This window comes from Callorhinchus milii, unplaced genomic scaffold, assembly GCF_018977255.1.
Source record: "Callorhinchus milii isolate IMCB2004 unplaced genomic scaffold, IMCB_Cmil_1.0 Scaffold7, whole genome shotgun sequence".
Lineage (NCBI taxonomy): Eukaryota > Metazoa > Chordata > Chondrichthyes > Chimaeriformes > Callorhinchidae > Callorhinchus > Callorhinchus milii.
In genome coordinates, this window is record NW_024704748.1 from 24752376 (window position 1) to 24882964 (window position 130589).

Genomic DNA, 130589 nt, shown 5'->3' on the forward strand with positions numbered 1-130589 from the left:
TTTCGCATATGTCATTTTAATGTTGTACTGTATTTCTCATGAGTTCATTTAATAGAGACGAAACATCCTTATAGCGTCTGCCTGACAGACTTGCCTCCTCCAACCGCTCGCCCAAAAAAACAGTTGCAAGTAGCTGAAGATTTCTTTTACGAAAGGAAAACAACAACACACGGAAGGAAAAAAAAAGGTCTAAATGCGATTTTACGTTACCGAACGCAATACGAATAATATATTTTTGAATCAGCTGAAAAATGCGAAATAATAAGAAATGCAGATTTCAGGAAACTTGAAACCCCCCCTCCGCCCCCCACCCCCCCAAAAAAAAAAACTAAACTTACAGTTATATATGGGTGCAATTCTCATGCTTTTCATAGATTTAATTTATTTTTGTACAGGACACTTACTACAATTTATAATGTAACAATCATGTGACAAAGCTTTTACTGGTGTACCCCGAGATCAAGGTTTAGGTGGTGGTGGGGAGTGGGGGGGGGGGGGGGGGGAGAGGAGAAGGGCTTTTAGCAGAGTGGTGCAATGAAACTCGATCAAGATTGTTTTTGAAAGCTTTAATTAAGGCTTTCATTTGCTTTTCTTCACGCATGCAGTTTAATGCATGCAGTTTCCTCCAGTGATGATGCTGAACACAGGTTACTGGGTACATTGCCCGTTTACTTACATAACGTTTCACATCTGTAATTAGTTAGCCTTCGGTTTGCTCTTTGGCCCTGTGGTGAATGCAATCGAGCAAAAGGGTACAAACTGCCCAATTCTGCCCGCGTGGAATTCATGTGCAAAATACGATTGAATGCATGATATTAAGCAGCAACGTGCAGGTAAGCAAAGCTTCGTAGAAATGTAACATTCAGCTTAATTCTACGTGTATATTATGTGTTACTCGCTGCTGTTTATTCATTTCTATTTCTTCTTTATATAGACTGACAATATTCACGTCTGGCCTCCGTGTTATTCCACGTGGAAACCAGAAGCCTATCTTCCAGTGGAAACGATGAGGTGTCTGTCTGCCATTAACCCTTTTTAACACGGTGATTGCTCATGTCCATATCCCCATAGCTCGCTATTATATTTTAGCAGTGATTACAATTGTATTGTTGTCCATTCATCCTGATGCACACTAAATAAACAAATCCTGCGTGCCATGACATCTCGAAACATTTGTGCAAATCCGTGGAGAGAAATGAGTCATGGGTTCATAATTTTATATCCAAAACAAAATACCCGCTAACGATCACAGAGGGCAGAAAATAGAGCTATTGTAATGATAATTACAAGTACAATGTACTCCCCTACAGACTGCGAATTAATTGACGATTTGCATCTGTAATTAATTTGTCTTCCAAAAAGAACATCACCTGTAAGTACAGAAAAGGCTCGGGGCGTTTTTGATCATTATAAATGGGGCTGGTCTGGCTTGTGCAGATCCATCCACGTTGTCCCTAAAGCTACGAGGTACTTTATTCCCTACCGTTTCAGGTGTTTGACGCCTGAACTCAGTGACAGTCAAGAGAAACTGTATGTAGGATTGCATAGTGGAAAATCATCTGCCCCCCTCGCCCCAGTCAATTGCTTTAAGGCATCGATGGGTGTCAATCTGCATAGAAAGATATATCAAGTACATACGCCAAGTCGACATAGAGGATGTGAGAAAAGAGTTATCTGCAATACGTTGAAGTAAGTGACAATCATTGCTAGCTTAGACTTATTTTTTTAAAGGGGGAATGCAATTACAATAAAATAGTAAAACATTAGAATGGATCAAACAGTCACAGTTTGGAGGCTATTACATTTCGATGAAGTGCGGATACGTCGGCAGTGGGGTTCATCAGCACCAGATATATAATCACTCAGGGTATTAAACGCACAAATCTGGGTTTCTGTTGATGTCTGAGAATGGCTTAGGGATGAATTCATTTGGAACCATTACCAAACTCATTCCTCTGCTTTCCCTTCATTGGGAGCTTTCCAACCATAACGTGCTGTGATTTGTCTCTGTTCACACCGACGGAGAAAGTTAACTTCAGTCTAACATTTTATAGTCTACCATCTATGCCTTCCACCATTTATGTTAACGTTGACCTGTCCCATTATGCGCAAATATCCAATAATAACGGGAGGAATAGTGATGTTTTCTTATGTGCAGCCATTTTCTCCAGTTTTACAAAAGTTGCCTTGATGGGGAGAACAGCGGATTAGTCTATGCTGGAAGTTGCTTTAAACGGGGCTTAAAAACTTCATCACCTGGAGATGGTAAATGCTGATTGAAACATCTTATTCCTAAAGGGTTCATCTATTTTACCAATACGGCTGCAATGTCCATTGTGGAGTTCATGTTCCCTTTAATATTTAATGTGTCTTAATAAGGAATCGTGACTAACTATTTTCTGGGGTGGGGGGGGGAAGATAAAGCTTGATTGCACTGCCCTTATCTTTTGGTGAGTGTGCAGAGAGTAGTATGATCCCAGCAGATCAGGAGCTATAACTGGGCGCCTCTTCATCGATGAATGCATCCCATAGCGGGAGTGTAGCAGATGCGACTCCATACCTGGGACATGCTGCTGAAAGCCTACCAATACACTCTGGAGATTGATGGTTTAGTCAAAGCTTGTTACAACCGTGCAGGTAAATCGTTTTTTTTTTTCACACACGCACACATATGATGCTCGGCTCTTTCTGATTCGAGTCGTTACACGGGGTCGAGTTAAAAAACGGTTCATTTAATTAGACATTTCCACAATCATATTCCACACGCACGCAGCGAGGTGTAGTGTTATAGGGTTTATCACTGGTTTACTTTTTAACAAGGGCTACACACACCTTTTGAGTACAGGCATGTACACCGTTTGAAACGACGTTCATCAACAGTTCCACTGAAGGCATTTCTTTATGTTACCGGAACAACTAACTAACTACACGCTATGTATATGTACAACTTATATCCGAACCATGCATTCGAGTTGATCACTAAATTGCTGCAAGTTCCTCGGGTACTTGACAGAACAGTGCACCCTCTTCCCCTGACCCTAAAATCTCTTATCCCGAGGAGCTCGATTCGCATATTGGGAGTAGACTTACTAACACGTCTACTTTGGAAAATGCTGCTCAAATGATGCGCCGGGTTTCAAAGGTAAAGAAAGGGACCGGTTTTACTGAAACATCTGTAACAGAGCAAGGTGTTGCTTATAATGCTCTTCGGTTCCAATTAGCAGAGGCTCAAACAAACATTACAAGTCGCTCTGAAGTTCCTCTGTATTCACTCTACACGACTTTCTCCAACTGAATGCATTGTCCTTTTCTCTCTCTCTCTCTCTCTCTCTCTGGTGTTGCATCGAGACAGATCATCATCTCCCGTGTTACTAACTGATTCCCCCCCTTTTTTTTTTGCTAATTATTTCCCCTCAGGTTATGGCAAGACTGATCAGAGGGAGATGCACCTTTCCAAGGGCTTGGGACATCGCCCCCGAGGAGAAGACATCAGAAACTGCTAACATGTCCATCAAGGGCAGTCAATCTCCCTGACAGCAGATACTTATCATCAGGGAGCTCCTTTGTAATATGAAGTCTTGAAACAAGAGATAAACGAGCTGGTTGATACTTTAGGTGTTGTTCCTGAATGCTTGAGGACTTCTCTCGTTTTAGGGAATATTTCTTTTTCTCTACCTTGCTCCCCTGTTTTTTTTTTCTTTTCTTTTTAAAGAGAGGGAGAGAGAAAGAGAGAGAGAGAGAGAGAGAAATGACAAACACGTCACCAGACAGATGCAGAAAGGAGCCAAAGGCAGTTAACCCGTTGCTGGAAGGAGTTTTACACCATATCTCGGATTGACGCCCCGAGACCTGTGTTTTTTTCCTTCCCTTTCCGCCTTATTTGTGCATAAGTGTATTTCGGTCGCTCTGTCCATCTGTCACATTGATGCTATCGTTATAGTGTTCAGCATCACCTAGTCTGGCGTGGATTCATTGACTAAATAGGTGTGTGTGTGTGTGTGGAGAGAGAGAGAGAGAGAGGGGGGGGAAAGTACCCATCCCTCCACCCCCCGTCTTTGTCCTCAAAGAGTTTAAAGTAATATCCTGATTTTCAATCCTTACTGTTGTTCTGTGCTTAAGGAACCCGTTCACAAACAATCAGGTTGTGTGCAAGGCTGGGCTGCTCGATCAGTCTGAATGGAGCATAAAAGACGATGGTGTTGATAGAAATGATTGAATGATCCGTGATTTACTCCCACAAGGCAACTGAGAGCAGAACTCTCCTGTACAGCACCCCCTGTTGATACAGATTTCGTTATCACTGACCCTTTCCCCAAACCATTCCCTGGGCAACAACAACGCTGTAATTGCTGTGCAGACACCTGTGACTTGGCTCTCTGGCACTCCGCTTACTTGCACCACGAGCAACACTTTTTTCACGGTTGCACATTGTGGTACAGCACATCGCAAAGTTTCCGGAGGTTTCAGAAGTTCCTGCCTTTCGGAGGGAAATGTTTTTCTTTCATATTTTTAATTTCAAAGCACTCTCAGATTTAATACCAGGCCCCCACCACGGGGCAACCTGTGGTCGTTTCCCTGCACATGGTTTAATGCTTCGAAAGCCAGAACGCTGCAGCAGAACAGATTATTTTTTTTCAGGTCCTTGAAACGACACTGAGAGCAAAACAAATCTCCACAGCGACTAAACTATGAATCCTACCTTTCACCTGAATAAAAAGCTGCGTAAAGGCTCTGGAAACGGGTTCCTTAAACGCAACACTTGGGCGTAAGCGACTGTCACACACATCGGCAGCTTTGTTTACTGGTGTATTTGCTAAACCACTGCTAACCACCTCCAGATTGTGTTCAGTTCACATCATATTGAAAGGGAGCAGGGCATCAGATTAAGAAGAAAATAATGCCCAAGAGCGTGCGACGTCTCCCCTTTCAGTATAATCACTTTAGGAATGTAAACTGGAAGGAATGCAGTGAATAAACTTTAAACGGATAAATCGCTGTCCCGCTCTGCAGTATTTCATTTCATTTCATTTTATTTCAGACACACTGTCAGCGGAACTGGGTTTGGCTGCAGTGGGAAAGGGGTTTGAAATCAAAGCCAAGTTCCATTCGAAACATTTGTGCCAAAGTTTCTGTCCTAATTCTTTTTCGAGTAAACTCCATCTAAAATAACTCCTGGGGGGTGGGGTGGGGGGGGACACACCTGTCTTTATAGATCTTTCACCCAAGATCCTAACAGCAACTCTCAGATCCGACCAAACCAACTGTGCGCAGTGATAGTTATAAACTTCTGGTAATCGTTAACGCTGTTCCTTTGTCTTCTGAACACCTGAGATATGCAAAGGCTGTCTTTGTTAGTCTCACCTGCGGACATGTGCCACATCGTTTTGAATACTTCTTGGTTATTTTTATAAATAATACTCCATATAAAATCCCGGACTTGATCTTTATCCCATTTGTCTTTGTGAACCACCCCCACCCCTCCCCTCCCCTCCCCTCCCGCTTAGTGTTTGTTGTCTCTCGGTCCAGGTTTCTAAACTGTCAACACGTTTCCCACTGACTAGTGTGTTTTTTTTTTCGCCTGTGTGAGTGTGTGCAAAGAATTTGAGATCTATTTGTGCGATTCTCCTCCGTGAATGTTAATCCCCCTTTTTCTACAGCTGTGATCTCTTCCGTTCGCACAGCAAGAGAATTATTTCATTTTATTTCAAAAATCCACTGAAAGATATTGCAACTCGGCTGATGCTGGTAGAGGCCAGGCTGGCAAACAAGGGGATACCAGTACATTGTCAGATACTGACAAATAATAGCATTGCAGACATCTGCACATTTTAACAAGAATGATTTGAAACAATAATATTCATCCGAATGATGATCACTTCACGAACGTTGTCGCTCACAGTGTCAAAATTTCCTCCAACTGCAAAAAGGCCACGTCTGATCCAAATACTTTCCTGGCTGTGTGAATTATTAAATATTATTGCATTATTATGACCAATCGTGATGGATGTTCGGACTGAAAGCTTTGAGCCATTGCACAGCAACGTGTGGGAGGAGCTCTGTAGTGAGAGAAAGCAACATTCGCACCACTCCATAACACGCACCAAATGTCACATATAACATTTTTTTTTAATATTTGAAGGCAGGAATGTATTACTACGGGCTATTCAGTTCTCCAAAATCAACAGCAATAATTGTTATTCCGAGTGTTAGTGATTGCTACACAGTTCAGCTTCACTCGAAATGGTACCGACTTGAAATTGACTCATTCAGTCTAAGAAAACCTCTCCATAAAATACAGCCAAGTAAACAAATACATATTTTTGTCAGCAGGACCACGCTGCATTTTGCAGTGCATTCAGTTGATCTGAAGTGGCATCGCCTGCGATATAACATCAATGTTCTCACGAATGCAATTTGCTATTAGGTCTCTCCTCTGAATGCACTTGTGCGCCTCAGTTGGGTCCTCCTGACTCCCATCATTGACTCCCAAACTTGAACCGAGAGGGTGTGTTAGATGTTTGCGTTTGGGGCAGTGTGGAAGGAGGAAAGAAGTAAGATAAACCACAGAGTACCTCTCTCTCCCCTTGTTTGGCTTGGCGCATGGATCCATTCGCTCTGTCTGATCTATTGATCAGGAGTAAAAGAATCTGATACCCAGACATTTGCCAAACACTTAATACATGTCATTAATATCTTACTCGCGAGCCTTCTTTTAATGAGAAATCAAACCAGACCCCTGCTCAGCCGTCAATGCTGTCAATCGAAAGGTTACTGCTGTACCCAATGACCTGATACCAGGCACATCTATTGACCTTTAAAAGGATTCAGGAGAAGGGAGAAAAAAAAATGCAATTTAGAAAGCAGTGAAGTTCTCGAGGCCTTTTTGTTTAATAAAAGGAAAGAGTTTAGAAGGCGCTTCATTACACATGTAATGCCAGATGTCTGCAGAGTGCTTGCTGTGTGATGTGCACAGGGCCAACAGTGTTTGGTGCAGGAGTTAACCAATAAATAACAAGAACTCAAGCCTTAACTGGAGACGTTAATAGAATTTCAGGGAGCAACATTAAGTGTTGATTTCCATTGGAACTAACAGGCAAGGATATGGCTGGGGCAGAAACCTGGATTACAAATACTGTAGCACACCTTGCCTTTATTTCTGCTTAACATCATCCTATGCAGACAGCTGTAGCTCACTTACATATATGATCCATTGCATAAAGCACGTGATTTTGAAAAGTATAAAATATTTATCTTAAGTCAAATGGAAATTTTACTCAGTTTAATTATAGAACCTTGGTCTCCCTTCTGCTGTTCACACTTAAATACTGAACACTTACAGACCCAGGCGGTTATTAATTCGAGAGACCAACCTGTTTAGTATTGATTTTTTTGCAGAAATGCAATAGTAAATATTTGTTCTTTGACAGTCTACCACATTAAGTGTTTAGGAAGAAATTGCCTGCAATAGATTTCGTATTTTTTAATTCCTGATTTTTTTTTCTTTTTTCATGCCACCCAGTTTATTAAATCAAATATACATTATACAACGTGCAGCTTATGATCTTGTGGTATCTCCAGAATTCATGAGCAATCGCCTACTGAATGTAAAGTGATGTTCTAACAGCACAGACAGAGGTTGACAATAACATTCAGAGAACTTTGTACACAGACAAGCTTGGAATAAATTCGACAGGAAAAACTACAAGGGATTCAACTGTAAAAATAAAAGCATTGTAATGTAACACTATTACAATATCAAATGAACATTACAGTATTCATTGATCATTTTAAATCAGTCTGCCTGTGTTTCAATCACTGTTTAATTTGGACAACAACTGATGTCGCACAGCGACAGAGACTTAGACCAGAATCCAGATTGGACGAATGTGCAGCAAATCGCAAAAGTCACAATTTTAAAAAAACAAAACATCGCCAAACTATAAAAACAGGCGGTGCTGTTCAGTGATTTGGGGGATTTCAAAACGTTTTGGAACGAATCAAGTTGCACGTCTACCAGATGATGGCGCTGCAATTCTCTGCGTTGGATGGGATTCCCATGACATGGGGCTAAATCTGCATTCTCTTCGCCCATGCCTTCAGCTCCCCTCTGGACTCTCTACCCCCCTCCTCGCTCCCTCCCTCCCTCCCTCCCTCCATCCCTCCCTCCCTTCCCTCCCCTCACCCTGACCGTTTCCCCCCCACTGCTCGGGTCCCGACCCAACCGTCCAGCGCCCTGGGACGTCCTCCCGACGCGAAAGGCGCTCTACCAATGGAATCTTGTTGTTGTTGTTTGTTGCTGTTGCTGTTGCATTCGTGTAAAACGAATGCTCTTTTATTTTCTAGCGGGTGATTTCTGATTTACCCTTCGATTTGAAATTCGCATTTCAAATCAAGCAAGCAAGCTTCAGCGATGGTTTCAGCGGGCAAATGCATCCCAAGATGTGGACGGATCAGGGGAGTCGGAGGTTTGTGTTGAATTAGCCAAAGTCAAGCTGTGATAATGATTGGAGTGCTACAATAGGCCTCAGGGGCCATCGCTAGATAAGAAAGGGAAACTTCAGCCAGAGTACCACTCCTCATTGCTGTTAGTAACCTCTCTATCTCGGGTGATGATAACTTACAATTCCTCACCAAACTCAAATCTGCATCCTTACCGTGAAAGCCACAATCAAGAACTATATGCAAGTTCTTTGAGGTTTTTATTTCCTTCTATGTGTAAATTTTGATAAGATAATTAGAGACTGCCAGTGTACTCACCCAGTGATATCTTCAAGAGTATTAAGAGTCATTGTAAAACCCTGGCACAATCACTGAGAGGATTACCTTAGAATGCCTAATTATGTCATTCTGCGAGGGCTGCTGTATCTAATAATCATAGCAGATTCCCATGTCGTTTAATTCTGTGCCCTGTCTGTTTATGATATCAAGCATATTGCACTCATCTAAATTCATAAGTAAATCTGGTCTTTTAAAAGTATCTAATAGCACAAATGCATTTGGACTGTATCACAGCAATCACCAGCAGCATCATAAAATCCCAAATGTATGTATGTGTTGCAGTTTATTATTGCCTAGCTTACTGGCATTATTAAGTATCTCAGACATTACTCTGAAGCTCCCACAACCGGACGATGACATCCTGGAGCTAGAGCCGGAAAATTGCAGCCTGTTTGTTTTTCTTTGGATCCATGGGCATCTTTCTGCCGTGGCTCGGAAGGTCAGATCAGAAACCATCGCAAGACCCTCTTCGGCCACCCTCCTTTCCTCCCTGCCCTCTACCATCCTCGATCCCACCCCCCGCTTGGGTCCAAATTCCTGACTGTCCAGCACTTTGGGACATCCTCTTGACGTGAAAGGCGCTATACAAAATTTCATTTTTAATTTTGTATTGTATTGTAATCAGTGGAAATTCAGGCAGCCCATCCCTAAGCAGGGATCAATAGTTTGCAATGCAAAATATGAAGGAATGAGAGTGCATTAAAATTACAAATAATAAGGGCAATTCTTCTTATTAAAATAGCTCTAGTATAGGGTTAAACTATAAACACAGTGAACATTCGGTAGATTCCAATCCAGCTCTGGGTTGAGTTAGCTAATCTTTGCCACCCGGCCTATGGGATGCTTCAATTCGCCTCAATATCCAAGGGAGTGGGTATTAGGGAGTGAAAAAATCAGCCAAAGTTCCTGTTCCTAAGTGATTCTTAGGTAAGGATAGGCATCGAGGTTCTTATAAGTTTCGTGGGGAAAACACGGCAGCCAAATACGCACAGCAGTGTCGCACAAACCGTCGTGGGTTGTGGATTGAGTGATCAAATTATTATTAAATAAGAGAAGATAAGGAAAAGGGGGTGGGGGGGTGGGGGTCAGGCCAGGGGAAGGAAAGGTATGAAGTTTATACAAGCAAAAGGGTCACTGTAAATGCTGCTTGTGCATTGTACCACCTCATCCACTTGCAATTACTTTGTTAAATGTACAGCCTTATACTGGAAAAAAGTCATTGATAAGCACTCATGTATGTTGACAGCAGGTCACTCCACCTACTACTACTTGTATCCCCCTAACGAAAAAGCAATATTGCACTGGCCACAATATATAAATTGTTCTGCCAGACCGTTTGCATTATTCTCTTATGTCTGTGGCAATGAACACTTGTTTGACTTTAACAAAGTTTCTTCATGCAGAAGAAATGTCTGCACATTTAACCTAGAAGTATGACTGAATTTGTATTTCTTGTAGAATAACACTTATTTTAATGGAATTTTCTGACACATTATACAAATGCAAAATGGCTTATGACACTTACACAAATGCAAAATGATTTGTGAATGCAAATACACAGCATTGGAAATGGTATTACATTTCTTTTGGCTTGCCAGGGTAAAATAGTAAGTCACAAAACCAACCTTTCAACGCCATGGAATATGGAGTCCATTTGTAATCCTGTAAATTAATATTCTTATATGTTGATGAAAAAATATTAGAAAAAAAACGTACATGATCAAGTGCTTCCTATGTCTTTGCAAATTTACATCTCAGCAAGTTCTCTATTCCATCCAAAATAATGTTCTATCATTGGACTATCAGGTTATACATTCTGTCAACTTACAGCAATAAGGCAGTATTATTTCAAGAGTAATGTGGAATACTGGAGTACAACCTTTTCCATATATTGAAAACTCAACCAAATAAAATTGAGTTATCCTATTTAATTTTTCTCTTCCTGGACCAGAAGCCAATTGTTACCCTGTCTGAGATCAACTATTTTATCACAGATTGGGGATTGATATGTATTGTAAACCCTTTCACCATTGCCAAAATAATACGTTCTTCCTGGCGCAAGCAATCTTTGCAATCTGTGCTTATAATGGGATTGCCCATTGTGTTATATTTTGTTCTTAGAAAGAATTGCAGAAACCGACTTCCAAATTAAGAATGAATTTAGCATTTTTCCAAAATGCTGGTAATGGTTTTGAGGCTAAAACCAATTTAAGGCCGTCCAACAGACACAATGTGTCACACAAGAGTAATGGTTATAAAAGTGGTAATCACACAAATGCCACGTTAAAAGTTTTATTTTCCAGATATGCAATGCAGGAAGTAAACTACTCAGTATGTATTCTTAGAAATAAACAGAATTATATTTTGATGGTTGGAGCATAATCCCTTAACTCATCAAGATTATCTGGTTAATCAGCTATGGTATCTCATTACATTTCTGTAAGACTCTGTGGAAAAAAAAATCAATATCAATTTTTTGCAGGAGTAAATTAGCAGCATAGACAAAACACTATCAAAAAGAAAAATCATTGTTATGAGTTGGGAGCTTCATGGGTTCTGATTGTATCTGTTCTGTGCCTGATCCACAATGAAACACATACGACATAGGCAAAGCATACATCTGTGGTCATGCTATTATAGGTATACAAAGGCAACTCATGTTGTGCATATGGATTTCCATAAAGCATCGGAGGAAGGGAGTTTTGTTGGAAACATTAAAGTACATGTTATTAAAAGGGAATGTGGTAACATGGATACAGGAATGGCAAAAGAACAGGAAGCAGAAAGTACTCCAGTTGTAAAAGAAATATTTTTTTTAGACTGAAATGGAGAGACTGATTGGAGGTGCTGCAAAGGTGCCTTTTTAAAAAATAAAGTGAAATGATACCACTAAGACAGCCTTAAATTTGCGCTGTTTAGAATATAAATGTGGCATTAAATGGGGAGTATGAAAGCATAAAATTGTTTTTGTTTCGTGAAGCAGCTGTGAGAGAGGGATGTAGCATTGTTTCAGCTGCTCTTTTACTTTTATTTGAAAAAAATCATAAATCTGCACAACCTGTGCATTGAACGCTAACCAAAGTCTCGCTTTGAGCTGCAGATATGGCCAATTCTAGAAGATGTAACTTATTGTGACAGTTATAATATATTATTTATTTCAAAGCCAAGATATTGATCATCTTACGTTGAAAATGACAAATGGCAAATGAGAAAGAATTTGATCAGCGAGTTCTATTAAAGGAATGATTGTGCATGTGGGTTGTTAGAGGGTTCATTTTGGTAGTTGATATGTTCATGTCTGTCATTGCATTTAGCGAATATAAAAATAAACCTACGGAATAAGAAGCTTTTTTTATGATCTGTCCTAAAAAAAATTGCTATCATGTTTATTGGTAACAAAAATAATTGTTCATAAACAGATAATGTGTGCAAAGTTTATGACTTAAACCCCTCAAAGTACTCACCAGTAATGTGATTTTTTTCCAGGATGATTTTGCTCCACTGTTTCTTGGGAATGTTGTTGTGGTATCAATGACATAATTGACAATTTTTCCCATACCTGCAAGCCATTATTGATACCTTATGGGGTAAAATTCTACTTGGGTTTACATTTACTCTGTTAATGTAGCATTTCAGAATGTGCAGAATTTGGCAAACTGTTGAATACTGTTTAAAAATTTGAAGCCAGTTTTTCTTAAATTTACCTTGTGCTATTTTAAGTTATTTACCTTAAAACTTAAGCGAAAACTGGCTTCAAAATTAAAGATCGGTATTTAAGAATTTGTTAAATTCTGAATGCTGTGAAGTACGTTAATAGAGTAAATCTACACTAGATCCAGGTGGAGATTTTACCAATAAAAGTTTAGATTTCAGTTGTTGGGGCGAAAAAAGACTAAGAATATCAAACATCTGTTTTTTCCCATTCCTGTTAAAAATGATTTTCTTTGCGGGATGATAAATAAGTTGAGAATGGCTTCATATTTTACCATAAATTGTTGAAGCTTTGAAGCAGTTACAAGAAAACAGCTACGCAGTGCAATTTCCAGTTTACTCCACAAGTGAGGAAGGCTTTCTAATTCACAAATGGGGAAATGCTGCCGGTTTCTCTTGTAAGCGAATTAAACTGTGATAGTCTAATATTCCTTACCATTCATTTTGCATGTATAATATGTGTGGAGATTTTAAAACTATATATATTTTCAATGCTTTTACATGGTATTGGTTAATTAGACATTTGGGAATATTTTAACTCTTCCCACATGAGCTGCCTCTCACCTCTCTGAATGTGCAACTTTTGTTAATATACAAAACAATGCTAAATAGAGAATAAATATTACTCTATAACTCAGAAAACAGAGAACCAGAACAAAGATCCAGCACCATTTTTGACAGAAATATTAAATTAAAGATTTTTTCAGATGTACAGAGAGAAGGAACAGTCTCATTCCTTGAGCTAGTTATGATGCTACTTTGTGGATTCTTGTAAAACCAAAACATGATACATACAATGGGATGAAAGGTCACAAGAATGATAATAATTCATGATCTGGGATTGGATTCCCAATTTATTTTCTTGCGTAAAATATAATCTATTTGTTTTTCTGCTGTTTTTTTACCAGTTACGAAATACTTTTGTACATTTATAAAATAAATATAGTAAATATATCACAAAATCCTAAGTATACCACTACAAAAATAGCATTGCTATTGTAGGAGCTTTTCTCCTTTTTTTTACATTTCTTTTTTATGATAATATTGGAAATATAATCAACTCCACTGGTTATACTTGTTATGGGCTTTCAAGACTATGGAATTGATTTATATAATTTAAATTTGGGTTTCTGCTTCTGAAAAGTTTCAGTCATATTGCTAACGACTTCTATTAATAAGTGGAGAGTCATATTAAACAATGATTTTGCTAAGAAAGTGAAACAAGCAATAATTTTAACAGTTTGCGGGGAGTGAAAAAACAGACTTATTTCTGAAGATACTAAGTAGTCTCAATATTGTACATCGCAAACATGTATAAGGCAATTTCACTGGGGCTTGTAGCTCTATTGATTTATTTCTGTGCAGAAATAGGTGGGACAAATATTTCTCTCTATGATCCCATAGAAGAAGGCAGTCTGTTTTGTGTATACAATCTATCGCATACAATAATAAAAATAATAATCCTTACATTTGATGTAGCACCTTATCACATCACCGATACATCTCATACCGCTTCACAGGATAGTGTAAAGTAGTGTGACTGTGTGTAATTTGTGTCTATTACCTATCAATTCAATGAATGTACATTCCTGAACATGTAAGGCTAAGTTTCTATCCTATTTTAAATTCTTAAAATCTGGGTTACTGATCTGTTTACAAAGATACAGCCAGCATATCTGGGGGTACAAGGTACTGTGGCACCTATTCAGTTCTACCATTTTACCTTCCTGATATGAAGTTACGTTATATTGGGAAGGTAATTTGACAGAACTGAATAGGTGCCAGAGTGCCCTGAGCCCAATATACACTGGCTTATGTTCTTTGCAAAATTGTTGCTCTTCTGTTGGATGTTCATCACACTGCCACATTGGCTCCTCTCTCACCTTTGCCTTCAGCTCCAACTAATACTCTATGGACATATGGATCTCTGTCAACTCCTTCACATAACAAAGGGCCAAATGGCATCCGCTGTACTGTAAATTCTATCATTGAGATTTGCTCAAAGCTCCAGCTTTTAAATAGCATCCTTTGACATGATGACAATGTTTTGTGTCTAATCTCATCTCTTGGTACATAGGCTGTATTAGTCTTTCCCATCTGAGTCTGATCTCTCCTAAGAGATAAAATATAGGTTTCCTGCCCACACAATCTCCAAAGACAGAAGAATTCAAGTATTGGACACATCAATGTACTGTTGGGATATAGCATCCCAAAACTAATTCCACATCCATGCCATGACCCATTCTACCTTCCCCCATCACCTCAACATTGCCTGTCTCCGCTACTATCTCTCCCCTCAGGCCGCCGAGACCCTCATCTATGCTTTCATTACATCCAGGCTTGATTATGTTAACTACCTGCTCATTGGACTTCCCAACTCTTCCCTCCACAGGCCACAAATCCTCTCCCATAAGCTGATCATCCCCATCTTCACCCAGCTTCACTGACTCCCCATTCCCCAGAGGATTGAGTTTAAGATCCTTGTCCTAACTTTCAAATCCCTCCATGGTCTTGATCCTCCTTATCTCTGTGACCTACTATTACTTGACCAACTTTTCACTTGGTGGGCACTGGCCTGCTCCATGTCTCCGCCCTGCCGCCCCACCATCAACAGTTGGACATTCAGCCTTCCTGCCCCACTCTTTGGAACTCCATCCTGAAATCCCCTCTTTTGCCTCCTAAGGCCTACGTAAAAGACACTACTTAAAAGCAATTTGTTGTTCTTAAGGCTGCGACAGAGAAAACATTTCCTCTGTACATTCTCTGAGCTTCTTACACTAGTTCCCAATGCAAATGTCACAATAAATTGTTATCCCCATATGCTGCTGACCTTAACTTTTTCCTTTCAACACTAGGCCAACTTCTCAGCACAGTTATGAAGTTAGGTTTATGTCTTACCAACTCTGTTTCAATTTGGAATAATACTCAGTGTATATTATAAGTTGATCACCTTCAGAATGGAACTATGAACTGATGCTGAAGCAACAGTGTTAAAAAGATGTTGGCCTGAAGGTACTGAGAGTACCCAAAAATTACATCCAATTGCAGTGTCAAAGGCTGAGAATGTTACTGCGCGTGTAAGGTATGTTACAATCGGAAGCCAATGTTATTTACATCCTCTCGATGTGAAAAGAGCTATATAAATGCAATTTGTTGTTTTTGTTTTACATTGCTGTTTGGAAGCTAGAGTTAATCGCTCTTCTTAACTACCGTCATGTATTGGTAAACTAATACAAGTTACTATGATTCCACTGAGAGCTCCTTTGCTTTGAAATGCGAGGGCCAGAGCTCTCTATGCCGTCTGATGTCATTTGGCAGTGGATTTGGTCCTGCAGCATGAGCTCATGGGGAATAAAATAAAACACTCGCACACCAAAAGCTGCAGCTAAAGACCAGATTTATAACATTGCTCCATGGGTTCTTACACCGACAGGCAAGTGAAGCACTGAAGCGTGGTGGGCAGAGAAATGCATTTTGACCTGAGGTGGATGATATTTGCATGTACACGGTGATTTCAATAGAATTGATCATGGGGCATGCTTCAGTCCCCTAAATCACTAGCAAAATAAAAGGCCTTCTGTTTCAAATGTACAGCCTTCCTCCCACACACAAAAAACACAGCTACGGGTGCAAAACACTCAGTGTCTTATCAAAAGATTAGCAGTTTTAGTATCATAAAAGATCGTGCTTACATTTTGGTAATCTATTAGCAAATATCTGGGCACAATCTCATTAAAACAATGAGAGGATATGAAGGCAAAACACCGCAGCTTGCCTTGTGTTGGGTAAGGTTCACATACCAATTCAAACAGTACACTCACGTCGTGTTCACTGAAAGAAGAAGCATTAAAGTTAACCGCCTCTCCTGCTTGAACTAACAGGCAAAATAGCTTTGTTTGTTTTTCCAGGCAGAATGTTAATTTTATGCAACAAACAAAATCGTGCTCCATTTAAAACATAAAGAGTCTTTATACACCATTGGCAGCCGTGTTTTGGCCCCCAAAACACACAGTCACTACACTTTGCAATATATCCTGTGAAAGTGCTTTGAGACGTCTCAAAGACGTGATAAGCACTAAATCAAATGCAAGGATTATTATCTTGTTATTATATATAACACTACACCGCAGTGGTTTGGGATATCAGGATGATCACAGAAGCGACCTTTATTCACTCGGTCCTAAATTTATAATCTGCCCCTCAATCCTGTAACACTGCATCGTGCAAGTAATCTAGTAATATACATATTTATAGGTCTATCACTGCCATGGGACTAAAGTTTAAATACATGCACATAAGGTCCTGGTAGATCAGCAGTGGCAATTATACATGTACAATTTAATAACAGTTCAGGTAATGCATGACATAGTGGCGGTAGATGAAAATGATGTTGATCTTTTAACCGGTTTAGCATGTTTGTAGAATGCTCAATGGGGTCCTAGACTGGCTTCTGAAAACGTTGTGTGTCATTACAAACTGTAATCTGGTAGGGGACAGAAAGGTTCTTATCAGTGTCACGCTGAAATATAGATATGGGGAAGGTTACAAATTGCCAAATGTGCAGGCGAGAGGCAAGGCTATCAATAAAGCAATTTCTAGTGTCATAACAGCTTCGCTTTCTTCAAGCCCCTTTCAAAAATTCCTTTCCCAAACGCTATAGTGTGCCATTACTGCAGGATTGTGAATTTAATGGATACCGTACAAATAATATTCTACAATAATGGAAAAGGTTGAAGTCACTGAAGACAGATGAAGTCATAAACACATATAATTGAGAATCAAAGACCGATAAATTTTAAACGCTATTCATTTTCTGTTTTATATTATGATATATGTCGCTGGGGTGCTTTGAAAATGGAGAAGATTACTGTGGAAAATTATAACAATAAATTTTCCAAACATACACCTTGATTATGCTTCGATTTTTTCCCAGGATTGTTGGCTGCTTGCTGGCTAAATGACACCATAAATAGGATCCTTGCTCTTTGCCTCTGAGCACGCATGCCTCGAGGTGTGATTTTATGTTATAAATGAAGGAAATGAATTGTGTAATTTATTGCAAACTAGAGCACAGTGAGATTAGATCAGCATATCCTATCAAAGGAACAACAATCAATCAACTTCTAGTTAACAGCTTGAAACGCATAAACCAGGGGCTCTAATGGCTTTCCAATTTAATAGATTGATAGACTTATCCATTCCTAAGGGATGAATTAAGAAAATCGACTAGTTCACACGTGGTGCAAGTTGACATTTTTTTGAACAGGAACATAGGTATGTCTGGAGGTTCTTTAAAACGTAACACATTGGGTGAAAATGGAATAGTTTTTTTTTTGAAATGTGTTATTGAGTTTTTGAAGGTAGTATAAAACAAGAAAATCGAGAAACAGAGAAGCATTCAACTCAATTATAATGAATAGAATATGTTATGTGGTGGTATATTTGGAATACATTTTTAGACTGGTTTCTTCAAAATGACAGTGTAAGAAATATATAGTGTGCGCTGCTTGAGCCGATTGACCATAATAAAGCATACACTTATGCTCTACAATTATTGACTGCTGTTAAAGGCTATAACACTCATTACCAAACTATGTGGCCAAATGATGATTTGTTCTTGGTATTAATGAAAAATTCCAGGGTCAATAATTCATTTAAAAAGTAATACAGTATCAGAAATGAGCATGTCAGTGATATTTCATTGAGTTCCCCCCACATCAACTTTTTTCTTTGTAGAAGACATTTTTGTGATAATAGTCTCCTATTTAAAATAATGGTACAGTAATTGCAGTTAGATCTACGTATATTCAATACTAATATAAAAAAGCTTCTGGCAAACTCCTGCAAAGCAAATTATTACCCAATTTCAAATTGTGCTGCTAACATAGTCAGCACTATTTTATTCCATTCCAGTAGTAACTTTTTTTTAAAACCTGACCTGATCAATTGCACATTCTACTTTACCATTGCATTTAATTGCAAGTGAATTGCGACATATTATCGTGTAGGTAGGCTTCCTTAGGTATTCATTTACTTAATAATAATAATTAATAATAATCCCTCCAAAATCAAAAACAATAATAAATTGGTCATTTTCAATCTACGACTTTGTGGGCATTGCTGTGCGCAATTGGCTGCCGCGTTCGCCCACAAATATACAGACGATTCACTTTACAGTGTGTTCTGTGAAGCACTTTGGGACGTCCTCCCGACGTGAAAAGTGCTATATCAAATGCAAGGATTATTATTATTACTTTACGTCAATATAGCACTACACTAAGTGGTTGTGCAAACTTTCAAAAATTAATTTGAAAAAACCTTAAGGATTGTCATATCAGACATTTTTATTTTATACAAACAGCGCTCCATACATTTACACATGGATTGAGTATTTAGGCATATTTGTGCGCGCAGGAGGTGGCATAGCACGTGGGAGGGTTGAAATCAGACGTAACTATGATTTGATGGTGAAGAAAAGCTGACAAGATTCCTAGGCGTGGGTCACTACCTATTGTGAAGCAGGGAGAAAGGGTACTATACTATAGCACTGGTTGTGTTGGGTTTTTATGGAAGAGAGTGGCTTGATGGTGAGTAGGCTTCCAGAGAGAAGACCAACAACTTGACATATTCCTATTTTGAGAGAAGATCTGTTTAATTGGCAAATGTCCCAAAGATACTTCATCTTCTTGCTTGTTGCTGAAACAGGAAATCACTTCACCACATATGCAGATGCACTTTTTAGCTGTCAATGGTGAGAGTTAGAGAAGTATGGCATGGCTTCGGGTAAATAGGCTTTAAACATACTGAGAGGAATGAGGGGGCAGAGGAATTGTCAAACTCATCATAGCCTTTGTGGCTTCCTGAATTCTTGTCCAGAATGGTTGGGTAGTAAGGTATGTCCAGAACATGAGCTGAAGTCTTTTAAAAAGTTTTTTTGGCCACCGTCTCTCAAACCATCCTGCGCCATGTAATGGTGGAATCTGCAAAGCCTCTGTATGGAGCAATACATGTAGTGAAATAGTTTAAGTGGGTCTTCCTAGATTTTGCTAATGTGGAAGTGCATGAGTCAATGAAGGGCAGGTACTGATAGGGACGCTTTGTTTTTCATCCCCAGCAAAGGAATTTGTGGAGAGGCAATGTTGCAAGCAGCAATTTCCTGTAGTTGGGCTGCTCAGTTAGAGAGCCTATATTTTGGGAGGTTGATTTTACTCTTCCGATTACATAGATCTCGGCTTTCGTGGAAGATATCCATTCCATTAACTGTCTAGATTCTTAATCGTTGTCTGTACATAGAAAGGGGGCCATTCGACTCGTATCCATGCCTAATCCTACCATTATACATTGACCACATCTCATCGTTATATGTATTTTTTTAAAGAATTCACTCAGTTCATGTACAGGAAAGCTCGTAATACCAATCTTTTTTGAAAAATAGGTAATCAATTTAAGATCAGACATACAACATGATGAAGTAGATCGCTTGTACCATCTCTAGATTGCAGAGAATTTCAATTGCTTGTTGAATCAAAGTTGTGAGGGCAGCGTTTTTACACTGAGTTATTTATACTAACTAAAGTTAAACTTGTTGCTTTCTCTGTTCATGAAACTTAAAGCTCAATGCATAGGGTCTTGATACAGCAAACATGATTTCACTCTCATGAGCTTTAAATGATTTTTAATATAACAAACATTGTTTAACGCTCCATCTGTGCAGAATCATGTAGGGAAGAGTTGGAACTATAGTGGTACAAGTTATAAATTTCTCCCACTTCTTTTGATGTCTGATCAATGCGAACCGTATAAGATCCAGGGCCCTGCACATAAGACTCTTGACTGATCAAATGTAGGACAGTCATTGCGTATTTGTCGGTGAACACAGCACACAATCGAAGCACATCCATGTCCCAAATGAAGTGAATTATGATTTTTTTTAAATCGGGGGATTATTGGCCAGGACACTGGGAGAAACATACTACTCTTCTCTAGCAGTGCCATGGGATCTTTAATATCTATCTGAACAGGCAGATGGGATTATGGTTTCATCTGAAGGACAGCATCTCTGACAAGGCAACATTCACGTCATTTAAATGTTGAGAATTCCAGTAGCAGCCTAGTCCGAGCATAAGAACTACAGAAAAGTGAAGCCACAGCACTCTAACTTCAGAAACAATGCTTTTGGAGCAAATAAGTCAGAATAAGGCCACATTGACTGATAATAATAGTGATAACATCATTTGGTTTGAACATTATGGTCATTACTGGTCCTGAGGTGCTCAGGCTGGTAATGACCATAATGCCCTCCAAAATGATGTTATTGCTTTTTTATTATAGCATTGGGCTAAACAAGAAAAAAATTGTTTGGCTGAAGAACAGTCACGTAGTAGAAAGTAGTTTTCCGTTTTGCCTGCTAATTGACATCAACCAGGCTATAACCTTTCGTCATTGGTGTCAGTGGACAAAAGACCATTAGCTACAAATGGCACCCAGCATAGACTATTTTTAGCTGATATCACTATGCTAAGACTATAACTGCTTGAATACTATCGAAACTAAGGGAAACTTCACAATATTTATTAAACTTAGGCTGAGCGTGTAATAGAACAGATATACAGTGCAATGGTCGGGCTATCGATGAATGACTGCCCCTTACAAGACCCTTTCTTTCCTTCTAGAGTATTTTACCAATGTTGCTGTAACTCTAGTCAGGCTTTCGGTATATAGTGCTGCATTTGTCAAAAACATTATTGAAGTCATGACAAAAATGAGAAAAGACTAATTGTGGATAATTGCTGACTCTGCTCATGGATGGAACAAAAGTTTACTGATAAACTTCAGAACAACAGTGTTGTTTGTCACTGAAATTTGGAGGAAGTGAAATGGAGAGCAACAATTCAAAATATTGTTGGCTACAATCCTTGGTGTCTGTGAAGGTTATTGCTCCTCACTGATGTCACATGGATTGGTCATTAAAAGAGGGCTCAGACCTGTCCGATGTCTATTGGTTAAAGAGTAACTATCCTCCTTGGTGGGAGTGGGGCATAAGTGAAGACTCCATGGAGTTGAGCAGGAGAAACCTTAATTAGGTTTCATACATTTTAATACATGCTTAATCAAGTGCAGTGCAATTGTTCATTACCAAATCCAACGATAGCTAAGGGAAGTCTGCATTGACATCCAAAATCAGCTTATTAAAATTGAATAAAAATGTTAAACAAAACAAGAAGCAAACCCAAGTAGATGAATGAAAATCAAAGAAATGCAATTACATAATAAACTACTGAGTGTAAGGAGTTCAAATAAAGAAAATAATTAGATGCTTGTGCTAATTTTGCAGAATGAATAGTAATTAATTGAAAGATCAGAGCTATTTCAATATATTTGTGGGCTATTTAAGAAAGGCAATGAGTGGGTTTGTGTTAAAAGGGGAGATCAGCTGTAGGAAGGGAGGGTTCCAGCCTGGAGGAGCTTCATGGTGGGCATATGTCATTTACACAGTTGATGTTGAGTAACATAGCATGGGACATGGTCCTTTAGAACATCAAGGTGACTGGCATGTCACAGGTTTTCCTGCATAGAGGCAGATGTCTGTTGAATACCTGAAGAGAAAGGCTGGAAATGACAACTATTGGAAGAAGATATTACCTAGAATCTTGAGTTCATGAATATGTGCTCATATATCCAGAGCTCCTGGCATGAGGGCTCAAACTTGTGTCTGACGGATGTCTAGTGGCCAAATTGTAACTATCCTACTTGGGGGGAGTGCGGCATAAGTAGAGACTCCATGGAGTCGAACTTTTCCCAAGGTGACATGCATTACGTGGTGTGGTATGAATCATACAGACTGGGAAGATTCCAGCTTTTATTCTCTCGTAGAGTGTGCTAACTGAACTGAACTCAAGCAATGTGGTTACGTGTTCCATTTACCACATTATGCTTGGTTTGAGAGGAGATATAAAATACTCCCAGTCCTGTATCCAGTGATTCCTGCTAGTAGTTACCAGGTAGTCTGATAGTAGATGGGACTAGATACTGACACTAGCTACTGCTAGTGTAAGAGTATTTGTCCACACTCAGAAAATCATGATATCCACTATTCTTTTCATAAGAGAGAAACAAAACTCTTGTGAGTTAAAACTATCCACATGAGTATTGGAAGCCAGTAAGAGAATAATTTTCATTCATATACTTTCTTCCGTTCACTTGAGGAAACTAGACACTTTAATTATTTTAGCTATTACTTTTCAATAAAACCTACTGATCCAGTGTCATAATCTTATTAAATCCTTTCCTCCTGTGAACTGATGCAAACCACCCATCAAAATTTGACAGCCAACAGTGGTTAGGTAAAAAAATCTGGTGTTTCTAGCAAAATATATGAAGTCCTGAGTAAAAATTAGAATGGGAAATCTCACTAATGCAGTAAAGAGAAAATTGTGCAAATTATAAAGAATAACAAATAGCTCGGAGTCTGTTGAAGGCTGCAACATAGACAGGATATGGATTGCATTAGAAAACTGCTTTCATTTCAGTGTTTGAAATTTTTGGTATCACCCAAATTCTTGAAATGTTTTACAGCCACGAACATGCTCACAGACAGATGTCAGTCTTATGATCTTAATTGGAATTTATAAACTGAAGGTGAAATTGTCATGCACCTTACTGCAAGAGAAAAAGCTGCCAAGTAATTGCTTTTGCATTTTTATTTTATGCCTTTATTTTTCTTCCAGTCGATTTTCATATAAACACAAATAATACAGATTTTGTAGCATTTTATTATTCTCTCAAGCATTTGTATTTTTTCACTGTTATTGATCGTCACTGACATTCATTCTTTCCCATTTGGTTCCAGTTTTGCTTATTCATTTACCCTAAATAATGGAAGGTATTTCAATCTGGAAAACATTAATAAACTGGTACCAGACAACCTGGTAATCAAGGCAATAAAGTGGTCACTTTTCGATTAGGTCGTCACTGGCTTAATCTCAGAACATTCTCACTTACTTTTGCCAGTGGTGAGATTCATCAATTCTCCATCATAATGCTAGTTGGAGATTGGGCTATGGTGGAACATTCAGATTTTTGTGATGCAGTGATATGTCTTTTGGTGAATTGCTGAGTAACAAAATACACAATCAGTTCACTTTACAGTATACAGTATTCTGTGAAGCGCTTTGGGACATCTCAAGGCACTATATCAAATGCAAGGATTATTATTATCGTAACAGGAGCAATGATCATAGACAAAATCACAGCCTTAGACCATCCAATTCTTTTGGCCAAAGAATACCACCTTGTTGGGACCTCAACTTTCAAGAAAATAAGGAGAGATAGAGCAGAGGACAAGTTCTGTTCATAACATTTTATTTATGTTCTTTCTTCTTTAAAAATTAATTTGTATTTTGTATTTTTATCTTTTATTGGTGGATAGCGATTATATCTCAGATGGTGGTGAAGTGGGCAGCAATATTTGGGAGAAGGATGGTGTAGGATCCGTTTTGAAAGATCTTTCAATTCAATACCTAGAACTCTGGAAGAAGCAAAGGTTTTCCAAGACTAGGGACCTCTCTAGGGAAGGAATTCCAGTGGAGGAACCTGAACCATGGAAAGAAGTCTCAATAAGAACCTTTACAAAGCCAAAGAGTGAAGGCACTATCAAGCACTTGGTCAATAGAGAGAGATTGTTTCTGCACAAGATTTTGTTCTAGAGGCAACATACTTTTATATATAAAAAAAGATCTGTGTTACAATTTGATTTCTGTGTATATATGATTTTGGTAGGTATTAAAGTTTTGGATTATTATGCTATTATTCCAATGTGCTGCACAACTAAATAACAGGACAGGATTTAAATCCATGATTCCCCACTCCAATGAGATTCTAGTAGCTGGTATGGTATCTGGAAAGCTATGTAGGCTCAGTGAGTAACACACTACATGTATTGTACAACATACATCAAGAAGCTCTCTTGTTTGATCATTGCTTGCACTGAATTAGTTGATCTCAGTGAGTTAAGGCACTAGAATTGGTCTCAGAACCCCAAGGCTAGAGATGACACAAAGAAAGGAGGAGTGAACAATGGAGTGCTGGTCAATTTGGGTCATTTATGCTTCATAATAACCACTTACAGAGCACCTTTGGGAAGATAGCATCCAGAATATTGTGTGAGGCACAGAGGGATTGAAAGAAAAGGGCAACGGAGAGAAAAATTCTTACCCGTATCCCCTGAAAAAAGGCGAATCTAACAGATGAATTCCTAACATTTTGAGATCTATTTAGCAGGTACTTTAAAATCCAGTTCATGTGTGGTTTGGGAATTGTGGAGATTTTTTTATATCACTGCAGGGCTGATGTCATTTGTCTGCAGGGACTGAGACTCCATCCCTATTAACTGCTACACCTCACTTATGAAGACTACCCCCATCCCAGATCTTGATACATGAGCATTTTGACCTTATACACAACCTGATTCAATACTGAGTCTTATAGCTGGCATAAATGTTTAGTGACAATAACTTGAATAGAAAATAACAAAACTGCCTCTAACTACTGCATCATTCTAGACAGTAGATAGTAAAAGCAAGTATTGCTGTTATAAATTGCTACATATGCCACAATTACAACAGTAGTACTGCATTTGCAACTTTCTGTATATTGTGGTCTCCATCTTAATGCCAAATGTACTTATTGTGAATTTATTTTTGCTTAAAATTGTTGTGTTCATCACAGAGGTAAAACAGTCGATTCACTGTTGAACTAAATCTCAACTTGGATCTGAGACAAGGCCATGAATTTTAATCTCAGTTTAGGGATCTTGCAAAATAGCGGAGAAAGCTGCAGGAGAGTTTACACAATATAATCGGGAATATTGGAGCCCTCTCTTGTGCTTTTAGTGTTCCCCATTAAAACAGTGTAAATTAAAAAGTAATAAAATCGTTTAAAAAAGCAACATCAACAATATAACGCAACAGTAAAATATACTGAATGTCTATTTATGCAGCTAACTAATAGTTCATTTGAAATTTCATACCGTGTGGGTTATCCATTCAGTGTTATGGTGCTAGATATAGTAGCTCATTATTTGACATATAATCTATTGATGTAGGATTAAACTCAGGAGTGCAACAATGAGCATGATGCACACACACCAGCGATTAATTACCCAATACATGGGGACCAAGCAGAAAATAACCCACCCACAATGCTATCCAGAAACCGTATCACCGCCTGATGGTAAATACCTCCTCAAACAAGTCATTGTCCCAGTATTGTGAATCCATGAATCTTCTACATTCTTTGTAGATCTGGCAAACATTTTCATAAGGTTTCCTTATGTTACAATTGGGGGCAATATTCTGTATTTGCTGATGAATGTATTTGAAATCCAGTACTGTTTCCCACTGATTTTGATGGAAGACAGATCACATGGCAATGTCATTAATGCAAGGAATGGTCATTACACTCTGGGCAAAAGATTTTGAATGGAGAATTGACAACATGTTAAAAAAAGGAAGAACCCAAAAGAGATAAATGGTGACTTATATTGTGTTGAAAACAGTGCAGGCATTTTTCCATGTGTATGTTACCACATTGTATTTTTTAAAAGAAATACCAAAAACCTTCCTTGTACAAGCTTTTAATAATAATAATAATAATCCTTACATTTGATATAGCGCCTTATCATGTCTTCGAGACTCTCAAAGTGCTTCACAGTAGTATACTGTAAAGTGAATTGACTGTATATTTTGTGGGTAAAACGCGGCAGCCAATTGCGCACAGCAGTGTCCCACAAACAGTCGTGGATTGAGTGACCAAGTTTTTTTTAAGGGGATTAAGCAGCAACAATATCTATTACTTGATTATCCTGTTACTCTAGTACCCATTACTTGATTTTCTGGCCTGTCTTGTCTAGGAAGACACTGAAGAGATAAGCAGTTGTAAGAAAGAGAGTCAAAACTAAAACGGTATGGACTTCGATTGATCAGTTCTGAGCTGCATGAAATAGGCTGCTGTTACTCTCAATCATAAGTGGTTGTTTGCTACGGGAAGAGAAGCATACCCGAATCAGGGACGAGTTTTGAAAAACACATGGAAAGAAATGAGAGGAAAATGATCAGAATATCTGAGTTTGGGATTATAAAGTGGTTCTCATACCAGCTGCTATACAAAACCTTTTTGACAAATCGTATGATCTAACCCCGTGTACAGTCATTAATTACAGATTAACTTTATCAGTCTCATTTCAGAATTTAATTGAACAGCACCCAACAGAGACTAAACCTCTTTCACATTACATTTATTTTACTGAAGGCCTGGGGTCAAACACTTTGACCCCAGGGCATCAGGAAAGTCATTTTCAGTGTTAATGGGGCTTTATCCAAGGAGGAAAGTTAATGCTGTATAGATGAAGCAGAAAATACTGTTGAACTAAGTTTTTTTTAACCAAAAGAATGCGTAATAGAAATGCAAAATCATTAGGGAAAACCAAGGTTTACTCCCATTCCTGTTACATTCATTTTGCTGTAGCAAAATCAGAAAATGGATGTTAGTCAAACCTCAGTGATTTTAGCTCACATCAGAATTTGTCACTGTAAATGCTTCAATGGCAGCCAAAAGCACCAAGGGTTTTACTGATGTCCATTCGCCTGACATTACACTGCAGTAAAATGATTGTAATGTGAATGGTGCTTAACATATTAGCACTACTTTAGAAAATTCAAATTTCAGCAGCTACGTGTCAGAGAAAATAAATTGTAATCACCTACCTAATTTGTATGTTCTTTATGTAATACACTAATAACACCATAAACATATCAAAGTGCCCCGTAGTTAATATGTTTTATAGACCTAGAACTATTAAATAGTATTATCCAATAAATGCCAGCTATCTAGCTTTTTAAGATCTAACTGTGTTTCAAATACTGTCGTTTTAAACACCGTATTTGTAAGCAAATTATCAATGTATAAATAAATGAAAAGCTTGGTATCTTATATACCCAGTAATGATCTTTAACAGGCTGCCTACTCTCTTTCTCTGTTAATTGCATTTGTGTTGATATACTAACCCTAATAAGCACTCCTAAAGTACAGCATGTTTGTCACTGTCACAGGTGAAAATGTTGTAATTAATGATACAAGTGTCTTTTACTGAAATGCATTTTGCTTTTGAATTTCTCGCCTGGAACTTGCCACCTGACTCTGTTCTGGCCACAGCTGGATGTCGCTGGGTCGGATCGATAAGGGCAGCAGGGCAGCCAGCATTTCCATCATTTCCATCAGTTCTGTACAGACTAACTAACGATGCCTGCAGGTACAGTGAGGTCCTCCACATTCGCACACCAACTGCCCATGAACTGGAACAAAGAGCCCGGAGGTGACCTGAATGAAGAAAGACTCCATCTGCAGGAGTTACTGGCAATTGCACATTTGGAATGTCCATCTCAGGAGCGAGACTGAGCTACAGCTTCATAATTCCGGCATTAATTCCCAAGAAATTTTAAATGTGTTTCACACGTCGAAAATCATGCCTTATATATGAACAAAAACACACACTGGATGGAACGTTCTCTTGATGAACCAAAGCTAAACTATTGTTAAGTGGATCACATTTTCTGGCAAAGGTAGATTCAAATGTGAATTCTATCCTCAATGAGTCATACTTAAGGGCGAACACTGTTATTTAAAAGAAACGTGCTATGATTTTTGCAGAAAATATTGATACAAGAGCAGGGCCTACAAATCAAACACAAATCACAAAGATGTTATAAACATTTTATGTCAATTGTCCCCAATACATCTCTGAAAATGTAGTCAAGTTTTCTAAATGTTGATATTAAACAAAAATGAGTTTCTTAAATGTTGAAGAAACAAAGTAATCTGTACTTCGGCAGACTCGTTCATTGTTGACATGTGTGTTCCCAATTTATCCCGTGGAGTTTTAGTCTTGTCTTTGTAGAAGGTGTTAGATCCCTTTAATGACGCTCATATTATCATCACTGTAAATGTAAATTAAAGTGTTTCACATCTCAGCCAAGGAGTAAATTTGCAGGCTCTCAACCCCCAGCACTAGCCAACATTTTAACAACAACTTGCATTTATATAGCGTCCCTCATCCAGGGTAGCATCACAGAGCGCTCAAACCCAGAACGTTTGACCAGGAGACTGTAAAAAAGCAGAGCCTGTATCTTCTACTGCCATGTTGTTTCTACATATAAAATACACAGTCACCACATTTTACAGTAAATCCTGTGAAACATTTTGAGATGTCTTTCTGATGTGAAAGGTGCTATATCAAATGCAAGGATTATTACATGAATGAGAGGATTGAACATAAACACTAGCTTCAGTTAAGAACATTATCTTACCATTCTTCTATTTGTTTTTTCCTGTGAGTATACCAAATAATAATAATAATAATAATAATAATCCTTGCATTTGATATAGCGCTTTTCACGTCGGGAGGACGTCCCAAAGCGCTTCACAGAACACACTGTAAAGTGAATTGACTGTATATTTGTGGGCGAACGCGGCAGCCAATTGCGCACAGCAATGTCCCACAAGCAGTCGTAGATTGAAAATGGCCAATTTAATTATTGTTTTTAGTTTTGGAGGGATTATTATTAGGCGTGTGGAGTAAGGAAACTTGCCCAAGGTTTCGCCCTGCCTGGAATTGAACTCAGGTCTCTCACTTGCAAAGCGAGTGCTCTAACCACTGAGCTACAGGACTCCACTTTGGAGGGATTATTATTAGGCGTGTGGAGTAAGGAAACTTGCCCAAGGTTTCGCCCTGCCTGGAATTGAACTCAGGTCTCTCACTTGCAAAGCAAGTGCTCTAACCACTGAGCTACAGGACTCCAAATAAGGTACATATCATTTCCCATCTTTCGCAGGATGAAAGCAATATATCAGGATGACAATTCTTCACCTCCGCCCTGCTCTTGTATCAATATTTTCTTCACCTTTTTTTGAATTGAAGAGCGAGAGAGAAAAAAATTACACGCAGGATCCAAAGAAAAGCAAATTTGTCTAATATTCCTCCAATAAGACAATAAGAGATCCTTGTTATTTACACTGGATTGGGAGTGAATTTGTAAGTACCTCTAGTCCAACAACAAACCTCTTATTTGACTCAGCACATGGAACCACGTGACAAGAATTTGTCCGATGTTAAAGGGTGGCCTTCTGATTATAATTTTATGCTGATTTACAAATCTGAGAATTTTCTGAAATCTTATGGCTAATCTGCCAACAAAGATTTATGAAGCTATGGGATGATATACAATGGATAGAGCTTGGTAGAATATAACCATGATACGAACAGTTATCAGGCATTCAAGCAAGAAGGAATGGGTATTGGATGACCTCAGCGATAACCTCTTATAAATCATTAATTTGTCATATCATACAATAACATCTGAGGCAACTGCATCAAATTCTATCAACACTTGTAGAATTTTAATCACAGCATAATGGCGATCTTGGTGTTAGCTTCTATGTTTATTTTCTCAGTCACTATAATTTCTTCAGAAATATGTAACTTTGCCAGTATTTAGCTGAACTAAATTTACTGTGTTCTATCACTAGATAAGTCCGTACTACAACAAAATCAAATCCAGGATTTACTACAAAATCAATTCTCAGGATTGCCTTAAATCTTTATAAATAGTCATCAGCAAAATGCTGCAACACTGTCGATCAGCATCCAATTCAGGAAACAGGGATGATAACCGTTATTGCTCAGAAATGGATTCGTTCTTTGTATTAATGGTTAAAGAAATACAATCTACCGCACAGCTTTAAATAAAAAAAATTGTTTTACAATTCACAGATCTCTACTGCTCTTTAAAACTGCCTTCAGCATCAAATGAACTGCATTGTATTGCAAGGTTAGTGCAGTAAAGTCCAGGCAATTCACCTCTGAGATGGTCATTTCTCTTAAATTCAGTCCAATAGCTCATAGGATGGAGCAAGCAATGTTCCTTTTATTACAAGAGAAACCACATGCTTAAAAGAATGCTCGCAATCCTTTTTTCAAACTGCTAACTACGTCTTTCTAGTCTGATAATCAGGGGAAAAAAATGTCACACTGAGCTGGGCAAGATCCTCATAATTTTCCCAATGCAGGATGACAAGCCATTACTTTCATTTAAACTTTATTCTCTCACAGAATTTGAGATGTAGACACCAAGCAGGACCAGGTAATAAAACAACTCACCTAGGCCTGCACTATATTCAGGATGTATAAGCATGTGTCAAATGATATGCCTGCATGCACCCCATCCCTACATACAGACTAATACATTTTAGCTCATGGCAAGAGAGAGATACTTGCAACAGAGCATTTAGAGGTATCACTCAACTGAATGAACTATTACTAACAGTGACAAGCTGGAAAAATGCTCTCGCTTTTCAAACTGTACAAATGGTGCCAGGTTGCAATAACTCAACAGTGGACATTCCATTTTGAGTCAAAAACTATTATCCCGTCTTCTTTATTTGTGCACTGTTCTATTGCACCTTCTCATGGTTGAATAAATATGAAAGTATTTGTCAGTCCTTTCAAAATATACCAATAAATTACGTCATATTCGAGTTGATTGGTTACAACCTATAACACAAATAGTGCATGTTGTAATTGTTTAACACCAATGGGGGGGTGAAATCAGCAATCTATTCAATCAGTCATTGGTTCACTGTAAGTAACCGGAATGGGAGCTGGAGCACATTATTTCTGAAACATTCAGTTATAAACATAGTTTTATTTTTCAGTGATTTCTTTTATTATTCATGATTCCATTACTGTAATAGATTTAGCTTGGGACGCGAGGAAGGGTTTCCAAACTATCCACATCAATAGTATTATTGCTCATAAAATTATTTTCAGGGAATCTTGCAAACATCTTTCAGTTTCATCCATCAAATCTTGGATATTTAACACTGTACATGTTTGCATCTTTAATTTCGAATGCAGAGAACTTCAAATCTCTTTCGATCCTTACAAACGTTCTAGAACAAGACTCAAAGTCTACTTTCATTAACTACTTATCCCATACAGCAAGAAATTCTTCAGATTTAATTGCCGAAACGTACATTTTGTGCAATTGTAAAAATTAACACATTTGGAAGGGGTAAAGTATAATTTCTTTATTGATTCAGAAATGGGAAAGGGGAGAATAGTAACTTTGATGTCCCAACCGTACGGCTCTCACATACTTGGCCATTAAATCCAAAGATTTTATTTGCCCTCTTCAAGATGAGGGATGTTAGGACCGAGCAATGGAAAACTTTTCCATTCCAGGCATAAGGTGTTCTTGCTCTCCAAAGTCTGTAAATTTACTGACCTTCAGAGGATCACCCTGTAGTTTTAGGTTTCTATTCCCAAGATAGCTGGTTAGAGACCGAGAAAACTCATCATGAATCTGGCAGATTCAAAGGGCATTGATTAGTGAGAAAAATCTTTGTGTATAACTAGTATTTGAACTGCTGATAACTAAAGTGTTTGATTAAAACTGATATTTGCCACAAATTGAAGTACAGTTCATGGGAGCTATGGAGGACAGAGAAAAGCACTCCGGGATGTTACCTGGGTGAAGGGTGCTATATAAACGCAAATTGTTTTTGAAGTACTAATTATACCATTTTATTTAAATAAATTAAAACAAAGTAATAATAGAAAAAACACTGCGAACCTGATCCAGTTTCCAATATGCGGTACAAAAATGTGTCACTTCACGAACAGATTCAATATGAAAATTAACTATTGGAACGAAATGCCATGTTTTTCATCCCATTAAAAGCTGTTCTGCAGAAAGCTTTGTAAAGTTAAGAATTTTTCAATATTCTACATGATTTCAAACTTGAAGAGAATGCACTATTTTGGCTCTCAGATCACAATCCCTGCTGGAAAGTGTGTGTACGCAACAGCTGATGACACAATAGGGCTCAGCTGTGATAATGGTTGAATAATCCTGTCTCAACTCACATATGAAGAATGGCCACTTGAGTGAGGTGCTGAAAAGGTTGGGGGCAGAGAGTGGAGGGAGGGGGAGTGATGTCCTACACTTATGCAACCATTCTCCAGCATGAGTCGGTCGGAACCTTCAAGAGAAAGTAGGGAGATTGATAAGGCATTGCTGCATGAACGCTAAAATAATTGACACAATAAGGAGTGCAACTTCATTGGAAATCATGTGTAACGGGATTTGAGATGAAATGTATCCTCTAAATACTGCAATCTTTTGAAAGCTGCTCTATGATCCTGTAACAATTGGGTGTAACTGCTTGAATAAGAGCCAGAAGGGCCAAGTTAATGTACATTTAATCAATGTAGATCTAATTATAGTGCTTTGTAAATAAGGTTAGCACAAAGTAACCGTTTTCATCATTTTGTGAAACTTCTTGAGTTAACATCAGTTAACACCTTGGAGCATTTACAACAGCAGATATTGTGAGGGTCTTGGACTCCTGCAGCGTGGGGGAGTCTAAAATGTTAGCGGTGAAATTTTTTTTTTTAAAAAAGAGTGATTAGCAAACCTTTTTGTAAAATGACAAGTGTTCAATTATTTGTGTGTGCGTGAGAGAGAAAGAAACAGGATTATTTTTTATCATCAGAACGTAAGGAAAAAATGTTTCACTTCACACAGAGGGTAATTCACGACTAAACAGGGAATTAGGAAGGGTGGTCGAGGTCAGGATGCTGAATATATTCAAGAAACAGTTTAATGTTGTAATGAAAGAACATTAGAGGTAGTATTTACAATGCTGAGATCAAATGGGCCAAAGGGCCTTCTGCGTCCAAACCTCTCTTCTGATCTGTGGCAAGGTTACAAAGCTTAATTTGAAGTGACAAGAGTCACTTAGCAACCATTGGTAGTAATGTTATACTGTACCCTCTCTATTGCAAATGGCACTTTGGAACATAAATAATGGAAGATTATAGGAAGAAAATAATAAATTTATCAAGTGAAAGGTAGAATTCTAAATGATCCAAACCAACCTGATAAATAAATTAAGAAGGTTTCTCGTGGATTCAGTATAGGGCTGTCATCATCGTTAGAACAAAACATAATATTACAAGCTTCTTTTAAACTGTAGGCTGTCTATGCCCCAGGAATCCAGGTGCCATTAATTTTATTTTATTGCTCAATAGCAGGTGTTCTGTTTTGGGCTCTTCTGTAAAATCATTTTTTTTTGTAATCTATTTCTTATTGGAGTTGGTGCCTTAAGTAATGTAAAACACATGGCTACCTACATACAGCCATCGGAAGAAGCACTGTTTAAGGGAGAAGGTGCCATTTAAGTACTAAGGGAGATTGAATTCAGTTCAGATCAATAAACCCAAACTGAATTCAATCACCTGTGTAAACTGAGTTTTTAAAAAAAGTTATATTGGTTTCTGTTAGAAACATCCGGCTTGCTTTTGAAATACATGTCACCTCCTAGTTTGAATGATGATTGCTCTAAACATGCAATTTAATCCATACATAAGCAATTCTTAAGAAATTATTACTATAACACTTAATTGTATTCACACAACACAGGATGAAAATTCTCCAAGTAATTGAAATTAAAAAAATATTACTTTGTTTGTTGCATTAATGTGCACCAATATCAATCTTTATGTTCCACATCTGGGGTTCACAATAATTTTCAGATCTTTCGAGAATCTTGAAATGTTCTTCCAGCTATTTGTCAATAGCTGAAAGAACCCTCTGTAATGTCTGGAAGAGGATCCACTTAATCTGTACTTTTCACTAAGTCACAGACATTTAAAAGTTACTCAAAGAGATTAACTTTGCTTGAACTTTGCTTGCTACTGTATTTAAAAGTATTGACAGGATGTGTCCTGTAATACAGTAGTAAATTGAGGCAAGGCCAGACCTGATGTGCAGTGGTATTGTATTTCATTTCAATGATATCTTCACTTCAGTTTCAAAAGATGGCAAGACTACGCCACAAAGAAGTAATGTAATCAGATTTGAGAACTTGTGTCTTTCAGAAGCTGGAATACCTTTTATTAGTCTTTGTAACATGAGGAAATCAGCAGATAAATGGTGATTTAATGGTAAAGATCCTTAGTTCGCAGATCCAAATGTAGGTATGATGAACAGAAAATAAAACAAATTCAACTTCACTTCAAAAGGTAACTAAAGATAACTTGACTATTTCTAGTCAGGTTAATTAGAATAACCGTCTCCCTTCTGGTTGGAGTATAATGCAACACTTTCACAGGCCAATATAGCTCTATCTAAATAGGTTCAGATACTGTATTGATATTAACTGATTGTTTTCTCTTTATATGCTGGAGAAATACTTCAAGCCTTTGATGTTCCAGGAACTCTTTATAATTTTTTAAAATTATTTGATGAGCAACATTGACATCTGTACAATTATCACAGCATCCTAACTACAAAGAATACATATTTAAATATATCAGGAATAGCCTCTTCAACACAGAATAATGTCATACAGGACATCAAAGACAGAACAGGGCAGGGAAAATGAAACAGATCAGACTTAACAATCAATGAAACTGGCAATTAATTAACAGGATCATAGAAAGAAAAGTACAATTTCATATTTTAGACCAATTCATAGACAACATACAGCTACATTCTCTTCCCACATCCACTCCGAACATTCCACACAAATGAGGTTTGTGACAAACGCTCTCCTTGGCTCAAACCAAGTGTACTACTGCATTAATTTCTGATGTATCTATGCAGTACGTAATAAGTACAAGTGTATAGAGAAGTCAAATTGCAACTCAAATGCTTGTGACTGAGACAATCATGACAGTGTGGCATAACAAAGTTATTTTCTACATGAAAGAATGACTATAATGTAATTCATTCACAGTTCCTTGTTTGTGTAATGCTTGGTTGGAGGTGTGTGAAAAGTTTCCTCTAGTCTCCCCCTAACGTTTTCCACCAATTCAATACAACTTGTTAAAAGAAGATATATATGGCAGAATGGATAGCAGAGGATCATTACAAGACAGCTATTTAATTGGGGGGTTTATGTGACAGGGTTCAGGTGACATCAAAATCCAAAGGTGTACATGATATGATTGTAAATGATCAGAACTCCGAGATTAGATTACTGCTTTGAATTGTTTCTGACCAATTTTATTTTACAACATTGTAAATAGCAGCCTTTCCAACTGTTCTGAATCGATTTGAGTTCAAAATTGGTCCATGTTTGTTCTGCTAGTCAGTTAATCATTGATACAACAGAATAAATAATATAAATAATAATAATCCTTGCATTTGATATAGCACTTTTCACGTCTTCTAGACGTCTCAAAATATTAACACAATGGATGATTAGCAATGCATTATTACACATAAATTGACAAATAATGTACATTAAGTTCTTCAATTAGTTTCTATTCCATGGGAATATTCAATGAGTAACCAATACTTTTTCTTTGCACAAATGCAGAGGTCAGTCAGTCAGTCAGTGAAAAGTAAGAAAGTTAATGTAGAAATTATGTACTTTTTTTTCTGTACAAATATCTTTGCTTTTTTTATATATATAAAAAGGATTGTGACATTCGGTGAAGAAAATGACACCAGGCAAGAAGGCTATGTGGCTTCAACCCCTTTGAAAATAACCACTTCTGCCAATCCCTAGTTGGCACCACTGTTCCATTTCCAATTTACTTCAGCTGTCTCAACTTTTACACTGCCATTCATCTCATTCTGCTCTACTGTCAAAGGCAATATGGTGCAGTATGTCTAACCTTTTTTTATTGCATGGGCAGGTTCTCCAGTGAACTGCTGGGTTCCTGACCAACTTTTAACTTGCGGTCCTGATGTTATTTCGACACTGCAAGTCATTCCACAGCTTAACACTCAAACCTAAGTTTATTATATTAACACGTGGCTTTCCAGTTAATATACCCGAACATAAATAAGCAATCAAGCAATATGATAGACCCTACAGACCACAAAGTTGTAGGTTGATTCTCTGCCTGTACTGCTGTGCATCTATCTGCCAATACTCAGATGAAGAAAGGTCCCTTAGGCAAACTACCAAAAGGTTGGCAGCACCTTAAAACTGCAACACAGCATGAGTCAGGTAATCAGAAAGTCTTTAGAAGAGGGGCAACAGGGACCATTTATGAAAAAAAAGATTGTTATGCTGGGAAATCAAAATCACCAGAAAACTTAAAAAAAACATTACTCTGAAGTCCTGTAGCTCAATGGTTACAGCACTCACCTCGCAAGCGAGAGGACCTGGGTTCTATTCCTGGCAGGGCGAAACGTTGGACAAGTTTCCTTACTCCACACACCTCTGTTTATCTAACAGCAGGTAGGAACCCGGTTGTTAGTCGTTTGGCGGATCGCTTTTCCGAGGGTAATAATCACTTCAAAAATAATAACAATAATTTGGTCACTCAATCCACGACTGTTTGTGGGACGCTGCTGTGCGCAATTAGCTGCCGCGTTTTGCCCACAAAATATACGGTCAAGTTACTTTACAGTATTTGTGTGAAACGCTTTGAGACGTCTCGAAGGCGTGATAAGGCAGTATATCAAATGCTATTATAAAACAACTGGAAATGCACACTCGCTTCCAAATAAAGTCTTTCTTTTCTGACCGAAACACTAGGAAAGCCCATACACAGGATACTTGTGGAAGACCAATGCCACATGAAAAGCAGATATGCCCTACAGTTCTGTCTGCTGGTTTGCCAATTTACATTGGGCATTGATGGGCAGTGTAGATTCATGTTCAAATAAATGCCACTGGCATCACATCAGCACCAAAATAACCAGCACCAATAAAAATAGGAAATGCATGGCTTTGAAAACGCAAATGCTGTGCAGGAGTGATATGTTGATTTGGGTTTGGTTTGATAGTTTGCCTCGCCTTATCAAGACGATGAAATGATAAAGCACAAGCGAATATAAATCGACAAATATAGAGAATGTAGAGTTGCAAAGGCACAAAAAAGCAGAACAGTCCCCAATCTGCTCACAATAAGGCGATCTGGAGAAGAGGGGCATCTAGTAGCCAGATCACTTCCAGCTCAGGGGAGGCTCTTATTTAAAAGCCAGAGAATCGCTTCACGTTTTGCGGAAATTAATCAGAGGAATGGGCTTTTTGTCGAGCGTGTAGCAAATCTAATCTCTCTTTTGTGTAAATTTGGCTTGCTTCAATTCCCAGTAATTGTGGACACTGTTCCTCTTTTGTTAAGGTGCCACTTAGTCCAGGCATAATTAGAGAGAGCAGTGGCTGTGTGTGTGTGTGATTTTTTTTATATATTATATAAAAAAAACGTTTCACATGTTATGTGTGATCTAGATAATAGTATTTTCATCAAAGGTAGCAATTACATTCATTACCGAGATCCGCATGGCAATCAGGAAATTAAGTGGTAGTGAATGAAAAGCTCCTTATTTTTTTCATCTGTCCTTTTTTTAGGCTTTGAAATGCACCATGTTGATCTGAAATGGGGGAAATAAATACTGGAATGGAAAAATAAAGTCTTCTTAACCTTTCAGGGTAATGAACCAGCAGAAATCCTAGGGACAACCACTACAGTGCACTTTTCGAAATGAATGGTTTTTTATTCTATGTAATTTCTTATGCAAGTTTTAAATGAGCTCAACATATGATTCAAGTCTTTAAAAGCTCCAGGGCACATGGGATTAGCGCAATGTTCCTTTCACACGTAAATTAATTGTTTTGTGTCCTATAAACTGCAAACACTGCATAAATCAACCAGTTTAGTGAAGACGTAATTCCTATTTCCTTCTAATTACCCCTTTAAATTTGAATTAGGGTAAGTGAATAACTCTATGACTTCCTGAGCAAACAGGTGTAAAGGAAAACTATTAATATTCAGAGCAGTACAGCATCGGGGACACTTTATCAAAATAATCTGATCCAATTACTCATTTCAGACAGACAGACACAAGCATGAATTCAGGCACAATTTACTGTGTTTATTTTAAGAGGGGTTTAGTTTGGTGGCAAATTAAGCCGATCTGTTCGCTTCAATTAAATACAGGTGTTTTTCCAAAAACATTGTATATAATAATGTAGTTCATATTTTTCAAAGCTCTATAAACATTGCCACAGTATACCAAGGACTGGAGAATATCAAATGCAATAATACTCTTATTCAAAACAGTGGTACGACATCAGCTTGAAGATGATAAGCTATTTAATTTAACAATTGCGGTGGGGAAAATGCATGAGATGCTACTGATCTAATTTAAAAAGCCAAAACACTATAAGGAGCAATCAATATGGATTTGGAATAAAAGGTCACGCTTCATCAAATTCTTTTAGGATATTAAATAAACTGTTTGGTGAGGGTAGTTCACTGCATACATTTTTTACTTGCACATTCAGAAGGCATTTGATTAAGTTGCACAGGTGAGCCTTAAAGGAGGTAGAAGCTCATTAAATTAATGGCATGCATGCTAGTGGGATTAAAACATAATTTAACAAAGCATAAAGAGATGATAAATGGGGGAGGGGGGGAGAGTACCATCTGCTGTAAGTGATGTCTATGGTTCAATAAATATCTGAGCAACATTATTTGTAAGTGACTTGAGTTGAGCATTTCATGCAATGCAGGATTTACAAGCCATGTTGGAGGTGAATAACATAAACAGGATCAATTGCAAAAGACGTTGAACTAATCTGGGAAGATGGTAGGTTGGAAGAATGAAAAAAAAAGGTCTTTCATTATCCAAAACAATCTTGTGAATCAAATTGATATGTGTCCCAGCAGGTTCTATTTTTTTCTGTGGATTTAAATAATAAAATATGAAATACTCATTCATCCCATCCAATTCATATCCTATTTCTCACTTTCGTTTGTAAGTCTTTGCTTCATTTTATTTGTTGCACTTTTATCTATCTTTATCTAATTTTCATGTTCTTTCTCCTCGTTTTGTCATTAATTCCTTTTGTATGGAGGTTTGTCGTTGGATAGAGTTCTCACACTTTCCATTTTCAATTGTTTAGACCCTTCAAACAAATTTCCTTTCTTTTTTTTCTCTTCCTTTTTTGAAACCTGTTCTGTTGCTTTTTCCTCTTATTATTTTGCCTTTGTTTTATTTTATTTTATTTCATTGTAGTATAAACAGCAAAGACTACTGTAATTATACTTAAGCAACACACATGGTTGAAGATTTTTAGTTGATAAATGGAAACAATAATCAGCTTGAGTAAACTTTCACAGCATTGAATGATTCAGCATTGAATGTATGGGTAGTGAAATTAACATCCCCACTATAGAATAAGAAACATCATTTACTATAACATTATTCCAATATTGTGTTTAGATCCGCATATCACACATTTTCCCCGGTTTTAACTTGTACATTCTTATTGTTTTTTAAAAACCACAAATCTACAACTTACAAACTTTCCAAAGGATAAACTACAGTGCAAGTACAAAGGCTTCTTTTCCAGAAAATCCTGTATTTGAATAGGTGACAGGATTATTTACCTTTTTCCTTGTTTATGAGTCAAAATGTTAAATTTAACTATGATGATTTTTCCCTTTTCTTTTCCAGTATTGCACACAGAGGGGTTTACATGCTAGATGGCAAATCAGTCAATTATCACAATTTCCTGTAGAGCTGGTGAAAGCAGTGGGAACATTCCCTGCTAACATCAATAAATCGAAAACTGCACCCTTTAGGATACCTTAACACAAATCAACATAATGTAAACTCGACAGACATTTTGTCTTCTTTCAAGGCATTTGCTCAATGTGAAATATGGTGAAGTATTAGCAATTTATCCTCGCTATCCGGCATCTTAAAAATCCGGAATATACTGACAAAGCCTGATGATACCATACATTAACACCAGATAAGTGGATACTTACACATGTTCATTTTTCAAATCTGGCACTTGATTTCTATCTATGATTTGAGAAGCCTTCATCTGATAGACCAGAAAACCTTTTTCACGGTTGTAGTGTTCAATGGCTTTAATGCCATGAAGCATGCACTGAACTTACTTACTGAAGAGTTTCACAGCCCAGTTCAGGTAGATTGAACATTCCTCTACTATGTAATATCCGAACAGTGCCATAATCATAATTATTGTTTAATTTTTTTCTTTGGCTGTGCTAACCTTGTGGCCACTTCCAGTGAATTGTTGCTATTAGAAATCTTGTTTTGTGTGCATTAATATTGTATAACTAGAGCACAGATATGTTATGCATTTGATTCTGCACAGAAAGACGTAAGAGAAATTGTAGTGGAGTATTAACAGCCAATTCAGAAGTATGATTGAACACTGTTTCTAAGTCAATGAGGGAGAAATAGTCCCCACATTTCTCATAGTCTGATGCATTTTCAAAAGCAATACCTTGATTTAGTTGTAATTTTATTTCTCAGGAGCATTTTGCTGAGCAGCAATAAAATGTTTGGGAATTACATCCTGCACAGTGAAGAATTTTGTTTTGCTAATTTTCTCCTGAAGGTGCTGAGTTTCGCCCCTCCGTAACCTCATCTAAATGGAGTGTGTAATCCTGCATCAGACTTACCCACTCAACAGCAACTTGCATTTATATAGCACCCTTCAACCACGATAGCATCCCAGAGTGCTCAGAAGATTGTGGGTTCAAACTCACATGTCAGGACTTGGGATCATAGTCCAAGCTGACATTCCAATGCAGTGCTGGGGGAGTGTTGCCTTGTCGGAGGTGCCATCCTTTTAATGAGACAATAAACAAAGTCCCTTCTGTCCATTAAGGTGGGCGTTAAAGATGCCGTGGCACTATTTGTAAAAAGAAGGGAGTTTCTCCCGATGTCCTGGCCAACAACCTCCCAAAGAAAATTGGTCACTCACTCACGGCTGTTTGTGGGACATTGTTGTGTCCAAACTGCCTGCCGCATTTGTCCACAAAATAGTTTACGGTATATCCAGTGAAGTGCTTTGAGATTTCTCGATGATGTGATAAGGCGCTATACCAAACACAAGAATTATTATCATTATGAAATCTAACCAAATAAATTTGTCAATTACACTTTCGCCCACAAAATACATGGTCAATCCACTTTACAGTATATCCTGTGAAGCATTTCGAGACGTCTCAACAATGTGATAAGGCGTTATATCAAATGCAAGAATTATTAGTATTTGTATAATTTATTTGAAACTCAAATGAGGTAGCTGTTTCGGAGCTGGTTAAAAAAAAAACACATAAAGCACTTGAACAGAAGTGGAATAAAAATCTTTCAAGATGTTTATTGGCCTGGGGAAAAAAAATGACTGTACAGGTACCACTTTCTGATTACATGGATAACAGTGCCACCCAGTGCTCAACTGTAGTTAGACATAATGCAGAGGAGAACCTCAAAGTTTTACCCGTACTGCGCTGAAAAACATACACATCATTTATTAAACCTTTGTCAAATATTAATTTCATTAACCAACGCCATATAGTACACACATGAATTGAAATTATACGTGTGGTATCAAGATAAATCTTTGTTTAATCATTGAAAAATTACGACGTCTCAATGTCCCAGACAGTTGAAGCATTATAAACACTCTCTGATTCCAATGTGTTCCAATTTTTTAGTTATGTTATAATATATAATAATCCTTGCATTTGATATAGCGCTTTTCATGTCTTCTCGACATCTCAAAGCGCTTCACAGAATAGAGTGTAAAGTGAATTGACCGTATATTTGTGGGCGAAACGCGGCAGCCAATTGCGCACAGCAGTGTCCCACAAACAGTCATGGATTGAAAATGACCAATGTATTATTGTTTTCTTTTGGAGGGATTATTATTAGGTGTGTGGAGTAAGGAAACTTGCCCAAGGTTTCGCCCTCTGCCTGGAATTGAACTCAGGTGTCTCACTTGCAAGGCGAGTGCTCTAACCACTGAGCTACAGGACTCCATGTTATTACTGTATATTAGTGGAAGGATGAGATCAAATGGGCTGAAGGTGTTCATCACCTGAACCTGTCTTACGATCTTAGTTGATAAAGATTGTAGTGTCTTTAGACATGCCAGTAATATGGAAAATAGATCACTAAGATTTATTGCAAACATTTTGAGAAACCAACTCCCTATGAAAATTTGGTACAGTACAATGGTACATTCATTCAAGTAGCTGTTTTAACTTCTCGGCAAAAAAGTGTCGCAAACAAATACAGACTTAGAACTAAGCATCACTAATTGAGATTGAGGAGGGGAAGGTGTCCAAATAGATAGGCTTCAAGGCGGGTTCCAATGAATAGTTGCAGTGATTAAAGGCTCACTCAATGAATGTGAAGCACGCCAGTGGAGGAGGTGGCTGAAGGAATGGTGTTGCAGGAGGTCATAGAAAGGATGGAGCAAAGTCATGGAGGCATTTGAAAGTGAGGATAAGAATCTTGAATTTTACTAAGAACCAGCAGAGCTGAGCGAGGATGGAGGTGATGGGCTCGCAGAGCCTGGTACAGTAGGTGTCATAGGCCACAGAGTTCTGGATGATTTGCAGCATGTGTAGGGAGGGGCTGGGGAGTCTGGTAAGTGCAGTGTTAATAGATGAGTCTGTGGATGAGGGTTTCAAGAACCTGAAGGGAGGGGTAGTGGTGGAGGCAGGGAACATTGCTGTCAAGTCAAGAACTTGGGTTCCACACTCGTTCCTCGAGTTGGAGTGAGTACCCCTGCAGATAGATGCAGTGAATGTCAAGGTGAATATAGGCATATTAACCAGTAAAAACCAAACCATTAAAATAAAGCCTAGAAATCTACATCATAGGAGCACCAAGAGTTGCTTTAATGTACATTATCCTTGAGAAACCAGGTTATGTATACATGTTGCACATTTGAGGGAACAGGAGAAAAATGAGAAATGTCAATAAAAGTTGCATTGTAAGATGCAATGTAATTAGAATAAGAGACTTTTTCCTCTAAATAGTAGGAACTCTGGCTGATTCTTCCTCCCTTCCCACAGGCACAGAAGCCAATTGTAGTGTTTAAACTATTGTCCCAGTTCCTATCAAATAACAACAACAACAACAACAAGATTCCATTTATAAAGCGCCTTTCACGTCAGGAGGACGTCCCAAGGCGCTGCACAGTTGGGTCATGACCCGAGCAGGGGGGATATGGTCAGGGTGAGGGAAGGGAGGGAGCGAGGAGGGGGGAATGGTCAGGGTGAGGGGAAGGAAGGGAGGGAGCGAGGAGGGGGAAGAGAGTCGAGAGGGGAGCTGAAGGCACGGTCAAAGAGAAAGGTTTTGAGACCGGCCTTGAAGGAGGAAAGGGAGGAAGCGGCGAAGGCACTGGGGGATGGAGTTCCAGAGCCTCGGGGCTGAGGCTGATAAATAACCTGATAAACAGTGCACAACTTGAATTTGTAACCTACTGGTCTGTATAGATAAGTGTTGCAGCAACCAGTGCAAGTTCATGTCGGAGGCCATGGGTGAAGCACAAGACTTTATTAAAGCAAGACATTGACTGAGATTAAGATGGCTGGAGAGTAGTTTATAGCAGAAACAGGTACAATAAAGTAGAAGAAATAGTTGCAATATGGACACAGGAAGATTTTTTTTGACAACTGAAATAAGCCACATGAGTGTTTCACTGAGACAGGTGAGGCAGGCAGTTTGGATTGAAGTTGAGGACTTAAAAAAAGGGAAGGTGATTCTTGGATATTGTTGAGACCTACTAGACAAGAGCAGAACACAGTGCAGACAATGTTTTTTTCAGATGAGGGAGGTTGTGAAACAGAAAGTTGAATGTCAGAACGTTGATCATGGGGAGTTTCAATTACCTAGATATTGACTGAGGTGATAGCAGTGTGAAAAAAAAACTTAGGAAGGGTCCATCTTACAAGAGATAGTGATGGATTGCTATCCTTCCCAGCTTGAACAAACAACAAAGTTAGTAGCTATTGTGGATCTAATCATGGGAAACGCGCCTGGTAAGGTAAACCCAGCTGAAGTTGGGGAGTATCTTAGAGTCAGTGATCACAAGATGAAATTTGAAAAGTTCATGAGGTACAGTAGCAAGTCTGCTCTCAATTTACTGGAACATACTTGACAGGGTATTAACCAATGCTCTCAGCAGCAATCGAGCGTGCTATGTAAACTCTTTAAATCAGAGCGATTAAAACAAGGGAAAGCAATAAGTTACCTAAAGCTGATTAACTAGCATGCCTTGCCATGTCAAGCTTGTACTATGCTATAGTGGTGAGGTTAGAACACAGGTTTAACAACTTTACCTGCAACCTTGTTTTTAATATCAATGGACTATATCTAATTAGCTACAAGAGTGTAGGTGGACATGGATTATTAGTTAAAGCATGGTATTAACATCTATATCAATTTTTTTTACTATAGAGTACAAGTGCATGCTCCTTCCCATAAGACAAACACTACTGCCGCTGGCTCAACCACCGAATGAGAAATTTGTAATAATAGATTTATAACAAACTGTTTTCCATTTATTAAAATCCATAAGTGAATTTATGGCATCATTTTACTAAGCCAAAAATGTTGACATTTTGTATGCAACACTGTAGATAAAGGTACATAAGTGGAGACCTCTTAATCAATTTTGATTTTCCAAGAAGGATGAAAAACAAACAACATAATCAAGCAGGATTTGATTTTAAGAGAGAAATTAATGCGTATTAAACAAAAAGTTAGTGCCATCACTAAAGCTGTCTTTACAAATATTACACAGGAAAATAGTTATACCACAAACACAAGTTGTACGCAAATACAAGTTGTTGCTGTATAACAATAGGATAATTAATTAAGCTATCTACTTGAGCACAGGCAATACTAAAAAGTTAATGTAGAATCATGAGAAAGCTTTTCAGAAAGCAGGTATACTTCAGGATTTGATCTTACATGTCAAATTATACTGAAACGAATGGAAATAGTACTATAGAGAGCAAGAATTTATCTGAAGCATCATTTATGTTGTCAGAATTGATAGGCAATCTGAAGTGCTACATTAAGAAATCATTGGTGCTGCTCATAACATATAGCAGCTTTAAAATCCTTGATCTATCAATTTTGCAATCGTATTCAGTTGAATGTTTGAAGTTCCTTCATATATTGAACCTGAAAGAGGAGAATAAATATGGTTACACCTAGCACAGAGAAGGAAAAAGATCATATGTACAATCATTTTGATACAGAAGCTAATTTTACTCCTCGGTAGTTTTCTGTACCATTATATTGAGATGGCAACGCCATACAAGGACAGAGTGAATTGAAATCTGACAGATTAAATCTAAAATGTAAAATAAAATTACAGCAATCCTAATCTTTTAACCACTTATAAGGGTCATATCCTGAAGTTGTACGATCACTTAGAATTGGATATTAGGTGTTTTCAATATCTCTACTTATCCCCACAAATAATATTGAATATGAACTTTCCTCATTTAAACATTTCCATCCAAAAACGTGGAACTTGAGGGGGGAAATTTTTCTTTCCTTGTGAAAGGATATTAAATCTTCTTAGGTTTATCTGTATTGTTCCTTTTAAAATTAAATACTTTCCTGCAATTGGCAAATGAGAAAAAAGCAGTTTAAAATTAATCACCTATTTTGGAATCTCGATAGTATTTTTCTATGGGATAATCCTTGGTGTAGCCAACTCCTCCCATCCACTCAATACACTTTGAAGATGCTAAAGCTGCTACCTATAAACCAGAAACAATAAATTAAACAAAGTCCATCTCATCATCTTCAGTAATAAATATTTAGATTTGATACAGTGCCTGTCTTATGTCAAAAATCTCAGGTTTTCACATCTAAGTACTTTGAAGTGCAGTGCCATGCAGCTAATATTGTAGCTAATAGGCAATAACAACATCAAGCAAAGGTCAATAAATAATTTTTTTTTTTTAAAACTTTGTATGAAGGAGGAGTATTAGCCAGGACGCCGAAATAACTTCCAGTTCTACTTTGAAATTGTGCAAGTGTTAATCTACATTACGACATGTCAAACTTGAACCCACAATAATCTGACTCTGAGGTAAGGTCTATACAGTGGAACTGTTCTATTGTGGCCACTTGAGGGGTTGGCATTGTGGCCACACAATTTATTTAGATTTATACATCCCTATCTGATTTCAGTTTTATTCAGCAGTCTCAGATTTATTTTGTTAACATTTAAAAATATGGAACATATGTTACTAAATCAACCATTTGGAACTGTAGGAAGCTCCCTTGGACTTTCCTTCCCTCCAGAGGGAAATTACTTCACTCAGTTTGGTTTTCTTGTGATTGAATTACTGACCTTGAGGGAAATGAACGATTCAAACTTAGATTCTACTATTCTGTTAGACAGAATATTTCAAACTCTTAATGCGCTACACCATGCTGTTTCCTCAGCTCTGCACAACATATTTTATGAGTGAAGGAAATGTTTTACGTAAGCTTATATTATCTCATTTAGCATTATGGTTTTACCTTACAAACTGCTGAGAGTTTACCATTATGAGTTTAGGGTTTCTAAAGGCTGTCTTACCTCGGAACTATAATATTTTGCCATGCAGGCTTCCTTAACAAAGGGTTTCCCTGTTTCTTTCAGTCGAGCAGCATTGTAGGTTAGCAGTCGTGCAGCTTCAATTTGGGTCGCAACCTGAGAAATCTGATGCTGCATGCCCTGCACAAATCATCAAAATCATTTTATTAATTTCAGTAGAAAAATAATTTTGCTACTAAAGTGCAACAGACACATTTCAATAACATAACCTTGCCTACATTTTAAGAGAAAGAACTAAAATCCTTTTTTAAAAGTATACAAGTGTTCATTTGGCCCACAAAATATAGTCAATTAATTTTAAATATATTCAGTGACGCGCTTTGGGACGTTTAAATGACCCGATAACAACAAAATTACAGTTGTAAAGCAACTTTCACATCAGGAGGACATTGTAAGGCGCTGTACCAAAGTGATAAGGTGCTATACCAAATGCAAGGATTATTTTTATTACCTTTCATATTTTAATCTGCAGCCTTTTAAGATGAACATCATATCACAAAACGACTAAAGGATACAGTTATTACACTCTCCTTTCACCTCTGCAAACAAGGTTTGAATCCAGACTTGGGAGTGAGCTTTGCTTTCTCCGTGGGCTGGCCACAGGTTAGTTTAGATGTACCTGGAAATCAAAAATCCTTTTCCCAAACTGAACTCGCTGCTTCAGGTATGGAATAGTGTTATCAAAACATCCCTGAGCCAATCCAACCATCTGTAGAAAACACAATCAGCAACAAATACTACTCAGATATTGATCATTTGTAATACTTAGCTAAACAGTTTTTCTCTTTAATAACTTTAATTACTGACACGATTATCACGTCATGCTTTTTCTCTGAATTCTTCCAAATTTCTTTTTTTAAATTAGAAAATATATATTCTAAAATTACCGCCCCTCCCCAGCCAGTTATGATAAGCATTGTGGTTGTTAAACTAATTTATAATTTTCCATTTCTATTTGTCAAATAGATCATAAACTGCAAGGCCATTACTGAAGGAAACATTATATGGACAAAAGCATTACACAGTTGTAAGAACTGTGCATTATATGTCCTTTTCACAAACCTGTGCAGCAATCCCAATTCTGCCCTCATTCAGCATTCCAATTGCATATTTGTACCCTTGTCCCAGTTGACCCAGAATGTTACTCTCTGGAACCTGAAACACAAAATAAAATGCATTACAGCCCAGAACAAAGAAGCAAGCCACCAAAGTGCTGAAATGGTCATTGTATATAATTTCTAAATGATTTTTATAGATCTATGCAATTGATGATGTATACAATAGAAATTACATTATATGAAATTAAAGTTTTCTTTTTCTTTGAAAAACTAAACAACTAAAAGGTTAAATCTCAATAAAACTAAGATATTAAATCCACACAACACTTCAGCATTGAATCTGTGATTTTAAAATAACAATTACCTTCACATTATCAAAATTCACTGCACAAGTAGATGATGCTCGGATTCCCAGTTTATCCTCCTTTTTCCCAATTTGCAGCCCTTCTGTACCTTGATCGACTATGAAACATGTGATTCCCCTATAGCTCTGGAAATATAAGATGACATAAGAGTATTGAGCTGCTTTAAGAATACATGCAAGGATAAAAAAATGAGAATGTTAAATGTTGTTGTTAAGCAATAGCCTCCAAAAATATAGCTTCAAATCAAACAGCTGGATATATAAACTTTCTGATAGGCGTCATGTATTTATCTAAATATTTTTAAAATGGACAACTCCAGTTGTCACATTATATAATAATCTTTGTAATTGATATAGCACCTTATCATGTCATTAAGATGTCTCAAAGCGCTTCACAGAATATACTGTAAAGTGAATTGCCGTGAATTTGTGGAAACAGACAATAATGGATTATTATTATTAGGTTGTCTGTAATAGCATGAGACAAAAAAAACTCACTAACTCTAGCAGTTTACATTTCTTTCCCCATCAGAAAAAAAATCTCAAAAAAACATGCAACTGCACTATGAAGGGCCACTCTTCTCTCTTGTTAAGAGAATAACAGTTAAATCCGCCATCCAGAAATAAAAATACTGATACTTCCAGGCCTGGATTACAAACTTTTATACTCACTGCTGCTTGATTTGCATTTGCCATAACCAGAAATACGCCAGCATAATCAGCATTACTTATCCACATCTTTGAGCCATTGATAATATAATAATCTTCATGTTTTTCAGCACATGTTCTCAGAGAAAATGCATCACTACCAGCCTCGGGCTCTGAAAGACAGAAGCTGCCAACCTAAAAAAAAAAACAAAAAACAAATCTGTCCAGATCCATTTATTGGTCAGAATAATAATTTATTATTACTGTTTAATAATCATTGCCTTTTGATATTGCACCTTTCATGTCAGGAGTACATCTCAAAGTGCTGCATAGGATATCCTGTAAAGTGTGGCGACTGTGCATTTTGGGAAATGTAGAGGCACTTTGCACACAACAATGTCCCACAAACAGTCATGAAGTGATTAACGAATTTTAATTGGGGGATTGTTGGCCAGGACACAGGCCAACTCAGAAGAGAAACTCCCTTTTCTTTTCAAATAGTGCCATGGGATCTTTGATATCCACCTCAACAGGAAGACGGGACCTTGGTTTTCCATCTCATCTGAAGGCTGTCACCTGCAACAATGCAGCACACTCCAGCACTGCATGAGAGTGTCAATCTGGACTTGAGTTCAAAGTTCTGATGTGGGGCTTGAACCCACAATCTTCTGACTTGGAGGCAAGAGTGCCGCCAACTGATCACCTGCAAGCCTATATCTCACCTGATTATTTTTTCAAATATTTTTTGAATATTCTACTCAAAAGAGCAATCAGACTGTAGACTACCCTCCCCAATCCCGACCCCAGCTCGGATCTGAAACACTAATTGTCTAGCACCTTGGGACATCCCCCCGATGTGAAAGGCGCAATACAAATGTAATTTTGTTGTTGTATTTATTTGCAAAAGAAATAAAGTATCGGGATCTATAAAATCTCAACCTATTTTATAATTGATTGCAAGTCAGCAACGTTCCACTTTGCGACACTACTAATCCCTGCACACGTACGGAGAAAGCTGGCTGGCACGCGGGAAGCTGACCGCAGAGCACTTATGTTACAAGGAAACCCAAGTTATAACAAAGCTCTACTGTGCTTTTAATTTGAGCCTTTTTGAAACTCTGATACCAATAATGCTCAAACTTACCATGTCCTTGGCAAGTTGAGGTAGATACTTTCTCTTCTGTTGCTCCGACCCAAACTTTCTCAATAATGTGTTGATCAAAGTATTCTGTATGTCGCACAGGACTGAAACTGATGCATCTACTTTTGCAAGTTCTTCGATGGCAAGGATAGATGCAAAAAAGTTTGATTCTGATCCACCATACTGTTCCTCAATCTCAATCCCCATCAGCTAGAATTCAAATGGGAGAGTCCAAAGTGAGAAATTACAAGTTCTAAAATCTGGACTGAAACAAATTAGGGAAATATTTCTATAACATGTTCATAATTAGATCTCCTCAATTTTGATAATGAAATCTGATCTAGCCAGGCCAAGCAAACTAGAACCAAGAAGAAAATTTCAGAATAGGTAGAGGAATCTATTATGAGTTGTGTAAATCATGAGTAAATGGATGTGTCCAGGAGGAATTACAGGTGCCTTTATGTAATGAAATGTATAATGTAATTTTTTTTAAACATACTGGTCAAATACATAATTAAGGGCTCCTGTAATTCGTTACATTCATTTTCAGATTGCTTAAACTCACATAATAGATCCCAGTGTGCAACAATCTTCCAGATTCTGTACAAAAATTAGAACTTTGCAGGGTTGACATTTTCTAAATAAAAGGCTTAGTTCCATGTAAAGTATAATTTTAAGATAATATAATAAAGCTGAAGCAACAGAAAATCCTTAAGTCACAGCCATACTAACCCCTTGTTCAAACAATCCTCTAATGACAGATTCATCCATGTGAGATTGTTCATCCATTTGGCGGACCAGTGGTGCAATTTGTTCCTGAGCAAACTTAGCAACTGTAAAGAAGATTACCAAACTGTCAGCGTAAGAAAAATGACATCTCACAAACCTGAAAAAAGTAAAGATTATGAAATAAGTACACACTATTTTTCATTGTTTACAGTTAGAAGCTTATAACATCCATTTCTTTTGATGCACTTATCTACTTATCAAAGTGATGAATGTCAGTGATAGGAATGATTTGTTTCCCCCACACTACATTCACTACGAGTATGAAACATTCTCAGGTCACATGCAACACATCACATAAGAGAAATACACCTAAACATCCAATCTAGATGATTAATCCTCCTGCAACATTGAGAGATGTTTTACTCTATCATTATGGCAATTTCAAAAGCTGTTAAACAAGAAGCCATTTTATTTCTCAATGTTAACATCTTAATAATAAAACAATTGAGTAATGTTTGTTGAAAAAGCAAGCAATTTATAGGTAAATACAACAATGCATAAATACTTATTTATGTATATTAGTTCTTCCATTTTAGTCAATTTAAAAAGTTTTAATAACATGATACTGTACTCTGTTTACAGAGCCCTTCTCATGAAAGACAATGGGTCGTCATTGCGCCCCCAATCTCTGAAACTCTCTGCCTCTATCCCTCCGCTTCGCCCCTCTCTTCAAATCCCTTAAAACCTACTCCTTCAACTGCACATACGGTCATCTTCCCTTGCTCCTAACTTAGCATACAACCCTGTTACTGTGAAGAGCGTTACATAAATAGTTGTCGTAATATCAGTTACAGCATACGGCACATCAGCTGCAAAGTAATCTCACACTTCGCTGATCTTGTAGACTTTGATCCCACCAAAGTTACGTTTTTCCAGTCTTTGCTGAGTATTATCCTTTCCTTAAAATCCAGTTTCATATTGATGATGAAGTATGAATGCTTTGACTCAGTTAATTAAGACTTATTTCACAGGATTATAAAAGGAGACTTTCCTTCTAAATACTTTAACTGGATTCAAACCTGGATCATCAGAAGACGATTCTATAATTCTACATACAGCACTTCTAAAAATCATAATTCCTTCTTTATCATTCACAAGCTCTAAAGCAACCGCAACCTTGATATGCAAGATTTCAGGTTTTTTCTTAAATGATTATTTTTAATTAAATATGTTTAGCGATGAAACTGATATTAAACACTTTAAGTGTGATTGGTTACACACAAGTTAACAAACAAGACAGATTTAGGGAAGTAAAGATGATTAACACATCAAATAAAATGTATTTTCTGATTCAAGGTAAAATCGTGATTAAAATTTTGCTCCTTTATTATAGAGGATTTTTTAAAAAACTTTCATATAGTTATGATCATATTAGATATCTACTAGAAATTAAATAGAAGAAAAATGCTCATCTTAGTCAAAGCAAGTCATATTAACATAGAATGACGGATATCCTCAAATATATCAAATATGGAATTGCAATATTTTCCACTAAATAGTTTACGGTTAGTACCTCTATATTGTCAAATGTTTTACGAGAGACCAATAGTGTTAATATATGCCCTACAAAACTAGTTTGAGTTCTTGTACTTTCACCACTAAACTACATTGGATTCTATACTTTCAAGATGTAGGGCAAAAATTTCCAATTTCTGAAACAAATACCAATTGTAAGACAACAAAATGCTCCTACACGTTTATTTAAAAAAACACATCAGTAACTTGTGTTGTTTATTGTGCTTTTCCACTTTCTCTCCAGTACCAATCCATGGGTTTTTCTATTAGATATAATCTGAATCTAACCTATTACAGTATATATTTTCCTCCAATTCCTATTTTTGTTTTTCTTTCCAAGTCGTTTTTACGTCTATTTACCCCCATTTTATCTGCTATGCATGATCTTCAACAGACAACTTGGCCACAGAATTGGCGAGGGTACTCAGCAACAATAAGACAGACCTATGATTGATTCTAGGTCTATTGGTAATTGCCAAGATGGATTCCCACTCAATCCTGGTAATTGCCAAAGTCAAAACATTGAAAACAGCAAGTTATTGTTTTCAAAAGGACAGTGACAGATTACAACCACATAGAAATGAATGGAGCTAGAGCTATTTTTTTTATATAACAAAAAAAACAAGTTACATGTTTTCCCACAACGGTAAGCCTCACTGAAATAATGAAACATGACAGATGTTCTTGTCCGCCTCTTTCTTTACTGTTATTTAAAGTCTAGGGATTTTCCCCTTAAAAATATTTTTTTTCATATTATGGTGACAATTTATCCCATACAATTGATCTACTAAAAAGGCAGACAACAGTGAACAATCATCTCTGTCATTGCACTACAGTATACTCTGTGTCAGGATTAGGTAAGGCATGACAAAATGAAAATTTTATATACAATAGGTTTCTATTTTTAAAAGTATTGGACCCTCATTTGATGTGGAGCTCCAATCCTGTTCGCTCATGATGCAGCAAATCAGCTTTTAAAGAGTGTTGACGCTTCTAAATGGATGTCAGTTCATTTTTAGTACTTGTATTTTGGTGTATCTGCTTACCAATGGTGAAAAAGTGCAGATTTTTATTTTATGTTTTCCTAATCTCCATCAGCACTGTACTGAATCTCTTAGTTCAAAATGATCTGTGTTAGTTACTCTTAACAGCAACCGCCTGTGAAATACTTTTGAGAAGTTTTGATATTACAGGTATGATTGAGGATTATTTATTTAAAAGATCTTTAACTTTTTTCCCAATAAAAATGACTGAATCCCCAATCTACCAAAGGTATTCACACACAACAATGAGCATTGTTCCACATTCTCTTTTGCTGAATTTAGAATGCACTAAAACTGTTTGTGTATGAATGTTTTAAAACTATTCAACTTGTAGATAGTTTCTTTCAGAAAATGTTAATTTGTGTTTAATTACTGGTAGTTTTATGTTGTAAATTTGAATACACCAAATACGCAAAAAAAGAATTGCACCATTGATCCTGACCTTCATCAACAAGATAAGCATCCAGCCCAGTTCAAATCCAGGTTTTTACAGCTGAAAGGACAGCATCTTTAGCTGACGACATCATCTGATACCCAATACAGCTCCTTTAATTCAGCAAAAATAGAACCGTAATGGCCAATGATTAAGAAGAATTATTGCAGTAAGATAGAATATATTTTTACCTGTGTCTTTCAACATAATCTCCTCTTCTGTGAAAGTCTGTAATGGTGCATAAAGGGTCCTACCAGCAGTTCTACTCTCTAAGGCATTTGCTGAATGGTAAGATTTCGAAAAACATGGCCGAATCTTTGAAAGTCCTAGAAACCACCGTCTTGGTCTGACAAAGATCTTTCCCAGCTTTTGATCATTTATGGAAAAGAACAGACATAATAAAACAAAAATAAATGTTACTTAACCACATTACTCAACTTAAAGCATTTTTAAAAAGTAGGTATATAATCCAAAGAATTTTGGTGGTCTGTGCATATACATAACATGTGTTTTTGAATGTTGAAAAATTTACAATTTCTTTAAGTTGCTTCACCAAAGCTACCAAACTGTTGCTTTGAAAGCAGCATAGATGAATAAGCCCAGTGCAATTTCCATCAACTATGTTTATATTGTGCAGATGTGAATCATTTCACTGTTGAGACCAAATTATTTGCACTGTCTGAGACACCCGGGTTACCATGAATCATTGTCAAAATCCCAGAAATCCAATACAAAATACACAGTTTACATTCAGTTAAATACTGTACACCATGGGAACAGGCATAATGAAGGCACACTCCTAGGTGCTGGGAAATGAACAGCACCCACTGTCATCCACAAAAACTAAATGTCATGTGGTTTCTTTGAGTGATGCTATCAATTTAGTACTAAAATAAAGAGCAGTTTGTGCTGTGTGCCAAAACTGGGTTGAGACTCCCAAAATCATTTCATGAAGACTTTACAAATGATAGAAGAGATTGAATCTTATCTCAGTTAGATGCAAAACTGGGTTCCAAAAATGGAGATGAAAAAGCTATTTTCTAACCAACTGTACCACCCTGTCCTCAGTGAATACACTTTTGAGATTCTGACCTCACAATAGCATCACACTATTATGCCAAAATAGTGTATTGCCAAATCACAAAAGGCAATTCGATTGCTTTTTATTGAACATTTGAAGCAAAAGAACAGTCAATTATTGTCAAAGTAATCTAATCAATCTGTTACCTTACTCACAGTGACCATACACGATAAATAACAATACATTATTTAAATTTGTGAAATGAAATATTTAGATTGAATTATTCTATGCAAAACACAGCAGTTAAAATGCTAACCCCTTTTTCATTCTTCACAAAGCATAACTAAATGGAATGCATTATGTAGCTATTGTTGATAATTGTATGGCTCCCAACAGAACAATTAACTGCAATTAAATTCAGAATTTAAATTTACTGCAATAAATTATTGTTTAATGTCTCTCTATCCGTTATATATCAGAAGTACCGTTCTTAAATTATCTACAATGTTCGACCCTGAGCTGTCCTTTCTTCCTCATATCCGCGCCACAACTGGCACCGCCTTCCATCACCCCCGGAACATCGCCAGACTATGGCACTACCTCACCCCTCACGCGGCTGAAACCCTGGTCCAACCCTTTGTCACCTCAAGGCTGGACTATGGGAACTCTCTCCTCGCCGGCCTTCCCGGCCCTCCCTCCACACTGCAGGTCATTCAGAACTCTGCAGCTCGTGTACTGTCCCGCACCAGGCTTCGCGACCCCATCACTCCCACCCGCACCCTCGCCCTCACCCTCGCTCGCCTCCACCGGCTCCCCATCCCCCAGAGGATCAAATTCAAGATCCTCATCCTCACCTACAAGGCCATTCACGGCCTCGCTCCCTCCTACCTCTCCGACCTACTATCCCCCTACCTACCCGCCCGTACCCTCCGTTCCTCTGGCTCCGTCTGCTCCACACCCCCGCCCCAACCGCCCTACCATCGGTGGCCTTCAGCCTCTCAGCCCCGAGGCTCTGGAACTCCATCCCCAGTGCCTTCGCCGCCTCCTCCCTTTCCTCCTTCAAGGCCGGTCTCAAAACCTTTCTCTTTGATCGTACCTTCAGCTCCCCTCTCGACTCTCTACCCCCTCCTCGCTCCCTCCCTTCCCTCCCCTCACCCTGACCATTTCCCCCCCAATGCTCGGGTCCCGACCCAACTGTCCAGCGCCTTGGGACGTCCTCCCGACGTGAAAGGCGCTCTATAAATGCAATCATTGTTGTTGTTGTTGTTGTTGTACAATGGGGCCACGGAATAACTTCAGGGATGACGCAGTTACCGCAATCGTGGGTTACAGTACCGCACACTTGAAGTGACTTGGGAGCGCACTGAACTGCACACAACATCAGACGCTTCACATTTGAAGAACATGAGATGAAAGGCTGAGTTGGAAATCGATCGCCCTCACACGGGGCCCAGAGAGGAAGCAATAACTTGGAGCGTTTTGTACAGCGGCATTCGCTCGGGGACAGCGTCCCGGAGCAGCACAAGAATGGATGGACTCAGATTCACAACGTCAGAGTAAAACCCCAAAACGCCTGGTGTTTTTTTTATATATATATATATATATATATCTCCTGAGCAGGCGATGCAGAGCCGTCCTGTCCTGCCCACCACCAGCCGCGCCGCTCGGCATCATTCAGCGGCTTTTAATTCATACGAAACACGTAAATTAGGTCGCGGAACCCGGTGAGAGGCTTTTTTTTTTTCCCCCTCAACTCGACTAAATCAATGGTATGTTACCGAGCGCACCCGCTGACCGACTGCTCCGGGTTAACGTGGGCGCAGAGCGCGAGAGCACATAACCTCCGCGGCCTCACCTCGGCCACCGCGCGGGTCGCCATTTTGTTCCCTGGTATGAACAGAAGGAAACCCCGCGAGAGACCGGAGCAGAGCGGCTTCGAGCCTCTCGTCCCCTTTGCCGACGGGGGGGGGGGGGGAGAGGTTGGAGAGCGCGCACTCGCCCCACACACACACACCCACACACCGAGTATAATATTCGGTCACTCGGTCGGTCCGGTTAAAAGGATTAAAAAAAAAGGTCAAATGTTTTCCTGTTGTCATTTTTTTCTCTGGGTCGGAGGGAGGGAGGGGGGGGAATACTTTGTACAGGGGTGTCGATGGGGGGAGGGAGGTGGGGGGGGGGAGGCTCAGTCAGGCTGAGGGGCGGATGGGGGTGTAAGACTCAGTGAGTGGAGCTGTCAGGTCAGGCGCCGCCGTGTTGATGGCGACGGGAGCGCGTCAGAGGCTCCGATTAGACTTGAGAGTGAAGCTCGGGCAAGGCTGAGGCTCAGTCAGTCAGTCGGTCGGTCGGTCGAGGGGGTGGGGGTGATGTGAGAGATGTGAGTGACGCGGTGGGTAGAGGGAGGGAGGGAGGGAGGGGAGAGGCTCTGCCGGTGGGAGGCGGCCTGGAGACCCGGCGCTCAGCCCCCCAGTCGAGCCTCGCCCCGCTGATGTCACTTCCATTTGCCGGCTGTCCTCACAACAAGCGCGTCTCATCGCCGCCCGGCTTTTGTTCTTCCGTTCACACAGGGGGACGGACTGCGGCCCAGACACACACACACCCGCACACACAGAGAGAGAGAGACCGCGAAGGACCGGCGACCCACCCACCCACCGACCCACCGACCGAGAGAGAGAAAGAGCCCAACGGGGTGGGGGGGCGGGTGTGGAAAAAAAAAAGGAAGAAACCTTCATATTAGGATTGATTTCCCACGCAAGAGCCGACGATGTTTGGTTGGTTAAAGACGTCGCCTGTTGGATGGAACTAAGGCGTTTTTATGTACAGTATATTAGATCGATAAAGGTAGGAAAATATGAGGGAGGGGGTGGTGGGGGGGGAGAGAGAGAGAGAAAGAGAGAGAGAGAGAGAGAGACGGGGAGGGAGGGAGGGAGGGAGAGACTGTGCCATTTCTCCGCTGCCTCCTCTCGCGCTCGGTTTCAAAAAAAATAACCGTCGGAACCGACCGACCGCTCGTGCCGCCGAGCGGCCCGCGGGCCGGAGGCGACGGGGCGGCCGCCGTTACCGCCGCGGTTCACTTTTAACATATGTGTAATTCATTCCCCTTCTTTCTCGCATCTTGTATTATTTTTTTGTTATTGTGCTTTTGTTTGTGTTTCGAAATCGAAGGCGGGTCAGTCAGTCGGTGTCCCCTTCAGACCTGATTTGAACGGGGGGGGGGCGGGGGGGTGAGTGGAGGGGGGGGGGGGAACGGGGCGGGGCAAGTGGGGCGCCGGCGTTGAATGACGGGCGAGCGGGCCAATAGGGAGCCGCGGGGGGGCGGGGCGAGGTGGTCCCCGGACCAATGGGCGTGGCGGAGGGTTGGGGTGAGAGGTCACGAGTGGAGCCATTTAAAAGAAGGGTGAAAAAAAACAAGGAGGGAAGGGGGCGGGGGGGGGGGGTTGGGTGTGGGGCCTGTGGTTACCACCCCCACCCACCCCAGTCACCCAACTGTTTTCTTTGTGGTTCAGTTCGGGCTTGGAAAGAGCACGAAGGGGGGGTGGAGGGAGCAGACGGCAGGGAATTAACGGTGAATAATGCTGTTCCTTGCACTCGATACAGCGCCTCGTCCCGTCTTTGAGACGTCTTGAAGAAGCTTCGCGGAACACGCCGTAAAGCGAATTGACTGGCGGGACGCGCACAAAATTAAGACGGGGAGGGTGGTGGTTGGGGGGCGGTGGAGCTTGAACTAACAATGGGCTCAGTGCCGCCCCGCAAAAATATATCCGCGGGCGCGTCACTTTTCAGGAAGAAACGCTTTGAGACGTCTGGACACGTGGTGAGGCGCTATGTCAAATACCAGGAAGCAAAGCGCAAAATACTGCTGATGCTGGAAATCTGAAAACAAAAAACAGAAATGGCTGGGGACACCCAGCAGGTCAGGCAGCATCTATGGAGAAAGGAAAGTGAGTCGACGTTTCGGGTCCAAGACCCTTCGTCAGATCTGAGGCATGTTGGGCGGAGGGGTGAGGCTTTTAAGGGCTAACAGAGGGGGGAGGCAGGGCAAGGAAGACAAAGGAGAAAATGGGGTAGAGGACAGGGGACGATGGGTTAAAAAGGTGTTAATGATGCAAAACCAAAGGGGGGGGATTGTAACACAGCAGGGGGAGTAGAGGTGTTAATTCTGCAGAGCAAAAGGTGGGGGGTGGGGGGAGAACTTGCGACAAAACGGGCAGATCAGGGAGAGAAAAAGTGTCTGGGACCAGAATGATGTGGGAATGGTCACAGGGGAGGGGGAAGGTGAGCTGTTATGGTCTGAAACTGTTGAAATCAATATTGAGACCAGAGGGCTGTAAGGTCCCTAGCAGATAGATGAGGCACTGTTCCTTGAGTTTGCGCTGTGGAACAGCGTCTCCTATGCCTATTTGCTCCCTTCGAGTGTTGTCATTCCCATTAGAAAAATACGAATGGTATGGGATCGTTTGTGCCGAGTTGATTGATAAGGGAGTTGGGGCATTTTGTTTCTTTCGTATTCTCATAATCCTTGCATTTGAAATAGTGCCTTATCACATTGTTGAGACATCTCAAAGCTCTTCACAGAAATATACTGTAAACTGGATTGACTATATTTTAATGGGCAAAACGTGGCAGCCAATTGCGCACAGCAGTGACCCACAGACAGTCATGGATTCGGTGACCATTTCTTTTTATTTCTTTATGAATAAAGCAAAACTTGATCTTATTCTTAAATAGTACAGGACATTCTGTCCAGAGGTCAAATCACTGATGTTTGTAGGTGAACATTTGGGCATGGGATCATTATTTTAAGAGAATATTCCCTAGGTCGGGTACTAACGAAATGACATTCAGTAATTTGCTCCTATTAAAGCATGGATTCAAGTGACCTGCTCCCTGCTTTCAATAATGTTCTTTCTGTATTTCCATCCCTCAGTTGAAAAGCTTGTACTTGGTACTGAATGTTTCAACATGCTAACATAACAGGCGAAGGAGAAGAATGAGCATCTCCTAGATATTCATTCCTATTCATGTGCAGGTGTATTAGGTAACTGAGATTAATTACAGTCAAACCTATTCAAGTGACCACCCTGGATCAACCTGGTTTGCACACCAACGAATCCTTTAATGGAGGCCACTCTTATACAAAGGCCACTTTGGCCCAGTTCCTGAGACAAGTTTGACTGTAGTTTTCTTAATCTGTGTGGGTGGGGGAAGGAGAGGGCAATTCATAGAAATTAGGAGCAGGAGTAAGCCATTTGGCCCCTCGAGCCTGCCCCGCCATTCAATAAGATCACTACTGATCTTCTAAACTAACTCAATCTGACCGCCATATCCCTTAATCCCTCTATCCTTCAGAAATCTATCAATCTTAGTCTTGAATATGTTCAAAGTTTTGAATATAGCCATTACAATAATAATGCTTAAACAGAGGATACAGGTGTGGAATCTTGTCCTAGATTACCCCCCCACCACCATAATTCAAAATGGGTTTTGCATTATTGCCATTAATAACCTGTCCAAATAGATATATGACATTTAAAACTATCTTGGCTATGATGACTAATAAGACATTGATGCAGTCCTTCATCCATCAAATACAGTTTTTTCATTAATACTATGGAAAATAAATAAGGCTGGATTTACCTTATGGAGTGGAATTTTACAACTATAGATCTTGATCCAAACTGTTGTCAATCAGTATTGAACTACATTTCGTTCCACATTACTGTGCTTCACCTGTTCTTGTTTTGTGTCTTTGGCAAAATAGTTATAAAAGTATTTCTATATTAAGATGTTCATGATTATATTGTACACCACATGTTTCAAACTCATGTCCTTTATTGAGAAGTACAAAATGGATTATAGAACCTGAGTAAATATTTCCTGTTGGTAGTTTTCAGTTATGGGATCAAGATGAACGCACAGTTATCAGCAAAGTGCAGTGAAAATGTGCTTGTGCTATGACAAGAAGGCATTGTATTTAGAATTTGTGTTTTGTATCTATGTATGAAACCACTGAATTTACTTAACAAATGTTCTGTTTGTTCACAATTAATAAATGGACAAAGCTCCAGTATCATGAGAATTAGTCCTTTTAGGCTTTGCTATTCAATAGCTTTACAACAGTTTTTTATTGGTGCTTTTGATTAGAATACATTGAAAACTGAAATAGGAAAGCACATTTTTTTTCTTTCAGAAAGCATACAGTTAAACGAACTCCGCAGGCTGAAGTTAATCTTACTTGTTGAAGTGATCCTCATTTTGCTCCTGGCTTTAGTATCAATTTGGTCTATTTGATAAGTGTTGCAAAAGACATAAATTACTTGTAGAGTTGCCATGTGCTAGCAATTCAATCATTGCAGCATGGAATTGCATCGAATGATGTGGCAAGACAACAAGCTATTTGGCACAACTAGTCCATGCTGGAATACATAGAATGTTTGAATTGAGTATTCAAGTAAATTTGTAATGATAGGTGATATGGAAAATCGGATTTTTGAAATATAGCTTGTACAATGTTTCCATAATTACAAATCATTTTATGCAGGGGAAAAAATTTGGGAAGTCCAGCAAGCAGGGAGTTAGTGTAGTCGAGCTTGGAAGTGATGACTGCATGAATGAGGGTCTCGGTGGCCTGAGGGGAGAGTCTGTGGTAGAGGTGGGTAAGTGATGCTGTCAGTGCCTAAAGTGAGGAGGCATTGATGGGAGCCAAGCAGGAGGGCCTCTGTCTTGTCAAAGTTCAACTGGAGAAAGTTAGCTTTCATCCAGAACTTGATGTCTGACTGACAATCCATCAGGACAGCAGAGGTCCTGGAGTCGAGGGTGGAGGCCAGAGATAGTTCAGGTATACAGATATCCGTAAACATTTTTTGGAAGCTAAAAGAAAATCTACAAAACCACTTAATGAAGACAATACGGTTATCCAGGAAATGTAGAGCCATGCAATATATAATAATGAATTGCAAAGAAGGGAGGAGGAAGGGAAATTTTGCCTGATCTTGCATACTTTTTCATTGTAGCTATTGGAAAGAGCCAGGAGCATGTTGTCATGTTTACAATACAAATTTACATTTAGAGAACACCTTTCATGTTGAGAGGATGTCCTAAAGCACTTAACAGTACTGGCTGGGCATGCAAGCTGGAGGTGAGAGCCGAAGGGTGGGGAGTGGAAAGATGACCGAAAGCACCATCAAAGAGGTGGATCTTGAGACAGACCCTGAACAAGGTGAGGAAGGGAGTCAGTTGGAGGGACTTCAGGATAGAGCTCCAGAGTGGGGGTATAAAGGGTGCAGAACATGAAGCATAGTGCTCTGTGATTGAGGGAGCACTAGGTTGGTAGGGTTTTAGAAGTTTGCAGAGATAGTGTAGACTGAGATTGTGGAGGGGTTTAAAAGTGAGAGTAAGGATCTTGAACTTGATCTGCTGGATAATGGGGATTGCAGAGCCTCTTAAACAGATTTGTATGTGGATGGGAGAGGGGACTAGAGGGAGAAAATAAATGTTAATATGGTTTATGTTTGGATTCAATAACATTTGATTGTTTGTATCTATATTTGAATTTTTTGGAGTATATCTTGATAATGCACATACCAGTTGACAAAATGTAATAATACAACTACTTTTTACCCTAAGGAATTAAAGAAGCATTAACTCGGAATAAGAATATGCGTGAAAAGAGAGCCGAATCAGTTGACTTTGTCAAGGATTTCCAGGAGTATCTCACTCAGCAAACACAGCATGTAAACATGATTTCCGGTTCCGTGTGTAACGAAAAGGAGCCAGAATTATTACAGCCCGGTAAGCAAATGTCTGGTTGGATATACAATCAATTACAGGATGTTCAAACATTTTTGTAAGAAAAAAATCTTGTGCAGACAGTTAGTCAGATCCCAGAAAATGTGTTAAAATATCACAAAGTTTCTGTTTCAACATATTAGAAACATATACCACAGATCAGTGATGTTTATAATAAGGTACGTCTCCCTTTCATCAGTGGCGTTTGTCTCACAGCTGTCAGAACTGGGTGTGTTCATTTTTCAGCTGCTCAATGGGCTAATGGGTTTTCACCTGTCTGTGCTGAGTTCTCATCTGCAGTAACATTTGGGGTGTAATAATAATAATCCTTGCATTTGATGTAGCGCTTTTCACATCTACTAGACGTCTTTAAAGCGCTACACAGAATACATTGCAATGCGAATTGACTGTAAATCTTGTGGGTGAAACGTGATAGCCAATTGCACACAGCAGTGTCCCACAAACAGTCGTGGATTGAGTGATCAATTTTTTTTTGTAACAGTTGTATCCCTGCATTGAGTAGAGGAAAATCAACCAGGGCCCTTTCTAATAGTTATCCTTGCTGCAAGGAGAGCATGTATGGACACCGAACAAGGGTAGGATCAGGCTTAGCTGTACTGCAATCGAATAGCTTTCTGAAGTCAGACTTACCCGAATAATTCGTCACCACTTCAAAAGGATTCTGCACTCTTTAAACAGATGTGCTTTATTTAGTTAGACTGGGGTCTGGGTGGCAGTTTCTAAGAAAAAAAACACTAAAGCTTTTGTCAATACTTTTGCAGAAAAGTTTTGTTAGTCTTACTCACTTTTGTAGATTTTTATTGGCAGCTGGGACAGAAAATCATCAAAATGGAATCCACCATGCTTCAGTTGAAGTTTCACTTGATGATGGTTCTGGAATGATAGGCGAAGGGCCAGAAAGGACACCTGATGGAAAGTTGAAGTGTCAGTACTGTAACTACGCCAGCAAAGGGATCGCACGGCTGATGGAGCATACCAGAATGCACACAGGTAATGCACAGGTCTTTTTTAAAATACTTTGTTGGAGTAGCCTACCTGGTCAAAACCCGTGACTGTCAACATGATGCAGGGATGATGTTTGGAAGACTTGCATCAAATACAACAACAAGAAGATTACATTTGTATAGCGCCTTTCACATCGGGAGGACATCCCAATATGCTAACAAGTTAAAACTCTTTGCATGCAAACTTCCTGATTTAACATTTAAAAAAAGGGTCAGTTCTCTTTAAGTGCAGAGTTATCTTTTACTGGTTGCTAATGGTGGACATCTAATTTGTTTAAATGTTGAACCACACAATATGGTTATTTGCATTTCCCACCTTAAGATGCCTTGAGAAGGATGTAGAGAAGGAACATTCAAAAATAGGTGAGGGGGAGAAGAAATCAAGCTATTCTGAACTTTTTTTTCTTATGCAGGTGAAAAGCCCCACAGGTGCCATCTCTGTCCGTTTGCTTCAGCTTATGAACGTCACCTGGAAGCACATATGCGCTCACATAGAGGTGAAAAACCATACAAATGTGAACTTTGCTCCTTCCGTTGCAGCGATCAAAGTAATTTGTCTCATCACCGTAGACGCAGGCACAAACTACTTCCTCTGAAAGGACGCAGAACGTCTCTATCCAATAAAAGAATGATGGGAATTTTGCAGAAGAAATCCAGCTTCTCCCTGAGTTACGGAAGAAGATCTCTAATTAATTTAAGCCCTCCTTCTATGTTGATGCACAAGTCAGACTATCTCAATGACTTTACTCACAATATTTCAACTGAATCGTATGATGGTTTTTCAAAAGTACAGTCTGGCATAATCACAAGAGATGTACAGGACATGATGGTAGACAATCCTTTAAATCAGCTTTCTGCTCTAGCTGGACAGCTTTCCAGTTTAGCACGAGAAAATCAAGCTCCGGTATCACCTGAGGACATAACCTGCAGAGATGAAAAGCCATTTGTCATCCACCAGTCTACTGCACCAGTCGTTTCTACAGTAGTTTCTACCATGGCTCAAACCTCATTCAGTGCAAGCCCTGATGGACATGCCATGCATAATCAAAGAAACTTCAGTCCTTTGGCAGGGCCCAGTAGTGAAAGAAGTGCGCACATGAGTTCACCTTGCATAACAAATAGCCAGCCCAGCACCCCTGTTCCTGCAATTCAGGGTCAGGATCCTCAGCTTCTGCACCACTGCCAACATTGTGACATGTATTTTGCAGACAATATCCTTTACACTATTCACATGGGGTGCCATGGTTATGAGAACCCATTCCAATGTAACATATGTGGGTGCAAATGTAAAAATCAGTATGACTTTGCTTGTCATTTTGCCAGGGGTCAACACAAGCAAAATTAAGGTGTTCTATTTGTTTATTAAAACTTTAAAAAATTCATTGAAATGTTTCTTGTATTTTTTTCAAACCTATGACATCGCTGATATGATTGTGTGATTTGAACATTTGTGATTCATTTATTTACAAACCAAAGTTATTGGATTTTGCCGGTTAGGATTTGCATTTGGGAAATAGCTTGAAAATGCATTTTTGTTATTAGCTTAAAAATTTTTGTTCCACACTTGGTTTAAACCACAGTGCTATAGTGTATTTTATTGTGCAGTATTATGTCTTTTTACAACAAAAAAAGTATTCTGCAACATACAAAACATGTAAACATCTGGAGTTAGATCTTCCCTGTAAGAAGCAGCTCATGGTAATCGAGTATGCAATGTTTTAAGTGCCAAGTTGACCAAATTTCAATTATTTGAGTTTGATTGTTACTAGTGTCACACTTTTTATTTTGTTTTGCCCTGTCCTAATATCTCCACTCACTTTCTGCTATTTGTTCCCTACTGCCTTCACTATAAGTTGTTTGCTATATGAAAGAGAAAAGGAACTGGTGTAAATGATTAGTTGCATGGTTTGTCTTGGATTGATAATCTCTCGATAAACCAATGAGCACTTTATCTTGGTGTCCAGATTTTTTCCAGTTCAAACAACCTGGGCAAAGTGGTCTGCTGCTTCAAGTAACAAATAAATCAAAAGTGATCAACCTTTTCAATGATTCAAAACCTAAAATATTTGCTGGCAGTTAAGAGGGTGGTGAGCAGAACTTCATATGGTGTGTGTGTGTGTATTTTTTTAATATATATATATAGAGAGAGAGAGAGAGAGAGAGCGCGCGAGAGAGAGAGCATTGCTTGGATAGAAAACAGTGATTTTTGATGGCAAAAGGAGGCAAAGCTCTGCAGATGTAAACAATTGCCTGAATAAATAATGCTGCTGCCCTCTTATTAATCTTTCTCTTGATGAAAGAGATTACAGAGTTGTCAGTATTTTCTGACATTTGAATAGAGGTAGGTAAGAGAGGAGTCAGTTTTTTCTGACATTTGAATTGAATCAAACTAGTGCATTATCTAGTTGTCTGGTGCGAACCCGCACTGTCCTTCCTCCGTCACATCCAGCCCTTGACCAGGACCACCTTCTTCTACCTCCGCCACATCGCCTGCCTCTGACCATACCTTACTCCAAATGCAGCCGAAACCCTTGAAAATGGATTACTCAAAACACATTCCTCACAAGTGTCCCTAGCTCCACTATTCAAAAGATCCAGCTCATTCAGAAATCTTCCAGCCACATACTTACCCGGACCAAACTCCGTACCCCTCCCCTCTTGCAAGTCCCGCCTAAACACTTTTCTGAACACCGTGTTTACGGCCACCTCCCGCATCCCCCCAGCTCGGAGTCAGGCTCCGCCACTGTTAAGCACTCTGAGATGCTACCCTGCGTGGAGGGCGCTAAATAAGTGCAAGGTGTTGTTGGTGTACCTACATCTTACCAGTTCTGGCCAGGCTCCACTGGCTTCCCATCACTGAAAGGATCGACTTCCAAGATCCTCATACTCGTGTTCAAATCCATTCACTCTCTGGCACCTCTCTACCTTTCCAACCTCCTCACTCCCCAATCCACCACTCGGCTCCTCCACTCGACTGGCCTCTTGTTCGTCCCTCACACCCTCTGCCCCACCATCGTAGGTCATGTTTTTGGCCACTGCACCCCAAAACTCCGGAATACTTCCTCAATCCCTCCGCCTTGCACCCTCTCTTTTTCAAGTTATGCCTGAAAATATTCCTATTCGACTGTGAAGGGAATAACATTTTTCAGATCATTTTGTTTTTTTCTAGTGGAATAACTTAATCGAAGAGTCAAGACCAATAGAGCAGAACTGGTTAAAAAGAATAGGAAAGAAAGGTAGATAAATTTAGAAGCAATACAGGTTATGTGACACCAATACTGGATTCAAAACCTTGTAAGCTTTTATTGTAATTTTAAACCTCAATGCCTTGAAAACTTTAGTTGTCCGAACACTGTTGGCTTTCAATGGCCGCCAAAGAATGTATCAAGTTTTGAAAGTCATTAAAGAGTTGCTTAGGGAATGGAGATGAGAACTTATTACGTTTAAAAGCATCTTAATAGTTAAAACTTAAAGACTTCTATTTTACAAGACTCAACCATCAACAGCTCTTTTATTTTAAGAAAAAAATGTCTTTTGGGCCAGATTTAGCAAATGCATCACCATCTTATTTGCTGATACAAAATTCTACTTGATAAGTAATGGGTGAACAATGTATTTGTGTTAAAATTAGGCCCAATGTTTAGTTGATCATAGAAACTCATTAAAGCATATAAATCACTGAAGTTTATGTATTCTAGCAGTAGCTTATGAAACCTGAAGCTAAGGTGAAGTTTCCCATTGAGCAGGTCTCGTCTCTTTGGATTTTTTGGTTGCATTGACTATGTGATGTCATCAGCTTCTTCGTTGTCTTAACTCAGCAGGAAATTGTACATCAAGTACTTTGTTTTGGAAGTGAAATCCAGTTCTTGACATTCTGTAAGAGATTTCTTTCTTTCTTGACATCCAGAACATGGGATACTAGCGCACTGGCAGCAGTTTTGTAACCATTACTTGAAACAACCAATCCTGCACCCAATTGCTAAAATGACAGTATCTCAGTAGTTTTAGCTCTGACGGTAAGTCTGAAAATTATTCTGGTGAGTTTGTAGAACTGCTTAATGCTGTGTTTTCCCTGTAGCCTGGTAGAGAACTCTTTGTGTTGGTTCACAGTTCATTTCTATTATGAGTTTTCTTCAGCTGCTTGAAAAGAAAAATGTAAGATGTGTTTAAAAAAAACACATCTTTTAAAAAGTCAGGCTTTTTAAAATTCCTATGAACATTTACCAACGTGATCTACGGACAAAAATGTGAGCTATACACCGTGACTCGGACATAAGATTGTCACAAGTACTGTTCTGTGACTCGGCTGGTAGTGCTGCTGGCTGATAAAGCCCTGTTTGTACGTGTAACGTAATTCGTGGAGTTACATTTTTGTAAGGGTACATAGCTGAAAGGCCACATTATGTTTTGCTGACCGGAGTCTCGTACTGCTACGTTTTCACATTCCAATTGAACTAGAGTATTAACATTTTACAGCACTGGATGTTCGCGTGGACGATACATCAACACGGTCTACACTTTACAGTAAATACTGTAAATACTTTTACAGTAAATACTGTAAAGCTCCCCGAGGCAGTCCCCGACCATGTGCTACACCAAATGCGAGGATTATTATCCAAGACCGAGTCGTGGGAAGGTCAAGAAAAACGTCGCGCCCTTGTCAACGCATCTCAAAAGCGATTGACCGGGCAGCGTAGTGACTGTTGGTGGACAATACCAGCGAAGTGGTACGACTGTTTTGATTGTATAAATGAATACGGGGGGATTGGTGGGAGAGAGAAAACCCCTTCTTTTTAAGAAAAAACAGAAACTTTTCACAAAAAAAATCGAGATATGTAAATATAGTTTAGAATAAAGCTCCACCTCTGATCACCATCATCATCATCAGTCTGTGTGTGTGTGTGAGGGGGTGTGTGTGTGTGGAGTGTGTGTGTGTGTGTGTGGGGGGGGGGGGTGTGGGGGTGGGTGGGTTGTGTGGGGGGGGTGGGATGTGTGTGTGTGGGGTGTGGGGGTGGGTGTGTGTGGGGGTGGGTGTGTGTGTGGGGGGTGGGTGTGTGTTTGTGTGGGGGGGGTGGGGTGGAGGTGTGTATGGAGTGTGTGTGTGGGGGGGGGGTGTGGGTGGGTTGTGTGTGTGTGGGGGGGTGTGTGTGTGGGGTTGTGTGTGTGGGGGGGTGTGTGGGGGTGTGTGTGGGTGTGTGTGGGGGGTGTGTGTGTGGGGTGGGGGGTGTGTGGGGGTGTGGGTGTGGGGGTGGTGTGTGGTGTGTGGGGGGGGGGTTGTGTGGGTGTGTGTGGGGGGTGTGTGGGTGGTGTGTGTGGGGGGGGTGGTGTGGGGGGTTGTGTGTGTGTGGGGGGGTGGGGTGAGTTGTGTGTGTGGAGTGTGGGGTGTGTGGGGGTGGGTGTGTGTGTGTGTGGGGGGGGGTGTGTGTGTGGGGGTGGGGGGTTGTGTGTGTGTGGGGGGGGGGTGGGGGTGGGTTGTGTGTGTGTGTGGGGGTGGGGGTGTGTGGGGTGGGGGGTGGGGTGTGTGTGGGGGGTGGGGGGGGTTGGTGTGTGGGTGTGTGTGGGGTGGGTGTGTGTGTGTGTGGGGGGTGGGGGGTGGTTTGTGTGTGTGTGGGTGGGGGGTGGGGTGTGGGGGGGGTGGGTGTGTGGTGTGGGGGGTGGTGTGGGGTGTGTGTGTGGGGGTGGGGGTGGGGTGGTTGTGGGGGTGGGGTGGTGTGTGTGGGGGGTGGGGGTGTGTGTGTGGGGGGGGGGGGTGGGTGTGTGTGTGGTGTGGGGGGTGGGTGTGTGTGTGTGGGGTGGTGGTGTGTGGGGGGGGCGGTGGGGTGGTGTGGTGTGTGTCCCCAGGTGCCCACGTCACTGGCTGAATGAAAACAAGCGGACGGCAGCTATTGGGCCCCTGTTTCCAGGGCGACAGTTTCCGTGGGGACTCGTTAAGCCGTTGCACGGGGCGGGGGCCCCTGCTCTGTGACACGGACGCCCCGCTTTTGTTCGTTCGTTCGCTCGCATCGCATCGCTCCACTTCACTCCCTCCCGCCCGTCCTGTCAGCTCCGGGCTGTGAAACCGCGGGCCAGAGCCGAGGATGAGGAGGCCCGCGGCCCGGGTGTTACTGCGCTTCGACGTGTAGGGTCGAAGGTAAAAGTTTTTTTTAAAAAAATCTTTTATTTTTTTTTAAAAAAAAGAAACAAACCCACCGCTCGCGCGTGTGACCCGACCCTTCGCCCTCCCGTTGACTTGAGAGTCGGGCCGTCCTCCCGGCGGTTCCCGCGGAGGCGAAGGGTACGGGTACGGTGCGGCTCCGCGGCTCGCGTTCACGGGGCGAGGAATAGCGGAACGTTAAAGACCAGAGAGCCGCTGTTCCCCCCCTCTCCCCTCTCCTCCCTCCGCGAAAACATCGGCCTCGGCGCACAGAAACTTGCTGATCGGAGTGGGACGTGATGGGCGTCGGAACGGACCAATGGTAGATGCCGCTGCCCGGTGGCGCTTGCGGGACTGGCCAATCAGGAGGAGCCCCCTGCCCTCTTCCCCCCGCCCCCCCCCCGGGCAGGTTAGGTTGAGGTGGCGAGACGGCCTCGAGCTCAGTTACCCCAGGAGTCCAGAGGAGATGCGCTGGTGGGTGAGAAGAGGCTGACGGTGGGGGTGGGGGGTTGTCTGTGTGTGGGGGGGGGGGGGGGAGTGCAAGGCAGCAGCTCCTTGTCTTCACTTTCCCCCTTCACTGAGCACCTCACACAAGAAAGCCCCATCCCAGGACTGGGCTGTAATGATGCGATACAGTTTTCCTTTGAGGCGCAGCAGCAGCAGCAATAATAATAATAATAATAGTCCTTGATAATAACCCTTGCGTTTGATACGGCGCCTTATCGCGCCCTTCGCGACGTCTCGAAGCGCTTCACGGGATGTCACCGCAAAGTGAATTTACTGCGTGTTTTGTGGGCCGATTGGCGCCCAGCAGCGTCCCGCAAACGGTCGTGGACTGAGTGAACGGTTTTTTTTTAAAAAAAAAAGGGATTAGTACCCCCGGAAGCGCGACCCGACAACCGACTTAACACGCGGGTTACTGCTCGGTAAACGCCAACGTTTTGCCCTGCTCGGGAATCGAACCGAGATCCTCTCGCTTGCGAGTCAAGCGCTCTAACCACTGAGCTACGGGACACCACAAATTAATTATAAAACGAATAGTAGCCCTTGAATTTGATGTGGCGCGTCAGGTCAGGTGTGTTGCTTTTCATGTTGGGAGGACATTCCCAAAGGGCTCAGCAGTACTGGCTGGGAATCCCGAGCTGTGGGGTGACGGTTATAATAATAATAATAATAATCCTTGCATTTGATATAGCGCTTTTCACGTCGGGAGGACGTCCCAAAGCGCTTCACAGAACACACTGTAAAGTGAATTGACTGTATATTTGTGGGCGAACATTTGAGGGCGGTGGGCAGCCGAAAGATGACCGAAAACACGGTCAGACAGGTGCTCTATTGTTTGACTATGAAATAAGCACATAATCGGGTTACATCCAGAAGAAGGGAAAAGTATTTTTTTGGAGATGCTAAATGTTGTCATGACAATCGCCAGGTTTTCAGGTTCGGATTTCTTGCGTGTTACATCCAAGATAGTAACAACTAATATGCTTTGCGGGACTCGGTTTTTATTTTGTTTTGTTTTACCAGAAGTAGAGATGATTTATGTCTGCCCTCATTGAATATCGTATTATACATATTAGGTAGCAAGATGAAACTTTTATGGTTAACTCTGCCCATTGAATTTACCGTAAGTTGTAGATTTCTTGTGGGTAATGACGCTCTGGCCATGTCCCTGCCTCAAGACCTAACAGATCCTGTTGGTAATGAGAGACATCTCACCATTACCCCTCTCTACACTAGCCTGGCTCTAACCCTGCTGACTGAAGGATAAAGCTATTAGCTCCTAGAGTACTGCAAGTTTTGATCCTTAATTTGATATTCCCATGTGAAGAGTGCTATATAAATAATAATAATAATAATCCTTGCATTTAATATAGCACCATATCACGTGGAGGCATCTCAAAGCGTATACAGGATATACTGTAAAGTGGATTGACTGCGTACTTTGTGGGTGAAAAGTGGCAGCCAGTTGCACACAGCAGTGTCCCACAAACAGCCATGGAGTGAGTGTCTAATTTTATTTGGGGGGTTTTGGCCAGGACATTGGGAGAAACTCCCTTCTCATTCTTCTTTCTCTAAATGCAGGTTATTATTGTTGTTATTACTTTGAGAATGAGTAAAACCACGTCTATCCTGACCCCACATATCTGGAATTTGAAATTAGCCGTATCAGGTCTGGAAAAAAAACTCTGCGATTCAAAAATCCACCCCGCATTCTCAAAACTCCCACCAGTATATGTGATGCTCACAGCTGGACACTGGTTTAGCTGAGGGACCACATTTCCCTCATATCAGTTCATTTAGCCGGGTGGTTAGTGTATGCGCTTCCTAATTGGAAACTGGTAACCAGCATAGCAAATGCATATTCAATATCTTTGAGATATTCGCTAATCTGAATGAGTAATGTGTAAAATAGATTTCAAATTTGAAAATGCTAGCAGGTACGTGACATCTTCCTGCGGTCTATTGTCCCAATATCTCCTCAACCATAATGGGTTTGAATTTATCTTCACCAACCTATCCGCTCCCTCCGTTCTGCAGGCACTGGCCTGCTCTCGAGTCCCCCGCCCTGTTCTGTTATACTATCAGCCCCCACCATCTGGAGCCACAACCCAGAGTCTCGACCCCTCCCTTGTCTCCTTCAAGGCCTTCTCAAGACCTTGCAAGTGAATAGCATCACCCAACTGTACAGAACTATGAAAGACACATTTGTCAATTTGCAATCATGTATTCTGAATTGTCTGTAATGCTTCTCAAAACAAAAAAAAGTTTTTAACAAAGACTGTGATAAAAAAATGCCCTGCTATTACTTATAAAAAATGTAATAAAATGGCTCAATTAACAGCAACATTTCCATCAGAGGGAGAGGTAACAAAAAATAGTAATAGTATATATTACTTTAAACTAGAAAATTATAATGGACATTATTATTATGGCAATGCTACTGCCAGCATATTCCTTATATACATGGGTTTCATGGAAATAATGTGCACCAGATCTAATTATACTTTATTTTTCAAAGAGTGAAAACATTTTTCAAACACTGCACAAATATGGGGGAGAAGAGAGCTGACTCTGCAGACTTTGTCAAGGATTTTCAAGAATACCTTACTCAACAAACTCACCATGTGAATATGATTTCTGGTTCTGTTGGTGGCGAGAAGGAGACTGAGTTGCTACAGCCTGGTAAGGAGAAAAAAATTAATAATGCACAAAACATCCACTTGCACAAAGTATAATTATACAGAGCTCAGATTCTAGCTTTTAAACCATTTAAACCAATGTCATTGTCCCCATCAGTCTAAAAAAAATCACTCCAAATTTCCACACCAAGGCTTTTTTTTACATTTACAATCTTAAAACTGTGGATGTTGAACTCAAATATTATACTTAAAAGCTTAAACAGAGAAAAGAAGTAAGAAATGCAACATTCATCACTACAGTCCATTCTGGAATGGGACTTTTTGCTGGTTAATTTATTTTGTGTAGTTAACAATATGTTATTATCCTAACATTATAGAGCAAATCTAGATACAAACCAGAGAGCAAAAAGACTCCTTCCCCGTTTAACACAGTGGGATTAAAAATGTAAACCCAGAGCAATAGTTTAGGATGCTCAAGATAGTAGAACAAGAGGACCTCGGTATTGAGTTGCATACAAATGACAATTTCAGGACAGATACAAGGACGTTTTTCTTTACTAGGAAGGTAACTATTGACTGGAACAAGTTGCCAGTAAAGGTGCTTGAGGCCAGAATATTTGACTTATTAAATAAAGAAGTTTGATGCTGTGATGGCAGAAAGTAACTGTTCTAGAGGGATGAGATCAGACGGGTCAAAAGGCCTTCTTCACCCAGACCAATTTGTGATCTTCTGACTCTGCAAATGACTGTAAACTTATAGTATAATTCATTTAAAAAAAAAGTTTATAGTGACATTTTCACAGTAAGTATGTCTTTGTACTCCAGTTTGAAATTCATGAATCTTGTTCACTTTTCTAATTTATTTTTGACAGCTGGTCCAGAAAATGATCAGAATGGAATGCATCAACACGCTTCAGTTGAAGTTTCCCTGGATGATGGCTCTGCACTCTTAGGTGATGGGCTAGAGAGAACCTACGATGGAAAGCTGAAGTGCCGATATTGTAATTATGCGAGCAAAGGGACTGCACGACTCATGGAGCACATCAGAATGCACACAGGTAATGGAATTAGGAATGATGTCTATGTGATTCCCATATTACTTAAAGGAGCAGTACTGTCAAAATAAAATGGAAATGTAGAATCAAAATGCTTAGAGATGCAAAATCTTAAACTTTTAAGTTCTGATACATCCCTTTTCTATTCCATTACACATTTCTAGAGCATCCTAGAAATCAAGCCAGTGTGAGGATGGTACAGAGATGCTACAAAGATGGCTGTGCTCACACTTCTAATGTTGGTGATGATGCAGGTTCAGTGCTATTTATTGTGAAAGGGACAGAAATGAGAGGAATGTTTAGGTAGCTCAGGACTTCTGTCAACATCAGAGTTGGAATTTCGCCCTGGAGTTCTTGTTATAACATGAGATATAAAACTAGATACATAAAATACAAAAAAAGTTAGACATTTTAGACTTAGATGGAGTCTCACCTTTGGTACCTCTTTAAAACATTAAATTTTTATGAAGAAATAAGCTTATTCTTGTCCCCAGTTACTTTTTAGATATTTTTATTTTACAATGGGTTTGATGAGCTCATTAAGTAAACTGGCTTGGAATGAGATACCGTACTACCTGCTGTGTGACAAAGTTAATATCTATAGATACAGTCACTAACCCAGGCTTCTTCATTGGTCCTGTCATTTTAAAGAAGTACTTATTAATTCTGTTCCTTCACACTGTTGGGCACAGTGTCTTCTTTTGAATACACTTCCCTGTATTTCATTAGTTCTCCCTGTTTGGAAAAAAAATTCAATAACATAAAATAGAAATAAATAAAACCATGTTAAATTTAATCCTAATTCTTTGTAACGGTTTGATTTTTTTTAAAAGGGGTACCGATGGTGAGACTCCCTGTTTAAAGTGAAAAGCCCAGGACTAACAAGGCAGCAGGTAAGGGTTAAATGAAAAATATTACCTGTAAAACCTGATTGCCACCACCATAGATACAGTACTGCTCCTCTTAGTAGGAAAAATAGCATATTAAAGTTAATTATAATTAAAAATATCCTTGTGTGTTTTTCTTTGGCTTTCTTTTCACCATAGCTCATACATTAACTGTTAATAATAGAATGCGTATGATGTTGTCATCTGTAGTTCCCAGTGTGACACTGCCCTGTTTTCAATATTTGTCCTACAGAAACAATTCGTGTGAGAATTTAATTGGATACAAGTTATTACCCCAATTTTTAAATATAATTCCTCCATTAAAGACTGAAAATGGATAAGCCACTAGTGGAATAGAATAAAATATACAATACAATTTACATAGCAACTTTCATGTCGTCAGGGCTTCACAAAGTGCTTCACACAACTGGCTGGGCATGAGAATGAACTAGAAATCATTTAAAGCGAAACAAGATACAGAAAATCTCTGAAAACGATTTCTAGTTCTTTCCAGTTCTCAGCAATCTGTGTGGAGCCCTGATGATGATCAATCAACCTGCGTTTGTAAGAGAAAAGAAAAGAAAGAAAAGAGAAATGTTTGGGGTAAAATCATTCAACAGAAAAGATACAGTGGGCTGCAGAACTGGTGATTAGTTTGAAGGTTTGTCATGGTCACAAGTTTTATTTAGTCAGTTCTTTTCTGAAAACTGGTTGTCCCGCACAGTTTTAAAATAAAGGAGTGGCACATATCCACAAGCCAATACATTTGAGGAGTTTCATTGGTTCTTATTTGCCATTTACATAGGAAACACCCGAACAACCGAAGTGTCTCACACTGAGGGGGGAGAAAAAGCAGAACCAGCCAATCTTGTCATGTGGCAAGCAGATTGCCTGTCAACTGACAACCAAGTGGCTATTGAGGGTGGTCTCCGAGGTATGCAGCTCCTTCAGTACTGCCATCTGAAGGACAGGATGGTTAGAGGTGGGAACTGCAGATTAAGGGGAGACATAAGATGGCAAGTTTGATGATCTATTCTTTCTGATACAGGTGAGAAGCCCCACAGATGCCACCTTTGCCCGTTTGCTTCAGCTTATGAGCGGCATCTTGAAGCACACATGCGCTCACACACGGGTGAAAAACCATACAAATGTGAGCTATGTTCCTTCTGCTGCAGTGATCGAAGTAATTTGTCCCATCACCGTAGACGTAGGCACAAACTTCTTCCCTTGAAAGGAACTAGGACCTCCCTGACAAATAAGAACATGTTTGGAATTTTACAGAAAAAATCTAGCAACTCCCTGGGTTATGCGAGACGTCTTCTGATTAACCTAAGTCCTCCTTCAATGGTGGTGCAGAAGCCCGATTACCTCTGTGACTTTCCTCATGATATATCGGCTGAATCTTATGAGGGTTGGCAAAAGGCACATTCTTTTGGGATCTCAAGGGACACGCATGATGTTATGGTAGATAATCCATTAAATCAGCTTTCTACCCTAGCAGGCCAGTTGTCCAGCCTTCCACCCGGAAACCAAGCTCCAGCATCTCCCGAGGTGGTAGCCTGCAGGGACGAAAAACCGTACGTGATTCCTCAACAGTCGACAGCACCAGCAGCTTCCATAGTAGCTTCCAGTGTGGTCCAAAGCTCATCCCCCACCAGCCCAGACGCGGGTCCTACACAAAACCGGAGAAACTTCAGTCCTGTGGCAGGCCCAAGTAGCGAGCGAAGTGCCCACACCAGTACGCCCAGCGTGACAAACAGCCAGCCCAGCACCCCTGCTCCTCCACTTCATATCCAAGATCCTCAGCTTCTACATCACTGCCAACATTGTGACATGTATTTTGCAGATAATATCCTTTACACTATTCACATGGGGTGCCATGGTTATGAGAACCCATTCCAATGTAACATATGTGGATGCAAATGTAAAAACAAGTATGACTTTGCTTGTCATTTTGCCAGGGGTCAACACAAGCAAAACTAACAGTACTTGCGTACTGGTAAACCATTACAACCATATTGGACAATTGACCACATGTTGGTTCATATTTAGAGAAATATATTATTATTAAGCAGGATCGATTTTTATTTGCCTGACATTTTCCACTTTTTCTCAACATTGTGTATTTTTAAAAAATAAGTTTAGATAAAACCAACTGGAAATACATAGCAGGTCAATCATTATTTAAAGGAGAAAGGCATTTGGTTGAAGCCATTCATCAGAATGGGAATAAATTGCATTACTGCAATTTACAAGAATAGGGAAACTAAGACTAGAAAAAAGGTTCAGATGCTGATGGGAAAAGTATTAGGAAGAAGTTGAATATTTAAAACCATAAGCTTGATTGGATACATCTAGTGAAATAAAGTGCTTTTACATTTGATCATCGCAGTGTAAGCTCAGTATAGTTCACTCGCATTTTTCACACCTGTTTTTTAATTTATTTTGTTTATCTGGCATCCATCTGAATTTTGCTTTGCACCTTTTGGCACCTATTTACAGCTCTTTGAGGTACCTTTGTGTTTAGTGTTTGAAAATAATATAACTCACTTAAAGGGACACACTTGAAACTAACCCATCTCTCTTTTGGGTACTGATTGATTGATTGTGTGTATTTAAATTTTTGTTATTTTAATTTCTTTGAAAAGGTTTCCTTTGCAGGGATTTCTGATATTGATATTATTTGGTGATATGGCAGTACCAAAGTCTTATAAGTTCTGTGTGATATGGCACATCTCCATTGCTAGGAAAACAATTGTAAAACTGGAACACACAAAAAATAAGATTGCAGTAAACTTGAGAACAGATATTACACTGCTGGTATTGATGCAATACAAGTGACATGTTACTTGCAGAAGTACTAGTTTGGTCTATCTATCACTAATAACAGTAAACAAATTATTTTTGAGATGTCCCAAGTAATTGAAATGGTATCATATCCAGTTAAGTGTTCTATGGTATATTCTTCAACAGCACAATAAGTTGAAACTGAAATACTAATGGATTCACTTATATATGTATATTACATTTGGATTTTTTTTATGATCAGAAATATTGAGAACTATGTATCTCATTTCAAAGGATCATTTCAAAGATTTTGTATTATGAAATAGTTTGAACAGAAAAACAAGCCACTTATCAAATATAACTGGAATATTACTTCTAATAACTGCCCATAATTTCACATCAAACAGGGAGGAGAATCAGCATTTCCTTTTAAAATCTGGCAGAAATGGCTGAAATTGTTTGAAACCAAGTTGTTGTGCATAATCATTCACAATTGTTCACATATTGGGATGAAGCTAACCCTATGAGGATTACAGTAATGATTCTATAGATATTAAAATTGCAAGATTTAAAAATTCACATGCACAATATCAACCAATAAGAAAAGCATCAACAAGTGTATCAGTCATCCCTATGTTGTGTCCATCTTACAGATTTTTGTGTTTTTTTATATTTTATTGGTACATTTTTTTCATTGGTGCAATGTTGCATTAACTTAATATGTTTTTTTTGACTGAACAGAATAGTTGCTAGGCTGTTCATTACCTAACGACCGAGAAAACAATGAACCTTAAAGGAGCATTTGGATTGATGCATCTTAACACTATACTTGCATTTATCTGATATGCTTTAACTTATTATTTTATTAAGAATTGTAAAGGAATGTCACTCCGATATGCAATCTAGTTTTCTGCATCTTTTACAATATAAATTGTTTGCTCCTGCTATATTTTAACTAAAATGGCTCAACATCTTTGTTTTTTGTTTCCTTTAACATATGAGCCAAATTGTTAGAATGCAAGTATGAAAATAATAACTGACTGTTCTGAATCTAACTCCATTTGACCTTGCAACTAAAACATAAAAGGTTCACACAATGTGCCCTCGTAGCAAAAAGTTAATTTATTTAACAATACACACATTATTTTTCTGTCACTCCAAGGCTACGTGTAAACCTGGCTATAAAACAGGTTGCCTGCTTGTCTCTACTGTTCTTTATCGAGTCTTATTAATTTTGACAAATGGAGTGTTACTTAAAAGTAATGGATAAATAATGCATTTCAATTGTGCATTCCTTAAGTTTAATTACTTCAGGTGTGCATTTGTGGCTATCAGTGCGAAACTTCAAGTAGCCCAATCTGTATCCTGAATTTTAAAGAATTGAGGTGCCTAGCTAAAAGGTCTTAAATATGAGGTGCCATATAGCCATATTATAAACTATTAGTATCATCCTTCATTTGTGAAGTTGTACATTCAACATATTTGGTGTTAAAACAAGCTACATGTAACCACAAAGTTGCAACTTATTTTCATGTATATTTATTTCACTCCTCAGTATTGGCTTCCATTTATGAAATGTTGTGGACCTTTGTACAATAGTTAGTGATACAAATTTGAAAAGCAGGTCGATAAGGCTCTGTCGTAGATTGTGCAGTGGCTTTACCAATTGAGCAGTTAGGGAAAGTTCACTGGCATTTACTTTAGTTGTCCACAAATTAGAAATGTTGATGGTGGTGGGAGGTAGGTCAGTGTGCCAAGAGATTGGGATGAAGCAAACATCAATATTGTGTGCTATCCATATGAAGGAATGGTGATTTCCACAAAATCCAGTGGCCTTTTGAGGCAAGTGCATGTGTTTATGTGGGAGTGGACAGGATTTGGGCTTTCAACTGTGATGTCCTTTATGATCTTATAGTCTGCTGACATTATCACATGTTCATATTATCATGAGAGGAGTGGGAATTTCAGAAGAAGGATGCAAAGGATTGATAAAGAGGTTTTGAATCTGGGAAAATATTTGTTCCAAATCTCATTAGCGCATTATTCACAGCTGGAGTTGTTCCACCAAAAACCAGTGCGGTTTTCAATTAAAGGTTTGTTTCCCTGGTCACAGCTACAACCATTGCAAATTTAGAATATTCCAAAAACTGGCTTTTATAAATCCTATTTCATTGGAAGCATCATAGTACTATACAGAGAACTATTTATTGTAATTTTGCTTTGACTACACTGCCTTACTTCAAAATCCAGATTTATTTTGATATGTAATTAAAATTACTTCAGCTTACTTTACATATTGCAGTAACAAAGTAGTTAACCTAATTTTATTCATTCCAATATCTATGTGCATTATATTTTGAGAATACATGCTCAGCCCTACATTTAGAATTATTGTATCAGTTCAGATTTTTATTAATAAGCTGCAGTCTTAATGTTTGATCTTTACCTTCCTGTCTTCCTGTACGTCCTCCATTCCCCTCCCTGCCCCCCTTGAAGGCATTGAGGCTTGTTGGTTGTGCACTTCTACATGCACTGGGAATCTTTCAGTAACTAAAACCTTAACAGCAGCTATTCTTAATGTGTGTGCACAGTAAATCTTGGCAGGCAATTTGATGGCAGAGAGCATTGCATTCAAACTCAATTCAGCAGTGGTCAAGAGTAGCATTCAGGAGAATGAACCCTGGCTGGTTTTCCCTATCCCAGCCCAGGATTAGCGATAACTGCTGTCTTAGCTAAGATCAGTTAACTCAGGGTAGGAATTGAACGTGAACCCTTTTGGTCTGCATAGCTCTGCTGATCCGGGCGGTTCCTTCATCTACAAAATCATTGGGACTCTACTTATTCTCCAATTTTCTAAGCCTGAGAAGTTAATGCTATAACCTACGGAATATAATTAATTGGAAAATATATCTGATTAAATTTGTGCAGCGCGCTTCCTTAATAGACCTGAAATTGGTTGTTATTTGGGGCATTTCAATCATTTTTAGCTGTACGCAATATCTTCCTTGGTAATAGCTTCGGGTTCAACCAGTTCTCTTGAAACGATTGGTAATTATTCCTGGTCCAGTATATTCCATTGTTGAATTGTGTAAGTAAATATCCAGTAACTTGCTGAGACACCACTGAGACAGCACTTTTGAGTCAGTTCAAGTTGAGGGTTGAGTTTTTTGGCTTGATTGTTCCAAGCCATTGTGAATAATTATGCTTTGTTGCCAATGTTGAAGTTCTTAAACCAAATTTGTTTGTTTGTTTGTGCTATATGATGGGATTCTGTTACACATCAGTAACTTATGTAATACGTGAGTGCTGTATTTTTCTTTCTCTAAATGTGTTGTCTTTCTGTAAATGTTCTCGATATCTTCCCACGTTAACAAATGTATACAGACATACAAGTGAATTTAGGTTCTGTAAAATTGTGAATAGAGTTTGTTGATGTGATTAAATTGCTATTTAACAGGTTACAGCTAAAAAGACTACAATAGTACGAGTGTTTGTTGAGAGGCAAACTAAGTAAACAAGCTCTGGTGTTTTTTCAACAAACATATGTACATTGTAAATGTAAAGTTCTTTAACAATCTATGTGAAATTATATGTACTCAGTGGTCCTAGAAATTCCTGACAAAATGCACTGTGCAGTGATGTTAATTAGCATTTTTTCCCCCAAAAATCAATTGTTAAATCATGTAAAATATAGCAGAGCTGACCTTAAATTTGATTGTTTTTTGAGTTGCCTTTTTATATATCTTTTCATGTTTTTGCGTTAATTAGTTTGATGTAACTGAAAGTTGTACTCTTTGTACAATAAAAGTAATTTACTTTTTTTAAGAATTCTATAGACAGATTTTTTTTTACGATATTGCACACCAAATGGAATTCATAAACTATTTTACTAATGTTGCAAAGACACCACTTAAAGCTTTCAGCTTCAAGAGAAAAGGAGAGCACATTGCAATTTTAACCTACCACATTAAGAGAAAATTAAACCGGGTTACTGACCCAAGAAAATGTATTTCATGCAGATCTCTTGACATCTAAACATTTTTCTATAAACAATTTATCATCCCAGTGATTTATAAATGGTTTATTGTATTTTCCCAAACATGATAAATTACTTGGCTTCACACTTTTTCTTTTCAGAACATACATTTTCATGGGTCTGTTTTCTATTTTCATCAGATTGACCTCTGATTAAAAAGAAAATTAGTTTTGGAGCTTTTTTAAACAAGCGCCATATGTTTGATGTACAAGTAGTTCCTGCCACCTTCAAACAGACCACCACACCACCACAATTAATCTGCATTATTTCATAGATCAAGCCAACACTCCATTGCAGCACTGGTGGGGGCGGTTGCATTGCGAAGGTGCCATCCTTCGGTAAGACGTTGTACTACTTGAAAAGAAGTGAGTTTCTCCTGGTGTCCTGTGCACAATTGTGTTCCCACCTTTCCCTTTAAATACACAATCACTCCATTTCACAGTAATTCCAGTAAATAATAATAATAATCCTTGCATTTGATATAGCGCTTTTCACGTCGGGAGGGCGTCCCAAAGCGCTTCACAGAATATACTGTAAAGTGAATTGACTGTATATTTGTGGGCGTACGCAGCAGCCAATTGCGCACAGCAATGTCCCATAAACAGTCGTAGATTGAAAATGACCAATTTATTATTGTTTTGGGTTTTTGGAGGGATTAGTAAAGCGCTTTGAGACTTCTTTCTGATGTGATAAGACGCTATACCAAATGCAAGGATTATTATATAATTCTTTATTTGTGATGGCTTAAAATCTGTGTAAGCAAACAGTAAATTTTTTGTAGATCGATATAAAAGTTAATTTATTAAAATAGCTCATGGCTTGAGAAAACAGTAATGTATCAATGTCAGGAGGGAAGTTGTGTTTCCAAATGTCATGATGCTATCACATAATAGCAGAACACATGCTTCCAAGTGCATGACTCATCACAGACCAGGAAGGATCATCTCAACACAATGGGGAAAAAACATTAAGAATTGTATTGATAGGTTTCCTACTTTATCCTTGCCCGTTTTAAAGCTTCATGAAGTAGCTTATACACCAAGCTACATTAACCACATCAAGTCATCAGCAATGAGACCAATCAGTTGTTCTGTGTACTATCAAGTCTGCTTTTCTAAAAAATTCTTTAAAATGACTTCCTTTTCTTGATCAAATCCACAGGAAGCTTCTGCAACAATTGCATCAACATCACCATAAATCTTCATGGGATTTCCTCGAAGAGTCCCATGTCGAAGATCCTCCAAAAACATAGTCTTCAATTTATTAAGGTCTTCAGCCAATAATTTAATCTTCCACGTTGTTAGTTTCTTGACTAGAGCAGAAATAATTGAACAATGTAAGAACCACGCAAATGCAGTGCCTTACCATTGAAACACTTATTTTACTAGATACTAGATAAATAATATGGTGCAGAAAGTATTTCACAAATAATTACTGTGGGGATTGTCAGAGCTATCTAGGAGATTTTAGTCATGGCACCACAGGAAATTCCCTTCTTTTTGAATAGTACCATTCCTATTGCTTAAATACCAACCTGAACAGGCAGACAGGACCACATCTTAATTATCCAAAGGATCGAACCTCCCAACAAGGCACTTGGAGGGTCAGCTGAGGCCATAAACATAAAGTCCTGACATTGCGTTTCAATCCACAATCTTCTGACTCAGAGGTGAGGGTGTTACCAATTGAGCCTGGCTGATATCTTAACAACATTAAATGCCAACTAATTCAGTCATCATTTTATTTTCAGATTTTGAAACACATATATACCTCTATTCCAATATTAATATAAACCATTACATTGCACACTATTTACATTCTGAAAGCACATCAAAGGGAACTGTTGATAAGAGTAGTGTCTAATTCACTGAAAGGTGGCCACGATTAGCTCATCTAGCAATGTTCCCTGCATGTGGGAAAGCAATTAAAGTTCACACAGAGTCCTCTATGGAAATGTAACCGAGATCCAGAACTCACTGTGTCTGAACTTGCATCAGATGTCAGAAATAGTGTTTGTATCATTGGTTGTACTGGACTTTGCTTCTCCAAGCTCAGTTCGAAAACATTTTGTAATGACATAATATACGTTATAATATACGTTACATATAATGTAATGACATTAGAATCAAAGTGCCTGCAATATGAATTACACTGGTGGCAGGTGCTGATGTGGGGTTTCCTCAAATTACATGTCTATCAGGCTTTAGAATTCACTCACAATCAAGTGCAGAGAGAAAAAATGGCAAGTTACATCACCAAACTGTCATTACCCATTATTTATAGATCACATCAATCAAAAGAAAGTTATCATCACTTTGACACTGTGGTGTCAACCCACAGCTGAAGAGGCATGTTTCTGGACTGATGTACTTTCTTCATATATTGCGTCACTGCACAGTTGAACCAGTAGCATAGAAAAGGAATGGAAATTTGGATTGTCACCAATTTATGTTAGATGAGCAACGATCAAATTTCCATTCCTAGCGACACCACTGAATCAAATCTCCTGCTCCCTCGCTCTCCATCCTGAGGCAGATGGGTCTGGGTGTTAATTAGGTGGGCCAATTATTTAAATTTTTTCAGGGAAATTCTGCCAGAATGCTTCAGGAACAGTTATTTTTTTCCACTGGGGGTACTCCACAGCATTTATCTTAACTATTGCTTACTCAGTATTATCATTATGTTACAAACAGAATTACAAACTCAAAAACATAACCAACAAAACAAGTTAACAATACTTGTGTTTAAACGGTATATTAGTTGTACCTTTCATAGTCTTCATAGCCTGGGACACTGAACGGCGGAAGGCCTGATCAGCCTGATGAAGAACACTCGCTGCACAAATGGCACGATCTGCCTCCTGTGTGATATTTAAAAGCAAATATTCAGAGTATTTAGATAATCAAGCTCGCCTTATTTGTGCTTAAATTAAAATTACGGTACTCAATTGTTCAATTATAGTTGGGTTCCACAGTGAAACAGATTAAAACAAACACCAAAATTAGGATCAACGGCGATTTGAAAATACCACACTATCCTTAAATCAAATTAGCTTGAAGCATTTAACTTCAAGCTTCTGTAAACATGAATGTATGTTAACATGGCACAAATCTTTTTTTACCTTCTGTTCAGTATTTTCTTTGATTGGCTGCACTGGATTTTCTAAAGCAGCGTCCAGTAATGCAAGCACCTTCTGGCTGCAAAATGAAGATTGAATTGAAATGCAAATAAACAGTAAAAGGTAACTGTACCTAACACTGTCGGAACTGACCCACTGAAAAAACATAACAGCTCTTTTCATAGCTAAGTGAAGTTTGCAGTTATAATTTGTGTTGCCAACCAGTATGTTGTTGTAAAAGTGGAAAAGAAAGCGCCTACCGTCAAAATAATTCCATAATGGGGATTTATTTTCTATATAAATTCTCCATTCAGTTCCATCCCACCTACATCAAATAATAATAATAATCCTTGCATTTGATATAGCGCTTTATCACGTCGTTGAGACGTCTCAAATATCAACAATAACAAGCATGCATTTATATATCGCCCTTCACACAGGGAAGATCTCGGAGCGCTTAACAGTGTCTGAGGCTGACATCCAGTTGGGGCAGGGAGGAGATGACCTTATGCAAGGGGAAGATCTTCATTTAGTTTGATCACTTTAGTTTGATACCTATATTTTTTTATCACAATTTATATGAAAATTCTGAAAAGATTACTAAATTCTAGCGTAGACCAGTTTAATTTTTAAAAAGTGAGGGACTTAAAAAAAAATCAGTCACAGGAAATCTCTGGCAATACAAAAAATATGTAAAATACTGTACTTACATGTCCTCTTCAGATATATTTTCTTCACCTTTCAGTATTATACTATTCTTTTCCCATCCGTTCTTCTCAGGGTCTGGCAACTCGAGTTTCGTGGACATGAGCGCAATTGTCTCATCGTTTACAGGACAAAGGCGCTGGTGATTCCTCCGAAGGCACAATTGAAGTGGGCACTCCAGAAACAGCTGACAGAAGCCGAGAGAATCTACAACAAAATATCCAGACAAAGTCAGATTCATAACAAAGAAGCGATAGACCAACAGAAAAAAAACTGAACGTGTCAATATTGAGGGGCATATCAAATTTTGGCCTGAAGATTTGATCAGAAAGTATGTGACTTTGTAACCTTAATCTTAACCAGTACAAAAGTTATCATTGAACCAGAAAATATCAAAATACTATACTGTAAGTACGATCAAATAAGGAATACAGTGAAAGAGTGCCAGCTTTATCACGCCTTATCAGCACCATGAGTGAACAATTACTGATCAAAGCAGTTACTTAAAATATGGGGGAGAGGAACAATATTTGGACTTGTGCAATATTCTGTACTTCTCAAGTTACCCTCAAATTTACACACACTACACACACTGGCAGTAGTGCGAGCTATCAATATGGATAGAGGGCACTTACTCTGCCTGGCCATCTGGTACACTTCATATCTCATACTCTGATAGTAGAAGTTGTCATCCAGGATTATAACCAATGGTCTTGAACGTTTAACAGAGACTGGGTACTGCTCTGCTCCAACATACTGGGCTTCTGAAGAGATAACATGCTGCCGCTTCAGTGATTGAATGAAATAATCCCACGCTGAATCAGTTTCATTGGAAGATCCCACCAGGTAGCCATTACCATAGATGGCTTGGATTAAGAGTTCGATGTATGCTAGCAGTTTACGTCTGTACAATTTCCAAAATGAACTCTGGAGCCCCCTCAAAAAACAAAGAGGGCAAAATGGGGGAAAAAACACATACAAGTAAGAAAACAACAACAACGAGATTACATTTGTATAGCGCCTTTCACGTTGGGAGGACGTCCCAAGCCGCTGGACAGTGTACAGCATTTCAGACCCGAGAAAACGATAAAGCGCTGAATGGAACACAGTCACAAATATAATTCTATGTATTTAATCTGGCTTTTATTGGAACTGATCAAAGCAAAATGCAAAACCCATGGTAAAAACTATTAATGCAAATGCATTGTGAACCTTTAAGTCCAACACAATTGACTACATGTTGCTGTTAAATCGGGCAACAAGCCTATTAAGATACTTTTCTAATAAATACTGTTTTGTGCAAGTTTTTAAGAAAAAATCTAAGAGGAACAGAGTTTAACCAATGTAACACCTGTCTCAATAGCTTTCAGTTTAGATGATCATGGGTCAAAACAACCATGTTATATTGAGCATTAATTAGTGCTCATATATTGTTTAGTCACCAAAAGTTCTGGCTTGTAAGCTTGAAGTTTCTGATATCAATATCCATTTAAAAATGCAATAATTATCTAAAACCTGATGTTACAATTAAATTACACGCATTTATAAACATGACAATCTGACATTAGTACCAATGGTTAATTCAGGGCACATTATCATGAACCAATCACACAATAATCATTATTCCCATTACCAAAAACATTGAAGATTAATCTGCTTAGATGATTGTTGTTTTCACTGCCTACATCACAAAAATGTTAATTTGATGTCTATGCAAATAATAGTTCCGCTTAAAAAATGCACTAGAAACATCCTTCACATACTACCGTAAACAGAACACTCAGTGAAATACTCTAGAAACACTGGGCAGAACAAATACTGGTGCTGTCCCTTTTTGTAAACAATTTAATAATTATGCAGACCTTTGGCACAGAGTAGTTAGTATACTATATAATGGGAAACACATGTTCTTTCTGAATGGTGCTTGAGAACATTTTGTCCTCAGTTAAAGGTCAAATTTGAAAGCCAGTAACTCAGAAATATACTTTGATCTTGAAGAAAGCAAAAACAATGAGCAAAACATTCCCTGAGTCCTAAAATACAACTGGGCCTGAAATCAAGGTTCATATTTTAACCAGACATTATTTTGTCTGGTGTTTTACATCTTAAACTGGTGAGATTTCAATAAGTATCTGGGAACCAGTCCATGCTAATCGGTGAATGTTTTCCCATTGACAATTCGTTTATTTTACTAATTGATTACTAAGGCTAACCATATTTGCCGCCACATTATGTAACTACTGTAATTGTTAGGATGTAATGTATATATGAATTCTGCCCAGATTGATTTTCTCTATCTTTCCATCCCTTTCTGTGTTGATCTACATAGATTCTGTTCAGTGCTATACTTAGCCAAGATCAAAATCTCAGGCACAATTTTTCCCACTACAATCTCATGGTGTATACATATATACATACACACACACACATATATGTAACCACATAAAGCCTACACAATCCATTATCAAGCCATCTATTTTAAAGCGAGGATCGCCCTATCAGTTTTTCTAGTTTCACATCGATGTAATTATAATTCCCACTTTCTCGCTTGTTTATTTCCAAGATTTTGCTTGTGTTCTGACAGTGCTCCAAGCTTTGACTTCCCCAGCCACAAACAACAAAATTATATTTCTAAAGGGCTTTTCACGTCGGGAGGACGTCCCAAGACGATGAACAGTTGGGGATCAGGACCCGAGTGTGTGGGGGGCAGGGTTGGGGTGAGGGAGGGCAGAGAGGCAGGAGGGCGGCTGAAGGCACAGTCGAAAAGGAGGATCTTGAGGGTGCCTTGAAGGAGGCAAGAGAGGGAGCGAGGCAAAGGCGAAGGGACTGTGGGATGGAGTTCCAAAGGGTGGGGCAGAGAGGCTGAACGCCCGGCCGCCGATGGTAGGGCGAATCTGGCGCGAGACATGGAGCAGGCCAGAGCCCACTAAGCGGAGGGAGCGGACAGGTTGATAGGGGGTTAGCAGGTCAGCGAGGTAACGTAACATAACATGTAGGAGCAGGAGGAGGCCATTCGGCCCTTCGAGTCTGCCCCGTCGGGTAGGAGGGGGCAAGGCCGTGGAGGGCCTTGAAAGCGAGGACGAGGGTTTTGAAAAGACGGCTGTTCTGATTGATCAGCTTCTCTTGCAACTTCGTGGTGAACATTAACGTCCGGTGCAGACGGGTGAAGAGCACCGCCACGTTTCACGCGGCGTTTACTCCACAGGCAGAGCAAACCGCACGGCCGCTGCACGGAATTCAACACGCACGGTGCATTTATTTCACCGCCATCGGCCGTCGGCACCAAAACTGATGGCGTTTCAAGCTTGGGAGCAGAGGGAGTCACAGGGGCAAACAGAAATAATATACTGGGCCACATCCATTGGCCGTTCAAACAGGATCTGGTGACTGTTCCTCATAGCCCTTGCGTTTGGTACACGGTGGAGTCCTGTAGCTCAGTGGTTAGAGCACTCGCTTTGCAAGTGAGAGACCTGAGTTCAATTCCAGGCAGAGGGCGAAACCTCGGGCAAGTTTCCTTACTCCACACAGAGCCTAATAATAATCCCTCCAACACCAAAAACAATAATAAATTGGTCATTTTCAATCTACAACTGTTTGTGGGACATTGCTGTGCGCCATTGGCTGCCGCGTTCGCCCACAAATATACAGTCAATTCACTTTACAGTGTGTTCTGTGAAGCGCTTTGGGACGTCCTCCCGACGTGAAAAGCGCTATATCAAATGCAAGGATTATTATTATTATTATTATTATTAAGGTCTGCATCAGGTTGGAAGGAAGGAGGTCACTGCCTACACAGAGGGGATGTTTATTACCTGACACACACACACCACCTCCCCCCCCCACACCCCCCCCGCAAATGAGCCTTCCTCCCCCGGGGAGGACTGGCAGCTGCGGGCGTGTTTGCTGACCGTGGTCGCGGGGTGAGCAGCGCCCCCCGGCAGCGGGAAGGCCTCCCCCGGGATCAGCTCATCGTAGCACAGCACCAGGGTCTGGCGCTCGGGAACCAGGCGCTGGAGCAGGGCCAGGGCCAGGGTGGACTTGCCGGCCCCCGGGAGGCCGGTGAGGAGGCAGACCCCCGCCCCCCCCTCCCCCCGGGGGCTCGGGCTCGGGCCGCGGCCTCGGCCGCTCAGCGGGTCCGGCGCCAGCGGCTCGCAACGTTCCATCCGGCGGACGCCTGGCGGACCCGGAAATGCCCGTCTCGTGACGCGCCGCCGCCGCCGCCGCCGCCTCCGACCAATCAGGATCAGGCGGTGACGGAGACCACGCCCCCCAGTCCCCGACCACGCCCCGTTCCCGCCCTCCGACCACGCCCCCCCAGTCCCCTCGACCACGCCCCCGTTCCCGACTCCGCCCACCCCCCCTACCCTCGCCCCGCCCATTTACCAGTCTCCCCCGAACTCCGCGGCAGTTCCCACCGTGTGCCACAGAGCGGCGCTGCGGCCCCGGAGGTTGAGGTGTGTGTGTGTGTGTGTGTGTGTAGTAATGGGACTCAGTCATTGACATCACTCCACTATAATAATAATAATAAATAATAATAATAAATAATAATAATGATGATGGTAATCCTGGCATTTTGATGCAGCGCCGCCTGATCGCGTCTTCGAGACAACAACAACAACGACAACGACAACAACAAGATTCCAACAGACCAAAAGGCGACGACGACGACAACAACAACGACGACGACGACAACAACGACGACGACGACGACGAGATTCCCCTCGTAGAGCGCCTTTCGCGGCGGTGGACGGCATTTCAGACCCGAACTGGGCTCGGGGGGGAGGGGGGGGGGGAGAAGGGAGGGGGAGGGGGTGACCGATGGTACAGTCGAAGAGGAGGGTCTTGAGGCGGGACTTGCAGGAGGCTAAGGAGGGGCCGAGGCGGAGTGACTGGGGGGTGGAGTTCCAGAGGTCGGGGGCAGAGTGGCCGAAGGCTCTCCCGCCGATGGTGGGGCGGGTGGGGTGTCCCGTCCGCGACCCTCGAGGTTGTCAGCTTTTTTACACCCCAACTTTAAAAGGGCCACTTTGCCGGACGTGACGCTGAGTGCAAATGAAAAATGCAAAGATTATTGCACGAGAGACATTGTTTCATCGGTCACTTTGGAAACACAGTATGAACATCTCCTATTTAAAAACAAGCGTAAGGGAGACGGGAAAACTCAGAACAACACCCAGCAGGTCAGGCAGCGTCTACGGAGAAAGGAGAGTGAGTCAACGTTTCGGGTCCACGACCCTTCGTCAGCACTGAGATGGGTATGGAGGCGTATGGGGAGAGGTCATCGGGAGATCGGAGGCTCACGCAGAGTATAAACACCAGAACACACGTGTTGGACTTGTTCCCATGCCGTAAAGTTCTACCTAATTCCACGTCATGTGGATAAAAGAGAAATAAAGATCTAATTTCTAAATACAGAGTTACCCGACGGGAAGTTAACTGCAATGCAGCTAATTGTGAAGTGCACCGCACAACAACTCAGCGTTCCCACGACATCAGTGTCCCGCGTTTAACTGCCGAAAACTGCTATCGTTTTCTGAAAACAATGCTGTGCCAACAAATGGTCACAATTGGTAAATGCAGAGTTGTTCAAACGAAGCCCCTGTTTAGCAATGTGTTTATTCAAGTCCTTCAATTTCAAATTGCAACCATTTCAAGTGAAACTGATGACTAAAATGTAAGAAGAGATATAATCCCAACGCGTGCAGGGAATTTACCAAAATTACTTCATTGACAAAATTGTTGTCCCACGGTTGCAAATGTATTTTCGGTACATTGTAATATCACACCGAGGTCATATGGATAATGCAGAAAATGTCACATCAAATACCGGACATATTAAAAATAAATTCTCGCATTTGATATAGTGATTGCTGTTCACATCAGTAGGGCTGTCAAAACACTACACAAGATTTACTGTAAAGTGCTGTGTCTGTATTTTGTGGGCGGACACAGCCGCCAATTTGCACACAGCAAAATCCCACATATAGCCATAAAGTGAATGTGCAATTTTATCTCGGGGATTGTTGACCAGGACAAGGGGAGAAACTGGCTTACAAAATACAGTAAATCCTGTGAAGCACTTTGAAACATCCTCCTGACGTCAAAGGCACTATATCAAATGCAAGGATTATTATATTTAAGGGGTGATAAATGGCGAGTCAATGGCACGTACTGTACTTCACAATTGCTTTTCCATTGGCTTTATTCAATGATCCTCTTTGAAGAAACAAAGCGAATCACACAACAAATTTGTACATGTTAGACATTGTAAAACATTCAAAATTATAAGCTCCACAACGTCTAAAACGGTGCTATAGGTATAATTTATGTAACCTGTAATTCTGTCTGTGCATATGCATTTCCATATGGTTTGAATAGGGAGCATATCACGTGAATTTAAACCCGTTAAGAACAGAACCCCAATAATCCATTTGGCTCACAAAAAAAAACTGTTGGCATTTTCTGTCAATTCTACCAGAATCAAACCTTGGGAAAATTGAATTTTTAGGATCGGCTGCCAAAAAATGGAGTACTATATCATTTCAGATCTGCACAGCCTCTCCAACTTCTCACAGTTTGTTATTCAAATCACTGTGTGAACAGGAACACCATATTAGGAAGATCAATCCTTTTCACTCCTAATCCATAAATGAGAAGGTAGTTTTTTTTTAAAAAATAAGTATTTATCCCTTAATGCATTTTAGGCCTTTTTCAACTAATCGGTAAAACAAAAATCACATTTAAGGGCTTTTCTATAGATCCTTTTAAGTACTAAAGGTGATCTAAAAGGAAAAGGGGTCTATTTCAGCAAAATCAGTGAAATAGAGAGATCCCCTTGAAATAAATTTATTTCATTGGCTTTTGGGGTTTTGTGACCTGATTTCAGACTGATATCTTTTGCTAAAGAATAGTCAATAATCAGCAACAACAACAACATTACATTTGTATAGCGGCTTTCACGTCAGGAGTACCAAGGAGCTGGACAGTGTACAGCATTTCAGACCTGAACAGAGACTGAAATAAAACAAAAGATACCTCTGATCAGCCCAAAAGGTAGATCAGATGCATCAAGGCGCCTTTTAATAGGATATGGATTCTCTCAAGAAGATTCCCATGTTTACACTGTTTATTTATTATTGTATTTTCATGCTGTGAAAGTATAACTGGATGTGTTCATTTCCTTCTCAAACAGCAAAACCTACAGGGCTTTACTTCGGAGCATTTCCATCTGAAATGCTTTTTATTTTCTAATAGCAAAAGTTTAGACACTGACCTTCCAACATTAAACTGGCAATTGCTGAATATAATACATTTTATATATGTGTGCCTGTGTCTTCATGAGCTTTCCTTCATCCTTTTATTCATTTCTTAAATTCTCACATTCTCTCCCTTTCCTAACTCACAGTTTACACACCTTAAACTAAACTAGTCTCTGAAAGTGACGTGTAGCCAGAGAAGAAAATCACTTGTAATTTTACATTAACAGAAATCCTGATTAGTACCAATAGAAGTCATAAAATAGATATGATTCATTAGGATAGATGGAAGAGCCCATTTAAGAATGCAGTAAAATCCAATCAATGTCATAAATTTAGTAAATGAATTGTTTTAAAAAAAAGTTCAGGTTAAATATATTGATATCCTTCATCCTCTCTCTCAAAGTTTAAACTATCTTATGCAAATGTATTTCAATTTAATGCATATTGTGTAAGAAGTTCACACTGACTGGACAAGGTAAACATGTAGGACAGTACAGCTATTTTAATGTTTAATTTGGTTTCAATAGAATAGAATGTTTTGAACTACAGAATCATTACTTATTAAATTTTTCAAGTAATCTTTTTAATGGCTTTGAGCGCTATCATTGAATTTTAAAATTTGTCAATGTTGGTTAACTTTTGTTGACTATCGAGACACACTGTGACACAACGTGTTAACATCTTCTCTGTAGGACTGGTGAAATTCATTGAAGTGTACTGAAAAATTCACAGCTGGCAAGTTCACAAAAAGCAGAGTAGCTCAGTAGCAGAGTAGTAGGTAGAGTAGTTCAACTTATATCATCATCACAGAAATCCAACTGATCTTGTGCGCTCAGGTTATGTATAAGCCCATTAGGCAATTGGGCCAAACTTTCCCACTCACTGAATTACTCTTTATTGATTCTTTTGAACATACGCTACCAATCCTTCAGTCAGGAGACGTACATGTTTTTCAGGTTTTTAAGCAATTTGCAAACAGTCACATGCACTGTTAAGCCAACAGTAAATTATCAGCAAGTCAGAAAGAGTTGGGCGTCATTAGCACTCATAGAACTATTACTGCAGAAACTTTGCTTTCTCCCTGCCCTATAAAATATAAAACAACATGCCTGAGACTTACTGTAGTTCTGGACCTGCCCAGAACATGTATGTGAAATCATTCCTGGCACTTAAAGTGCAAATGCTCACTTCACCACCACGGAGTGCGATTAGAATAAAACATATAAAAACAGTCACTTCTTCACTGAAATAATCATTCGGTAGGAAACAATAATGGCTTTGTTTGCTTCACTGAGGTATATATTTGATCAGATACTTCACTGGAGACAGACAAGGCACACGGTTTGTGTTCAGCAGTTACCGCAGGTGGAATTCAGAGTCTTGGTGGCACTGTGGGTCTGGGAGGAACGGCAGGTTTCTGAGGTACTTGGGGATAGGCTGGGTTTGCAGATTGATTTCCTCCTGTGAAAGCGGGTGGCCTAAAAAACAAAGAAGACGTTAACGCGTCTGACTGCAATATAAATTGGGAAATGTATGTAATTGTGTACAAAGTAATCTTGACGGTAGATTAATCATATATTACATCTGGGTTTCTGAAAATTGAGAATATTTATAACATCTCCTGGAGTTTTCTGTACAAATATAGTTGGGTTCTTGTAAATATTATAGATCACAAGAAAGGTTTGGATAAAGAAGGCACTTAGTCCCATTTGATCTTATCTTTCAGAATATCCACAACAACAACAACAACAAGATTCCATTTATAGAGCGCCTTTCACGTCGGGAGGACGTCCACCCTCCCATCCACCCATCAGAGCATCAAGTTGTTTTCTAAATGAATCCAGTGTCCTGCTCTCAACCATCCTTCCCAGTAAGTAACCTGTTTCAGCAGTTAATTTTCTGCAGAAATACATACTTCCTTGTGACTGTCCTGAAATTGCTCTTTGCAAACCTATACCACTGTCCTCTTATTCTCTGTTTTTCAGGTTGTGTACTTTCGTGTCTCCCTTTGAAATGAAACCAAACGTTTGCCACGCATGAACAGAATATCACATTCACAAAGAGAAAGAAGGGAAGATGGAGGAGGAACAGAAGAAAGTTGCTTGAGATCTGAGAGGGTGGAAGAGCAATAGGTTTGGCGAGGAGAGGTTTGGCAGCGGGATAGTCTGTGACGTGCCTCCAGAAGGCACCCGGAGCATTCCTAAAATGCTTGCTTTGGGCCTGGTCAAAGTAATCTACGTGTCTATTGCCCACAGCATTCATTGCTGCTGATGTACGTCATTGAACTGAACAATGGGGTGAATTTAACTCTTGATTTTACTGAATTTTTATATTTTTCTGACAGTATAGATTCAATCAAGAGGAGGCCAGACCCCCATGCGAGAGAGAGAGAGTGGGGGGTGGGGGGGAGGTGGGGGGGGGTGGGGTGGTGGACAGAAGGGTAGGGTAGGCAGCAAGGAAATGGTGGAGAGAAAGAACACTGTCACAAATTGATTGGGCCGAGTGACTTGTTTCTATGCTGTACACATTTTGCAAATCTTTGTAAATGTTGTGAAATGTTATTTTCTTATTTGGTGAAAATCAGTCTATTGCACAGATGCGGAGGGGGAGGAGGTAAGAAAAGAACAAGACGCCACCAATACGAAAATAAAATATATTGACCTTGTTGAAGGAGCATTTTCATACCTTCTTGTGTTCTGTGTAGAAATAACCTGAAAAAACAGTAAAAACAGGCAGTAAATTATTATTCTAATCTTCTGTTCTTCTACTACTATCAGACTCAAAGTTTTACTGTTTTAAGTTGTTTTTTTGTAATAAACCATATATGCCATGATTTTCCTTATGACAGACAGGGGGCAGCTTAGGGGAGAAGAGAATCTAATACACTATTTGCGAGTGAGCTTCTCTAATGGTAAATACTGTTGTTCTAATCTGTACCATCTGGTAACTACAAAACTAATCTACATTGTATGCTGCTTAATTCCTTTTCAAATGCATCGTAGTTAGACGTACAGTAATTTTATTCACGAAACAATAAACCCCCAAATAACTTTGTGAACCTGTAGCAAAATGACTTCCAATGCTAAACAACAATCACTATTAATAATATACCTTATAATAATCTTTGCATTTGATATAGTGCCTTATCGAGTCACCATAACGTCTCAAGTGCTTCAACAATATTTACTGTAAAGTATAGTGATCGTGTATTTGTGGCAAATACTTTGATACCAAGGAGTTTAGTTTTCAAACACTTCTGAAATAGGTGCGAAACTTACTGGATTAGTTCTTAAATTGGACTGGTTTGAGGGAATGTTTTGTCTTGTATTCCTTGTTCTGTAAAATAAACAGTTATACCATTTTTATAAATAATGCTCGGTGAGCAGATAGAAACAGATAATCTTCAAACATCACTTGATATTTCACGCAATTTTCACTTTCAGATTATTATTCAAGAGGGATAAAACATTTGGTAGATAATTTTACAATCCTTGCATTGGATAATCCTTGGGAACACCTTCAATTATGTTTCCCTTGCATTACTGTGAATCTTTTGTTCAGTCCGACCCATGTCGTCCCTCAGGAGGTTTTTGTTTCAGATCCAGGACTCATTTTTATCAAACTTGATGGGATAAAAAGTGATGCATGAACTCACCAAAATTAACACTCAAAAACCTTCTGCTCCCAAGTCAACCAACTGATCTAAGGTTGTTAAATCATTTGGAAAAAAAAACATACTTAATAATGGAACAAATAGGTTGTCTTTAGTATGGTGGACTGAAGCTTAAATTGAAATTGAGTTTAAATTTCACATACGTGTGCTTGACATCTCTTCTTCTCCAGGCACTTTTTATTTTATTGCGAAAACAATAAAGTAAGAACGCAATGAAACAAAGCACAGGGACCACCAAAAGGAAGAAAATCAGCAAGCCGTCTCGGACTGAAGTATCTAGAACCCAAAAGACAAGACTGTTATTTTGATGGAGCCGCAAGTTAATAATTGAATAACCTGCGGGATAGTTAACAAAGAAGTTTGTTGTGAAGACTGCATTGTTTTTTTGTTATATTGGGGTCTTTTGGGCTGTGACATAAATGGGTCAGCGCTCAGATTCCTTATTTGGGGAATCTTGTTTGAAATCTCAGTGTTTCAGACTCATTGGCAAAGGTATTTAAAGCCCCAAACTTACACTAATGAATCAAATGCCACAAGAAAGACAACACGAGAGTACCAAAAAAAAAACACAGATCAGAAAAGGAGTTATCAACATCGAGTGATGAGATGAACATCTACTATTTCTGCTGGCTGTAAAAGTCCTTTGTGAAATGCTCTTGTGCTACACTTTTTTATATATATATATATATATATATACTGTACCTTGGTGAGGGGGTCCACTGTCTATACTTCCTCCATAGCCACTGGTATCACAATTAGGAGGAGCCCAGCCAGGATCACAGTGGCAGTTCTTGTTGCTGTTGCAAATCTAATAGGATATAATTAATATACTGTCATTAAATTTAACTCAGTTTGTAATTAACCATTCACAGTCACAAAACAATGTTGGGAAACTTTTACTGTCTCCACGTTTAGAATCTAACGTTTCAGTCAAAACCACATGCGGTTGCACTAATGTTACTTACAGTATATCGCATTCACAAAATTGTACGCGTTTTCGTCATTTTAATAAATAAATAACGATCCTTACATTTGATATAGTGTCTTTCACATTGGGAGGATCCTCAAATCACTTCACAGGATTTACTGTGAAGTGCATTGGCTGTATATTTTGTAGCCAAATAATAATAATAATAATAATTCTTGCATTTGATATAGCGCTTTTCACGTCGGGAGGACGTCCCAAAGCGCTTCACAGCAAACTAAAATATTATTATTATAGTAGCATGTAAAGTGCAGAATGTGTCTTAACTGCATCCCACCCAGTGCCTATATGTGCAGGCATTCAGCTCAATACTGCCATGAAATACAAGTGATCCTTGTAGTTAATGTATAAAAGGTATGAACACAGGTTGGTTTGGGGTCAAATCATAATTGATAACTGAGAACCAACACAGTACACATTTTACTAATAGCTGAAAAACATTTAAGGGATATTTAGAATACTAGTTTCATTCTGGTAACATGAAGGAGTACGTACACCATGGTTGTGGCATTTCCCTTCGATGTCACAGTCGAATCCCAGCCTGCCAGCACTCACACACTCAAAATCTATACAAGCCTGAAACAAAAGCACACCAGTAAGAAATCGACGTCAAAAACAATAACTTACATTTATATAGCACGCATGATGCAAACAGGATAGCAGGCCTTGCACTATTATAATAATAATAATAATAATCCTTGCATTTGATATAGCGCTTTTCACGTCTTCTAGACGTTCCAAAGCGCTTCGCAGAATAGACTATTAGACTTAAAACGCAAATACAATATAATTGTCATGTATATAGCACCTTTCACCTCGAGAGAACGCCTGCATCAATGACTTGGTACAGTTTGGCACAGCTCAGGCCTCAGTCTTCACAACCTTCAATTCTGAGGTGTGCATTGTCTATCTGATATATTGCTGTCTGTAACGGCTTGTTTCTTCGGGATTACCTTGCCTTTGGCACAGCCAGTGCCTGTTGCCACATAAGAAGGGTCCATGACGTCCGTTCCCAATTTAAAGTCAGCATTCCTACAACTAATACCATTGATATTTGACGTGCTTGTGTCCGCATCATAAGGTATGACTGTGCCTTCTACGCATTGAACTTTACCGCAAAGAGAATTGCTGAAAAGGGAGAGGACAAAAAAATTGCAACTTGTTACGTAACAAAAACTGTCAGCAGATTTTTTTAAAAAAAATTAATTTGTCACATCGTGTACCTTAGGCTGCATTTCTTAAAATTCGTCCCAACACGTCCACAGTTCCCAAACCTGTCCCCTTTCATGTTAGCGTGCTGAAAGCATACATCTGGTGCACGTTTGGAAGCTGGTTAAGTGTTACAGAAACAGTATTAGTTTTTAGAGTCGCCATTTCAAGTTTCAAGATGACTCATAAGTCGTGTCAAATACTATGTTAATATGAGCAACACATAATGGTTTTGGTCAACCAGTTGTTTGACACGTGTGGAAACCCATCACCATGCTTCTGTGTACCCAAAGCAGACTGCGCGTTCCACGAATCTATACCACCTACACATATGAAGAGATCTATCTATATATGTGTACCACTCTTTACAGTGTATCCTATGCAGCGCTTTGAGATGTCTCAACAACGCGATAAGGCACTCTATCCATTGCAAGAATTATTATTATTATTATATTAATTTCCTCACTCGAGTGAACTGGACAGCTGAGCCATGAACCCCCACAAATAATGAAGGACAATTTGCCACTCTAAAAAATAGTTATTAGGGTTTTTTGTAGTCAACCGGGTGTCTGGCACATGCGGAAACCCATCACCACGATGAAGAGTATCCGAACCAAACAGAGTTCCATACATCCCACATACACATGGAAATTCCCGAGATATTTATTGGAATGGAATGCACACTCTCTCCCAACAAGGATCCATCCTGATTACCTAAGTCTGGAAAGTATTAGGCGTAGGTTGGCCAGAGCGTTAATTCATAGAAATTGTATATTTTATAGAAACGATGTGTTGTTATACGTACTGGAGCCAAAGAATGACCTGCAGAGATCATTGTAGCTGCTACATTCACCCTCATAGCAGTAAGAAGTACTATTATCACAAAGGTATCCATTTTGGATGAAGACGTCAGGCTTGCAGAACTGTGATGAGCCATTGCAGTATTCGGGGAGATCGCAAGCGTTTCCTGCTCTTCTGCAAACAATCCCTGCGGAGAGAAACTACACAGACAAATGTTATCGGCATTAGCTCTAAATCTCTCTACAATTCTGTAATGCCGAACACAATAAATGATTTAAAAAGAGTACAAAACTGTTGACGATTACCTGCAATTTACCAGGCAAACACTTTTTTAAACGATTAAGATTAAACTTAAATGTTCCTACAGTGCGTTCACAAATCTAAGATTTTTTAAAAATAATAATAATAATCCTTGCATTTGATATAGTGCTGGGAGGACATCTCAGAGTCCTTCACATGATTTACTGTAAAATGTGGTGACTGTGTGTTCTGTAGGTGAACTGATGATCTTGTGGACCTTGGACTTACTTTGCAGTTTTGACAACACAGTCCGTAAGCACATTGCGATCCTGATGCTAGAGTACAAGTAGCTGCGTTACAACAAGGATCCTTGCAATCCTAAAAAAGGTACACAATTTACACAATAATTAAAGTTGCACATCTATTTGTAGGGATTTCTAAAATCAGAATCCCTATTGCTTTCCTTCACCATCATATTCTGCACCACTATCCTATTATTATAGCAAAGCAGAAACAAGCAAAATCTCTCCAGGCACATGATTATAGTTTAATCTATAATAAAGTAAAACGATTACACCAATCGAAGCACAAAAAATATTCATGTCTGTTACTTATGACATGTTGTGCAATTGGTTAAGCAAACCATCTACTCTTATTTGATAAAAGCAATGTTAATGATAACTGATAGAAAAACATTGGTAAATTTCATACGTGTCCACTTAGGACTGCTCCACCTTCTAGAGCTTTGACTCAATGGGCTGAGGGCATATCTACACCTTAATTCTGATCAACAAGTCAGTCAGGGTGACAAAACCTAAAAATGTCCGAATAACTGCAATTAATAGCTGAAATAACTGCGGACTTGCTTGGTTTTGTCGGGTTTGTCTTCTCAGATCCCATTCAGCTACCAGTTCTCCTTAAAGGAGACACCACTTACCAGCCCTGGAATTTAATTTAGATTTTGCAGTCATTCAAACCCAGAACCTTCTTGTCCACACTAACATTCTTAATCATCATTAGACTGTGCCCATTAACCTAATAGAAAACAAATAGCCTTTTTTGCTTAATTATTCTGAAGTTGCTCAAGGCAGATGTTTCAAAAAGTTGAATCAAAGCACCCCAATGGGTTTGATGACATATTTGATGTTTAACCTTTGGTAGACCGCAGTCACAATCCTCTCCTTTATCCAAAATGCTATTGCCACAGGCGGCTGGAGAATACTGATCTCCAGGCTCGGGGGCATTTTGAAGACATATTCCTTTTCCTCTCTCGATCAGAGCCACAAAGTCATCTTCACTGCATTTACTGAAGTTGCTGGCTCCACTGAAACAAAGTGACTTAATGTCAGAGACACATCATTTGTGTGAAAGGCAATTATAAATAATAATACTTACATTTGATATAGCGCCTTATCATGTCATTGAGACGGCTCAAAGCCCTTCACAGAATATATCAACAACAACAAGATTACGTTTGTATAGCACCTTTCACGCCGGGAGGATGTCCCATTCATCTCCATTCATTGGCCAATTAACTTTGGCCGAGTTCCTTTTTTTATAGTAATTTTCAAATCAACTCTGATATTTCCAAATAATGGGATAATGTTCAGCATTTCATCAAACAATAGACATAAAGAATTCATTAATTAACACAAAGAATGTGTTGTGAAATACTGTAGCCCAATGTTTCCCATAACTTTTTTTTGTTATTAAATAAGTATCAATAATCTTAATCCCCATTAATTTCAATACTAAAGGCTATAATGGAGCTCTGGAAAATCACAGTACATTTTCACGTAAACAGACATTGCCATCTTTCTACTAACCTGGCGTGTGCAGCCATAATGCAGCTACTTGTTGGACAATTGCAGTTCGGTCTGTCATCGTGGTTCATACCCAGGTTATGACCCAACTCATGAGCAAGAATTGTTGCAGCAGATGCCACATTATTGCTGGAAAACTAGTTGGACAGAGGGTGGAGGAAAAAGAGAAAACATTTAGTTGCAGCTTAAAACTTGCAACCAATAGCTTTAATGCACCACCATACTTTACGACAATGGGGATACCCAGGAAATAATTCAGTGAGACCGGTTGCCAGCCTCAACAGTTAACATTATGCAAACCTTTTAACATTGCTTCACTGTAGAACTGCTAGGATTTTCCATTCAGACAATGGACTCAAAGTAAATAGATTACATTTTCTACATAAACACATTTAATTTGTTTTCCAGTTCTTCAATAGCCCTGCTTAAGTGAAAAAGGTAAAGTAAAGCACTTACTACATCAATTCCTCCTCCGAGGCTGGGAGAGCACACAGTGCCTACAAACGCCATTCCTAAAACTCCACTGTACTGTCCCTCGCCACTGACATAGAACGAAACAACGAGGTTTCAGTTAAAGATACTTATCACATCATCAAACATAGGAGTTTAAAAAAGTCCATTGTATCATATCGCACTTTTGAGTCTTTCTTTTAGTTGAAAGTGCAGGTAAACAAAAACAACAACAACAACAACAAAATTACATTTATAGAGCGCCTTTCACGTCGGGAGCACGTCCCAATACAAGACAGATTAAACCTGATAAGATCATATTGTCTTGTATCCCACGTTATTTAGTTCTGCTCTGATACACCGTGTCAAGTGATATTGAATGATATAAATCAAGAAGGTCCCAGGTTCAATACCTGATCTGTGTTCAGTTAGCCAACCTCAGCTGGGGTGGATAGGTAGGAGAATCTAAGTTGATTAACACTCAAAAGCAAATGACAAACGTACATTTATATACCGCCTTTCATGTCAGAAGGATGTGATGTTCCAAGGTTGTTCCAAGTCCAGGGTTTTTCACCAACATTTAGGAAGACTCTGATATTATTATTACTATTATTTTTATTATTATTATTATTAATATTATATGCAGATTGCACATTTACACAAGCTGTAAGTTCTGTAAACTCACAGAATCAAATGTCCGCTGTCATGTTTCTTTTGAGGGACCAGTACATTTTGTCGCCATTTTATAAATCGTCCCAAAACTTCTCCAGCTGATCCTGTCACATCAATCAGATTTTCATCTTTCCAGATCACAAGGGCAGTCAGTATGACACGGATATTCAGAGAGATGTACATCTGAAAGGTTAAGAGGTCATTTAATACATTTTTATCTTTACTGTCTGTTGATGAATCGTTTTACAATTAAAATAAATAATATGAGCTTCGCAAATGATGTGAAAAATCCCATTGATAAAACTATTGTTAAATTAATCATTAACCAGATATTGTAACCCATGCCATATTTCATCCGCTATATCTACTTCAAACCTGACGTGGTATCTCATATCCACCCTATCCCACACCTCGTATCGTGTAATCACCTGACTGGCATCTCTAAGCCATCTCACTTTTGACCTCCTACGGCTAACCAATGCCACGAATGGTTAGCAATGAGTTAATGACTAGCATTAACTCATGGCTTGTGTAACTATTGTATCTCAGTGTTGGGAAATCTTAGAACATTGCATTCAGACCAAACCATTACAATTGCACTAACATCATAAAGGAACAGACGTGGTAACCAAGAACTGGAAAGAAATACTTACTCCATTAACAATGTTGACCAGCTCGACCATCTGTAGCTGAACTGAAGTTGTATTCTTCTGGTGCAAATTATACTGTAAAATATGGAATATGATATGAAGCAATACCAAAATCTTTCTTGAAATTCAGTTTTGAGCTGATTTGAATGCATTATAAGTAGGACTCACCTTCTTGTTGTCAATAACCAAAATCAACTCTATATATCTCGTTGTGGGCAAAATTGCTCGCTTTTTCTGCAGGTTAAATATGAAGACACAATTATTTAGCAGGAGTGCTGGATTTTATTGTATTTATGTGAACAATCCTAACCTTTAAAAGTATTGTTTGAACAGTATATTTTGAATTTCTTAAATAAACCCACTGTCAGAACATAGAATAATAATCTTTATAATAATCCTTGTTAGAGCATCTTTCACATCGGGCAGATGTCTCAACGCATCCGTCACAGGATTTAGTGTAAAATGTAGTGACAGTCTTTTGTAAGTGAACACTTTACAGATTAAATGCTCTATGTTGCAGGCTACCAGTTTATACTTAAAGTGGCCACATTCTGCGATACTGTGCTAAAACACAGCTCTACCATCAATATAATTTGGAACAGAGTTCCGACTTACTGCTCGGTAAACAGAGGCGTGTGGAGTAAGGAAACTTGCCAGTGATATTGTTGGAAATACCATTTGTGCCAATGATTGGCTTGTCGGATCAACTCCCTGAGTTCTCTAAATACTGGCTTAGCTCAATATTTGAAGTTGATCATCAACGTAATAATAATAAAAATAATCCCTCCAAAACAAAACAATGATAAATTGGTCATTTTCAATCCACGACTGTTTGTGGGACACTGCTGTGCGCAATTGGCTGCCGCGTTTCGCCCACAAATATACGGTCAATTCACTTTACAGTATATTCTGTGAAGCGCTTTGAGACGTCTCGAAGACATGATAAGGCGCTATATCAAATGCGAGGATTATTATATTATAACAACATGCAGTTTCATGCATTTGAACATAAAGAAAAACTGATTATAATAGTCAGGACCCTCTTGGTTAATGCATAGTTTAAAGGATGTCGGGCAATTCTAGTACTCAGATTATTTGTCGATAAAAGTAACTAATTTGTCCGATACTTTCAATTGAAACACAGAACCAAGACAGTAATTACCCGGAGGTGCTGTGTCAAATGGAGCTCGTTGCTCGAATGCTTAGGATCGCCATCGACTGGTTCTCCATGATGAGGTACTCCACATAGTATTGGTTCTGTCTGCAAGTGCGGCAGTTGATAGATTAAATGTTCAAACTTTAATGAGGCTTCCAGTGGTTCTATGCCATAACCTTTCTCAGCAATAAAAAGAATCCCCCTGCATCAAACACAGAAGAAAATTGTTCAGTGTTTGTTGATTCCTCACCTCTTATAACAAGTTGAATCTCAATGACTCAGCAAACTTTTATTCAGGAATATTTGAGATCCAAGAAATAGGTTTGAAAGTATTTTTGCTAAATTAAGTTATCCAGCTGTTGAATTTTAATTCAAATCACTGAATTATTGTAAGCCAAAAACAACCACACGTAAAATACCTGAGACCAGAACATGTGCTCAGCAAACACTTGAATTCGCAACACCTTCCACAAAGCCATGATAGTGACAGTGGATCTGAAAGAAACAAATTTACGAAAGATGTTAATTTTATGGCAGAAATAAGCAACAAAATCACTGTAATACGAGCAACGTTTTTGGTAATGAGACTTTTCTGTTAATTTCCTGAGCAGTATTGGTCTGTTCCCAATGGATATTCTACAGAATAAAATCATTTGCTGAATGACGTTCGCTGTCTTAATCCTTGGGACTTGTTTTGGTGTTTCCACTGCCACCAATAAGCTTCATTCATAAATGTACATTAAAATGGATCAAGACTAACTCTGGACTGCTTTTGATAACCTCATTGTCTCCCTACATGTCGTGTTTCTGTATATTCACACAGGCTGTAATAGCACAATTATCACAATACTCTGAGACTTTGAATTAATGAGAGTTCCTATGTTATTCATTCTCATGTTGCTGAGAACAGGAGCCTAGAAAACTCAAGTCCAATGTCACAAATATTATTTGCATACCTGAATCTTGGGCTGAGATGCCTCCACTTTGCCGTCTTTATCGTATACATACTGCACAAAATCCTTTGTGAGTAACTCTCTGTAAAAGACAAGCAATACAATATTGATAAATATCCACCACATGATCTCCTCTGATGGCCAGAAAGGTCAACTGTATCACACAGGTGAAGAGGGTTCCAAGTTTGATCCAAGGGTCTGTGTTGTATGAAACAATATCAGTTTGGGCAATAAGTGGGGGAATACATATGCAAAGTGTCCAAAATATAGCTAGTAAGCAACTTGCAAGTCTATAGTGCCCTTCACGCAGGATGGTGTCTCGGAGCGCTGCAGAGAGGGCAAAGGCAGAGGGTGATGATCATAGGTACAGTTGAAGAGGTTAGTCTTAAGGAAGGTTTTAAAGATAGATAAAGACCTGTCTGGTAAAACCCTTTCTCCTCCTCTTACTTTGGCACAATGTTGTGGTCCAAAGCCTACCTTCAAACATTTAATCACCACCTTAGACTGCTGCTTAGAAGTCCCCCAGACTCTCTTTTTTGTTCATTTGGAGCCAGTGTTTGAGTGCTGTTTGATGGGATAATGATTGAGTTTAGCCAGTGTTATCTGGCTGCACTGAATCATGTTCCTCACAATCAGAAACAACAAATGAAAATATTGAAATCTTCAGGCCAAACCTTAGCGGTGATATTGGGGGGGAAATGAAACATGAACAAAAGGATGGAGCTATTAAATAGCAGTTAATAGAGGGAAGTGGGTGAAAGTAACTTTGGATGGTTCTTGTAGTGTGTGGGATTGCTTCAAAGAGCAATCCATTCAGTCCTATTTACCTGTCTTTTCTTCATACCCCTGCAAAGTATTCCTATTTAGATACCTATTTAGTTCCCTCTTGAAAACTAATATGTATTCTGCCTCAACCATGAATCATAGAATCATAGAATTATACAGCACAGAAGGAGGCCATTCAGTCCATCGTGTCTGCGCCAGCTTTTTGAAGAGCTATCCAAATCAATCCCACTCCCCCGCTCTCTCCCCATAGTCCTGCAAACCCCGTTCATATGGTATTTAATAATTCAATCTTATTATAGGGCACTAACCACTCAGGGAAGCATGCAAGATACATCTGACAAAAGCAGTGAATGATTATGGACGTGGGTGAGAGTTATTCACTGAGTTCATGGGTGAGGCAAGTTGGAATGAGGATGAAAGATCAGGATATTGTCACTGAGAATGGGGGGATGGTAAGCGTTCACAAATTCAAGTACAAGGAAGACATTTAATTTCTTAAAAAACGGTTCCGTTTCTGATTGTCTATGAGGGTAAATAGCATTTGTTGCGAAACAAAAACTTAGTGAAGCACAATGTAATCTCCAGAGGTGATAGAGTGGTTTCACTCTTGATCAAGATGTGGAAAAGTTCAGTTCTGATTAACATAAAGCTGATTGTCAGCCCTACAGACATAGTTGGAGAAGAGTCAAGGAACGAGACAGGGTGTGTTTGATTAAAAACAAAGCTCTGGCATTCTGGTGAATTCCACATCCATACCTTCAGAAAAAGGGTGGCGGTGGAGGAGGGAACAACAGAGCAAGCGAATGAATGTGTCATTTACTTAGCTGACCACAAAATAAGGAACCATAATCCACCAAAATCGCCCCTCACTTATGTTTTGTTTCATCTATTGAACTATTTGATGCCAACTAACCTACTTCTAACATTAAAAAGACCCTCTAGTAAATAGCTGGCAATAATCTTGACCCAATATTAATTTTGATATCCTCATCCCTTCCAGAGCAGCTGTTCTGTGCAATGGCGCTGAATATGTCTGAAAAGTTTAGGGACTTCAGCAAAACAGGAATAATAAAAATATCGGAAGGAGTCTTTGGATGTCTTTTGTTTTACTTCTTCAAAAAAAAGTTATTTTACAATCATACAGCGTTCTGGGACACTACCCGGCGTGAGGGGTGCTACGTAAGTGCAAGTTGTTGTTATTTTGCAGCGCCATTATTATTTCCATTTCTCTTTCTTTCTTTGGCCACCGGGCTGCTCACAACTTTACATCCTCTTTAAATTGAGAAGGAAGTTGGTGTGTGACAAGGGCATCTCACCTTGGTGAGGGCATGTCCCAGCTGATACCTCTCTCTGTACTCCTCTTTCCAGTAAAGCAGGAAGCGTCAGCCAACAATAGTCCCTGTGAACACCACTCTGAGTTCCACAGTAAGAATTCTAGATACAATTTCTAAGATTTCCTGATCTTGCAGATGGAAATGCTTGACTGCCATATTAAGTCCTGTTTAAAGCCCCGACTGAAACCTGGTGAAATTTACTTTGTGATGTAAAATTTACGCTTATGAACACAAGGATGTGTCGGAGCAACAAAAAAGATCCACTGAAATCCATCTAGCCAGTTCTATTTTTTCATACCATCTCTCCTTCGTCCACAAATGCCCAATCCCATTTGTCTCAACACAGTCAATTCCCTCTTGAAACCGCCCATAATATACACTCCTGTCACCTTCCATGGACATGGAAGATATTATACAAATGTAAATTGCATTGTGTATAATAACTAACCCTCTTTCTGATAAGTTTGTGTCCATTGCCCTTTGATGTAGACCTCTTGTCTATATTGAGTAAGGTGTTGGAGTCAAGCTTGTTTGTGTCCTTTGTGACTTTTAGAAGACTTCAAAAACATCAATCCACAGACATCTCTTTTTCCATCATCTCTGCCATCCCATTTTTTCATTTGGAAGATATCAGTTTTATTTTCCTAACATTTTTGATACAAGTCCAAAACATGAGAGCAGCCAAGCCTCTAAGCACTTAAAAAAACATACTTTTGGTCTATATTCTTCAGCGGTAGAAATAATTTTCCTAATTTGTTTTACACACAGGAGAATGCCACCAAACCTGTTTGCTTTATAATTATGGAGGCACATTAATTATCCTGCACACGCAACGAATTGGATGAATGAGTGTTGTGACTAACCTGGGACAACTCCAAAAATACTAAATGCGCTCAGTGAAAGAGAACATCAGTCACAGCCCTTGGAGAAATTACACTACCACCAGCAAAAGTACAGCAAAACTATACTCTCACTAATTCCTCCATGCATGATTCACCTCTGACCTTAGCTTGACTATTATTTGCAGCATTTTAACCTGTTTGTCTAGAATTTCTCAATTTACATTGGAATTCACTGGACTTTTCTGTACCTGCATATTTCCATGTTCTGAGGTCATTGTAAAAGTAGTTGGCGTGACAGACTTTTTTCCAGTTGCTCTTTTGACGATTAAAAACGGTATAATGAGAGCAGAGGCGGCGAAAAACTGAGCGAATCTCCTGATCTCAGCTGTTGTTATTTAAATGCCAGCGTTTCCATTCATGCGTGCATTTGCTTTCGTGCCGTCATGTCAAGTGTGTAGCTCACCAGTCACTCGTGTTCATTTCTCAGCAGTGGTCTGTATTTTTCTTTTCATGCCTCAGGGTATTGTGTCGAGTTCTATTGCCCCCAGTGCCACCCCAAATGATATCAGCTAAATAACTCAGCACAGACCAGGGAGTGAACCCTGGGACCTTTAGAACTCGTAAGATTACAAGAGAGATGAAGTAAGCTTTTCAACCCATTGATCTCATCCTTCCAGAACATGCACCCTGCCCCTCCCGTCACAGAACCAAACTGTTTTTAAAGAGGTCCAGCTTCCTGGCCTCAACCATCTCTTATGTTCTTATTAATATCTCGGGGATGCAGTGTACAGTTTGGGACACGACATGTCAAGCAACTGCCAGGATGGTGGAAGTCGAACTAGATGGACCTTGGTCTTGAAAACGAAGCCAGACTCACAAAGTATTTCATGCACCTCAAAATAAAAATATAAACTTTGAGGTTTAAACCACAGTAAATTTCGTTCCTTCCTCTTGTTTTTGTTGAGCGTGCACCAGACACTACCAGAGGCAATCAACTGGTTGGCAATCTAATACTTGGTTCCACTATTTTATATATTGAAGTCGGGGGAGGTGGAAATATATTTTTTGTGATGCAACATTTTATTATCATAAATTCTTACAGGAAGCCGTTAAAAGGAATAGCACGCACTGAACAATGTAACAGAGCGATTCAAAGATAATAACAAGTGCTTACTTGTTCCTATCGAGTTTCAGTGTGTAAACTTCACCATCCATTTGAACTGAATAAGATATTTGATCTTGCCATTGTTCCTAGAAGATTAAGATTTAAAAAAAAGACTTATATTTTTGCTACCTTCAGACATTACTTCATTTTAGCAAGCTTTGTAATTGTAATAGCTTTCACGCAAAGTTCAATTTAATAAAAATTAAACACCTTATACAAACTTCTTTTTGCATAGATCGGTGAAATAATAATAATAATAATGCATTTGATATAGCGCTTTTCACGTCAGAAGGACGTCCCAAAGTGCTTCACAGAATATACTGTAAAGTGAATTGACTGTATATTTGTGGGCGAACGCGGCAGCCAATTGCGCACAGCAATGTCCCACAAACAGTCGTGGATTGAAAATGACCAATTTATTATTGTTTTTGGTTTTGGAGGGATTATTATTAGGCTCTGTGTGGAGTAAGGAAACTTGCCCAAGGTTTCGCCCTGCCTGGAATTGAACTCAGGTCTCTCGCTTGCAAAGCGAGTGCTCTAACCACTGAGCTACAGGACTCCAAAAATAAGACTTAAAAGAGGAAATGTCACTTTTTCTCATGCAGTTACCGTTATTTTATTTCATACAACTTATATTAGTGCATTTGAAAAATGCATCAAGATGTCCACTGTATATTAATTTAAATAATAAGCCTTGCACTTGATATAGCCCCTGATCATGTCTTTGAGACGTCTCAAAGCACATCACAGAATATACAATGGTATTTATCACATGCTGATCGCTACAGCTAGAGATCTATTCATTGTGTTTTTAGAATGGAAAATCCTGGTGTAAAAACACAATGGAAAGATCCCTATTATTAATGATCAACATGGGATAGACACGAATGCTGCCAAAACTAATGCCTCCAAAACTACACAGAAAATAGTTAGTTGTCATTGAAGGAATAAGAATGACTTCAAATCTCTCATTTCCTGTAATATAACTCTAAATAAAAGTAAAGTTCAGTTTGTGCTGATTTTAAGTTACACTGTACATTTTGGAGCTGGGTGAACAGCTGTAATTTCCTGATACATTGAACAGTTTGATGTAAAAAGTTACAATAGATGGGAATTGACAGCAAACACTAATTCTCAAAAGCAATATAATGGTAATAATAAGTTGCATTTACATAGGACTTTTCATGTAAAAGTAAGCACCTCAAAATAATTGACAAAACCGAATTCTTTAGAAATGAAACCAAATTTCGTTTAGGCAAATGCAGTTGTTATAGTGGTAAACTTGCAAAGGCGACATTGAGTAATGAGATAAACGGACAATGAATTTGAAGATGTATCCCACTTGTAAAAAGCAAAAATCCAATCTGAACTTTTCAGGCCATGAACCCATTAGAGGGTAAAGTGATGCTGTGTTGTACCTGTTCTGAGAGATGGCGGTCAGCATGTCGTTTGTGTCTGTCAGTGAGAAGCTGAGGGATTGTGATTTCATACGCAGAGAGGCTAGACGTCTGGTGAGAAGCATCTGATCAAACAAAATCATAATAAAAATCCTTACATTTGATATAACACCTTATCACGTCGTTGAGACATCTCAAAGCACAAGTCAAATGGCAGTCTCTGTCTTTCTACTGTAGCCAAAATGCTTCCTGGTGAGAGGCATCAGGCACCTGCACTTGAATCAGAAGCCATACTTACACAATTACACAATGAGTTGCCAAAAATAACTAGCATCAGAATTCCAAACAAATACAATAATGTCAAAGCTACAGAGGGTCATTTAGCTCATTGCTCAGTGCAGAAACACGCTGCTTATCACCTGTTAGAGCTTCTGCAGATCACTGATCAAAGTGTAACTTATTAACATTGATATTGCATAAGAAGTAGTGTAAGAAAAGCAGTTTCAGTGCAGCAACAACTTGCATTTATATAGCAGCCTTCACCCCAGACAGCGTCTCGGAGTGCTTGACAGTGGCGGAGCCCGATGCCGAGCCAGGGGGAGGGGGAAGGTGACCGTAGACACGGTTGCAAAGGAAGGTCTTCAAGCGAGACCTAAAAATGGGGAGAGAGGGGGAAGGTGAAGGGATTGAGGGAGAGAATTCCATAGCTTTGGGGCGTAGTGGCTGAAAGCACAGAGGGCAGACAGTGTTCTGTTTATTGCCGACTCCCTGAATGGCGAAGGAACAAAGCGTGACATAGCCCAGATCTTTGCTTCCTGTCTTACTCTATCTGACAAAAGCGACTTCAAAACAGCACGACTGAAATATAAAACAATATCATGAAACTAACATTGTTATGAAAAGATTTTTTTAAATTAAATAACTAAAACAAATCTACTTCTTGGAAACTTTTTTAAAAAAAATTAAATCTTGCCTAAAACTATATAAAAAAACCTAAATCTTCCCACCACACGATTCGTGTTTACACTTAACGATTAGTCTGAGAAAGAACAGAATAGCCAGAGCTGACAAGTCAGTGATCTTCAGTCAACGATATTCTCGATCAAGTACAAAGAGGGGGAAAAGGTAACTGATGCAGACTCACCTGTGTTTCTATGGGTGTAACAAAACCCAAAGATAACCAGAAAAATCTTCAACAACATCTGTGGTTCATAAGGTCCCAGCCAGTTCTCAACAGCAGGGCTAAGTACAAAGATTGTTCAGTTCTCACAGCCCTAACTGCTCACCTGAGTGAGTGAGTGTGAGCTCACTTTGAATTCCAGAGAAAGAAGTATTCAGATGAACCGGAAAAACCTGTTTTGTTGGTGAACGCCAACAGCCAACCCTTCTGTAGACCAAAAAAATTCCCTTTTGTAAATAGACTGATCAGATGACGAATGACAACCTGATGGATACCCTGCCACCCCTCCCCTAATGTCGGCACTGATTGAAATGTAAACACCTATGTAATATAGTCCTACCTAACTCCAATAACACCCTAAAATGCTAAATTCTGTACAGAGAAGTTTTGCATTGCATTTTGACAAATTAATCCTATCGGTTTGAGGTTTAACGAAATGTTTTACTTATACCTCTTGTCTCTATTGTCCAGATCTTTAATATTTTTGTAAATACTGGATAGCTATGACCATACTTTATTCTTTTTTGTTGGTCAGCCGGGTGTCTGAATGTCTGACATATGCAGAAACACATCACCATGCTTAAGAGTATCTTCAGTGACATGAATATTCATTTGCTTTTTACAAAACATCAGTAGAGCTTTGTTCAGTTGATAGTATGTTCACCTCTAGAGCTGAAGGTTGTGGGTTTGAGCCCACATCATGACTGAGCTCACAATCTAGTGTTAGTCTTATTTCTAGAGTAGCAGTGGGGACATGATGCATTCTACTCCCAAATAAAATTGGTCATTCGTTCATGGCTATTTGGGGGACATTGCTGTATGCAAATTGGTTGCCACATTTGCCAACACAAGAGTTTTTACACTTATAGTAAATAATAATAATCCTTGCATTTCAAATCCTGAAATGTCCTCCCTGACCTGAAAGTTGCAACATCAAATGCAAAGATTATGTATTATTGTTTATTTATGGCTGTTTATGGGATTTAATGAGCACAGAATGGCAGCCATAGTCACCTACAAATACACTTAACAGCAATTTCTCTTTAGTGCCTTTAGATATTAATATAGATGCTAACTATAAGCTAATATTATATTATAAGCTAAACATTTCTATCAGACAACCCAATAGAACAGAAGACACCTGAACATTTAAAGCAATCATACTTCTTTAATAAATCTTTTCAATAAATTATATTGGGTAAATGGAAGGATGAAATCTCTCACAGTACAATATTTAAACCTCTCGCAGTACAATCACATATCAAAACGCAATGCAGCTTGTGTTCATTTCATAAGTACTGGCTTATACTTTAACAGTCAAAGTTTGCCATTCATATTATATTTCATTGATGAATCATACCCTTAAATAATGTTGTTTTCAATACAGTGACGTATGTTGCTGGTATACCTCCAGTACCACACCCAAAACAAACAAAATTATATAAACAATGAACAAAAGATCATAATAACTTAAGACAAAAATATTCCACCCAAATTTATGCACTTTCATATAATTTTGTTTGCTTCCACAAGCTAAATACAATCATATTGTAGTTCTATGCAGTTCACATGACTTGCAATTACCCTTCTAAATGCAGTATGTGAACAAGTATGTGAAACAACACTTTAAAATGTATTAACTTAATAAATGTAACCAATTTTGCAGGATGACTCATCATATTTGGTTTACGTATATCAAATTCAATCTACCAACTCCCGTCAAGTTCTGACAGCGTAATTGTATAAATGCCCACTAAATAACCACTTGCAAGTGAGCAGAATTTCTTCGCAATGAGCATTAAATGGAATTATACATACACCAGAATGTAAAATATTGTTCTTGGCAGCACAGTTAAATAGAACCATTTGTGGAGCAGGGGAGAGAAAGCAGAGAAGTGCCTCATAAATAATTTTTCAAAGATAATTACCGTTTCTGTTTGGAACGTCAGTGTTTTAACACTGTTATTGAGCTCTGTACAGATGAGGTTTTTAAACCACATCTAATCGGGTTATACTATTACACTGGTGCAGATGACATACGATACTGACTGTAAAACAGGGTGTAGATTTCCAAGTTTTAGTTACTCTAACTGCTAACCAGAATTCTAACAATTAACCAAATTGACAGGTCCATGGACAATAGTCTTTTTTTTAAAGTTTTTTGTGTGTGCTTTTGAAAAATATGCCAAGAAATTCTGACTTTGGACTTTTACATTTCAATCCAGAATACTCAAGGAAGGAATTTTAATGTGATCAAAGAGTGAATTTCGGACCCTATTCCTAGCACTGAATCCTCAGTGCCAAACAGTACCCATTCGTGAAATATGGGAAAATACCAACCAATAACATTCAAATAATTGTCCCCCCAAATTTACAATGTTATATCTAGCTTCTAGCACATTAACGGTTACAAAATATATTAATACAGAAAAATACCACAACTTAATTGCAAAAATAATGAGTTACAAGAGATAAATTATAACTGTTACACCACATTTTTTTTCTTCAGTGGTGCTTATTTATACTGTATTAGATACTGCATTTACAGCCTGTTGAAACCAGCCAGTTTCATTCGATCTATTCCTGATGTAGAAAAGAACAAACTAAAGTTCCCCATTTGTTAAATTGTTAACCAGTTCATAGTTTTTTGTTGCAGTTCTCTTCAGAGGAGGGCTCTGAAGCAGGTCTGTGAGTGAAACAAACTTTGCATCGAGATCTGCTTGCATTGTATTTATTCGATGATCTATATAATCCTTCAGTCTCTTTTCCATAGACTCCATGTGTTCAATAATGTGCTTTTCCAATGCTGAACAAAAAGGCTGCTGATTTTGCCTGTGGAGAAATGCAACAATATTAATTCAAGTAACCAAACCTTTAAAATGGTAATTTTCAAGGCAATAAGAATGAGCTATCATGTCCAGAAAATGTATAGAATGGTTCATAGTTATTAAAAGAATGAAAGAATTAAAGAGCAAAATTGTGAGGCGATACTTCATGGAAAATATACCTCGAGTTATACATCTACTAGTTCAGTTTTGATAAGCAGAAATTTGACCACATACATGTGTGAGTCAGTGTGCAGTGGTGCTTATTGCACAATGTTTCAAAACATGCTTGTGGTTCTGCCTTTTTTAAACATTCAAACAACTGTACATATTATTTTCATTTTAATTGGTGTAATCTTCAATTCTGTGTTCAGTTCAGAAACAACGATGCGTTAATTTCACCACACGAGGCCCCAACCCTCCTATTCTCCTGTCTTTATAGCCCTCAATTTGCTTCTTCCTCAGGTGTGCATACATTTTTTTTAAAATAGATCCAAGTGCTTTTTGCTTTCTGCAGCATTCCACAATCTCACCACACTCTGCGTGAAGTCCTTCTTTTAAACTCCCCATTAGATCTACTGTCCTCTCATTTTGGATTCACCACCGAAGTGAAAACTGTAGCCATTTGATTCTTTGTGATAAACATTTTGGTGCACACCTTCAATGTTTCTTAGTTACAGTTCAAATATTCATTTCCTATTGAATCATGAAGCTCAAAATGTTAATTGATGTTACCTCATCATTTAATTAATTGATTTGACAGCTACATGAATAATGAGCGTCAAAAACATAAAAATACTGTTGGGAGTTATTGCTTCCTGGAGGCATAAACCACTAGCCAACTCTTATGCTTCATGGGACACATCATGGATGATTCAGTGACAAGATGGTGTTCATTTTTCATACTCAACCAGAGAATCAGCGCCCCCGCTTTCAACAACATACAACAACAAAATTACATTTGTAAAGCGCCTTTCACGTCGGGAGGACGTCCCAAGGCACTGAATAGTCAGGGATCAGGCTCCAAGAGTGGGGGGCAGGATTGGAACTACATAGTGCAAATGTAGGAACTACCTAACAAATTGAAAATGACACTATCTTTCAAGAACTTTGAACCTTCTTTTACTGTGTATGACAGTCCACTTGCTTAACTGTGCATTGAAAACACATATCTGCAAAATGCTGAATGTCATACCTGTCAGACATTCCCTCATTCTCGGTCGCTGGAGTGGTATTTTTGGTACGTTTGACTTTCTCTTCGAGGCGAAGCTCATTCACCTGGCCACAAAGGTTCTGAAGAAAAGGAAGCATTTCGGAACTGAAAGCATTTTGCTGCCCATTGACTTGTTTGCATAGAAAAGTGGACACAAGTCCTTTCAGGTCTCCTCCATTTAATATCGGTTCTGTATCTTTCACACTGTCTTCAGAAACACAGGATGTTTCGTTAATGCTATTTGTTTCAGAAGATGGAGAACTACCCTCATATATTTGAATAGGTTCATTGTCACACTTTACTATCCCTTTAGGTTCCTTTGGTTGTTCGCTTTTTGGTATTAACACCGCGTTTCCTTTGCCAGAGACATGGGAAGGTGCCACATCTGTAAGTGCATCGGTCATCCGAAGTGAATTAGTTACATTTCCAACTGGTGTTAAGGCTCCACCTCCAAAAATGCCCTGGAATAATCCTCCAATTGCTATCTGGTTCTGCTGAGAGAGAGAGAAAAAACATCAACGAACCCAGGTTTTAATAGTTGTTGCTAGTGATCCAAAACTTACTGTCCACAAGAACTAACTTGTTAATATACAATTTACCTTCTGCTGGAACTGAACCATGTTCATGAGGTGCTGAGCCCCAGGTGACAGTTTTGTTCCCATTGAATCCATCATTGTTTGCACTCGTTCCAAATTGATACTCTTTCCTAACGGAGGAAAGTCCCTCGAGATCTTCACTGAAGCTGGCTTCACTCCCAGCAATATTTTACCAATTCGCACTTTCTCCTTTCCACCCAATGACAGTAGCTGCAGGGAAGCACAAAACACTGATCTGAGATTTCTCAAAAGAAAATGTGGTTAAGAAAAAAACTCAAACCCTCTCACCAGCTCACCTTTAATTCGCAAGATGAGACAGGATATTCCAACTTGAAATATTTCTTATACAATAGGATATCGTCATCAGCACTGAAAGATTTTAAAAGGGAAAATATTTACCATTTAAACACACAGCTTTTCATTAAACATATTAAAACGACAGCAATTCTACTGCAGGAATTGGTATCAAAGCTCTTTGTGAGATGAAATACAAACTTTTAATGACGGTAAAAAACACTACAAATCTCAACTGTTCATCCAAACTGTAGACAACATAGTATTTACAATGGAAGAAAAACTTTATTTTCCAACAAGAATCAATACTTTCTGTTTCCATAATATCTTCACCTCACATAAGAAGGTAATTTTCCAATAGTCACTGGAGAGTGCATTACTTTAGTATATTTCACCAACGGGATTTTGCTGTCTGAATCTTCCTAATTGTAATTAATAAGACATCTCTCCCAATTTGGAACACAGTGTAAATCAAAATGTCATTACCTGTCCGTCTGTAGATTATCTACTCTCTGTCCTCGAGCTGTTCCACAATACTCTTGTTCTGTGTATACCTCCATAGTTTTTGCTTCACTCACCAACTCTAGGAAAACTATGTCAGCTGGCTGCTGAGGAGAACATTGCAGATATAGCACACATGCATTTTCCACACTGCTGTCTTGAGGCTGTTCCAAAGTGACTAGTTCTGAACTGCATAGCAAATAGTAAACAATAAGCCAACTCCATGAACATTAAGTCAAGAAAATTCGCCAAAACTCTTTAATCACATTTACACGGTTTGCTGGATTGTTATTAAAAAAAAACTACTAAAAGTTACAGAAAATAACAGATCTGGCATTTTTCTAATTCCCCTAATACTTGAGTGAAACATTGCACATTTCAACATATATGTTCCTTTCATTCTTCTCTCCCCCAACCCCCACTCCGCCCCACCCCACCCCGACCCGATCCCTAAACATAGCATCACTTTATCCACCTTAAAAGTGGACTCACACCCAAGTTGATCTTCCTGGAGTCTGTAAGTTTCTCAGTGTCTTTCTCTTTGGTCAACCGGGTGTCTGACACACGCAGAAACCCATCACCGTCGCTCAACGCGTCTCCAAACCAAACTGAGAGTTCCCCGCCTCCCACCGGCCGGCACACGGGAATCCCAGAGAGAGACTGTTGGAATGGAATGCGCTCTCTCTCTCTCTCACTCTCTCTCTCTGTCACTCTCTCCCCGTCTCTCCCTGGAGGGACGCCTCCCGCTGACCTAATTCCGGAGAGCATTAGGCGCGGGCTGGCGAGAGCCGAGGCTCGGTGGGACCCCCAGAGTGTGCGCTGGGGGGGACGGGGGAGGGGGAGGGTGGGGGACTCCTGGAGTCTAAACCAACTTAGACCACATAACCTGCCATCCATATCGCTGCCTGGCGAGCGTTCCCTCTGCTTGACCAGCGAGGACCACCCGACCCGACAGTTTGCAGGGTCATACCCCCCCCCCCAGTGACTGGTCAGCCCTGGGATACCGCGGACCCACTACGGCCAGTCCTGTCACCCTGGGGCCGGTTCAGCTCCGAGGTGACACCGCGCCCCCCACCCCACCCCACCCCCCTTCTCTGACCCGCGCGCGCTCAGTGCTCGTGCCCGGAGCCCCGGCCTCGGGTACCTACCGTCCCCAGGCCTCGGCCTCGGCCTCGCCGCTCTCCCCCGAGCCCGGCTGCTCGGTGCCGGCGCGGGCGGCCGCCAGGCGCAGCGCGCAGCCCAACCGCTCACCGACACACCGCCACGAGCTGCTGAGGAGGGCGGCGGCGGCGGCCGGACTCAGCGCCATCGCTCGCGGGGCCTCGGAGCCGCCTCCCCGCCGCCCCTCGGCACCCGTCGGTCTCCGGGCGACTCGCTCCCGCCCGCACCGGAACCGGAAGCGGAGCCCGTGTGCCACCCGGTCACCAGCCGCTTGTGGAACCGCCGTGCGGGGCCCGCGCTGTGGTTTTGTTCCGGGGCGCGGGGGGTGGGGGGAGTGTTTGGCGGGTGGCGCCTCGCACTGACAGGGCGGGAAAGCTTCAAACTCAGGGGTTGTTCTGGGTTTTTTTTAACCCATTTATTATGTAAATGTACTGTATAAACAAACAAACGAACGATAGCAAGTTTCCTGCCCCCACACACACACAGACACACACACACACAGACAGACAGACACACACACACACAGAGACACACACACACACAGAGACAGATACACACACACACACAGACACACACACACAGAGACACACACACACAGACACACACACAGAGACACACACAGACACACACACACACAGAGACACACACACACAGACACACACACAGAGACACACACAGACACACACAGAGACAGACACACACACACACAGACACACACACACAGAGACACACAGACACACACAGAGACAGACACACACACACAGAGACACACAGACACACACACAGAGACACACACACACAGAGACACACACAGAGACACACACACACAGAGACACACACAGAGACACAGACAGACACAGAGACACACACAGACACACACACAGACACAAACAGACACAGAGACACACACAGACACACAGACAGGCCTCTGTTTACCAGCAGTGAGTAGGAACCCGGTTGTTAGTCGGTCGAGGGGTCGCTTTTCTTCCGAAGGTAAATAATCCCTTCAAAATAAATATATACATCATCATAATAATAATAATTTGGTCACTTCAATCCACCGCTTGTTTGCGGGGACGTCTCCGCTGCGCGCAATTGGCTGCCCGTCGCCTTTTGCCCCCAAAACACCTACAGTCACTACACTTGACAGCGGGTCCCGTGAAGCGCTTTCGAGACGCCTGGAAGAGGTGAGAAGGCACTTGTATCGAGGGCAAAGATTTGTTATTAATATTATTGATAACTTCTGGGTTGATGATGTACCATTTCAGGTTTGTATGGTGTCCTTTGTGAACTTATTATTTGCCCGTTTAACCTACAGCATTTGTAACTTTCCAATTTTAATGTGCAGACATTTATTGTTGCTCTGTGACGGGATCGTTCCTTTATCTAAACCATTCCTTTATCTTGCAGTATCTTAGCAGAATCACGAGGGGCATCTTTTTCACAAGCTGCCACAGACTAAATTTGAAGAACAGCATTTGTTTCACTGCTTTTCGGTCGATAAACCAGACTCACACATAGGTATTACCTTAACTCATATAGTAATCCTTGCATTCGATTACTATACTATAGTCTCAAAGGTTTTCACAGAGTATACTATAAAGCGTGTGACTGTATTTTGTGGGAGAATGCAGGAGCCAATTTGCGCACAGAAGTTGTCACACAAACAGTTATGAAGTGAGCGACCAATTTTATTTGGGGGATTTAGAAACGGATGAGAATAATTTCTGTTTCTACAAAGGATAGAAGAACATAAATGGATGGGGAGAGAGAGGTCTAACATGGTTAGATGGGATCCTGAAACAAGGCTTGAAATAAGATTCTCCCTACCCCCTCCCCCCTGATGATTTTACAACTTTATCCATAAATCTTTGGTACTCAGCTTCTTACAAGAGTTCAATAAAGTGGATAACCATTCTTTGATGCAACAAAATCAATATTTATTGTTTTTCTAATTATCATAAGTAATTTATTCATTAACAGACGGATTGCAGAATGTGACACGTAATTAGAATAAACAACTTACTTCAAATATTCTGATCCTATTATAAACAAAATGGACCACGATGACTTTCATTTATTGAGGCACTGCAGCAGTGTAAATCATTCCAATTTAATTTGACACGGTTGTCTATTGTATTAGAATGAACCTTAAATAATTGAGTTTTATCCATGCCATTTGTTTGATATTCAATTGGTATACTGTTAAATGTGATGATCTTGTGAATCTTTACTGATAGAATTACTCAAAAGCTAAGATACATGAATCATGCATGATTTGATTTCAATATATGTTTAAAGGACATTCTGTGGCTGGCAATGCTGGGTAGGTTGCCTCACAGCTGTTGATATGCGTAGCCTGTCTGCCTGTTGCTGTGGCGTTTTAGTACCATGGCAATCAATATTGTAGAAACTACGGCCAAAACCATAAAAGTCAGGACAAAAGTTACGTTTAACTGGTCGGTTTCCTTGACAACTATCTCCTCCTTTTGCAGGCCTGTAAGACATTTAAAACACAATTTATCAGTGATTCACAATTGAAAGCTGGACTGTTTCCATCCTGCAGACTCAAGTTTCTTGAACTTATTGCTTTTTAGATCTATCGTGTTTAAATCTCTGCATGGCCTCACCCCGCTTCACCTCTTGCAAGCTCCTATGACTACCACTCCAGATGCTCCCTCTTTTATTGGGTGCTTCATGCCTCCTGCCTCACCCGCCCCACCATTGGTGGACAAATATTCAGCTATTTTGCCTCTCACTACCTGGAACTTCCTCCTCACCTTTGAAGCTCGTATTAAGACCTTTCATTTCAACCGTGCTTTTGGTCACCTTTTACCCCTTCCTTCCCACCCAATCCCAGCTCGAGCTCCTAGCAGATTTTGCGACGCACTTTGAGATGCTCTGCAGACATGAAAGGTTCAATATAAATGTGAAATTATTGTTACTTTTCAAGGATATTTGGAAAATACCTTGATCTTCATTGGATTTTTGATCTTTTTTCAGTTGAATGGGTCCTATCACAACATCAGTGGTTTCAGCTGAAGGATTTAGATCTCTTTTCTGTCGGGAAATACACCCACGGTAACACCGAGAAGAGTAATCATACGCTTTGCAGACAGCAATTCTACATTGCAGGTAGATTGCGGAATTCAGGTCCAGGAATTTAAAGGCATTAAATTTAAAGCGAGCAATGTTTCTGGATGACGATGAATACGTTTGATAAGTATCGTCTCGCACACACCTACAATGCAAAGAGTCAAATATTACAATCAGAAACCCTGCTGTATGAAAATGTTTCTTTATTGAAAATGTTACTGTTCATGGTGAACGTATAAATAATAGTTACGGTAAGTTTCAGTTTGGAATGCACTGCCTGAAAGGATGGCGGAAGAGGATTCAACAATAACTTTCAAAAGAGAATTGGATATTTACTTGAAAAGAAAAAAAGTTGCAAGGCTATGGGAAATTGTGGGGTAAGGTGGGTCTAATCGGATAGCTCTTACAAACAGCCGGCACAGGCACAGGCACGATGGTCCAAATGGCCTCCTTCTGTGCTGTAGGATTCTATGATTCTGTATTATTCGGTGCAAATTGGCTACTGAATTTGCTTAGCAATATGCAGTCAGTAAAACTGCAGAACTCTTGTGAAGCAATTTAAACCAAATTTAACACTTTAGGCATTATATCAATGCAAAGATTATTATTACAACTGACACTTCTTACCCGTTCTTGATTAGATCGTAGGTCTTTGAGGTCCAATCATGGTAAGAAGGAGATGTTGTACACGTGTCCACAAAAATTACCAGATTACTGTCAGAGCTGTTCAGGTTCACTTGTACATATAGTTTCTGACTGAGATGCACATAGTAAGGTGTATTTAGCACTGGTGTGGTGAATGATGGAGAGTCGTAGAAAGTCATCCTGACATTAAACTTGCCAGTCTCCGCTTCATTTACTACTATGTCATCTTCAGTCAAGTACATTATTTTAATCATTGTGTCCTGTTCCATTTGACAGCCTATGTTAATTCGTAGATTTGTTACACGAGTTATAACTGAATTAGGTGGAACAGTTGCAGAAGGCGAAGCTCTGATGGTGTTGGAATAAGTGATACTGTCATTGTTTGCCTATGAATACACAACAAAATAGGTTAGAAAAACATCTGATCAGCACTTTTTTTTAAATAGTGTCCAATTATTTTTTCTAATTTCTCTCTCCATTATTTCTCAAACAGGGCACCCCGCCCTCAGCAGCCAAAAGGTTGGATAACCCTGATCAGGATAATAGTACATAGTTCCCATTTGCCATACAACACGATGAGATGAGAAGATAATCAGAATAGTATCTAATTTTTCTTACTTGCCGTATTGTACCACATGTATTGAGTGGCATTTTGAATATCACATGATTATTTGTTATATCTGGTCTGCAGTATGGATCATTAAGATGAACATCATACTCATTAAAACCCAGTGAGTAGAGATAGGACTTGCTAATTGTTGCTTCCATATAATCTGTTGAGCAGGTTAACCATGCTTGAAGAAGAAAAAAAGAATATTTTCATAAAGGTCTGTACATTTTAATATAATCAATTAAAATTAGTAGATAAACAGAACAAGTACACAATACTATTATAAATTCACACGACCAAGGACAATACATACAGAAAATAAAGTCAGAAACCATGTTACTTTTGCAAAATGTGACATATATTAACATAAATGGAATAGAGATTTCTCTGTCATTGTGGCTATATTTCTTGAAATCAACAGTTAAAGTCTTCTTTGAAACCACCGTCTAAAAAACACACAATGGAATAATCCTAAGGAAGAAAATGAATGAAATAAAAGAAACTGATGCAGGGCTGAAGCTTAACACATGGGAAAATCATAATTTCATTCACAAACACACATTTAAGTGGATAATAATAATAATTCTTACATTTGATATAGCTCCTTATCATGTCTTTGAGATGTCTCGAAGCGCTTCACAGAATACATTATAAAGTGTAGTGACGGTGTATTTTGTGGGTAAAACACGGCAGTCAATTGATGATGTGTGTGCTTTATTGTCAGGAAGTGGCAAGGGTGTTTATCAGTTTTCCATCCAGTATTAATCAAATGGGAATCCCAGCATTCCGGCACAAATGGAATGAGACATTATGTTTGCCTTTTTTTGTTTTAATCATATCAGTAAATTGTAGAAAATAAATTTGCATTCTATTCATAACAGAACAAAACATCAATTCACTTTCAATGCATAGTTTCATTTTTAATGAATTGTTATTAAAATATAATAATATATAGTATATAATATAATATATAATCTCCTATAAAAAAAGTTCAGATACTTGTTTGGAAGCATAAAAAAGGCGAATAAACTTACTGTCATCATTTGGGGCAGAGAAGTAGTTTGCAGAAAACCCTCTTTGAGCTACACTGGAATCCGTTTTAAAGTGAACCGTCATACTGTTGTTTGATGATGTAAATGTGAGGTTTGAGCTATCACAAATCTTGGCAAGCAAGGGATAACTTGTGGAAGGCCCATCATAGATTGCAACATAATCATAACGGCAATTCGATGAGGTTTCCAGCCTGCAGAGAGAATAAGTGATTGGAAATTAATGTTGGGCACGGACATTGCCAATTTATAATCAGCTTGCTTAACAATTTACACTACCACTATTTTTAGTGATCAGCAAATGGTACCCCTGATTAGCTACAATTAAAATGGAGTTGAAAATATTTTTACTTACCACAAATCATTGAAATTCAACTTTATTATCTGGTTTCTGTCCACTTGTATGTACCATGTACATCTTGCATTGTTGTGATAGTTATATGGATAATTGGGACTTGTAAATGATCCTGTGTTATTTTCAAGATACCCACCACAGGGTCCTCCACCTAGTGACAATGGAAACATGGATATATTTACATGGAGTTACATGCAACAAACTGGAATGAAGAAATCTCAGAAGCAATTAGATTACTGGTTTACCTGTATTCGGCGATGCTGCTGAAAATAGTAGAAAAAAAATGGCAATTAATAATTCGGAAACAATAGTTTCACAAATATAAGAAAATGGCTCTGGGTGCTTTGCAAAGATGTAGTGGGAGTACCAAAGCTGGGAGGGAGATAAGGGAGAGGTGGCTGAAGGAGCAGTCAACGAGTTAGGTTATATATCAAAAACAAAGGAGAAAGCAAAGTGGAAGAATTTTGGAAGAGAATTACAAAGAGTAGAAGCAAAGTGGCTGAAAGCTTTTCAGCAGACAGTGGGTGAAATGGACTGAAGACATGAAACAAGCCAAGATCAGCGAAATGGAGAGCATGAGAGAGGGAGTAGGATTGCAGTATTGTACTTACAAGGATAGTCAGTCGTAGAATGACAGTAATCTGTAGAAGAGACAATTCGGAAAATTAAGTGACTGTGTTAAAATACTTTGGAAATATCTACAAATATGACAGGATCAGGTAGGAAAGGGCAGTTGATTGAGAAAAATTCAAAGTGTTTCTTTAGATATTAACCACTATAATCTTCATGAATCTTTTCTTCTGTTAAACATCTCTGCTGAAACAAAGCTTCAACCTTAGAATTGGTTTAAGTGGAGTATACCCAGATCAATTCCTGTAAGTATCACACACTTCACACCACAATCATAATATTGACAAGACCGATTCAAAGTATGTTTAAATAATCAGCAATTTAATCCTATTTGTGCCACTTTATAGTTTCCCCCATACCATAGTTGATATGACAACAATAGGAGCAGAAGTCAGAGCAACAACTAAAGTACGTCAGTAAAAATAGTTAACTTTAGAGATTGCGCTTCACAAACTGATTAGTTAAAATGAATGTGACATCTTGTGCAAATTAGCCAAATGATAATAAAATGCCCACAATATACTGTGCTTACCACAGTAATTCAAAATTTGTGCCAAAATAAAACAGAACTCCAAGTATAAATACAAGTGGTAAAAAATGATAAGCCCTCTGCTGAATAATTGTCCCTCAAAAAATGTAATGGATCCACATTGAATGAGAACATTTTAATCATTTTTGAGAAGCCAAAAAACATTTCTTAAAGCATGTTGAAAATCATGAACAATAATCTTCAGCAAAATTCTTCTCCTAATATGAAAATTATCTTACCGGGATTTACGTAATCACAGTAGTCGCAGAAGTCAGAGCAACAGTTGCCATAATAACCACAGTTGGAATCACAGGAACATCCTGAACCATAACGCCCACAGTTGTATCTGCATGAGTCGAAAGATGTTGTCTCTAGATAAAGTTACAGTAAATTTTAGTTTAGAAAAGCAAAAGTGGATTTATTGCAAATAAGACATTGCACCAATTTATGAACGCATTAGTAGGGAAATAATCTAATCTGCACAAAACTGGATTGAAAATATCAAAAAGTGTCAAAGTAGAAAAGAGCATTCGATGCGTTAAGTCCAATTCTTTCCAACGATCCAGCAAAATCCAGCCGACCGAAGAATTAAGGTATTATTGTCAACTTTTCTTAATTCTTTATAATTGAGGCCGAAATTTCCAATATTGGGAAAAGAACATATCACTGCTGGTTTAGAAATAGTAGGCAGAAGATTCAGTCTTTATATCTCCTGAAATAAATCTACTATCTGATGTTTCCTGATTCATGTCTCATTTCGGCTTTCTAATGTGTACTCAAAAGAATCAACTTTGAGTCTTTAGGCCGGAAGCTCTGGGACACATTCCAGCCGATTAAGTTAAGCAAAACTCTTGGCTCAGTCTCTTCCACTTTCTCTCTCACACACTCCTGCATGGTTTGTTCCTTGTTCTCTATTCTCATGCACTGGTTTGAAGGGAAGGTGGTATTTCTGCAATCCACTTTCTTGCTCCCTTTCTCTCTCTAATAATAATAATGCTTATATTTGATCTAACGCCTTTCATAGACGGAAGAGACATCCCAATCTGATGAATGACTGCATATTTTCACACTTACATGTTGGAAATTAGATTTCAGATTGCCTTTTACTGAAGCTTGTGAATAAATTACGAATTGATCATACAAAACAAGAGACAAACAAACCGATTAAGCTAAATTTCACTAACCTAGAGGATTCTCAGTCGTGCCACAATATCCTGTAAACAATCACATTCAGTTTATTACCATAAAGGATAATTTCTTGTGATACTAGTGTAAATTGTACACGACAGATCAGTCTGGACAAACATCTCATCACCCACAAATAATAACAAATGAATCCCAAGATTCATCAATCAAGGAAAGCGCGTTGATAATTATGAACAATAACCTTCACCAAAGTTCTTTTCCTAATGTGAAAATGGTCTTACCAGGATTTACGTAACCACAGTAGTCGCAGAAGTCAGAGCAACAGTTTCCATAATAACCACAGTTGGAATTACAGGAACATCCCGAGACATGATTCCAACAGTTGTATCTGCATGAGCCGTAACCAGTTGCTCCTGAATAATCCAAGTTAGAAATACGTTACATGCTGGGCAAGGTTACATATATAAATTGGTTCAATTGCAAACAGGATTTTGCACCAACAACTGGAATGGATTCTAAGCTCTAAACTGCAGAAAACATAACATTTGTAAAACAAATAAGAACTTCAGAAAGTTGATGAAATATAAAGAACGTTTTATATTCTGAATAGAGAATGGGCTCTTGGCTCGTCTTTGATGATAGACAGGGACAAAGCTGTAACTACATATTCATATGTATATTTCATTATGAAACTACTTTTGACTGTAGATGAATGATATTAAAGGTATCTTCAATACCTGTTTCAGTTGAGGGTTCTGTGAATGATAACAAATGATACAATTAATTAAACAAAAAGAAAGATTATGAAAATAAACAGTGCAACGTTTAAAATATAAGAATTAACAGAGAAATAATGTCTCTTAATATTGGGTAACTCATGTTGAAGTAAATGAAATGTTATTTTAAGTCTTATGACAGCACAGATTAGTCTAACAGTACAAAACAATAAATATTATAACTGCTTTTATCCAAAATTTTCACTTTCGACACAAGTACCAACATTGATGCAGATCCATAATCTGCTTCTAAGGACAAGATTCTACCAATTGTGAATTGAACTGACTTCCACATGAAGATCAATTGAAGAATTTTCCACAAATGTGTGCAATCTTAAAATTTATGCCAAAATACCCTTACAGGCTGAGATCTGGTGAAATTTGAGGTCACTTATTTGGAGTTCGACCGATATTACCACAAACCATTCCAGGAAACTGGACCAACAATCGATCTCTTGTGAGCTTTTCTAACCAGTTTGCCAACAGCTAAGAGGTTCTGTGTGATCCAGAGACTGGGGCCAGCCTGCTCTTTGCTCAGTTAAATGGATGCTGTCAATTATTCTGATGCTAATTTAGATAAGGAATAATTCCTTAAACCTGATTCCTTAAAACTAATAGGTTTGTTTAGCAACAAGGAATCCTATCAGCAATGCTGCAAAATGTGCCTCTGCATCTTTCAATTGAATGTCTTTGCACAAGTGTAATAACTAAAGGCAGAGAGGTTACCTTCTCTTCCATACCAATGGTAATATCTATTTAAAGTAGGACATCAGGGAGCCTTTTACAAAAGGTTACAATTAATTGTCACAAATCACACAAAGCAAATCAATGAAGTTAAATATCACTGACCAAAAGGATTCTCAGTCGTGCCACAGTATCCTGTAAATGAACACATTCAGTTTATTACCTTCAAAGGATAATTTGTTCCGATACTAGTGTTTAAGATTGTACACGACAGATCAGACTGGACAAACATCCCACCACCCACAAATAATAGGATATTAATCCCACATCATCAGGATACATCAATCACGGAAAGCGCGTTGATAATTATGAACAATAACCTTCACCAAAGTTCTTTTCCTAATGTGAAAATGGTCTTACCAGGATTTACGTAACCACAGTAGTCGCAGAAGTCAGAGCAACAGTTTCCATAATAACCACAGTTGGAATTACAGGAACATCCCGAGACATGATTCCAACAGTTGTATCTGCATGAGCCGTAACCAGTTGCTCCTGAATAATCCAAGTTAGAGATACGTTACATGCTGGGCTAGGTTACATATATAAATTGGTTCAATTGCAAACAGGATTTTGCGCCAACAACTGGAATGGATTCTAAGCTCTAAACTGCAGAAAACATAACATTTGTAAAACAAATAAGAACTTCAGAAAGTTGATGAAATATAAAGAACGTTTTATATTCTGAATAGAGAATGGGCTCTTGGCTCGTCTTTGATGATAGACACGGACAAAGCTGTAACTACATATTCATATGTATATTTCATTATGAAACTACTTTTGACTGTAGATGAATGATATTAAAGACATCTTCAATACCTGTTTCAGTTGAGGGTTCTGTGAATGATAACAAATGATACAATTAATTAAACAAAAAGAAAGATTATGAAAATAAACAGTGCAACGTTTAAAATATAAGGATTACCAGAGAAATAATGTCTCTTAATATTGGGTAACTCAGGTTGAAGTAAATGAAATGTTATTTTAAGTCTTATGACAGCACAGATAGTCTAACAGTACAAAACAATATATATTATCACTGCTTTTATCCAGAACTTTCACTTTAGACACAAGCGCCAACACTGATGCAGATCCATAATCTGCTTCTAAGGACAAGATTCTACCAATTGTGAATTGAACTGACTTCCACATGAAGATCAATTTGACAAATTCTTCACAATTGGTGCAATCTTAAAATTTATGCCAAAATACCCTTACAGGCTGAGATCTGGTGAAATTTGAGGTCACTTATTTGGAGTTCGACCGATATTACCACAAACCATTCCAGGAAACTGGACCAACATTCGGTCTCTTGTGAGCTTTTCTAACCAGTTTGCCAACAGCTGAAGAGGTTCTGTGTGATCCAGAGACTGGGGCCAGCCTGCTCTTTGCTCAGTTAAATGGATGCTGTCAATTATTCTGATGCTAATTTAGATAAGGAATAATTCCTTAAACCTGATTCCTTAAAACTAATAGGTTTGTTTAGCAACAAGGAATCCTATCAGCAATGCTGCAAAATGTGCCTCTGCATCTTTCAATTGAATGTCTTTGCACAAGTGTAATAACTAAAGGCAGAGAGGTTACCTTCTCTTCCATACCAATGGTAATATCTATTTAAAGTAGGACATCAGGGAGCCTTTTACAAAAGGTTACAATTAATTGTCACAAATCACACAAAGCAAATCAATGAAGTTAAATATCACTGACCAAAAGGATTCTCAGTCGTGCCACAGTATCCTGTAAATGAACACATTCAGTTTATTACCTTCAAAGGATAATTTGTTCCGATACTAGTGTTTAAGATTGTACACGACAGATCAGACTGGACAAACATCCCACCACCCACAAATAATAGGATATTAATCCCACATCATCAGGATACATCAATCACGGAAAGCGCGTTGATAATTATGAACAATAACCTTCACCAAAGTTCTTTTCCTAATGTGAAAATGGTCTTACCAGGATTTACGTAACCACAGTAGTCGCAGAAGTCAGAGCAACAGTTTCCATAATAACCACAGTTGGAATTACAGGAACATCCCGAGACATGATTCCAACAGTTGTATCTGCATGAGCCGTAACCAGTTGCTCCTGAATAATCCAAGTTAGAAATACGTTACATGCTGGGCTAGGTTACATATATAAATTGGTTCAATTGCAAACAGGATTTTGCGCCAACAACTG

The 130589-nt window shown here is 39.2% G+C and overlaps 6 protein-coding genes across 13 annotated transcripts; 2 read left to right on the top strand and 4 right to left on the bottom strand.

Moving 5' to 3' along the window:
• Nucleotides 1-43887: 43887 nt before the first annotated feature.
• On the bottom strand, nucleotides 43888-56916 carry acadsb (acyl-CoA dehydrogenase short/branched chain). Of its 2 annotated transcripts, XM_007903931.2 has the most exons (11): nucleotides 56842-56916; nucleotides 54157-54331; nucleotides 50918-51018; nucleotides 50189-50395; nucleotides 49069-49239; nucleotides 48397-48522; nucleotides 48037-48129; nucleotides 47594-47683; nucleotides 46957-47094; nucleotides 46027-46126; nucleotides 43888-45539 (listed from the first exon to the last, which is right to left on the bottom strand). In XM_007903931.2, exons 1-11 carry the CDS (start codon nucleotides 56863-56865, stop codon nucleotides 45469-45471), a joined length of 1296 nt encoding a protein of 431 aa, XP_007902122.1. In that variant the 5' UTR covers nucleotides 56866-56916; the 3' UTR covers nucleotides 43888-45468. The 2 variants fall into 2 exon arrangements, with proteins under 2 accessions (XP_007902122.1, XP_042192783.1); XM_042336849.1 differs by lacking the exon at nucleotides 54157-54331 and having other exon boundaries at nucleotides 56842-56895.
• Nucleotides 56917-57671: 755 nt separating this feature from the next.
• On the top strand, nucleotides 57672-65181 carry LOC103185436 (zinc finger protein Pegasus). 2 transcript variants are annotated; one of them, XM_042336980.1, is made up of 4 exons: nucleotides 57672-57827; nucleotides 62613-62777; nucleotides 63603-63785; nucleotides 64213-65181. In XM_042336980.1, exons 2-4 carry the CDS (start codon nucleotides 62645-62647, stop codon nucleotides 65142-65144), a joined length of 1248 nt encoding a protein of 415 aa, XP_042192914.1. In that variant the 5' UTR covers nucleotides 57672-57827; nucleotides 62613-62644; the 3' UTR covers nucleotides 65145-65181. The 2 variants fall into 2 exon arrangements, with proteins under 2 accessions (XP_042192914.1, XP_007902121.1); XM_007903930.2 differs by lacking the exon at nucleotides 57672-57827 and adding an exon at nucleotides 61729-62205.
• Nucleotides 65182-70360: 5179 nt separating this feature from the next.
• On the top strand, nucleotides 70361-81624 carry LOC103185435 (zinc finger protein Pegasus-like). Of its 5 annotated transcripts, none has more exons than XM_007903928.2 (6): nucleotides 71913-71935; nucleotides 72955-73118; nucleotides 73948-74133; nucleotides 75823-75951; nucleotides 76066-76167; nucleotides 76516-81624. In XM_007903928.2, the coding sequence occupies exons 1-6, from the start codon at nucleotides 71931-71933 to the stop codon at nucleotides 76998-77000; spliced, it is 1071 nt and encodes a 356-aa protein (XP_007902119.1). In that variant the 5' UTR covers nucleotides 71913-71930; the 3' UTR covers nucleotides 77001-81624. The 5 variants fall into 5 exon arrangements, with proteins under 5 accessions (XP_042192734.1, XP_007902119.1, XP_007902120.1 ...); XM_007903929.2 differs by having other exon boundaries at nucleotides 76519-81624; XM_042336800.1 differs by lacking the exon at nucleotides 71913-71935 and adding an exon at nucleotides 70361-70406 and having other exon boundaries at nucleotides 76066-81624.
• Nucleotides 81625-82622: 998 nt separating this feature from the next.
• On the bottom strand, nucleotides 82623-91005 carry LOC103185460 (L-seryl-tRNA(Sec) kinase). Its single transcript, XM_042336855.1, has 7 exons — nucleotides 90987-91005; nucleotides 89476-89551; nucleotides 86299-86600; nucleotides 85669-85870; nucleotides 84962-85037; nucleotides 84607-84700; nucleotides 82623-83152 (listed from the first exon to the last, which is right to left on the bottom strand). The coding sequence occupies exons 1-7, from the start codon at nucleotides 91003-91005 to the stop codon at nucleotides 82941-82943; spliced, it is 981 nt and encodes a 326-aa protein (XP_042192789.1). The 3' UTR covers nucleotides 82623-82940.
• A 2401-nt stretch (nucleotides 91006-93406) lies between these two features.
• On the bottom strand, nucleotides 93407-112338 carry zgc:174164 (ZnMc_adamalysin_II_like and ADAM_CR domain-containing protein). The gene is given in 23 exon segments (XM_007903924.2): nucleotides 93407-94397; nucleotides 95605-95630; nucleotides 96198-96255; nucleotides 96736-96868; nucleotides 97295-97400; nucleotides 98073-98153; nucleotides 98531-98705; nucleotides 98801-98906; nucleotides 99592-99787; nucleotides 100116-100205; nucleotides 100980-101151; nucleotides 101654-101787; nucleotides 102107-102191; nucleotides 102786-102955; nucleotides 103426-103497; nucleotides 103591-103656; nucleotides 104585-104780; nucleotides 104998-105022; nucleotides 105025-105073; nucleotides 105535-105613; nucleotides 109668-109744; nucleotides 111077-111180; nucleotides 112200-112338. Coding segments are annotated over 23 exon segments (2364 nt in total). The 5' UTR covers nucleotides 112258-112338; the 3' UTR covers nucleotides 93407-94291.
• A 1048-nt stretch (nucleotides 112339-113386) lies between these two features.
• Nucleotides 113387-119006, bottom strand: cunh10orf88 (chromosome unknown C10orf88 homolog). Of its 2 annotated transcripts, none has more exons than XM_042337088.1 (6): nucleotides 118813-119006; nucleotides 117650-117853; nucleotides 117166-117238; nucleotides 116873-117079; nucleotides 116256-116764; nucleotides 113387-115067 (listed from the first exon to the last, which is right to left on the bottom strand). In XM_042337088.1, exons 1-6 carry the CDS (start codon nucleotides 118971-118973, stop codon nucleotides 114839-114841), a joined length of 1383 nt encoding a protein of 460 aa, XP_042193022.1. In that variant the 5' UTR covers nucleotides 118974-119006; the 3' UTR covers nucleotides 113387-114838. The 2 variants fall into 2 exon arrangements, with proteins under 2 accessions (XP_042193022.1, XP_042193021.1); XM_042337087.1 differs by having other exon boundaries at nucleotides 116256-116767.
• Nucleotides 119007-130589: the final 11583 nt, after the last annotated feature.

Bases quoted from the DNA above. Each gene is read 5' to 3' on its own strand.
- LOC103185460 (XM_042336855.1), bottom strand. The intron at 85,038-85,668 runs GTAAGTACAGTA...TTCATTTTGCAG, and splicing joins AATATATCTGAAGAGGACAT to CCAGAAGGTGCTTGCATTAC. The intron at 84,701-84,961 runs GTAAAAAAAGAT...AATATCACACAG, and splicing joins AAGAAAATACTGAACAGAAG to GAGGCAGATCGTGCCATTTG.
- acadsb (XM_007903931.2), bottom strand. From the start codon at position 56,865: ATGGCGACCCGCGCGGTGGCCGAG. The intron at 48,523-49,068 runs GTGAGTATAAAA...TTATATTTCCAG, and splicing joins CAAATGCAAATCAAGCAGCA to AGCTATAGGGGAATCACATG. The intron at 46,127-46,956 runs GTAAGACAGCCT...TCTGGTTTATAG, and splicing joins CAAAATATTATAGTTCCGAG to GTAGCAGCTTTAGCATCTTC.
- cunh10orf88 (XM_042337087.1), bottom strand. From the start codon at position 118,973: ATGGCGCTGAGTCCGGCCGCCGCCGCCGCCCTCCTCAGCAGCTCGTGG. The intron at 117,080-117,165 runs GTGAGCTGGTGA...GCTTCCCTGCAG, and splicing joins TCTCATCTTGCGAATTAAAG to CTACTGTCATTGGGTGGAAA. The intron at 116,768-116,872 runs GTAAATTGTATA...TCTCTCTCTCAG, and splicing joins TGGTTCAGTTCCAGCAGAAG to CAGAACCAGATAGCAATTGG.
- LOC103185435 (XM_007903925.2), top strand. The intron at 73,119-73,947 runs GTAAGGAGAAAA...TATTTTTGACAG, and splicing joins GACTGAGTTGCTACAGCCTG to CTGGTCCAGAAAATGATCAG. The intron at 74,134-75,822 runs GTAATGGAATTA...CCATTTACATAG, and splicing joins GCACATCAGAATGCACACAG to GAAACACCCGAACAACCGAA.
- LOC103185436 (XM_007903930.2), top strand. From the start codon at position 62,112: ATGCAAGCTGGAGGTGAGAGCCGAAGGGTGGGGAGTGGAAAGATGACC. The intron at 62,206-62,612 runs GTGAGGAAGGGA...TTTTACCCTAAG, and splicing joins TGAGACAGACCCTGAACAAG to GAATTAAAGAAGCATTAACT. The intron at 63,786-64,212 runs GTAATGCACAGG...TTTCTTATGCAG, and splicing joins GCATACCAGAATGCACACAG to GTGAAAAGCCCCACAGGTGC.